The following is a 144,179-nucleotide window of genomic DNA, read 5'->3' on the forward strand; positions in this document are numbered from 1 at the left end:
GGAAATAAAAACAATATTGCAAATTATAAACCAATTGCCAAATTATGCACGGTTTCAAAATTATTTGAATTAATAGTGAAAGAAAAAATTTATTTTGCAGGTAATCGTTATATTTCAGCAGACCAACACGGCTTCATGAAAGGTAGATCTACTGTCTCAAATTTTGCAGTGTTCTTTGAATATTGTATCGTTTAAAAAAAAAGGAAGTTTTCTGTAAAGTCGGTTTACTGACGATAGTTTAACGTGACAACGTCATAAGAAAATACTGATGGAATGGTTGCATTTTTCAGAAGAAAGTTTTAATTTTATTTGTTTGATAGATATTTTGCATGGATATTGAGAAGGAGGGTAAATGGAATCGCAATGGAATTGATCAAGTTACATTTACACAAACGTGAAAAATTACGAAACATTTATCAAATTCCTGAAAGATATGTTCAATTTCGATCGTGCATCAGACGTTAATAAGTCAACATCGATTTGACTTTTTCAAGACACATTACACTCGAAACACTCCCTTTCATTTCCTACTTGTCCTATCCTATTCTATCCTATAATTTAATAATAAAAACATTAAAACAACAGGTATTATTAAAAACTAGTCGTCACTAATTATTAATTCGGTAAGGATGATGATGATACAATTGGTTTTATTTTTAAATCTTCAAGTAAATCAAATTAAGCATCCTCATAGAGAAATGGTTCATTACCATGCACACAGGAAGAAATACAAATATGTGAATTTATATACATATCCGCATATAAGGGGTGATTTTTTAAGAGCTATAAGAAGTTCTTTCAAAAAACACACGTAAACTTCTGAAAAATGCATTACATTTTTATTTAAATCGATAGTAGAGTCCATATAATTTAATGTTTGAAGATTATTTCATGCTGATATTTCAATGTTGACCGCGACTGCGCTTCAAATTGTCCATCCGTTTCGGCCGGTATCTCACATATAAATGCTTTAATATGTTAATTGAAGCAGGCTTGTCTGAATAGACATGAGCTTTAACATAGCCCCAGAAAAAATAATCTAAAGGCGTTATATCGAACGATCTGGGTGGCCAATTGACAAGTCCCGAACGTGAAATAAAATGTTCACCGATCTCGCCTCTCAACAAGTCCATTGTTACGCGTGCTGTGTGGCATGTGGCACCGTCTTGCTGAAACCACATGTCATGCAAGTCAAGCTCTTGCATTTTGGGCAAAAAAAGGTTGGATATCATTTCACGGTAGCGCTCACCATTCACAGTTACATTACGATTCGCAGCATCTTTGAAGAAGTATGGCCCAATGATACCTTCAGCCCATAAACCGCACCAAACTGTGACCTTTACTGGATACATTTGTAGCTCTTGCAGTTCTTCTGGTTGATCTTCACTGCAAAATCGACAATTCTGCTTATTTGCGTACCCATTGATCTAAAAATGAGCTTCGTCGCTGAACACAATTTTTCGATAAAAAAGGGGATCTTTCTTAAAAGAACACGCATTTTTATAATAAAATGCAATGATTTGCAAGCGTTGTTCGTTTGTAAGACGATTTATGGTTAAATTATAGACCAAACTGAAGATGTTTGACAGTGAAACAAAACACGAAACGTTCGTCAGCTGTTTAAACCAACTGTTTGAAAAGATAATAGCTAAAAAATCACCTGTTATATGCTCACGCAAGTAGAAGAGAGCCAGATGTCGAACGTTGCCGAACGCGGGGGCCGATTGTGCCTCTTTGTCGTTCGTTCCGCGCTCTCGCTTGCAAGGCAACGTTTCATGAGCAAGATAACGCCGTATGAGCAAGATAACGCCGCATAAGCAAGATAACGAGCAAGATAACGCCGCATTCTTTGGTGACGTCAAAAATTCAAGTTGACACTGTTTACACAGACTTTTCAAAAGCTATAGGATTCCATTCCACTTTATTAAAATGAATTAAATCCTATCTCTCCTCTCGGAAATGTGTTGTCAACGTTGATGGAGCGTTCTGAAGACAAGAATGAAGTTAATTTATTTTTCCAAAAAATAAATAATAATTATTGGAGAATGGAGGCTTTCAAATGGATTTATACTGAACTCGATGGCTGACAAGGTTTTGACTGCCTTTATCTAAGCTTTTGAGTAACTGGTAAAATCAGCTTCATAGGTAATTGAAAGAAGCACCTAGGCATGCAATTTTTTGTGTGTCTCTCTGAACAGGTGGAGCTGGTGGCTATTCTCAAGCCCGCTTTATAAAATCTGTATTTTCATTGACAGCTTAAATGCCAGCAAATCTTTGGAAAAAGCGGCTGTGAAGCGCCACCGAGTTTTAAGCGAGATATCTAAGACATTTCGTGTGAGATTGCACGTCTGCAAGCAGCTCCCTATCACTCTAAAATTTAGGCTACCGAACTACGTCGTGTTTTCCAAGTGGAGGTAGTCGCCATTAAAGAATCAGCAGATTGATTGCTTACCTCTGCAATTACTGAATGAGAGGTAAATGGCTACTCCATCAGCCAGACGGCAATGAGAACTCTTACTTCGTTATTTATGCGTTCGAAATTAGTCGATGGCGTGATTTCCTCTCGACTGCATCCGAATACTTAGATATTAGAGTCATTTGGGTCGTCACAGTAGCATAGCGTGAAACTAGCAAGCTCGGAGAGACAGACGACAATCGAGACGGTTTCACCTCCTAATGAGAGGGCTGGGTTCCTTTGAAAACCTACGGTCGCACGAGTTATGAGTTATGTTATTAATTATGTTATTATGTACCCTGTATTTATTAAGGTATTTACTAATGTATGTATGTATTATATTATTCACCGGCTTAACATAGCTGTACACATTCCTTCCAATATCTATGTACATAAAGGCATCGAGATCACGCCACTGTTGGCTGTCCGATTATAGTTATATGTTTCACAACTTCCCTTTTATGATTCATGTACTATGCTAGTTTATGACATTAAATATGAATCGATGTAGTTTTGTTTTTTAAGTTGAGTTGAATGAATAAAGTCATGAAAAAATAAAATTTCTTTGAAATATAAAATTTCTTTGAAAAAATAAAATTTTCTTTGAACAATAAAAGAAAATTTAAGTCACGCGAACTCAACAAGCGTTGGGTGAGCGCGCAAACGTGTAAAACTTTGAGATCTTTCTGGTCACGGGTAGATCGGGGGTACTGGAGGGTACTACTGAGGTTAGCAAAGCCGCAACTTTCGATTTTGGTGGATGTACTTACCGGGCTTTGTCCGTTAGGCATCCATACAGTGAGACTTGGGATTAGCTCAAATCCATTCTGCAGAAGATGTATGGAAGTTGAAGTGGAGTCATCTCAGCACCTTTTTCTCAATTGGGTTGCTCTTATGGAACTAAGATTCAAACTTCTGAGGTCTTATTGTTTTGCTACATCTGCGGGTATAGAAGGTTTACACATTACACACCCGGTGATTTTCATTAGTAGTTTGAAGCGGTTAACGCAATGTAATTAGCCACCGTTTGGTTGTCATTCTCCTACCCAAAACCCCTTCTACCTTTTTCTCCCCTGTTCGGGGGTTTCCACCTCTGTTTTTTCTCTGTACGGCATCACAATGAACAAATTTGATTCTTTGTCCAAGTAGCCTAAATCGTCGTGTTACGTTCTTATCTGAAGAGAAGAAGACTACACAACTCCATCTCGATTACTGTGCGAAGCGCTTAAGTGACTCGATGAAGACTCAAGCGATCAGTAGACACTTTTTAAGGAAATTTGGGATTCTTGGTCTAAAATTAGGTATCTAGCAACATTAATTTTTGAGAAAAAAAAATAATTTTAGAGGATAGAGTGATTGTAAACTTCTTTGCAGCATCAAAAAGCACCTGCAACTTTAATGAGCTCCATTAGGGTTGGCCATCTAAGTGAACCTCAGCTAAATGGAAGGTAATTGTTAGGCCTCCTGATTGCAATTTGCGACTTTCTAGGAATTTAAGCAATTCGGATTCCTAAGCAAAGCATAAAAAGGAGCCAGTTTTAGTTTATAGGCGTATCCTATGTGTTGAAGAATTTCCATAAGCTGGTTGTATCACATGAATGAAATAGTAAGTATATACTTGGCTTGCTGAAACTTCAAACCCATGTTAGAGGTACTCGAGTAACTGCAGACAACGTCTAAAGAACAGGTGTTGCTACTCCAAATCTGCAACTCGCGCACGAGGAAAGCCTGATTAGATCCAATTTGATTTTTGCGCGTTAAATATTGTTCGCAAGTTTCAGTCAATGGGTTATACAAGGTGGCCAATATGAATCACCCAATGGAACTCGTGAAGGTCAAATTAAAGATTTTCTTCATTTAAAATACATTTTTTTATTTAGTGAAACATTTCTTCAAAAACAAATTTCGATGATTATTGTATCTTCTTTGCTTTAAACTTTCATTAGCTATAACGGTTTATTTGTTCTTTATTAATATTTTTCAAATATTTATTTACATTAAATAAATTATCCTCTAAAGATAACCGCTGGCAACAATTTTTCATATTCATATTTATTCAAAAATTCTCATAAACCTGTTGAGAATTACAGCAGTGTGCTATGAAATCGGCACCGCTTTCCGGATGATAGAGAAATGATCGATTATTGTACTGAGTGACCGAAGATAAGTGAGAGAGTGTGGGTATGAAGATTAATTCAGCTAAATATTGCTGACCGATCGAAGGAAGTGTCTCTGTCTCGCAGTATAGATTTCCTGTTCAACTTAGTCCATATTTTTTTGTTACTACTGTAGCTCTGCAAAAGCCTAAGGTGGGACCTAAGTATGCTATTACCTTTCAGTCACCCTTACTGTACAAAAATACAAACTTGTGTACACAATAAATGAATTCATAAAATTGCCCATGTCATAAAAGTCAAGTTAAATTTCGTTATCATTTTTTTCTGTGAATGTAATAAGGCTTCTTTCTTTATTGTATTGTATTGCATTTTGCAAAATGTAATTAAATTTTTCCTTTGATTCACACTTTGAAGTAAAAAGGTCAAAGGTCAACAGTTCCCATGGAGAGTACCTTTTTTGCAACTGATTTGTGCATAAACAAAATGCTGTTCCGTAATTCTACCCTTAGCCGCAGGTAACCTCTTAGGGATTATGAGTCAGTGAGATTAACTGTAAAAAGGTGAAAGGACGCTAATATTTATTGAGCGCTGCTTCATTCCTGCCACTTAGCTAAATGAATTTCTTCATTACTTGGCGCTTGATTTTACGCAAAAATTTCCTTCATAATAAGCGGCAAATGTTTGAGATCCACCCCTCTTTTTCAAATGAAATTTTTGTTTTTGCTAATTTCTTCTTCTTGTGGTTATTCATGCAAATAGGGAAGCTGGACTTCCTTTCGATTACTGAAGTAAAAAATATCGGTGAAAGGTAGTTGGTTTTCACAAAGTGCAGAGAATGGAAAACGGAAATAAATTCAAATAAATAAATGAAGTTATTAATTTGAATTTGAAATTTGATTTTAAAGTTGGGGATTACGAAAAAGGAATTATGAAAGAAATTATATTAATAATTTAAATTTCTTTGAGCCTTTTATTCCTGTATGGAACAAAGGGCCTCAATTAAATGCCATAGAAATTGCAAAATTTGTCTAGTTAGGTTTATGAAACAAAAAATATAGACTAGAATTTCTATTAATCAAATTAATTAACAATTAAAACGAAAGAAACGCTTTAAGATAAGGTTTGTAAATACTTGGTTTTTTCCATAATATCTCAGAGTTTCACATAAAACCACAACCCATCAGAAAAATATTGGGAGACTCTGAGGATTAAAATTTTTTTCGTTTTGTTGCGCTGTGTAATATAAGTCGGGGGTTTAAGTATATTTATTCAGGAGCTAGAAGGTATTCGAATTAGACATTGTTATTGTCATGCATTATATTTTTGATCAAAAAACTTTGCCACGATATTTTTGCCAGATTAAATTAAATTAGATAAGATTAAATTTGATTCGAATGGATTGGATTGAATTTGAATTGAATTTGAAAAGGTCGTGCCAAGGAGTACCAGGAGATTTGGTGGCTCCTAAAACACTCAGGCTAAAGAGCCCATTGTATTTAAAGCTCTGGAAAGGGGGTAGATAGTCAAGGAGGGAAGGAGAAAAGTCTCAGAGAAAGAGATAGGAAAGAATAGAGACAGGGATAGAGATAGTTATTCCTGTGAGAATTTTCCAGATTCTTTGGCAAATCTGTAAATATCCTCCAGTTTTAGAGAACGAATATTACTCATTCTCATGACATCGGAACCCAATACTCGTTGTCGCGCTCTAGCAAAGGCAGGACACTCACAGAGAAAGTGCTCAGTGCTATCCGCCTCTTCCAAGCATAACAGGCATACCGGGTTCTCGATAATTCCAATGGTGGTCATATGCTGACCCCAAGGGTTGTGTCCTGTAATGATGCGGACCATCGACCGAATATCTTTCCTTCTAAGTTTTAGTAGAAAGTTTGGCAGTTTTCTGTTCGGACTTGTCACAAAACACTTTGCAGTGCTGCAGCGTTCCAGACCGGACCATCGCTCTTTATGTAGATTGCCTACATAATCGCTGATCCAATTCTTGATTCCTGCGGGACTGATTCCGATTATTGGCTCTGGCCCCAGTGGGGGCACCACGGTTGGCCGGTGTTGTATTCCTTTAGATATGATAGACTAAATTATACACGATAAGAGTCGATTGTATTAGACGAGATTAGGATCGATTCGACTATATTTGACCAGATTAGATACGAATTTATTAAATTGATTTGAATGGATTCGATCAGACTCGACTAGAATCGATTACATTTGACTAGATGAGATTAGGTAAGTTTAAATTAGATAAGACTGCACAATATTTGCTTAAGTTATACTAGATAAGATAAGACTAGGTTTGATAAGACTCAATTAAGTTCGATTAAAAAGGATTACCAGCGATGATATTGGATTAAATTGGAATTGAGTAGATTAGTTCATATAAGATTATGTGATAACTGGTTAGATAAAAAGGATTAGATTAAATTAGCTTGCAAACGACTAATTTGATTCGAATGGATTAGATCAGACTCGATAGGAATTAATTAGAAAAATCAGGTTTATATTATCTTCTGTACTTACATACACAAATATGGCCACTACTTCGCATATGCTTGTGACTGGGAAACTGAAAAAGTATCATGCCGATTGAATTAAAATTCACACAATAAGTTTGCCTTGAAGTCAATTAGAATAAAGTCGCACGATTAACCGAGAGTTGTTGCTGTAGTCGAGTTATCACTAAAAATCGTCCTTATGACCAGATTTGGTTAAAAGACAAAGCATATATTAACTAATTAATTATTTACGGTCCAATTTAGCTTAAAGTTAAAAATACCAATTTGATCAAAAAATTCCCGAAGTCAACGCCAGGTGATAGTTGACTTTTGATAACTATTTTGAGTTCTTATTTTGTTTTTTAAGTTGCGGCATCTGTGATTAACAGATCCCACCTAAATTTTATCTACATTGTTTGACATTTGTAAAAGTTACTTCGTCTTGAGTAAACCTCCCCCTGCCAGTAGTTTCTACAGTTTTAAAAATGGACTTGAATTTGCAACAACGAGTTTGTATTAAATTTTGTGTTAAAAAAGTTTTCGATGGAGCGAAAACCTTGAAAATGTTTGCAAACTGTGTCGGTAATGACACTCTAAAGAAAACAGTCGTTGACGAATCCCATTAACTCTTCCGAAGAGCTCATGAGTCCTTCGAGGAAGACGAACGTAGTAGCAGGCAGACCGTCGAAGTATCAAACTGATGAAAATATCAATAAAGTTAAAGAAAAGGTAACCAATAACCGCCAATTAACCATCAGAGAGCTGGCAGAGGACTTGAATATTTGAACATTGCTAATGGATCCGTTCAGGACATTGCAGTTAATGATTTAGATTTGCGCTATGTTGTTTCCAAAGAACGTAAATTTAGTGCAAAAAAGGAACCGCGTTGATATCTCAAAATACATGATTTCGAGGGCTGAATTCGAGCCAGCATTCATCAAGCGCATTATTATTGGAGACAACACGTGAATGCGTCTGTTTACGAGTACGACACGCAATCCAGACATCAGGCGAGTGAGTGGAGAGCACCGAATGAACCAGGATCAAAAAAGAATCGGCTCGTTTTCAGTCAAAAAAGAAATCGATGCTCTACTCACGGTTTTTATAGATTACTGATTACATTTTTATAGTCAGACAGTTAATACGGACTATTACTCGGAAAGAGCTGGAACCAATTAAAGAACATTGCCTAAAATCGCACAAGATGGAGGGCAGGCGTGGTTGATGCCCTATGGCCTACGAGGGATTCATAAGGACCTAAAGAAGAAGAAGTTTACTTGAGCCTAATGAGGCGAAGTAGTAAGTGAGGTGAAGAAATTTGTCACAAAAGAAAGGATTTGTGAGAAACCAATTCGTGGATTTTGCATCATAAAACACACGGTCTCACAGTACCATCATTATCCGTGAATTTTTGATCAAGAACGAAACGAGTATCATCCAACAGATATCGAATTCACCTCATATGGCTTGCCGCGATTTTTCGATATTTTCTTGTTTAATAGAGCAAAAAACCACTATGAGGAACTCGTTTTAACAGCCGAAAGGAAGTAATGGAAAAATTGGAAAAAATCGAAGGCGACTCTGATGGCTATACCGACAATAGAGCTCCAGAAATGCTTCGAGAGCTGGTTGAAACACCGGCATAAGTAAGCTGAAGGTTGGTGGGTAGTACTTTGGAGGCGATAATATTACTTTTGGGGACTAAATTTGAATTTTGAGTTTTTTGAATATATTCCGGGAACTTTTTGATCAATGTGGTACATATATAAACTAGACGAGGAGAAATATTTTATAGCAAAATTAACTGCATAGGTGGCGCTCTGGTTGGTATATTTCTATTTTAGTACTAAATATTCGCTTCCACGACGTTGAGTTACCAGAGCGACACGTACTTATATCCAGTCAAGAACTGCCATTCTCTAACATTATGGTACCAAGTGCATGCTGTTACAACGACAATAACAAAGTTGAATGGTATGATTTTGTACTAGAATGCTTTAAAAAAATAAAAATGTACTCAAAATATGTTAAACAAATATATTAAATTCAATACTTGTTAAAAAAACAAAAACAAAAAAAAAATATTGACACACACTCCTCTGTTAGCTGTTTGGCCGAGCTTTCCCTTCCGCTTGTGGTTTGTGTCTTGATGTCATTCCGCATACAGTTTTAATCCGACTCCGAACGGCAAATGGCTTTTATGGGGAGCCTTTTCGTGGCAGAAATACACTCAGAGATTCGCCATTGCCTGCCGAGGGGCGACCGCTATTAAAAATATTGTTTTTCTGTTTTGATGTTTCATGCACGGAGATTCCAACCTAAGAACTTCGAATGGTAGTCACGCATAAACCCTTTCGGCTACGGAGGCCGCTTTTGTTTACTTTTCCATAAATTTTGATTTAAGTGCCTCGTTTTATTTGTGGTATACATCTTGCTGTTGCAAGTGGAGGGATCTACTGCCAGCTTTGATTGACAGGGGAACTTTTGTGAAGAGATTTCATTTCTATACTGATTTTCAAAGTATAGTCGGTGGATTGTTGTTTCCTAATTTAATTATTACAACAAACTTTCCTAATTATTTAATAGGACCAGATAGATAGTAATTTGCTTCCAGTAACGCCAAGCTACAGTTAGAACCTCCCAAAATTTTTTAACCAGATATAACGCATGGCTTTTAACGAATACTTCCTTAAAGGTTGCGGTTATGCATGGCAAAATATTTATATTTCTGCATACATATTTCATTAGCTCAAATTTCTGCGCTCAAAGCCGGTCGAAGGTCCTCTTCGCCTTAAATCCATGATTTTCTTGATGGCAGAAAAGTTTCTCATCTATCAACTACCACTTTACCAATCAATCAATAGCTTATAGTCACACACACTGTCTATACAACCTCTCCTCATGGAATAGCTCACTTCCTTCTTTAAAAAAATCGGTTTTGCCTCCCTGTTTTCTTTGTCATTATTATTTCAAGCACGTTTTCCTATTTTCTTGCTGTTACCCTGACTAATTAATTATTTGTTTGGGTTTGGGCTATGGTTGTGTACTTTACTTTTGGTTGTTATTGTTTTTGCTATGTAAATAAAATACTCCTGTCACAGTGTTTGTTATTAATTTGGTTTGTTGTTCGAACGTTTGTGGCCACAAGTGAGTGCATCTACGCGCATAAGTGAGAGAAATTCTTGTAATTTGTGTTGGTATGAAAGTATTTTTCATGCCTTGTTATAGGAAAAAAATTAATTATCAAAATTTTAATTCAATTTAAGAGTTTGTTAAGCAATAAAGATGTTATTTTTTAGGATTCAAATTATTTCTGATTTAAATTTTGAAAATGTGCGCATCAAATAAATTAAAATTTTTTCATAAATTTTTTTCAGAAAAATTTGAATTTAATTTAATTTATTTAATATAATTTAATTTAATTTAGTTCAGCAAGTCTTAGAGTGGAAATTTTGTTTTCAAATGCGCCCAGTTTGATGGTATTTTCGGTATTTAGAAATAATTTAAAATCGTCTTAGATAGGGAAAGTGTTGCACAAAAACCTGACACAAAATATGAACTTTGATTTTGTTAATAATTGTACTAATATAATAGTTAAGGCTACTTTATAAATTCAAATATTTTTTTTAAGATTTTAAAATAAAAAGTTAATAATTTTTCGTAAAATTAAAAACTTCTTATTACAAAAATTGTAAAATTTAAAAGTTACATTTGTCTACAATAATTATTTCAGGTTGCAAAATGATATAGCGGACGCCTTGGCCGAATGGGTTGGTGCGTGAGTACGTAGGTTCGAGTCTCCCTCCATGAAACTTCAAAATTGTAAAAAATAATTTGTCTAATAGCGGCCGCCCCTCGGCAGGCAATGGCAAATCTCCCAGTGTATTTCTAGCATGAAAAAGCTCCTCATAAAAATATCAGCCGTTCGGAGTCGGCATAAAATTGTAGGCCCCTCTATTTGTAGAGCAACATCAAGACGCACACCACAAATAGGGGAGGAGCTCGGCCAAACACTCAAAAGCGTGTAAGCGCCAATTATAAATGGATCGCAGACTCAGAAATGTTGACATCATTCTTTTTCTGCGCAATTTTGGTTATTATGTTTTTTTCTAAAAGTTGCAGCATTTTATTTTGTTTTAATTAAATTATATTTGTAATAATTATAGTAATTATTATTATTTTTTTTTTTCAATCAATATATTTATTTATTTTTTCAATTTTTGTTGCATTCACAGATTTCGAGGGTTTAATATTTGCTTTAAACAGAAAATTTGAAAGTTTCAATCATTTTTTGAGACCAGAAAAAGTTTTATACAATTTATTTTCTGGAAATTTTTTATTTTTGTTTTTGAGATAAAAGCTACATAAATTTATTCTAATAGAAATAAAATAATTAATTTTTTTTTGGATATTTTATTTCAAACAGGAAAGCAAAATTTTAGCTCAAAAATAATTTGGTTATTCATTTTCTGCAAATTTTTAAACGTCTTTTTGGAATAATAGCTACACAAATTTTATTTTGTTTTCATTAAATAAAAAATAAATTAAAATAAAAATGACCAAATTTGATAGGTTTTGAATATTATTAAAAAAAGTTAAGTTTTCAATAAAATTTCAAGCTAGAACATTTTTTAATAGTACCTTTTTTTTTTAGTCTATTAGAAAATAGAAAATAGTCTAATCACAAAATTTCCTGGCGAAAAGCGAGGATATTATAAATTACGGTCTTGACAAGGTGAGAGTCAGATCCCGTAAGACAGATGCTGATGCTATCGACCAATTAGCCTCAGGATTGAAGCTAACGATGCTGAGGAAGATCCTATGGAGTTCTCAAGCGACGTCGAGAGCATCGACTTTGAAAGATACTGCTCATCAGGGTCTGAGCTCACAGCTAGACTTAAAAAAATGAGTACGAGTACGACAACTGAGCTTACAGCTGGTTCGAGTACAACATACTCAGAAAGAGAGTTCTTGAGTGAGTCGCAACAAGATGAGAATACAACTAATGCGTCTTCTTCAAATAAATCTGCTCCACAGTAAACTAGCATCACAAGCCCTAATCGATCGCATGGCAGCAGACAACCCTTATTTTGCCCTCATTCAGGAGCCATGGATCAATGGAGGGCGCATCTGCGGATTGAGAACACCGAACTATAAATTATACGCGGCGGATTGTGAAGCTAAAACAAGGTATTGTATAATAGCAAAAACAAAACTAACTACATTTATTATCCACAAATGCAGCAATACAGACACAACAACGATAAGCTGGGAGACAGATGGTAACAGGTACCGGCTATCGTCCTTTTATACGGCACATGAAGGGTCAGTACCGTCGAAGCTGCTAAAAGAGGTGATACTGGGCAGCGAAGCTTGCGGCAACAAATTACTAATGGGAGGCGACGCAAACGCCATCACACTACCGAAGTTCAGAAAAATTCACCTAAGGCTCAAAAAGATTAATATAATTCATTCTCGGAAAATTTTAGATTTTTTTTGATAAAAGCTACACAAATTTGTTTTTAATAGTTAAAAAAATAAATACCAATAAAAAATATGAAATTTCGAAAAAATTTGAATATTGTTTGCTTTTAAAGAAATGCAGTTTTTAATAAACTACCAGGCTAGAAATTATGTTTGGAAGCTTTTTTTGATAAAACTTTATTTATTTTTTATCTAAAAAAAAAAAAAGAAGCTAATTCTCTGTGAAGCAAATAAAATTTTGTTTTAGCAAATTTATTATAGCTTTTAAACAAATTTTTAGTAAAGTTTTTTTTGTATTTTTCAATTATTGGATTATTAAAAGTTAAAAATTAAAATTTTTTTTATAAAAGCTACATAACTGCATTTTAAATAATTTAAAAAATAAATAAAAATAAAATACTTTAAATATTAAAAAAATTTAAAAAAAAGAAATACATTTTTTGATAATAATTTATTTAACTAAAAAATTTAAAAAATAAATTTAAAAGGTTGATTCTTTTAAAAATAAAAAAAAACTGTGTATGCGAAAATAAATTTTTTCACAAAAAAAAAAATCATACGAAAATACATTTCTCACAAAACATACAAAAAATAAGTAAAAAAATTTAAACAGTGAAAGCTTCATTGAAATTTATTGCAATGAACAAAATTTTTTTGTTTTTTGAAACTTGAGTTTTAAAATTTTATGTAAAAACTTCCATTTAAATATGTACAATTTTTTTAATGAAATTTAAAAAAAATTATCTACTCACAGGGTCTCGTAAACTTATTATTAAAAATTGTTTAACAGCTATTTATTGTTTTCGATTTTTACTCTGTATATTCCATTTTTACTATATTTTCAGAGATGTTCGCTCCTTCACCAAAATCACGTCTTAGCTTCTCCGCTAAATATTTATACATTTTGTTTTATATTTTTGTAGCCTTTTCCATCACACGCTGCATAGTTTCGTGGCCACATCACTCATTTTAGTATTTTTCAATATTTTCCTTTGCACATAAATCAATGCAGTCGGCGATATCTTTTTTCGCAGTTTTTCACTGTTTACACACTATTCTTGCCAGACACTCGTGCACTTTCCGGCTTCGCCGCCGCATTTATCGATATTTTGCAGCAATCAAGCAAATCCTTCAGTGGCGCTTGAGGATACACCACTAGATTTCGCACCCAAATTCGCGGAACACTTTCTTTTGTAAACAATTAAATTATTTTACTTGAAATTCTTAGATCTCTGCATTTCCAACTCAATTCCTTTACCAACTGCCGCACCTTTGGCGGTGCAGGTGCAGCGCAAAAAGCCAAGAAAAAAAACGGATATGTGTCAACACTCGCGCTTTAGCTCAATGTTCGCCCGTCAACGTCAATTTTGTACCGCCCGTAAGTGAACCATCACTGACGTTCATCGCACGACTAACTCGCTCGTCGGCTCTGCTTGGCATGCGGCCACGCGCCCAGTTCATGCAGGGCGTGTATGTGTGATTGTGCGCACGGGTGTTAGCTTGCTAACCGTTAGTTTGGTGACTTCCGCTCGCGTGCAGTGCCCGTCAGGCTCTTTCTGTACTCTTCAACATTCTCAAATGAACACTTGAAATGAACACAGGTTGAAGTGAACGTGAGCGGCGCTGACCTTGTAGACGCTGGTGAGTGAAACTGTATGGCGAATGCACTTGCCAGGTCGCAATGAACTTCCGGTGTGTTGTGGGGAATTTGTGCGAGAGCGTTAAAAAGGTGTTGTTTCAATTTGCTCTTTTCAGTCAAATACGTGGTGAAGTTATGTTGAAGGGGAATTCTTTGCGGTGTGGCACTGTAAGCGTTTTCATTTGGGGTGAATATCCTCTGATTTCCCCTTCTGAGGTGAATGAATACGAGCTTAAGAGAGAATAGAGCATAGGTAAGCAGAATTCATTATTTGCAGTTCTTTTATTGTGGCGAATAACTTTTTGTGAGACTCACAGTGAACTGCATATTAACCTTTGCAGCACGAAGTGATTCTGTGATAATTTTTGTGAGGTGTATTGAGAATGATATTAGAAAACCGCTTTCGTTATCAATAATCACATTATTCTTCAGGATACCAGAACTACCTAAGAAATAATTAAATAATTGGCGGGTACATGTTTGTTAGGTGTTTGGCTGAGCTTCTCCTCCTATTTGTCTTAATGGTGTTCTACACATGGAGAGACCCACAGTTTTAAATTGAATCCGTATTTTATGGGGAACTTTTTCATGAAAGAAATAAACTCGGAGGTTGCCATTGCCTGTCGAGCGCATAGAATATTATGAAAATTCAGTGATCTAAGATTCGCCAGGTGTCCAAAAAAAGCGTATGAAAGGACAGCCAGTTATATCTCGCTCCAATGCTTTAAGTTTCCTAAAAGCTGACGGAAATTCAGGAAATACTGAAAATTATTTATTTTCTTTAATGATCATTTGATCTTTCCAGCACAAAGCAGGAATCATCAGTCAATCAAATTAGGCATAAAATCAGTAAGATCAGAAGATTACAAGATTGCGACATCCCCGAGAGTACTTCGGGCTGCAACTTAGAATTGAACAAACTAAAAAGAGGTTGGCCTTGGTTGATTGGTTACAGTGGTGATTCATTCAGAAACCAGCTAGCGCTTCCGCACCACTTTGTTGCCACTTTCTCGCTACAACCTTGTTAAACGGTTAATTACGGTAAATTCGCTCGTTAATAAAAGTGAAATTAAAAAAAGTACTGCAATAAAGTTAACGGAAACTTTCAGTTAGGTTATGCAGGATCCTTGTCTAAGAAAATACACTCGGTGGCTCTATGGCTCCTTGTGATACTTGCATTTGATTTCCATCACCTAACTAGGTAAGTTGCTTAAACCACTTAGATTTTTTTAAGAAGGTCACTCCGGATCCCTCCAGTGACACATTTTGGAAATTTCCCAGGTCTTCAAAGAAATAATTGCCGAGATATTTGGTATGGCTTCTTTGAAGTGCAGGACATTCTCAGGTGAGGTATTGTTCCGACTCAATTTCTGCTTCATCTGCCAAACTCCTGCAGAGGTTATTATGAGGTACACCCATTATACTGCCTAGGGTGCCAAATATTCAATTATTATGTCATCAAAACAGTTAATTCTGCCAAATTCATCGTAAGCTGGTTAGCGGTTCGCAGATGTCGCCACCTTATGTAATGTCTTTTCCGTCATATCGTAGAGTATTTGAAGACTCCAAAATTTTGATCAGTTTTGAGTGCAGTTACACAACTTCCATCTCATCATTGCGGCTTTCGTAGTGAGATTTAGGCAATTAACCTGCCATTAAATTTCGTGAGCGGGCTGCACCTGCTCCTTTATTGTAGTGGCAGCAATCTAATTGCGTTGTACCGAAGGTGAGCCCTAATCGCCTTACCTTACCATAAAAATCATAAGTTTTTAAGTCGGTCCATGAAAATAAATTTTGAGCTGATATTTTGGTGCATTACTTATAATTTTGTATGCAAAAAGTACCTCGTGTCTCACCTTCTACAATTTAAACATTAAATTTTAATTTAAATATTTAGGTCTCAATTCACCTCATCGGAATAGCATTTTCTCTTCCATAACAGTGCCGCAGACAGAGGTTTCTCTTTTCCGCAACCAGTAACAGTTCTGCAACATTCTGTTCTACTGTCCTCTACTAGAATGCTAAACATTGAATATATGTATGTGAAAAATAATAGTAAAAATTTCTTAGTAATAAAAAATAGTAAAAAATAGTAGTGTCTTTTCATCTGAATGCCTTTAGTTGTAAATTTTGAATGCCCTTTAGTTACAAGAAAACCGACTTCAGAAGGACTTTTATTGGTTCAGCTATCCTATCAATTAAAAAAAAAAACAGACAAAGCGAGGACATGAGAAACAGGATCTGATTAACAACCTCTTGCTTCTCCGTGTACATTTGGCAGTTTGGTGAACTGTCATGGTCAAGCCTATGGAGGTATTTTCTAAATACCCAGTACCTTGAAAGAAGTTGAGTTAGGTAGCAGTTTGTACTTCCATGGTTTCCATCTAATCAAGCCATAAGGAAGGGTATTAACTCATACGCCTATCTACCTTTGGAAGATCGTTCCATCTGTCTTGGAAGAGAGCAATCGAACGGCACCTTTCTTCTGCTGCAATAACTTTACGCCGTGCTCTAAGCCGATATATAGCTGCTAGTTTTCTATTTATGCTAAATGCATCAGCCCAGATCGGTAAGGCGTACAAGAGAATCGAGCGAACTACTCTACTGTGTAAGATTACTTTGCTATGCTGAGACCACTTTTGTTTCACATTATTCATGCCATATAGGACTACACGCTCGATGCATTTCTCTCAGCGTGTTCGAGGTGCGCTTTGAAGTGTAAACGACTATCTATCATCACCCCAAGTTATTTGATAGCGCATATTAAATTAGTCTCTCCCAACATTTATCTTCAGAGATTCTATTGCTTTCCTGCTGCTTATTAGGACTACCTCAGCTTGGAGCTCAGCTAATTTCAGCTTTATAGACGTCAACTAAGCCTTGATCCTACTGATAGATTCGCTGGTGATACCCCCGATTTCTTCGATGTACTTTGCCACCATTAACATCACGATATCATCCGCGAATCCAATGACCTTTGATTCTAGGAGGCGTATCCAGTCTTAGGACCTCATCGTACATTAGGCTCCACAGTAGTGGTAATAGCACTGAACCTTGGGCTACCCCTCTGGTACGTTGCACTTCTCAATGCCTTTGTCGTTTCTCCCAGTTTTATGCGACTTATTTTGCCAAGAAGAATGATGTTGCCGGAAATGTTGATACTGATGATCCATCTAGATTACCCGATTTAACGTCACCAGACTTTTATTAGAGGTTTTATAAAGGTTCATGGCATATCCCAAGGAGCCAATTATTGTTACTCAGCTGAAAGCCAACACACGATGTGAGTCTCTTAATTATTGAATATTTACTGCCATTGCGAAAGGACCCAAATGCTTTGTTCGATTGCATGTGTTTTATTTATGTAGGCGTATATGTTTCTATTTTATATTTCGAACTTTTAACCAGAGCTATTCGTAATACTCGAAGCGATACGCTATGCTGGAAGGAAGTATATTAGAAACTTGACTATAAATAAAAGCAACATCGACCACGTTAGCCAGATTATACAGGAGAGTTTCAGGAGTTTCAAAGAGTTCCATTAAAATATTAGCTCTTGGAACTATCATTGAAAGCTTTAAATCCCCTTCTCTCAGTACTGAGTTGGCAGAAGCTTGTAGAGCAGCTCAGTTAATGATGCCCCAAATTCTGAAGTTAGTTCTGCCTTCTCCAAACTGGATAAAGAGGCAAAGCAAATGGGTCTGGTGGTGAACGAGGACAAAACGAAGTACCTCCTGTCTTCAAACAAACAGTCGGCGAACCAGCGTTGCCAACCCGTAGCGCTCGGATCATGGTATGGAGAGGGGGAAATGATGGTATTTCAGGGAAAATAATGGTATCCACCGATAAAACAGGGTGCCTCAGGGAAATTCAAATTTTTTATATGATAAACTTCTCAACAACATACATTTTTCTCAATGACATTAATAGTTATTCAATAACTATAGAATCCGATTCAGACATCTTCGAAAATAGAATTATCTCCGCCATCCTCTTCCCCGCTGTCAACCGCTGTACTTCTAGTTTCCTTCGGCTTATCATAAAGAGAGTATTTGGTCATTCTTGATATCATCTCTTTGGAAGGTTTGAATACAGCACAGCCTCCGTTAGCCTGAACGTGTTGGCTGGCTAATAAAGTGCCTCGAACGGTGGGTACGATGAGTCGATTCCTCAATTTAGTCTTGATGAGGTTGACCTTGGAGAAAACTCTTTCACTGTCGGCGTTGGAATGAGGAAGCGATAGGATACTCAAGACGCATCGACTCAAATTCTGGAACAAGTACACACCTCCCTCGTTCTGTATAGATAATAATGTTGCCTAAAATACATCTGTGTCCAGTGCTTTGATCTCTTGGCCAAGGGGGTAAGAGCACAACCGACGTCACTGGTCATCCACGTCTTGATAATTCTCTTGTTCACAAACTCTGGGGAGCGTGACTAGGAGTGGAATGAGCGCAGGCGTTTTCTCTCGTTCAATGCTGGATAAGGCGTTTTTAGGCTTGAAAATTCTCAGATTTTCCAAAAAACTATTTGTAAAATCATACCTCTTCTTGATCTGAACACAGGCACAAATCAAAAAGGCTTGACATTTCTCACGAAAATGTGTCAGTAAATCCAATCGCTCCTGGACTTGTCTGCTCTGCTGTCCTAGCAACACCTGTACCCCCAAGTACATTTCTGCCATTGGCAGATAGTGAACTTTATCTTCTGGGTCTACTTCTGACAATGGACGTGAATTGACATAGTTTCTCTTCATGAAGCTATACAGGAGAGTTTTGTATAAGTCAATTATTACTTCATGCAGATCGGTGATCACAACTTTAGCAGATTGGAAATACTTGTTGACTCCAGTAAATTTAGGAAGGACCCACTGAAGGAAGAAGAAGAACAGTTTGTTGAAGGGATCATTCAAACACTCATAAATGGACTGTGCCATTTTCAGCTTGATTGTCAGCCATTGGTCAGTGAAATACAGCAACAGAGCAGGCCACTGTTCGAGAATTCTGTTAACCACCGTTGCCAATGATAACCACCGTGTCTGGGAAGGATGCAAAAGCTTGTGAACCTCAACATTCGAAAACATCTGGAACTCAACATATTCACTTTGACGTTTGGAACTGCTGTTAAAAAAATTGTGAATATTGCGAGCAAAGTCCTCACACGTACATGGTAATTGTTCACATGCTTCGCTTGCACAAAGATGCAATGAGTGGCAGATGCATTTCATGATAGTGATATGTGGTAAATCTCGCTTCAAACGACTAGCGACAGAGTTATGCACACCCATCATAACACTGCAACCATCAGACCCAAAACCAACGATATTCGCCATTGGGATCCCCCTCTCTTTGAAACTTGCAATGATATTATTGTATAAGTGTTCAGCTGTTGCACTCGTCACTTTTCCAGGCTGCAATACTTGTACTAAGTCCCAAAATTTCGACACAATTTTACCTTCTTCTTCATCGAAATATCTCGCCAGCAAACAACTTGTCTTAGTTGCTGAAATGTCCATTGATTCGTCCGTTAACACACTAAATTTAGTTATTTTCAACTTCTCCGCTAGCCTGCATTTCTCAGTCTCACCAATAACATTTTTGACAATGGCAGTTCCTTTAGTGCGTTTGAGAACAATTTTGTGGGCAATTTTGGAGCCAGATAAAGATGATTTCAGCAAGTCTGATAAGTGGTCTAATGCTGCGTAGGGAATATTGTGCTCGGCACAGAATGCAGCTATCCTAATTTCTGCGCTTTTTGCTGCAATGCTCAAAGGTTCTTCTATGCCAGCGGTTTTTCTTTTTCTCTGTGTTTCTCTGTTTGTCCATGTGCCCTTAATACTGATATGTCAGCTGTATACTCATGACAACAGAGTTTACACCTGGCTTTACACAGATTACCAGGTACACGTTGTAACCAAAACTTAAATTCCTCTTTCTCCAGCCAATCATCCCGGAACCTTTGCACGATTTTAGTCTTCTTTTTCTCGACTCTCGATTTTTTTTTGGGAGGAGTACGATGAGTATCCTCTTCGTCTTCCATGGCATCTACAGTGATTTTTTCAGTGAGTCTAGAAAGGTTATTGTCATTCATCGATATTTACCTGAGTTATGACCTGCAAAATACTCTACTCGTACTCTGAATCCTTCAATTTATATGCATAAAATTCCTGTGAGATTGTGTAGAAACTTCAAACGGAGCGCCGGCGTGTATCAGAAACGAGTAATTGAAGTTACACCATGAGTGTATATGAGTTTTGTGGTAGACGAACAAAGTAGAATCATCTTTATCGGAAGGAATTCTGTGATTGGTAGAATTCTCGTCGCGTTGCCCGTGATTCGTTGAAATTTTCAATTGGACGGATGTGATTTTATCGACCGGAGGTTCTAGTGAATTTTTGTGGCGCTCTCGGAATGTGATTAGTATCTAGCTTTCCATTCTTACACCTCTACTTTCATGGACAGAATATAGCTAACAACAATTCAAAATAGAATAGAATAAACCGATTGACCACTTCAATTGTAGCTGCGAACGAACGGTATACAAATGATTCAGTCACGGACTGAAGCCGTGTCATCGATAAAATCGTCCAAAAACTAAGATAAAAATTTTAAATAAACGCATCGAAAAAAAATTTTTTCCCAAATCATTCATTCCGTTTCTCCTGAGGAAGAAATGTTATACCATGATACCATGATAGACATCATGGTATATGGTATGGGACTCAGTTTTATGGTATAGATACCATTAAAATGGTATGGTTGGCAACGCTGCGGCGAACTCGCGTATCGTCACTGTTGACACTTATAATTTTGAGGCTGTAAAAGAGTTCGTTTATTTAGGAACCAGCATTAACATCGATAACAATGTCAGCCTTGAAATCCAACGTAGAATCTCTCTTGCCAACAAGGGCTACTTTGGACTAAGTAGGCAACTGAGCAGTGAAGTACTCTCTCGAAGAACAAAACTAGCACTCTACAAGGCTCTCATCATACCCGTCCTAATGTATGGCGCAGAAGCTTGGACGATGACAACATCCGATGAACTGACGCTTGGAGTGTTTGAGAGAAAGATTCTGCGTAAGATTTTTGGACCTTTGCACATTGGCAACGGCGAATATCGCAGACGATGGAACGATGAGCTGCATGAGCTTCATAGACATAGCGCAGCGAATAAACGCTACAAATGCTCCGGCTTTGAAAGTATTCGATGCGGTACCAGCTGGTGGTAGCAGAGGAAGAGAAACTGGAAGCTTGAAAACCCCTTCTCTCAGTACTGAGTTGGGAGAAGCTTGTAGAACAGCTCAGTTAATGATGCCCCAAATTATGAATATCAAACCATTATCTGTTTCATTGAACAGATGGACTTTTAGATTTCTAGAAAACTTTTTACTCGTGACTTGTTCTTGTGTAATTTTGGATTGCTTAACCCTTAAATCCGTGATTTTGTTTTTGTAAATACATATACAGCCGCGGTCGCCGTAGCCGAATAGGTTGGTGCGTGACTACCATTCGAATGCAAAGATTACAATCTCGGTGAAAGACCAAAATGAAAAAAAGTTTTCTCTAATATCGGTCGCTCCTCGGCAGGCAATGACAGACCTCCGAGTGTATTTGCGCCTTTAAAAAGCTCCTCATAAAAGATATCTGCCATTCGGAGTGGGCTTAAAACTGTAGGTTCCTTCATTTGTGAGACAAAAAATCAAGAAGCACACCACAAATGTATATTTAAAGCCTTGGTATTAGGTATTCCTTTAATGACGGAATTTTTCGTTTTAAAGAGTGAAGTACAGGATCCAGCACTCGATGTAACTAATTAAAAAGGTATATAATTAGTTTGGAAAATTACTTTTATTCAATTGAAAGCAAAAATAATAGCTTTTTTCAGCACCTCGAGGCTGGTAAATCTTTTAGTTCGGATCTTGCTTTCCAAAGAATAATCCATCAGATTCGCATCTGGTGAATTTGAGAGCCATTGCGTGAACGTTATGAAGTTCGGAACGTTGTGTTTTAACCATTCTCGATACACTCGAGCTTTGTGAGACGGTGCCGAGTTCTGTTGGAAAGTCCATGGTCTGCCACCAAAATGTTTGTCTGCCCACGGTTTCAAAGCAACCTCCAGAATACTTTCCCGATAATATTTCACATTTACCCTGACGCCAGACTCGTGGGAAACCTGCCATCTGGTGGCCAATCGATGACTCAAATTCTTCGGTCGGCCAAATAAACCCTATCGTTTTGGGAGTTTACGAATTGCTCAGTTTAAAAAATTGTCTCGTCAGAAAACACAAAGTTCGGAAATTTACCGCTTTCGGGCAAGCGAAGCAACTCCTTCGCTCTCTCAAGTCAGACTTGTTGCACCATAGCCGTGTGAGATCATGCGCCTTTTGGATTTTGTAAGGCTTGACCTTGAGATCATTTTTTGGTAAGCGGCGGATGCTACGGTCTACGGTATTTTCAGTTCCTTCGCCATTTGATTGGCCCTTCAATAGGGATTACACTCAAATTCTTCACGTTTTGAATCATTTCACGTGTCGTTCCAGTCTTTTGATGACCACCTCCATGACGTTTTGTGATGCTACTAGTATCATTGTAGAAAAAACTTCACTTACTTTAAGGTGCTCGAGCTCACGAACAATCGCTGGTTGTCGCCTGTGGGAGAGGAAACCAAATCGTTTTATAAGATTTATGTTATTTCCTCGAAATTAGACTAGGGTAAGAAACTATGGTTATTGGTATTTTTAAATGGTGTAAGCTTAAACCTCAATCGAAGTTCTATTTATTAGACCACAGAACATTCGACCAATCTTCCTCGGTAAAATGTTGGTATAGGAGAGCCCATTTTAAAAGCTTTTTTCTTTTTTTATCTGAAAGTCGCGGTTTTTTCGGGCTTTGCAGCCTTTTAAATCTGATTCCAGAATCCTGTTTCCAGCTGTTCGAGCACTAGCGGATTTTCCTATTTCTTCCAACAGGGCTGAAGAGGATTTTTTACGGTACTTGAATGAGTTCCGCATAAGTTTTCGTTCTTCGCGTATACTAGTGAGGGTTGTTCCTCCACTTATTGGTTTATTATAGTGGGATTTTGTCTCAAATCGCTTAATAGCACATTCGACATAAGCGTACCGAAATAAATAAAGTCATTCCACCATTTTTGGGGTTTTATTTTGGCGAATAGTTGTAAGGACCTTACAAAATAGTGATAAATACCTCAAAATATCAGCTTGGCTTTGAAATTATCATTTCGTTTTAAATTTTGTCTAGAGAAACAATAAAATTATTTTCTTCACGACCTTCCCTGCAAAACTATAGTTTCATCACCACTTTCGAGAATTGAGATGTAACACTTATCACTTTTTATTGTTGCTAGCATTCACTTTGCGAAAACAACAACAGAAAATAGGCTAAGTGTTATCCTGAAATATATTTTCCAAATACTTCAACTTTATAATACAGGCTGAACCATATGAACCTACTTATTCAAAACACCATAACTTTTTTGTGTGAAATTAGTTTTTATTGATTTCAAAGACAAAATTGTTCAAAAATGATTACAATTTTAACATATGTTCACTTTAGCTCGATATGACCACCTTTTGCTTTGACTATAGCCTTCAAACGGTCAAAAAGTGAGTTGCATGCTGGTCGCATAACAAGTCACATTCACTTTGACTCGACAGGCTCGATAAAAACGATTGGAGAGCATCCATCAGCGGCCACTGCGGCCCAATCCATTACTTGCGATGGGAAATTGCTTCGAGTGGCTTTACGTAGGCTCAAATTCTCGTATGAGCGTTCGGTCAAGTAAACACGATCGTTTTGAGTGTTTATGAACTGCTCAATTGGGAATTTTTTTTCATCAGAAAACACAATGTTAGGAAATTCACCACGTTCGTGTAAGCGCAACAACTCCTTTGCTCTTTCGCACCGAACTTTTTTTGCTGGGGTGAAAGATCGTGTGCTTTCGGCCGCCGTAGCCGAATGGGTTGGTGCGTGATTACCATTCGGAATTCACAGAGAGGTCGTTGGTTCGAATCTCGGTGAAAGCAAAATTAATAAAAACATTTTTCTAATAGCGGTCGCCCCTCGGCAGGCAATGGCAAACCTCCGAGTGTATTCCTGCCATAAAAAAGCTCCTCATAAAAATATCTGCCGTTCGGAATCGGCTTGAAACTGTAGGTCCCTCCATTTGTGGAACAACATCAAAACGCACACCACAAATAGGAGGAGGAGCTCGGCCAAACACCTAACAGAAGTGTACGCGCCAATTATTTATTTATTTTTATTTATTTTTTTTTTAGAACTTGTAAGCCTTGACCTTGAGCTCATTTTTCAATATGCGTCGAATGCTGTCTTGCGATATTTTCAGTTCTTTGGCCATTTTTCTTCCACTTCGACGTGGTTTTCGTTCAAGTCGAGCCTTCACTTTCCGAACCATTTATGGCGTTTTTGCGATTTTTTTGGTCCACCTCCATAGCGTTTTGCAATGCTACCAGTATCATTGTAACGTTTTATAGTGCGATACACAAACATTTTGTTCACTTTGAGGTGACTAAGCTCAAGAACAATGGCTGGTTGTGATTTTGCAGCTAAATATAACGCAATCACACTACTACGTTTGAATTCCATCACAGAAAAAAAAGTTCAACAGAACTGAGACGTAAATGCTTTTGATGGCTTATAAACAATATATTGAACTGTCATTAGAACAATTTTGACGTTGATGTCATGAGCTGTTTTACAGATACAAGCAGTTTGAAATTGATAACACTTCATTTCGTTCACCCTGTATATTCAGACTGAGTAGAACAACACCGAATTATGGTCCTATGCTTCGTCGTCTACTAAAAGGAATAAATATTTGATTGTGGCAGCGAGTTTTCATTTCGTTTCATATAAGCCACAAAGCTTATTTAAGGGTTAAGTATCAGAAAATGGTTGATAGACAAGTCAACTTGAGAACTGAAGTTATGCCTGCGCAGATAAGGAAAATGAAGCATGAGAAAGGTGTGCTGGTAAAGGGACTGCCAAGCTCCTTGCCATTGCCAAATTCAAGTAAACTCCAAAGAAAGCTTCACTGTTTTTCTCGTGGATGGCACAGAGCGTAAATGGTATTTTAAATATACTCTTGAGGGCTTAAAAGATTATCTAAGATTTTTCTAATTTTTGTATTGCTAATTTTAGATGACAACAAAAATCTTCTGCCATTCAATTGCAGAATAATTTCGTTTTCAAATGCTAAAATTAGAGCATTAACGTAGCTTACGAGAATTTAAATACTAAAGCTTATTCAAGGTTTCCAATATGCCAAGGATACAAATGATATGCAAGTACAATACATATACATATATACGTGAGTGTGTGTGTATGTGTTCGAAAGCAACGCATGCATTAAGACAGAAAATCACGTAGTAACGAACGCAAAAAAAAAAAAAAAAAATTTAATCCACTGAAATCCATAATTAAAAAAAAAGAGCAACCACAAATCATGAAAAAAGGAATAAGAACAAAAGCCGCAGGGTGGCTGCAAAAGAAGAATACGACGTCGAAGTGCGTGACAAACCGACCGAATGGAACGCAAACAAATGCACGAACGAAAACAGGAACTCTAGAATGAATGTGAAAAAAGCAGCTAGGCCATAAGTAAATGCGCGCGAATAAACATGCCAAAGGCAAAGGCAGAGCAAGAGTCAGATTTGGTGTACCATATGTGTGTGTGTGTATAATTGTTAAATGTCAAAGATGTGTTGCCGCCTTTAAGGCGCATTTATGCCGCAAAACCAAACACGCACTGATGACGCTGAGAGAAGAATATCGTGAGGACAAAGCGGTTAAAGCGAAATAAAAAAGGCAAAAGCGGACAAGAAGAAGTGCTAAAGACGACAAGCTGAATGCGCAAGGATAATGACAAAGGATAATAAAGGCGCTATCCTTTGTGTGTGCCGATGTTTGCAAAGGAGTGTTGAAGACAGCATATGGAAAATTTAAATATAGTTGATGATGTTGAAAGGCGGCTGACTCAAGGACAAAGGCTTGCGCAACTTCAAGTAGAGCAATAAAAACAATGGTGTTTGTCATAAGCGGGAAGCAGCTGCTAAATATAATATCGCTTTAATGTCCTACTTAAAATAAATTCAATAAAATGCACGGTAATTAGTAGCAATAAAATCGTAACGCTCTCTTTTTCCAAAAAAATAAAACTCCTACATGCCAAAAGGCACTACTTGGTAAGTCACGCATGACAAGTGACAAGTGACAAGTGACACGCCACATTTAGCGATCAGCAATTATAGCTGGCGCTTGGAAGTTAGCAAAACATAGATTGAGAGGAGGTTCGCATTACGTAATTTTTGTTTTGCAAAATCAGTGAATTGTTATCAAGCTTAAAACATATAATACATGATTGATGACAAGTGACTGGTGAAATGTGACAAATTACAACTTAAAATATGGTATGTAGATTGAGAGTGAAATGGTAGAGTTCTAAAGTCTAATGACTCAACTCAATTAATATAATTTACGCGAAGTGACAGATGACTAGGGACAGACGAAAAATTATAATATACCTGAAAATGAGGAGTGACGACTGATGCTGATGGAGTCGGCGGAACAGAGGTAGCGTAGTTTTTGGTATTACGAATATTTGTACCTGACAAAATAGTGAAGGGTCAGACCCACATGTAAAACAAATTACATATGTATGGTGACCGACGACAAATGACAGATGACAAATGACAACTTAAAAACTAAATCTAAAGGCCGTCTTAAGGATGACAAAAGCTGAACTGAGAAACAGCAAAGCAATGCATATATAGGTCTGAAACGCATGCTGAGGGATGACAGCTAGTGACAGCTTATAAATTACATTAAAAGCAGTAACTTATAATAAATATTGCTGAAATACCGTAATTCAGCTTAAAAAAACACTTGAATTAAAAAAGATTTACCTTGCAACACATAAGATAAGCGCGATGGCAGATGACTAGTGACAGATTAAAAGTTGCAACTGAAAATAGCTTGTCAGGAATGAAAAATGTTCAGGTAAAAACATAGTCAAAATTAGGCTTCAGAAAAATGGGGTACGTGAAGGCAAAGGACTGGTATTTGTTGAAGATGTGTAATAAATTTAGTGACTGACAACTGACAGCTGACAACTTATGTGTACTGAGAGAAAACCTCCAATACGCTAAGGCATATCGATAATCGCTTTTGTAAAAGTCTTATTGCTAGTACTAAAAATAGTGCAAATGGCACAAAACATATTAAATAAGATGACTCTGACAAATGATGCATGACTCCTGACAGATAACTTTAAATGTTGTGACAAGAGATTAGATCGAAAAATCTCATTCAAATGAGTTGAAATGAAAAATAATAGCCTACCTGCATGACAAGTGATAAATGACAGACGACATATTGTCAACATAACACGTATGTAAATTAAAGGAATATATTTAAACAGTGCTATTACTCAATAAATAGAGTATTTGGTGAGTGCATCCTGAAAAAGAAAACAATGGAAGTATAATAGCTATAACTGCATGACAAGTGACAGATGTCAAATAGCGTAGTACTTTTGAGAGAGTATTATTAACATGTAAAGTAAATAAGAATCATTAGTTCACAAAATATAATATTTTGTTTTGGCGTATATTAACTTGAGATGAAAAACGATAGAAAAAAAGTGCGTACAGCGTAGTACTCATAACAGATGTGAAACTTTCAAGGCAGACAAAGAAAGAGGGACAGACCCGAGAGAGAGAGAGAGAGAAAGAATATATATCTAAATGAATTCACAACATTTGCAGATAATACAAATAGACAAAATTTACAAATATAAAATAATGGATTAAGATAAATCAACACGTATTTTATGTTGTATTTCAATTTATAGCTTATGTATTCGACGGCAAATTACATATGTATGTATGTACATTTATATATGAAAAACAATAATGCACAAGCGCACAAAAACATCATCTTCCCTTCATATGTACATATGTACGTATGCCCAAATAACCTTGACTTATTCATTTACATGTCACAGCACATCACATTCCTACAAGAAATCAGATACACATACGCACTAGTGAACGAGTTTTTCCTAACAAGTGCTAAAACAATTCTGCTCTAAAGCCTATGTAGGTGTGTATGTATATATACCCATTTTAAGTTCTAGCATGCATACATACACACATACCTACTTGTCTTCTAAACTTCCTCCAAAATAATTGTATTCATATGTAACTACATCTATGCACGTTCAAATAAACATGCATATATGCGCGAGCACAACGCTTCTTTCTTGCTTCTGTGTACTTTTCTCTTCCACCAGTCGATACTCCGAATATTGCACTTACAAAAACAAAATACCTTGATTGACGCAAAAGCAGCAGCAAGCGCAACACGAAGGCTGCTTTGGCACCACGTACTCCAAAATGTTCTAGAACACATCAGAAACACAGCGCATTCACTTCATGCCTCAATATGCGTATGTCGTCCAAGCCGAAAATCTAAGCCTAGCGACTACAAAAAAAACAAAAAAAAAAAATACATTCGTAGACGCAGTCGCAGCGGCAGCAAAAAAAGGGAGACGTGAATAGCCTAAAGTGTATCTAAGATATATATAAGGTATAGCTCTCTCTTTCATTTTCCTCTACGTTATATCTTTTTTCTCTCTCGCGGAACGAAAATGCCCAAAACGTTGCATGGCCTTGAAATTTTACTCTCCATACTCGCTCGTCCATTGACGCCTAAGAAGTGTCACTTCAAAAAGCTCTAGTCGCATGCGAGGTGATAGATGACAATTGACGTATTCTGAAAATTAACAGAAAAAATTGTCTGTAGCTACATGACAAGTGACGGATGACATATTACTCTTGAGAGAATTTTTAATAAGCGCAGCAAATGAATTTAGTTAGAAAAGGCAATTCTCAATCACAAAGTATGTTATTGTGTTAAGTTTCAAAGGAGCAAAAAAAAAAAAATTACAGTCATTTTTTTTGTCATGAAAGGAGATAACAGAATATGCAACATATTACTTTATTTAATGGAGAGGCAAGCACTCGCGACCAAGAAATCAAAATAGTAGAAAAGAAGCCGCTCTAACTGTATGACAAGTGACGGATGACACATGACACACATGACATCCTTCGATAGATGATGATCAACACGATTAGTGAACTAATTGGCTTAATCAAAGCAGCTATTCGAAAAATATGGCGAAATATTATATTATGCTTACTAGTGAAAACCCGCCCGTTCCGCTGGTCGTCTTTAAAAAAATCTAGATTAATTAATTAAATTAAGCCGAAAAATACTGTGTGTATTTTATAAAAATTCTCGCGCATGAATAGTAATGAAAGAAGTTTTAAATAGTAGTAGCAATTAAAAAACGTTTGATGTGATTTACTTTATTACTTTTTCTATTGTAATACTCTTTGGTATACAATATTCTTCGTTTTTCCATACGTTGTTGAATAAATGAACAATACCGATGGCTTACCAACTCTTCAGCATGAAACATAAAGTTGGCCATGAGAAAAACATGGGTATTCTAAATCAATACCCAAATTGATAAAGTTTGGCCTTGTGACTTATTAATAGTAATCGCGAATGCAAGGCGAACAGGAAATTGAAGACGTTTGAATTCAAACGGCATATCCGATGGTATCATTGGTATTCGCGGTATTAAAACGTCTTCACCAGAGTATTTTACATTCAAAATTGTTGCTTCAATGACGTTATTCATCAATCTTTTAACTGTTAATCGAGTGCCATTACATAGTCGTGGTTGATTTATGTTTCTCAACATAATAATCGGTGCTCCTATTTTCAAGTTCAGATGTCGACTACACTTCGTACCGAATAGTTGTGTTAATTATCGCTGCGTTACTTCTCTCTCAGAGTGTTCTTACTCTCCACGTGCTTAGTGCAATTGACTTTCCTATAATTTTCTAGTTGGGAAGTGCAAAAATACAAAAAAAAAAAGCCTGAAGTGTTGATTTCTAATGGAATATACTATTCCGTTCCCCTCGGGGAACCGATTTGACATACTATCTGATAGTATGTCAATTCCCCCCAAATCGAAACGAAAAAAAACAACCAGTGCAAATAAAGACCTTTACCCATCCCTACCATCGCCAATCACCAAAACTGTTAACCAAAATGATCCCAAATTCATCATTATAAAGTCCTCTGAAGAAAACAACAAAATTTCCAAATATAGTGTGTTCGCTAAAAAGAAAGCCCTTGACGGAATAAGTACAGAGTACAGCTCCGTAAGCATTCTCAAGGACGGTAGTTTATTAGTACTTACAAAATCTAAAAAGGTGGCTGAAAAGTTCATGAAATTTAAAAATTTTGGTGGCTTATGCCCAATATCTGTGTCCCTCCATGAATCTCTTAACACGTGTAAAGGTACCATTTATGACAAAAACCTAGCCGAAACCGATGAAAAAGAAATTATTGAAGGCCTTAAATCGCAAGGAGTCGTAGATGTCTACAAGTTTACCAAAAAAGTGAATGGAAATCCAATGCCAACAGGACGAATGGTTCTTACATTTGACCTTTACAAAGTCCCCCAAGATATCGACGTTGCATGGTACTCCCTAAAAGTAGAAGAACATTTCCCAACACCAATGCGTTGTCGTAATTGTCAGCTTCTCGGTCATACCACTAAAAAATGCAACAACAACACCACCTGTGAGGTCTGCAATCTCCCCCCTCATACCCCTGAACTAAGCCAACGCAAAACGTGCGCCAACTGCTTTGGTCCACACCCCGCTTCAGCTAGAGACTGTCCTAAATACCTTGAGCAAAAACAAATATTGAAAATTAAAACACAAAATAAGTGTAACTTCAACGAAGCCAAGCGGCTATTCAAGCTACAAAACCCGTTTTCTCTCAATGGAAAACAAACGTATGCATCCGCAATAACCGAACCTTCCCCTGTCCTACTAACCAGTACAACCGCCGTAAATTCACCATCTCATCCTATCTCAAAAACAACAACTTCTGACACTTCTCAAAATACAGCAAATAACATAAACACGAATAAGCCACCCGCACTCCCTTTACCCAAGCACTCACTCAACTCAGAAGATAATACCACAACACACTTCGCATCTCTCTCCCCCAACTTTCTTAAAAATAACAAAAGCACTACAGTACAAGAATCATCATCTCTCGTAACACAGTCGAACACAACTAGCTCACTTACTCCAACATCTCACAGCATACCATCACATAACTTGAGCTCGTTTACAATAAACAACTCAGACATGAGTGCTCGGGCACTCACAGTGCATACGCCTCACCTCAGTGCAAACTCTTTTAATAACTCAATCGAAAATCCAATTCATCACACGATTACAAATACTATCAATTCCTCAGAAACGCTCTCTAATTACCAACTGCCAGATGACTACAAGAATTATGTACATTATCAACTCCACTCTACATCAGTCTCTCAGGTTCAAGTTGTTGATATAGAAATAGATCACGACGAGCCTACACTATGAGCTGTTTTCATTTAACAGCTTTTATAGTGAATTATAATTAATATTATACATTATGGTACTTAATATTCTACAATGGAATATTAAAGGATATCACAACAATTACCAAGATTTAGAACTCTTAATAAAAGATCGCAGACCCCACGTTATATGTATCCAGGAAACTCACCTTAAACACAATTACCTTCCACATCCACTAAAACAATACTGAGCGCATTTTCATAATTTCCCTCATATAACTAACGCTAAGCAAGGCTGTGGCATACTAGTGCACAATAGTATCCCACATAAAATCTTAAATATCACCTCTAACATCTCAGCAGTCGCCGTAGAAGTTAATCTTCAATATCCGGTAACCATTGTATCTATATACAATACATTCCACCACTCCAAAAGTTTTCGGTCTCCGACTTGGAGGCAATCACCTCATCAATTGACACACCTGTAGTTCTAGCCGGAGATTACAATAGCTGGAGCCCCCTATGGGGCTCACCTAAAGCCAATCCCAGAGGTATAGTAATAGAAGACTTTATACTGAGTTCAAACCTATGTGTACTTAACAACAATAGCCCAACACACTTCTCTACACACAATACTTTCACACACGTAGACATAACTTTGTCGTCACCCCAATTACTCCCACTTACAACTTGGTACACGCTAAAAGATTTACACAACAGCGACCATTACCCAATAATCTGCTCGATTTCATTCCCTTCAAACAATTCTTACAAAAACCCTAAGCCAGCTAGATTCAATACAGCTAAGGCTAACTGGGATAAATATCAAGTCGCTCTTAGCTCCAACCATCTACCGGTATTTACGCAAAGGAACACTAATAGGGAAGCAGCGATTATCTCAAAAGCAATTAGAAATGCAGCAAATGTAGCTATACCAACAACCTTCCACCCATATAGATCAAGGCAAGTCCCATGGTGGAGTCCCGCTTTAAGCGATCTCCATAAAGAAAAAGTTAAAGCCTGGAGGGAATATCAACAAATAAGAACTCTCGATTCTTTGATTAATTTAAAAAAAAAGAACGCCCTATTCAATAGGGAAAAGAAATCGGCCAAACGTAGAAGCTTTGAAAATTTTACGAAAGAAATTAGCCCAAACTCCGCAACAGCAACTATTTGGAAAAGAATAAAAACTCTCACAGGTAGATATAACCCCACTAGCATTTCATCTATAAATATAAATAGTTCAAACATAACAAATAGAAGCGACATATCTTTCGAATTCGCCCAACATTTTTCAAAATCTTCTGAAAATTCCAACTTCTCACCGCAATTCATCGCTTCTGCCAGAAACGTTACCACCATGCGCGCAAACGATAATACCGACAATCTAGCAAAACATCTCCAGACCGATATCAATTTCAGTGAACTGGAGTATGCTCTAAAATCGGTGAAAGGTACCACTCCGGGATTTGACAAAATCAATTACGAAATGCTAAAAAAAATACCGAAATCCACAAAACTAAGACTACTCCAGCTCTACAATTCCATTTTCGACTCCGGAGTGATTCCACAAAGTTTTAAGACTGCCACAGTCATCCCAATACTCAAACCAAATAAAGAACCAAACGACTATAGGCCCATTTCACTAATTCCGTGCATGAGCAAAATCATGGAAAAAATAATCGCTTCAAGGTTGGTGTGGTATTTAAATACCAAAAAGCTTCTATCTCCGTTCCAAGTAGGATTTCAGTCCGGGAAAAGCACCTTAGATGCACTTCTCTTTCTCGATCACCACATATGTAAAAATCTCTCAAAAAAGAATCACATTTCTATCCTTTTCGTAGATTTTGCCAAAGCATTTGACAACATCGGTTGTCACGTGGTCTTGCAAAAACTACAGGAATGGCAAATCGGCCCAAAAATTTTTGAATATGTGAAATCATTTCTGACAAAGAGAAAATTTCGTTGTAAAACAAATGACACCTTTTCCAAAACATTCCCCCTCCACAACGGAATTCCCCAAGGCTCGCCATTGTCGGTCACACTTTTCTTGGTGGCATTCGACGACATAAGCAGACTTATGAGTAAACACCGTAACATCAAGCACTGCTTATATGCCGACGACCTTTACCTCATTTCCACCCAAACAAAAACCTCAGACTTTGAAGAGTCTTTCAATAACGCCTTAAATGCCATACACAACTGGTCACTACCATCGGGCGCCCTAATCTCCTTAAACAAATGCAAACATTTGCATATTTGCAAAAAACGAAATTGTCGGGAAATAAATCTCAAAAATAACAACTATACTATACCTAACGATAATAATATGAAAATATTAGGTGTAACATTTGATTCCAAATATAACTTTAAGTATCATTGTTCTAATATATTATAAGGAACGCACTAGCTACCAGGCTGAATATTATAAAATATCTATCTTCAAAAAAAAGTTATGTGCATACTAACACCTTAATCGATATCACAAAACTAACAATTCTAAGCAAAATTGACTATGGATTACAAATCTATGGCTCCACCTCTAAAAATCACCTCAAGATGATCAAAGGCCCTTACCATTCTGCTGTGAGAAGAAGCCTAAGAGCATTTAGAACTACACCAATAAAGAACTTGCTAACCGAAGGGGGCTTTCAGACAATCGAATCCAGAATAAAATATCTCAGAAGCCGTATAATTTACAAACTCTACTCCTACTCACTAAACGTACTAAGTCGTGAAATCCAACTACTTAACAAACGAAAAACGGCAATAAAAAGAAAATCCACCTTGTGTGAGATAAAAGAACTTGCAGAATTTCTCAAATTAAGTTTTTCCCCACCAAAACTTACGCCAGCAAAAATCCCACCATGGGAACTTGACAGCAAGATATTTATCAATGAGTTGACACTCCACCACAAAGACAAGACATGTCAATCTAATTTTCAAAAGCTATACACTAGCATCGTTACTCCACTAAAGCAGGAAGGATGGAGCTTTCTGTTTACCGACGGGTCAAAACAAAAAGACGGTGTATCATTTGCTGTTACAGACGAGAATGGTCTAACACAGTCCCACGTATTACTACCACAATATGCAAACATATTTGACGCAGAACTACAGGGATTAATCTCGGCACTACAAATGGCCAAAGAAACCAACAAATGCTACGTGATATGTACAGACAGTAAATCGGTATTCCTAGCTTCCCAAAAATTTCACATAAGAGACAGCCCATTACAATCGGTGCAACAACTACTTATGAGCGCATCACCAAAAATAAAACTGATGTGGATCCCATCTCACTCAGGCATCTTGGGCAATGAACAAGCAGACCTAGCTGCAAAATCCTCATTAAAAGACTGTCTTCACGTCTTCATGCCATTTGATGTGAAGTCACTAAAAACCTATTACTCTAATGCTCTACGTAAACATCTTAATGAGAAATGGTCAACTTACACAGATCCATACAAAGATATAAACCCTCTCGGTGCACAGATCAAACTTCCAACTAACATTTCAACATGGGCCAACAGATGCTTCATACGCCTCAGATTGGGGCACACACTTATAACGCATGAATATATTTTGCAATCGAAATCTCAACCCAAGTGCCACTTCTGCAACGATAACAACCTAACAATTCAGCATATTTTATCAGATTGCCCAAATCTTCACGCTCAACGCTCTCAAGCATTTCAAACACAGAACACACTCCCGCTAATCCTACGACACCCCTCAGAATCTAATATAAGAAAAATTGTTAACTTTCTTAAAGATATTGAAATGTTTCACTTAATTTAAACCTTTAGAAATAAGTATTATAACCATATGACTAAGCCGATAGCCTTGGTAGCTTGTGCTAAAAAGTTATTTTGTAATTTTAATTATAGATAACAAATAAATAATAATAATAATATTTTCAAGTTTAGCATGTGTGGCGGTAATCCAGGTAAATCAAAGGAATTCAAAAATTCAGTGGGATAATTTACAATGTCATCTTGATTTGTAACAGTGTCAACGGATCGATATGCTTGTTCTGGACTTGGTATGTTAGCCAAAATAGCCGCATTCATTTCATTCACATCTTTATTTTAGCCAGCCATGATGGCTCGTTCACTAAGCCAATCATGATATTTGTAATTTTGAGGCAAATTTGGGAAAATACTTTGAATTAACTGTTCTTTCGTTTGACTTATTTGACAAAAGTTTGGTTGTAAAGTTATTAGGCCAGTTAAATTATCGACAGGAACTTTGCCATTTCCAATATCCAATAATTGCAGTGAAAATTCACAGCTGGTGGATAATTTTGCATAAGAACACGTACTTCACTTAAAAGCTTTCATCAACAGCTTCCATCTGATACCCATATTGTACAAACACATCCAAGGGTACTTTGGTCCACCTTTTCGGCTATATCTCGAGACCCTGGTCACTCACAGATCTAAAAAATACTCTGTATTAAAGCACTCATCAGTAGCTTTGATTTGATACCCACAATGTAAAAACACATCCTAGGGTTACCCGGGTCCTCGTTTTGGCCTTCGGCAGCGCCACCTGGTGGCGAGTGGAATCAATAAGCATATTATACTAACCTTCACCGTGGAAAAATATATATATACCAAATTTCATAATAATCGGCCCATACACACACGACCAAAATGTATTCAATTCTAATGAATGCTATGTGCGGTACAAAAAATACGTGCGGCATATAGCAAAAACACACTCACTTAACCGATGCACCGCACACACACGCGTTATCGGATTTCAACCAAACTTCACAGAAACCTTTGCCAAAGCAACACCAACAATGTGTGAAACTTTCATTGTTTTCCTGACACGCGTTGCTGAGATTACCCCGGACAAACGCACACTTTTTTTCGACTTAATTTATATATATATATATATATATATATATATATATTTGCTGAGGGGACATAAATAAAATGACGGGATGACTGTTGACAAATTCCGTTTTTCTGCTCAATATGTATATATATGTAGATTAAATAAATAAGAAAAATTAATGAATAGGAGAATAAATAAATAAAATACAATAAGTACATAAAAAAAGTGCGTGTAGCGTAGTGCTCATAACAGAAGTGATACTTTCAAGGCAGACAAAGATAGAGGGAGAGACCCGAGAGAGAATGAGAGAGAGAATATATATCTAAATGAATTCGCAACATTTGCAGAGAATACGAGCGTTTATCACCCGCAGAAACGCAGCAGCGGCACAAATTACCGCACGGCAATACCAATAAATCCGACGCCGGAATGGATAGCACTTTATAATACGCACAAGCACTAGCCAGAAAACGGAAATAAGCGCCAAAAAGTAGGCAAAAAAAAACGCCAGAAAAAGTGTGTCCAAAAAACGCCCCAAACAGTAAGCACCAAGGAAATAACAGGTCAGTCCATAAGTTCGTGCGTATTTTACCCATAATTTCCCTTTTGCACGATTTTTGCATACAAAAAATTATTATTTTATACGGAACTATTTATATTTTCTTTGATATATTGTGCATTCAACAAGTGATTTTGATCGCGGATAGAGGCACATGTTGTTAAAAAATAAAATGGAATCTTCGAACGCGTATAAGACGCATATTTTGTATTTTTTTTATAAAAGTTGTAAAAATGCAACAACTGCTGTTGCAGAAATAAACACTGTTCACGGAGAGGATACCGTGAGTGTGAGGATTGCGCAAAAAGAGTTTTCCAAATTCCGAAGTGGTAACTGCGACGTGGAGGATTCCCCGCGCGCTGGTCGTCTTGAAGTCTTTAACTCCGACGCCTTGCTCGAAGTCGTGGAAGCTGAGCCAAATTTGACAGTCGATATGATAGCTCAGAGGTTAAATTCATCGCTTGGAACAGTTCACAGGCACCTGGTTCAGCTGGGAAAGGTTTCAAAGCTGAGAAAATGGGCTCCGCATAGGCTTTCCGGCGCCAACCTTTAGCAGAGAGTAAATGTGTGTTCTCAGCTGCTGCAACGGCTTGAAGAAAAGTTTTTTGAACCGTATCGTTACTGGTGATGGAAAATGGGTGCTTTACAATAATCCTGTTCGCAAACGCCAATGGATTGATAAAGATGAAACACCAGAACCGACCCCCGGAGATGGCCTTCACCTCAAGAAGATTGTCCTGTCTATTTGGTGGGATATGGCCGATATTGTTTATTATGAACTTCTGGAACCAAACCAGACGATAACTGCTCATTATTATTCCCATGAGCTATCAAACCACTCAGCACTTAATACAAATCGACCGTATTTAGTGAATAGACGCAAAGTTTTTTTCATCACGACAACGCAAGATCTCATACCGCAAGGCAAACATAGGGCAAGCTGAACGAGCTCGGATGGGAGCTAATGCCGCATCCACCATACTATCCGGATATTGCACCTTATTATTATCACCTTTTCCGTGGACTTCAATCCCATATGAGTAACAAGAACTATTCCTCAAAAGAAGCTATAAAAAGGGATATCGAAGCGTATTTTTTGCCTAAACGTTGGGATGACATTGTAAATAATGAAGGAAAATATATTATTGATTAATAAATACTTTAAACATATTTTTTATTAATTTTAAAACCACCTTTGCACGAACTTATGGACTGACCTGATATAACACCAAAAAGTAGGCACCAAAGATATATCCTGCAAGTTTGCACCAACAAACAAGCGCCAAAAAGTAGGCAGTGTAATTTCTAACTAGAAATTAGCTACCACAAGGAAAAACTCAGGAAAATAGCCTAAGGTGTATCTAAGATATATATAAGATATAGCTCGCTCTCTCTTTTTTCTCTAGGTTATATCTTTTTTCTCTCTCGCGGAACGAAAATGCCCAAAACGTTGCATGGCCTAGAAATTTTACTCTCCATACTCGCTCGTCCATCGGCATCTAAGAAGTTTCACTTCAAAAATAATTACAAATAAATAAAAATAAATATTATTTATAAAATAAGTAAAGAAAAAGATTAATATATATAAAAAGTATTGATAAATATGTAAATAAATAAATAAAGGAATTAAATAAATAAACTGTATAACTGAACTGAATAAATAAAAATAAGTATATAAATAAAAAATAATAATTAGAAATAAATAAAAAATATACTTGAATAAACAAATTTTCGTGTTTTCCTGAACTCTGATTTCTTAATTTTTTCATTTTATACTTTTAGGTTTCAAACTCCAGGCTTAGATACATGTATAGACTCGTTAAGTAACTCAATTCTGCGTCATCGCTACTTTCAAATGACTAAAAACAGTGTTTGAGTTAAAGCTTATCGATATATGTAAAATTATTTGCAGTTTGTCACATGCGCTGCCTTTTTTTTGTAAAGCACAAAGTTTTCTTTATGTGCAAAAACTATGCTCATGCCACTATTTATTTACATCTACTGCTGCGCTTGCTTTTTATTTTTGGGTTTTAGCTCTCCTTTTTATTTTTGGGGTTTTTCTTCCCATTTTTGTCCATTTTTTCGCTCTTTTCCCCCTCTTCTTTTTTAAGCTTTTCATGTCATCTACATCTATTATTTTGTTTTTTCACCCTTTTCATACTCTGCTTCATCTTCTTCTTCATGTTTTCCACATGGTATTCCCTCGTTTTTATTGGCTGCCCCCCATGTGCCATGTTCCGCTGTCCCCTCGCTTGCGGCATTTACTCATGCATGCATTCGTCTTTTACTGGGAATTACTGGATTAAGTGCTTAATGCGTTGCTTCTCCGATTTTCGTTGTTTCTATTATATATTTACTAGCAAAATCTCTTAAATTGTCTCCGCTTGTGTGGTAAAGAAATTCAACATTTATATTATTTAGTTGTAATGCCTTTGAGAATAACTCTTTCTCTCCCCGTTGCTGAAGAAAGTTGCAAAAATCTGCTAAGACAAAGTAAAAACACTCAAAGTGAGACTAAGCAACTAACGAAGTGAGTAAAATGTAAAGGGAGAAGAAGAGTTAAGGAAATTAACCAAGTCTAAGAAACTATGCAAAGTTCAAAATTTCAGGCAAAAACAAAAAACAAATAGACGAGGGCAAGGAGAGTAGAGTCCGATGATTGGTTTTGGAAAACTTCACTAAATCTCGAGAATTATGAGCAACTTTCAGTGAGTGAGGTAGTGACATAGCGCCAGCAAACCTCTGCGTGTACTCAGAAGGCCCTCGCCTCATTTGAAATGGTGTTTTTTGAGTGTTTTTAAAAGCGTGTAAAACGGAATCGAAAAAAGATTTTTTTGTTTTGTTTTTAGTATTTTATTTTTTGATCCATTGTTAAAAAATAAGAATTCGTTCAAATAATTTTCTGCTTCAAAAAATGGCTTCTATTTATTTAGATGAACTCTAACTTTGAGTTGATCCCTCAGAAAATAGTACAAAAATGTGGTGATCTCGACTGCTGAGCTGCTTCCGAATATCGTGAAATTATTCTATTTGGGATTTTCGTTTGCAATAAATTGAATGCCTCGTTGTTCGTATTATAGGCAGCATCTCCTTATTGCAATCAGATATCGCTAATATCTATGTCATATAGGCAAAAAAAAAGGTTGTTAACATATCTCCATGTCGTAGTATTTTGTTGATGAGCGCTTTTCCAACTGGAATGAAGTGACCGTGTCATATATTGAAATGAACGTCCGGAAAGAATGAGCAATATCAAGTTCGTGTCTTGCTTCAGGTCAGTCGATTTGAACCTTTTTTTTAATTTTTTATTTGACCACTTCTGGTCGATCGTCTGCTTCAGTCTGTTCAGTTCTTAACAGCTGAGTTCCAAATTAAGCGTTTGGTTCAAAGGAAGCAGCTAATAGTGAATGATTGCCTCCTAGCCTCAGAAAACACACAGCAAAACCCGCTTGGCTGTTAAACTAAACTAGGCCTGCGCAGTTAATCGCGATCTTATCCTCCTGTTGCTCCCGTTTGTGAACTAAACTGATGGAATTAATACCACGACCGTCTTTGAGACCGTCTTTGGCAATAAATATATTTCTTTCATCTTCCTCTTCCTTTCAATAACCACTTTTAGAGCTCTTTGATTTCCTAGTCCGAAAAGGCAGTCACACAAAAATTGTATTTCGTATGCCACCTTAGAAAGTCTTGAATCTAATGCAGTAGAAATACCTATCTTGAAGAGTGACCTGTATTATTCTCGCTCCTCGCTCCGTACTCTCCTTAGTCTCTCGTTCCTTCACGGTACCTTCGTTTCTCTCTCTATATCACGGCTCTCCACTCTCCCTAAGTAATTCCTTCTTCTTTTTGGAAGGATCTTATGGTTAGTATGAGTTGCTTGAATGATAAAACTAGAGAGTAGATGGAATTCTCATAAGAACCCATTTTTTGCGGATCAGAAGGTCTAAGATGCTCAATGCATCATCAAAGCTACCGGCGCAGCTATGGTATGCACGCAGACTAGGCCTTTCGAATCAAGCCCTCTTCCTCTCCTGTCGGATTTTAGTCGCCTCTTACGACAGATATGCCTTACCGCGAATGTATTCTTTTCCCCGATGCACTGGTATAAACTCTTTGACACAGTCTCTCATGATACGAGTCAGTAAGGAGCATTTTTCAGAATCAGTTTTGTGCATTCTCCGTTTTGTAGTTATTCTTATTTAGAAAAAGAGCTATTTAAATATGTCTTAGCAGAGTTGAAGATGAAATGAATTATTGGGTACGCGAGCATTTTCCACATCGATGTGGCTTTATGAAACTGATAACCTGGTATGGTAAATAAACGAAAAAGGAATTAGTGAATTTGTGCCGAGACGAAGATACTTTGAAGTGACATGAAAACAGATGACCATCTTTCGAGAAGAAACAAAAGCAATAGAAAAATGAGCAGATTGTAACATCAAATATACTTAAGGAAATCGGAGTATTGCAATTTTGCCGCATAACGAAGCGGCTGTTAAGGTCCTCAGATCTTATCAGCTAATTTCAATACTAATGAAGGAGTATCCTAGTGAGCTGAATACCTTTAGCCACAACCTTTGGATCTCCTGTGTACCGCGTCGTAGTTGAAACTGTAAGAAATCAGATATGAGAATGCTGAAAAACTCGCAGAGAAAGGTTTCTCAGGCAGAGGCCCAGAGCCTTTTTGGGTTGTGGGCAATTCATCCTAGTAAAAGAAGAGTATGAAGTTCATAAGAAATTGTACGGGAACAATCTATCAGGCTTGTAGCACTCCAAAGTACTTTTTGAATATACAGGGTTGCCCATTTTCGACGGACCCATGTATTTTTTGGACCCATTCCATTCGACGAGGCTTGTCCGCAGGCAACAATCTTTGCGTCAATTGAATCTTATACTGGAATAAATGCAAATCAATGCGGATAGTTCGTTGTAAAGTGGTCCGAGCAATGCCCAACTGCTGAGAACGGCAATTTTGGGATGTCCTTGGCGACGTCTCAACACTGGCCCGTACAAGAGCAACATTCTCATCCGATTGCCTTGGTCGTACCTTTCGTACAAACGTTTAATAGTGTTCTTAGAAGCCGCACTTTTCACATTATTTAATTTTTTATACGCACGTTGAGTTTTCACAATTGACTTCTTTTGTTGAATGTAAATTTCAACAATTTGGGAGCGCTCGCGTGGCGTGCACTTTTCCACGGTAAAAATCTGCTTAGACTGACGCTTCCAACGCGGTAGGTCATTAAGCGATCTGACGTCTCTGTCAAAAGACACAGGGTTGCCAGATGGGTTCGTCGAATATTGGCTACCCTGTAGAAATGAAAAGAAAAAGAAAGGAGCGAGCTTATCTAAGAGCCATCTCAGGAACTCTGTTAAGAAATTGTGGGCTGAACTAACACTTGACTAAACTGGAATTAAATCTGCAAATTCTCTAGAGTGAAGAAGGAAACAGACAAAATGACATCTATATTAGCGGTGTGCATCACTAAAGCACAAACGTAAGAGAATTCCGGTTGATCATCAATTAATGGATGGCATGACGAGTTCCAGAGGCTACTTAAGCATCGAGTAATCTCTCTAGCCAACAAGTGCTACTGTGGAATGAGTAGGCAAGTGAAGTAATAAGTAGAAAATTCGTCTCTCGTCGAAGGAAACTAACACTCTGTAAAGCTCTCTTCATGCTCGTCCGAACGTTTGAGCAGAAGTTTAGACGATGACAATATCCGATGAGGCGTCCCTTCGAGTGTTTGAGAGAAAGATTCTGTTCAAGATTTTTGGACTTTTGCACTTTCGCGACAGCGAATATCGCAGATGATGGAATAATGAGCTGTATGAGCTTTACGACGGCAAAATCACAGCGCGGTGAATAAAGACTCAGCGGCTTCGTTGTCTGGCTAATGCCATCCGAATGGATGTGAACGCTCCGGCTCTGAAAATGTTCGATGCCTTACCTGCTAGTGGTAGCAAAGGAAGAGGAAGGCCGCCCCTGCGTTATGGAGGTCAGGTGGAGAAGGACTTGGTTTTGCTTGGTGCGTCGAACTGGCGTCGTTTAGCATGAGAAAGAAATGACTGACGCGCTTTGTTAAAGTCGGTGAAACTCGCTTGAGCGGTTATAGCGCCAATTAAGAAGAAGAAGCGTAGGCCTCACTCGGATGATGTATTGAAAAACACTCTTTAAATTCGTGAAAGGTCGTTCTAGCTCTCTTTACCTTACAGACTTACGGACTTACTCTAATTTCAACAGAAATGCATTTCAACTCTTCATGGGCCTATTTGCGAATGAGCTTACCTTCATTTATTGCAATGGTACTTTTGCAATAGAGAGTGCAAAGGTGTGTACGCTTGTTTGCCTGCTTCAAGAGAGAAAAGTGCGCAATGCGACGAATAAAAAATTATATTTGCATATTAAATAAAGAAGACGCAGGCATTTTAATGCACAAAAATGCATGAAGAGACGTACGGCGTAAAATAAAAAATAATGTATTAAGCTGCGTTCACGTATCTACAGCAAAGAGGCATACAAACACATATTCATATACAATGTTTTCTGTAAAGCATTAAAAGCCGAAAAGTACGGTTCTTGCCTTTCAGCTCAGCACACTAGAAGCACAGATCTTCTTCATTTCCTTGGCTCCGCGGAGGGAAATACACATACATGTGTATATGTATGAGTGCACACGAGCCATACACTATGTCAAGGCCAAGTTAGAAGGAACAGAAGGCGCTCAGGGGGCGGCAATTGCCGTGATCAGTGGACGTTGAGCAGTTGAAGTGGAACACTTTAAAGAGTCCAGGAAGTAAAGTGAAGTACTTCGTTGAGTTTGCAGGTAGTTTTTTGATGTTGCTAAAAGGGCTGTTGAATAATTGAAAAAAAGCAGGTAGAGTCGTTTACAGGCATATATGGAACTGAAATTGGAGAAAAAGGTTGAAAAGGCTGAAAGTAGAGTTACAGGACTCAAACGATTGCTACTCAGTTGATGAGTGGTGAATCACTTTTTATTCACAGTAGGTGAACTCTATGCTCAATAGAGGACTCACAAATGCAAAAGTATGCATTTTTGTCACTCTACGTTGATTTATGGATAGCTTCGGGATGAAAAATCAGATGTGCAAAAATAACTCTGCAGCTATAGTGGAGAGAACTCAGTAAGTTTGGACTTAAAGCCCAAATATTGATAAGAAATGGTGGATGACTTTATCGACTAATACATTTTAAAAGAAGTGTTCGACGAAAAATATCATCATAAACACTTTTGTGTAGAATTAAATAAGGAACATTTTTTTCATACATAATTGTGATCTAAGAGTATGCGTTCTTGGTTCTTAAAGGGTCACTGTAATCTTTTTAAAGGTTATTTTTTTAAGAGAGAAAACAAATAGATGGAAAATTAGCGAGTTATGTACGCTTTATCTTCTTAATTAGAATATGAAATTTAAATAGAATATGCTTTCCAAACTGCCCAGGTTTGAGCATCCGGGCATGAAATATCTAATAATAAAATAATACAATTTTTTTTTTAATTTTTTCGTACTTTAAAAATTAGTTCCATGGTTACTTAACATATATTTCAGCTTATAAAAGAGCTCAATTTATATAAAAAACCATTCAGGAGAGATTAGCTACAAAATGCAAAAAATCCTACCAAAATCGGAGCGTTCTGAGTGCAGTTATTAGCTTACATACATATGCAGGGGCTTTAAAGTATAGGATTTACAGATAAAGATTAGAGATAAAGTTTCCTGGTGAAAAATAATTGAAGATAATACCATTTATAGCAGATATTTATTTAATGGTTGACACCCGTGCGCTCTAAAAAAAATTTCTTCTACCATTTTCATTTTTTTAATATCTAAGAAATTGGTAATATATTAATCTCTTGACTTGCCACAAAAAAGGTCACAAAATAATATTTGGATTATATGACGCATAATATAACCTGATGACCGCCGTAGCCGAATGAGTTGTTGCGTGTCTACCATTCGGAAGTGCACAGGTTCGAATCTGCGTGCAGGAAACACCAAACGATAAGAAACGATTTTTCTAATACATGTGGCCCCTCGGCAGGCAAGGGCAAACCTCCGAGTTTATTTCTGTCATAAAAAAGATCCTCTGAAAAAAAAAAAAAAACCATCTTTGCCGTTCATAATCGGCTTAAAACTGTAGGTTCCTCGATTCTTGGAATAACATCAAAGCACACACCACAAATAAGTGGAGGAGCCCTGCAAAACACCCATAAAGGGCATACTAGCTGTACTTTGATTCGAAATATCGATTTCTAAAAAATATGCATTCTTACAAGCGACAGAACCTCACTTGGGGTTTCCCCACCAGAGCTGCAAATTCCAAACAACTCGTATCATAAGTAGACATTTAGTCTTGAAACAATATGACTATAATGTAACCCTAACCAAAATCCAGCTTCCTCTTTTTCATCCGAAGAATTCTTTTCTCGAAACCACTGATGCCTTTCCACGTTTTCTCGCTTCTAAGCATTTTCTCGATTTCATTTTCAGTGGTTATCTGATCGACTGCATTCTCCATCGTCGGATGTTCTTGTTCCCAAGGTACGCATTGGAAAAAGGTGCGTTCAGCGACATCTTCTAATGCATTACCATTTCTCTTTTTTTAACTAGTATTCCTGGAATTATCCGTTCCCCGAAAGCATTTGGATTGTATAATGTTGGCTTCACCAAAGGTCCTGCTGTACGAATTAGCGACATCTTTTATTAGCCCAACCGTCCATCTGTCGCGTTACTCCAGCGGTCTTGCCATAGCCTCGTTTCATCCCTTCTTTCGAGTGCTATAGGTTTGCTAACTCTTTCTTCCATTCCCTCTGTCTTTAATGCCCACAATTTTTTGCCCTCAAAGGCTAGTAAATCTTTCGGCTAACCGCTTATCACTTGAACTGCTGGTGCTGAAGCTGTGCGGTAGGCGGATACAACTCTCAGAGCTGCCGTTCGTTATACCGATGCTGGGAGCTTGCATCGGCCATTCGCCTTTAGCGCATTTGCCTATAGTACAGTTCCGTACAGGGAAACGGAGAGCGTGGTAGCCTTAGTATTTCCCGCTTCATTTGGGTTGGTCTCCCTTTATTTGCCATCAGTCAACTGAGCAGGGATGCCATCCTGGCGGCTTTCTCGGCTGCGAATTTTATTTGGGCTCAAAAGGTTAGTCTGAGGTCCAGTTTTGAACAACAATAAGTTTGCATGCCAACTTCTAACGGGATGGGCTTCTTGGTTAGGAATATTAGTTCCGTGTTCTCTGAGACTAATTTGAGGCCACGTAAATCTAGCCACGTTTATGTGCGTAATATAACTTGGTTAAGTTTTCTACGACCTTCTCCAAGGTTTTGTTCTGTAATGACTGCGGCAATATCACCGACGTGTCCGATTAGGAAGTTACAATCAGGCATTTCTATATTAAATATCTCATCGTAGCTGATGTTCCACAAGTTTTGACCGAGAATTGATCCTTCTGCCGCCGCGGATGCGACGTCTATACAACGAGAACTCTCTGGGGTTTGATCGACGAGTTTGACGTCTCGTAAGTAATTTCTCATTATGCGCTGTAGGTATGCCGGAATTTTGAACTTTTGATCCAAGGGGGCTAATATGTTCGCCCACCTCACGCTATTGAAAGTGTTCCTTACATCTAAGGTGGCAAGGAGAATTATGCAGCTGGATTGAGTACTGCCCTGTTGCGCTGTTTATGACAGATTCCTTTGGCACTATTGTAGACTTTCCGCGTCTAGGGCCGTGCTGTCTCGTGGATAGTCCCCAGTGTTATCTACAGCTGTGACCAGTCGAGGCGTGATCAGTCTAGGTCACTCTTGATCAGTCACTCGGGTTTAATATACAGCACCCATTGTTGTTGTTACACAAATGCTGCTAAACTGGCACTCCTCGGCCGAATATAAGTCCAGGGCATTTCGGTAACGTATTATAGAACCATCCCAGTCTTTGGCTACGGAAGCTAAGAAAAATCGAACAGGTGACAAGCACGGCTTTCAAAATACTCTTGTCACTGCAGCTGCTCACACGATTTTATTTACCTCAACTTTACTATTACTGCTACCGTTGCTGTTCATCTCTCTCACGCCACTACCATCATGCTGGGTCGCACACACCCTGATATCCCTCAACCTCTGGACAGTGCAAAATGTTTACTTGCACTTGTAAGGGTAAATATTTGCATATGCATTCGACTGAAGTATTATTCAAATAATACATACATACACACACGCAAGCACATATACAAACATACATGTGCCAGCTCGCGCGAGCATCCGCGCATATGGGCACGTAAGTATATAAAGAGCTGTGTGCTCATTTGTGGAAAAGCGTTTTTACATATGCAGGCAGGCACTTGCACACCCATCCAACCGCTTAGCGTCGGTGTCTGTTGCTTCGCGCCAGTTACAGCTTGAAGTGCAAAAAAAAAAAAGAAGAAGAGACACAAAAAACGTCACTGCACCGAGTTGAAGTGATTGTGGTGTAATTTCTTTAAATTGCACGTATTTTTCCTTCATAAGCGTGACTCGTTTTTTATGCAGATTTAGTTCGCCTGAAGATTTTGAGATTTTGGAGAAGAGATTATATGGCATAACAGTTTTTTTTTAAGATTTTTAAAATACGCGTCGAGAGGATTGTGAAAGGTGCCATGACATGAGTAAGCTCAGCTGTTGCTCATAAGCCACTCATAACTCGGAGAAGAATATATAGGGTGGGCCATGTAAAATTTGCTTTGGATTTGGATTTGGATTTGAATCGGCTACAAAAAAAACTGATCAATATTTTTTCAAACTTTTTTTTTATTTTGAAGATTGAACATTGTCATTTATGAATGAAAAATAATATTGTTCAAATGACTGCCACGACTGGCTTTACAATCAACCCAATTTTTAAGCACATTTTCGATTGTTCGGGCTCCAATTTCATGAATGACAACTTCGATTTCGTGTTTTAAAGCATCAATCGTCTCTGGATGGTTCGCATAGCATTTGTCCTTAACAGCTCCCCACAAAAAATAATCCAACGGGCTTAAATCACAGCTCCGAGGCGGCCAATTGATATCAGAATTTCGGCTGATTATTCGGTTTTCAAAAACGGTAGCCAAAAGTTCGAGTGTAACTTTGACAGTGTGACAAGTTGCACTGTCCTGTTGAAACCAAATGTCGCCCATGTCATCCTGTTCAATTTTTGGAAACAAAAACTCGTTGAGCATGTCACGGTAACGCTCGCCATTTACTGTAACCGCGGAAGAAGAAGAAGACTCCCACTTTGGCAATAGGTTTTCAATATTTCCCAATTTTGTTCAAGCGTATGGCGTCCCATTTCGTAAATATCAAACCATTAAGTAAATTATGAGCACACTTGACATGCCATTTGTGTTACCATTCTCAAAAAAATAGGTGGTTTAAAAAGTAAACGCTATATGGCCAACCCTGTATAGCTTCTACAAACTGCAGAACTGCAGTCTCACACATTAGTAATCATTTTAGTATTTGTAATGCACCCAATGCCGATACGTCGACCAAAAATATCTTTTATGTATGTCTCACTCAACGAGATCTATACACTTTGAGAAATGCTTTACTCTCCTCAAGACCCTGAGAGCAAGGAACACCGTCTTGCTGGGCTGTAGACCAGGATATGAATGTCATGACGGTAACTAACAAACAAACTACCTAGAGAAACTGAGCACTATATCTAAATTCCATGAAGCAGAACCCTTTTACGGGCTTGTCAAACCTAATAAAACGGAAATTATCAAGGACTGGGGAATACGAAACTCATCCGATACTGTATGGAGTTCATGATAGAAGCAAGCCAATTTTCTTTACTTCTAAAGGAGCGTCAAGGTAGCTGTGTTTACCGGTCACTGGACGATAGCCTCAAACGCGGAAAAGCTGGTCTTACCATCTAACCCCCACTGCAGTGGCTGCGGAGATATTTCGGAGGAGGAGACTGTTGAGCACATTCTGCTTAAATGTCCGCGTTTGGCAGTTAGACAATTAAGGTCACCGGGTGCTCCTTGCTTCGAGAACCTCAGGCAGTGCGCTAACCTAAATCCCATCAACCTTCTCCATTACATCAACAGCTCAGGCTGCCTGTAGATATCTGCAAGTTGAAGGTCTCAAAATGGTATTAAAATGACGCTTTAGCGCTACTTGGGGAGTGCCAGAGTGGTGCTGCAATCATTTCACCTACCTAGAGGAGTATCAAGTAGGCTTCTAAATCTGAATGGAGAGACCTCACGCACTCACACGGGCATTTTAGGCTTCGCTATCATATAGGTTGTCAAAAAAGTCTTGCGGTATTTCCGCAAGCTTGTCTTTGCAAGCGCGTAGTTCTAGTTGTATTCGTCGCATCGGTTCACGCTAGTGCTTTTTTGAAAAATCTTTTCACGTGCTAACACGCGTTTGATTAATTGTTGTTTGCTTTTAGTCGTTCGTGAGTTATAGCGTCGCAAACATGGAGCAAAATAAAGAGAAAATACGGCATATTTTACAGTACTACTACGATAAAGGCAAAAATGCATCTCATGCTGCCAATAAAATTTGTGCAGTTTATGGACCCGATACAGTTTCCATTTCCACCACACAACGATGGTTTCAACGTTTTCGTTCTGGTGCAGAGGTGATCGAAGATGCGCCACGGTACGGAAGGCCTGTCGTCAAAAATTGCGATAAAATCGCTGAATTGATCGAAAGAGACCGGCATAGTAGCAGCCGTAGCATCGGCAGCATCGGCCAAGAGCTGGGCATGAGTCATCAAACCGTTATAAACCATTTGAAGAAGCTTGGATTCAAAAAGAAGCTCGATGTATGGGTGCCACACGACTTGACGCAAAAAAACATTTTTGCCCGTATGGATGCATGCGAATCGCTTCTGAATCGCAACAAAATCGACCCGTTTTTGAAGCGGATGGTGACTGGTGATGAAAAGTGGGTCACTTACGACAACGTGAAGCGCAAACGGTCGTGGTCGAAAAGCGGTGAAGCTGCCCAGACGGTGGCCAAGCCTGGATTGACGACCAGGAAGGTTCTTCTGTGTGTTTGGTGGGATTGGCAGGGAATCATCCACTATGAGCTGCTCCCCTATGGCCAAACACTCAATTCGGACCTTTACTGCCAACAACTGGACCGCTTGAATGCAGCACTCATGCAGAAGAGGCCATCTTTGATCAACAGAGGCCGAATAGTCTTCCATCAGGACAACGCCAGGCCACACACATCTTTGGTGGCGCGCCAGAAGCTCCGGGAGCTCGGATGGGAGATTCTTTTGCATCCACCGTATAGTCCGGATCTCGCACCAAGTGGTTACCACCTATTTCTGTCCATGGCGAACGAGCTTGGTAGTCGGAAGTTGTCCACTAGAGAGTCCTGTAAAAATTGGCTCTCCGAGTTTTTTGACAATAGGGAAGCGAGCTTCTATAAGAGGGGCATTATGAAGTTGGCATCTAGTTGGGAACTCGTCATCGAACAAAACGGCGCATATTTGACTTAAATCGCATTATTATAACCAATTTTATGAACAATTGAAAATTCAATAAAAATACCGCAAGACTTTTTTGACAACCTTTATCAGGAAAATGGAGTTAAAATAATCAAGTGTCTGTCGTTTTTGCGAGCTGAGCATTCGAGGATACCAGGTAACAGAAGCTATTAACGAACTCCACTCCTTCGCCATCCACCATTACGTGGTTGTTGTTGGTGTGGTTGATTCTCAATGACTTGGTTTGTCGACGTTTACTTCCAGCCCTACTTTGCGTGCCAGCGTTGCGGGCTCGTCAGCCTTTGTGCTTGCTACCGATATGCGATGAGGGATAGCAGACAAATATCGTCAGAAAAGTCCAAGTTCTTCAGTCGCCTGGTGAGAAAACATGTAATTCCCCTGCGCCGCGTGGAGAGTTGGGACATGACTTCATCCAGAACTTTAGCGAAAAGTAACGAAGCGTTGTAACCGGAAAGTGGCCGGAACCTACGTCACACCAGATGATTCTCCTAATTATATGTGGAAACAAACAATGGGGCACATTGGTAATTTGGTTCGAGCCTATCCTGTTCGGGGTCATCATTTATATTTGACTAAAATGCCATTCGAAAGTATTCATCGTATAGACTGCCTCCTCAACCCATAAGCTATAGTTCTTGTCCTCTATACACTCATTTCGATGAGGGTAATATTCAGGTTGGCATGAGGGAGAATGATTATCTTTCTGGTTTACCTTCTTGAGGGAAATCGAGGCGAGATGGGCTAAGCGCGCGTGGACCACAATTTATATCGGCATTTATGTGCTCAAGTGCGTTTACTATACGCGAGCAGAGTTAATCTTTCGATCAACGAAATATCCCTTTCTCTAATCCTTTCGCTAGCTCCTTTCAATAACGAAACTCAGCTGGTACCTTCTAAGAATATTGAAACGATCTAGCAAGGAAAGACAATGGTAAGGTAGAAGAGTCTCAGGCCGAAACTATAGTGCTCTTAATCTTAAAGAACATCTGAAGCTATAGTTCAGCTATCGAAGATGTGCGGAAACTTTAAAGGGGATGTGCGATTTCTTTCTTCCTCTCTGCGATTTCTTCCATCTTATTTTTTTACATTATCTGCTGCATATTCGGAAAGACATAAAAACCTTTGCGCGAGTCATTATATTAAGGAAAAGCCCTTTTAGAGACAAGGAGTATACCTTCGGCGTTTTCTGATTGCTATGTTTTGATGCCATCAGAATTTCGAATTTAAGCAAATTAGGCTCACAGGATAGTAAGCATAAATTTCGAATTAACAGCAGAAGGCTTTTTTTTCAAATACAGAGGGAGGTGCAGACACAGAGAGAGATACAGTTGTTTGGTACACAAGCACAGATATGAATACGTATACAGATGAAGATACAGTTACAGACAAATGTACATATTCGGATACAAATACAGCTTCAGCTATAGACGGAGATGCATTTGTATGCAATGGAGGACTCGCAGTCAAGTGAATTGAATCAATATGGAATACAACCTTGATTTGTAAGTTAAATAGGTTACAAACCGAGAACTTTGCAGAATAAAGCAAATGCATAACAATCAATAAAGCAACCACATATCGACCACATTTAAATTAACAAAATCCTTCAGACACCAACTCTCAACTATTTTGAGAACCAGGCAAAAAATAGTTATCAACCTACTCGAGTTATTTCCGACACTTGTTAACATTTTCCTGAGTTGCAATTATTAGGCTATGAGTGGTAGTCCTTCAACCCCACTTCAACACTCAACAGAAGATTTCCTCAATATTTTTCAGCTGCTAATTCAACTAAGTTCGCCCGAGTAAATTCATGATTAAAAAATATCTCAAATGATAACGCGGCCAATTAGTGGGCCAAAAATATGCTTCACTGCATACTGGATAATGAATTAAAAATTGAGCTGACCAAGCAAGCGAAGCTTAACTAATGCCACTCGAACAAGCAGAGGGACCAATAAAAACGACAGCGAAAACATTAGAGCGGATTAAACTTTAAATAGCAACTGAGCGAAAATATAAAGGAGAAGAATGAATTCGCGGATCAAACAAAAAGAAAAAACGAAATGAAATGAAAAAATAAGAAAGGCAAATTAGAACAAATGCGATTGTGTGACGCACAAGTGAGGGAAGGGATAAACCCTTTTCGCATAAAAAATATAAACGACTACAAGAGAATGTAATATTTGAGTTACGCTCACTATGAACACCGATTATTTGAAAGCTGAGCTAAGACAGAAATGTTTAAAAAGAGAGAAGGGAAGCCAAGGAGTTCACGTATCAGTTTGAAGAGAAAGTTCTTAGCATTTTTTTCACTTCATCTCGATGAAATTAAGAGAAGCAAGAGCGGAGCGGTCAAATGAAAAAGTTTCTCATAAAAATCGTTTGCCCTTCGGAGTCGGCTTAAAACTGTAGGGCTCTCCATTTAGGAAACAACATCAAGGAGCAGGAGCTCGGAAAGAGGAGCTCCACAAATAGGAAAAAAAGCTCGTCCAAACATCTAAAATAAGTATAAGCGCCAATTATTTATTTATTTATTAAGAGTAGAGGGAAAACCACGATATTCCGGTTGATTAGATTTGCTGCCAGAGGATTGTTTTTTCAGTAAAGGAAATATCCTTGAACTTATTAATGAAGTTTAAAATATGCGTGACAGAATTTGATTCCGTTAGCTGCTAAGTGAGCCTTTAAGCGTCATTCCCCGTTAGAAAAGTAAATCGTCTGTGATACCTCTCTCAATGAGGCTGTTAACAGGCATCCGCTGTCACCTAAAGCAGGCGAGATGCTTCAGTCATTTTATGAGAGGACATTTTTGAGAGTTTACCAGCGAGGCGAGATACAAAAACATTATTACGTCCATTAAACCTGAAACAGTTTTGTCTTAAATCAGGATTCAGCGTAAGAAAAGCCACATTTTCGCGAATTAAAAGCGCGTTCCTGTGAGCTGAGGACCCTAAATAAGTGTAACAGGCTTCAGATAGAATTTAGTCAATCAACTAACTTTCACTTGTTGCTAGAAAATTAACACCTTCCTTGACCCACATTCTTCAACAATGCAGACCCATAATGGATGAACTCTGCGGAAATGGGTAGGTCACTATTTACTGGATACCAGGACACAAAGGAATCGAAGGAGATAAGGGAGGCGATGAGCTCGCTAGCGCAGGTAGTTGTTTGCCGTGATTAAGCACGTCAAAGATGTGTCCATACTCTGATTTCTGAAAACGGAACTAAATGAGGAACTTGCGCTGGAAACGCAGACGATATGGAAACACTTAACCTCATATAAAACTGCCAAAATTATGCTTAGGGCTTGCGAAACGAATTTAGAAAAAACTACAAAATTTGTTGGAATCAACTACTGGCTATGACAGAGGAAGGTCTCAGGATGCCTTGTTAGCCTCTGCGTTAAGTTTATTCCTTAGTTCTATGTGCTTCAGACCAGATCGTGATTGTCATAAACTCACTTCTTCTGTTGTTGTCGTTAACAGGCAGCTTTCGTCAGCTTATGTAAATGAAGAGCTCGGTTTGCCGCTCTCATGAGGGGGCACATCGATGAGCCTAATTACTAAGTTTACAGATACGCGCAGCATCCTTTCCACCTGCCGCATAATAGAGAGGTTTTGAGGGCTTGTGTGGAGTACTTCGAGTTTTCCTCGATTGATCCTATGCCTTAATGCTTTATAACTTTCCGACATTGTAGGTCTTGAACATTGTACTCGTAGTTCAAAACTTTTATGGGTTTTTTTTTCAACCAAACTGCCATTAGAGAGTCTCAGTAAGAACAAGTTCTTACCCATTTGATATTTCTGAAACAGAGAAACTTCCGTTTTCTTTTTGATTGCCGCTATATGCATTTAACCGTTTTTGACAAAGCTCATTCGTCATTTCTTTTTGGTGCAAATCGACGCCAGTTGGGTACACCTAGTGAAGCCCAGTCCGTCTTAACCTGATTTTTCCAATACGAAAAGGGCCTTCCACTTCCTCTGCTGCCACCAGCAGGTACCGCATCGAATATTTTCAGAGTTGGAGCGTTTGCGTATTTCAGACGACATGACCCAGGTCCTCAGAGCCTCTGGATCTTTTATTCACTGCAATAATTTTATGTCACCGTTAAGCTCACGCAGCTCATTGTTCTGTCGTCTGCGATATTCGCCGTCCCTAACTTGCGAAGATCGGAAAATATTACGCAGAATATTTCTCCCGAACACATCAAGAGATTCTTCATGGGATGCTTGGATCGTCCAAGCACTTACGCTTACGAACATAATGAGAGATTTATAAAGTTTGGGGCTTATTCGAAGCGAGAAGACTTTGCCTACTTGGTAAAGAGGAAACATCTGGACATATTTCTTGACTCTTAGACCTTTAGTGTCTGTAACGTTTGTCAAACATAGGCTATGGAAAACGAAGACATTAGGCTGCCGCCAGGGCTCTAAGAAGCACCGGCACATCTCCGTTTTAGATGCTGGTTTGTGCTTTTAGGTGCCCTGCATGTGGACGCAGGAGTCCTTCAAACAAAATTAGATGACACCAAACCTTCAGAAGTCGGATATTCTTGAAGTAGCTGGCTTATTTTAGCTGGGTGCCCTGCATAGAGACACTGCAGCCCCTTTCAGAAGTCTGATATTTTTGAAGTAGCTGAGGCCTGCCATTGGACGTCTTTAATGTATTAATGTGATTATTTTACAGAACTGAGCGCACGGTAGAAATGCTGATACAGAAACCCCCAAAAATCCCAGAACAGCAGCAATAACAAAAATTACTTCGTATTCAATTTTAGCGTGTTGCTAACCCCCTTTTTTAAAGTCTTTCAAAAAATGGTAGCACAGAGAAAAAGGTGGAAAAACGTAGCTAAGAATGCGAGAAATTGCAGCACAAAAGTCATTGCAAAAGCGATAAGCGAATGAAATAAAAATATATGGAAGAATTGCTGATGATATGCGCGAAGTAGTCTTTGGGGCAAAAAGCATGTTAAGTGTGGGCGTCCTTCAAGTAGCAGCGCTAAGAGGGCAATGAAAATGAAAATGCAATAAGTGTGGATGGACAACAAAATGAAGAGGAAGCTAACACAAGAAAATAAAATCCAAAAACTAGATAGAAACAAAAACACAAAAAATACGGAGACAAAAGGATGCAGATAGGCTGAACGGTAGGGGCGCGCAGAAGAATTCATTAAAAATGCATTAAAACCATTAAAAAATTGTTGCACATTAACGCCGCGGTGGACATAGTTGCATGCCTGGCAGAGGAGGTGTAAAAAGTTAGAAGAGAAAAAGAGGGTAAAAAGAGGGTTTGCTCACTGCAAACACATATTTATGCAGACAGTTGTAAGGATATGCAGCAAAGTGCTGGCAAGACACAAAATGCGAGGAATAAAGTGGCAATTAAGCAGCAGCTTGGCAATGGAAAAAAGGATATGCATACATATAAAAAAAAAAAACAAAGAAAACAAAGTATATGCTAATGACTGAGCGGAGAGTATGTGCGAGTGAGACGAGAAAATTTAATAACGCCGTAACGCCATCGGATATGCAACAAAGTTGCTGCAACGCCATCAACTAAGTAAATGAGTGATGGGTTGGACGGAAGACTTAAGCTAACGAAAAAATTATGTGATATTTTAACGTGGCATAAGAAAAAAATTTAATGCTATAAAAGAGAAAGCAAAAACTTTCGCTACTAATGAAAATCGACAGCAAATGAGGCTAAGAAAAGAAAACGGTTAAAGTAGACCAACAAACAGAAAAGTGTGGCAGCAAGAAGTGGCAAGGACATGATCGTATAACGGTGGAAAATAAGTCGGTATAGACCAAAAGGATATTTGTGGGTGAAACTCAAAATTGTGTGAAAAAATTGAGAAATGCAGCGGGCGAATGGGGAAAGTAAAAAACAAAAACAAATATTGGAGACCCGTACAGTAGTGTAAAAAAAAGGTGTGAAGAAAAAAAAAGCGGCATATGGTATTAAGTTTGCAAGTGTTTTGAGTGGAGGAATCCGAATAGGTTGATGAGTATCATGAAAAGAATTCAAAAGAAGTGTCCGAGATTGGACCGTTAACCAACGCTCAGCAAATTTGGAAGAATCAGCTGATTGGCTAACGTCACCGGGGTTATTACAGTGATTTCGTCTTCTTCTTAATTGGCGCGATAACTGCTTACGCGATCTTGGCTGAGTTTAACAAAGCGCCAATCGTTTCTTTCTTGTGCTAGTATTAGCCGGTTGGGCACACCAAGTGAAGCCAAGTCCTTCTTCACCTGATCTTTCCAACGTAGAGGAGACTTTCCTCTCCCTCTGATACCGCCAGCTGGTATTGCATCGAATACTTTCAGACCCGCTAATCGTTCCATTGCCTGCGATATTCGCCGCCGCCAATGTCCAAAGGTCCAAAAATCTTCCGTAGAAACTTTGTCTCAAAAACTCCGAAGGACGCTTCATCGGATATTGTCATCGTCCACGCCTCTCAGCTATACGTTACATCGTTGTGTTTACGAAAAACCGAGATTGTGTCCGTAATAGACAAAAAAAAAAAAATCAACAGGGTCCCCTCCCACCTTGCTTCGTTGTCGTCTGAACAACGTCTTATTGGGCGAGTGTGAGAATGGTGTGGAAATGAGCGGGTAGAACTCGGCTGTCGGGTACCCAGTGACGTGGTTTTGTTTTTCACCATAGTAGATTGGCCAGACCTGGTAATTAATCATCCGTGGATAAGCATAAAACCGTAAACTGGGCATTCGTTTCTTTGCAAGACTCTGTACCACTCCTTTTATTGAGTGTTAAGCCAAGCTCCTCCTCGAATTTGTGGTCTGCTTCGTGGATTTGATCCACAAACGGAGGTACATACCTCCATTGGGTAGGGTAGTAAACTGTAGGTAAGTACCTCCGTTTGTGGATCAACTTCCCGACGCAGACCACAAATGGAGATACTTATAGTTCGCGGAAAGAGATGCTCTGAGGAAGCAGATTGGCGACATCACGCCGACCAACATAATCAGCAAAATGCTCGAGCGCGGGGACAGCTGGAATGCAGTAAAGAGATACATCCAAAACGTACGGCGGAAAAACGATAGACTTCGACACAGTACAACAAAGCGATGCCGCACAGATAGAAATATAGGAAGAAAGCTGGCTATAAATACGATGGACCCAGACGTAGGTGAATAGAATTGGTTCTTTAAGGATGGCGTTCTGGGCTCTGCAGAAGTAATGCAGAGAGTAGTCCCGGGAAGGGTGTCTCATCAGATGTAGAGGAGTAATTGTTTTAGTGGCCACATCATTCGGTGCAGTAGACGATGTTCGCTGTAGGTTAGGTTAGGTTGAAGCGGTTGCCATGTGGGACACACTTAGGCTCATAGCCCATTGTGATGCCGCATGGGGAGTTTTCTCTATTTCCCCTAAAACCAGTGTGCCTTTCAAAAACTTTAAAATGTCTCCTATTTCTGCAGAACTGAGATCTTCCAATTCGTAAAAAAATCGGCTGTCTAGAATAGTAAATCTCCGTCTGGATAGAGCAGGACAATGGCACAGAAGGTGCAAGACTGTCTGTTCCTCTTCCTCATCCAGACAACTTCTACAGAAGCATGTGCTTGCATACCAACCCTTTGCGTGTGCCTACCTATTAGGCAGTGCCTCGTTGTGACTGAAATCAGTGTGCTAAGACTGGCTAGGAGAGATTCTGTGCAGGACACAGCATTGAGAGTCGGCCACAGTTGACGGGCGATTTTGCTGGCGGCTTCATTACATCATTCGTTTACATCTATCGTTTGCTTTCCTTACTATTGCTGCAAGGATGAGTAGCTTACATGTTTGTAAGGGTATGTCGATGTCATTGTCTATGAACTCATCGATCAATTTGGTGCCGAGTGTCGCTAGTTCATCGGCTCTGCAGTTACCCTCAATGTCGCGATGGCCAGGAACTCATATTATCCTTAAGCGACATGGCTCAGTCATCTCGTTAAGAGATGTAAGTGCGAAGGCACTTTTAGCCCTACCTCATTCGCCAAAAAAAAACACATCGGCTCATTTAACTTTTTAAAACTTAGTCTTTAAAAAAAAAAATTTTTTTTAATTTTTAAAAATTTTAAGAATTTTTTTTTCATTGAAAATATTTGCTTTAAAAAAATTTCAGGCAGCTCTATTCACGTTTGAAAATAAACACTTTATTATAAAAAAGTTTAAATTCACACCCCAAAATACTTTTAACTGCCATAAAAAAACTAATTAGTAGGAGAATACATACTTACAAATGTATGTATGCAGGTATGCGAAAAGGTCGGTATGTCTAAAGGTAATTGAAATTTGTTGCAGTTCTAAAACAATATGTACTAAGTGCAGATATCCACGTACACATACATATGCATGGGTGCCCGCCTGTAAATTATTCTGTGTATCGCACTGTGCATCTCCCATCTACCAGCGCTCGGCCAGAGATAATGAAATTGTGCGTATTCAGCTACAGCAGTGAAGCGATCTCACCTTAACAGCCGTCAACCGAACGTACAGTAAGCTCATTTACACACACATACGCGCATTTAACACGCTTGCTAAGGCATCTGTGTTTCATGCAAATTAGTAGCCGCACAGAACAAAGTGGAAAGCAAAAACAAAAAAGGGGCATCAAAACTAAAGTTGAGTAGCAGACGACGGGTAATGAGCAACAGCAGAAGAAGAGACAGCAGCCATGCAGTGGAGTGTTAGTTTAATGCAAAATGAAAGTAGTGCAACACATAAGAGCCTGATGTGGTCAGTACGCGCAGGCATTGAGCACAGCTGCACAGGTGCATAGCATAAGTAGCGAGGCGCTTGTAACCGCAAAAGGTTTAGGCCGTGCTTTTGGCGCGAAATTTGTATTTTTTATGTCTGCTGCCTCTAAACAGCATACTTCTTCTATGAATTGTTTTCTTCATCGCAGAAAATAAAGTACCTAATTTGTAGTTGTTTGCCAATGGACAGCTGGTATGCCATTCAGAATGTTAAGATCGAACTCTCAACTTACAATTTAACAGCTGATTGTTCACGCACATGCCCGTACCCGGCTATGGTGTCTGGCGGAACAAAAATTCTATACAACAAAAAAAAAAACCTCGCGGCAGTAGTTGGTTAGCTCAAAGGCCATCGCGGTTTGAATTTAAATAATTTGCATACGTAAAATTTTATAGATACTCGTACGCGTTAAAATAAGCTTGGCGTGGCATATAGCGTAAATATAAGCGCTTTTATAGGTAATTAAGTTTTTTTCTGTTTGTAATATTAAAAATAAAAATATGTCTAAGTTCGCACTCAAATGCGATATCCCTGGCTTGCTAAAGAAGGATCTACTGCGTTAAGTGGTGTGGCCACTAAAACAATCCCTCCTCTCCTTCTGGGGAGACATCCTTGCCGGACCTACTCTCTGCATTACTTCAAGAGGGCCCAGAATGGTATTCTTAAAGAAGCAATTCTATTCACCCACATCTGGGTCTATCGTATTTGTAGCCAGCTTTCATGCTATAGGCTCGTCTTCTTATGTCTCCATCTGTGCGGCTTCGCGTTCTTGCACTGCGTTGTCCGCATTACGTTCTCGATGTATGTCTTTACAGCTTTCCAGCTGTCCTCGCTTTCCAGCATTTTGCTAGTTATGTTGCTCGGCGCAATATCGCCGATCTGCTTCCTCAGAGCACCTCTTTCCGAGAGCTATCTGTCACAACTAAAAAACGTGTTTTCAGTGTCATCGCTCGGTGCTTCGCAGTATATGCACTTGGAATTGTTTACCTTGCCCATGCGGTATAGGTATTTCCGGGAGTATCCGAGACCCGAGAGGAACTAAGTTAAGAAGTAGTTGACTTCCCCGAAGTCCCTTTGGACTCGTTTGTATATTGAAGGAATAAGTTTCACCGTAGATCTGCCACTCGGTTCAGTTTCCCATCGGCTTTGCCACCGCAGCTCGGTTTGACGACTCCGTTCTGTGATGCTAGTGATGACGTGCTTCCTCTGGGAGTCCCATGCATCCATTCTTTCCCCAGCCATGACGGGATGCATATCTCCCCACAGATCACAAAGACTGCAGTGCGAGAGACAGTGCGGTAGGCTGGGGCAACTCTGTGTGCCTTGGTTCGTTGCACAGCCTCCAGTGCTTTGATCTTGGCTTTGAAGTTTAGCACAATTCCCCATACTTCGCTGCCGTACAGGGGAATTGAGTTTGTAGCCGCCATGATAAGCCTTATTTTGCTTTCTATGGGCCCACGGATGTTTGCCATTAATTGGCTTAGCGTTTCCGTGACGTTCGCTGCTTTGGTAGCTGCATGCTGTATCTGGGCCCAGACTGCGTAAGCTTGCAGTCAAGTTGAATACCTCGGTATTTCACTACTTTTTAGGTCACTAGAGATGTGTCGCGCAATTGCATGCTGACCTTCAGTGGCATATGAGTCGTGTCATCAGGATGACTTTGGCCTTATGTTTGGCGAGTTCTGGGCCGTGGTCCTCAATCCATACTTGCGGCATTATCATAACTTGGTTCAGCTTCTTTCTAGCGTCCTCAGTGTCACAAGCTGGTATGAGCGCCGCTATATCGTCCGCGTATCCTACTAGATATGTATATTCTGGCATTTTTAAACTCAAGATTTCATCGTAGCTCAGATTCTAGAGATCGGGGACGAGAATAGATCCTTCAGTTGCGCCAGACTTTACGACTTTATTTCCTGGTCATCTGGTGAATCGTGCAGCACTTCACGCTCACTCAGGTAGCTCTAGAGAGTCCTTAGCAGGTATACAGGTATTCAAAACCTTTCTCGTAGAGCCTTTATAATGTCTATCCATCGTAGGCTGTTAAAGGCGTTTCATACATCAAGCGTTGCCGGGACGGTGATGCGGTCCGGGTAGTGGCGTCTGCCTTGAGCGCTGCTTACCACCTCCTCTATTGCGGCAAGGGTGAATTTCACGCGTCGAAAACCGTATTGCCATGCTGATAATCCTCCTGTACTCTCAACAGACTCTGCAAGCCTGCGCTGTATGAGTTTCTCAAGCAATTTGCCGGTGCTGTCCAGCATGCAAAGCGGACGCCAAGCTGACGGTTGTGCTGGGTCACCCTTACCCGTACTGATCAGCAGCAGTTTTTGGATTTCCCACAGCTTAGGGAATATGATTTGAACAACGCACGCATTGTAAATCTGAAGCATCACGTTTGGTCGGCTTTCAGCCGCAAGTTTGAGAGGGTCAGTTTCATGTAGGGATGCCACCTGGGCCTGGAGCTTTGTTCCTTTTCAGACTTATTGCTGCTGTTTTAATCTCTTTCCCATTGAAGGATGTGCAGGGGTGAGACTGACTCTATTTTATGAGGCTGTACAGTCCGATAAACCTACTTGCTTTTCTCACATTTCTGCCACACATTTTCCGAGCTCCTCTGCTATTATTTTGCCTCGGCCTGTCACGTGAGTTTTCTACGCTTTAATTAAATTTCTGTGTTCTTTGTTGCTGACTTTCTTCTACCTCTTGTGAAGCTGGCTAATCACCCAATGTTGTCGTTATCGATAATTTGACATTTTGTGGAATAAACAGGATAATTTGCTTTTCACATTTGCCGAGATTGGACACATTTTTTCTAGCTGAAAATTTGTCTTTTGCCGCTGCTAATTTCTAAGATTTTTTGTGTACTTTTGTTAGAGAAGCTTTTGGTTTTATTTCTTCTTATTTTGTTTTATCTGCTTTACACTCAACTCAATTTTGCTCCAAGCACTACAGGTGGCTCAAGCGTCCAATCGCCAGTTAGAAGCTGAAAGGGGAGTCATCAAAGTGTTTAGTGCTGGCAGAAGTTATCATACTTTTAATGGTTTCACGGATGCTTTAAGAAGAAGACGAAAAAGAAAAAGAAGACGCAAAAGAGTAAAATAAAAAGAAGAACCAGTCACGATTTAGTACATATAAACATTCGATAAAGTGTTCAGAGAAAATGCGTCATTAAATATTAAACGCGTGCCCCATTAAAGTGCATTAGCTGAGTCGAGTGCAAGCGCAACAACAATACAATAACAAAATGAAATAAAAAAATAAAAAGAAGTCAAGCAGCATTTTGGTACAAATAACAAACATAAAATTCCGATTTCAAATCAGTTTGTCCCACTTCCAATTTTAGGTTGTCAACGTGGTCGTATTTTTATTGCTGTTGTTGCTTTTGAAATATTTTAAATCTTCGATTGCGTCCTTGACAGTTTGAATGGCAAAAGTTTGCTCATAAAAATCATATACATTAGAAAGCTAGGTGAAAATAGCAGCACTAAAAATAAAGTGAGGAAAAAATGGGACGGGTGACCATAGAAAATTAAATTTAGAATACTAAGCTAAAACTATATTTGCTGTAGGATTTGGAGCCTTGCTCTCATCTCTCTCATAGCAGATTTTTCGGAAAATTTTTGGGAATTTTTGTGAATCAAGCAGAGGTCAGCAAATTTGAAAGTGGAATTATTTTTGTGAGTGCAAAATAACTAAAATTGTGTGGGTCATATAAGAAAAAACCAACACAACTGCTGTCGCTGTCGAACAACGATTGCTTGGAAGCGCTTTCAAAGAAGTGTGATGAGCTTTAGAAAAGAAGTGGTGAAAGCACTGCCCGTAGGACTAAGCTTTGCTGAACCCTTCTCTAACGGCTGCTTAGAAATATTTTGAGTCATAAATTGGCATTCCCCATCTAGGTAGGAAAGTCAAATGGTAGAGGCACCAGTCTGGCTCTCCCCAAGTTGTACTAAAGCAGCGTTTTGATATCATTTTGAGACCTCCTATGCGCAGATATCTACAGCCATGCAGAGCTGCTGATGTAATGCAGAAAGTTGATGGGATCTACGTTGGAGCACTGTACCAGGCTGTTGAAGAAAGGAGCACCCAGTGACCTTATTCAGATAGCTGCGAAACACAAGCATTTACAGCTTTGTTCCGTGCATGCCCTTAGTCCAATGACCGGTACACATCTAAGAGTGTGGAAATTAATGCCATGGAGCTCCCAACACTTTCAGCGTCCTGAGTCTATTGTATTGGGGTCAAAGGGTTTTCGAAATAAAAGGCGAAGAAATGGAGCTCCATCTGATCTGCGCCTTTCTGAGAAATAAGTTGTGCTATTCCCCTTTAATAACAATCAAAGGGATGGTCGTTGACTGGGTAGAAGGTCTCTAAAACCAATTCAGTCCACTCCTTCCTGGCGAGCTCATCAGCAATTTCATATCCCTCTATGTTCCTCTGTCCCAGATTAAAGAAATGTAACCTGCGAATCTAAAAGATTTGATTTTCTCCTCACAGGAGTTGACTAGTTTGGATCTGCACCATGGCATCGTCAGTGCCTTGATCGCAGCTTGACTATTGGGAAAAATGTTAAAACTCCCTCGCTCCCACATTCCCTAAGCATTCGACATGCTTGCAGGTAGGCAAAGACTGAAAGAAACTAATAGCAATGCCTGAAAGAAACTAATAGCATTCGGCAATTTTAAAGAAATAGATAAATTGGCTGATTTAGAGAAAATCACTGCGCCAACTCTCGATTTTGGAATTGTCAGTGAAGGCAGAGGTACCAGCTTCGGTATAGATCCCCCCCTCGCTCCAATCCTACTTACTTTGAAATATTGTCCTATCACGACCTTCAAACTCCAGTTTGCGGATAGAGAGATCTGTATGAAGCTCAGCTTTAGCTGCCTAAAAATACAACCACATCTCTTGAGAGATTGCCTCCAGAGGCCAACCTCCTTTAACTTGACTACACTTTGAGCAACGATGGAAATAACGTAAAAGTCGGTGGGAAGTAATTACAAAATGACAAATGACGGGGCAGCTCCTTAACAAATGACGGGCGGTACCTTAAAAACGAAAACAATAAAGCCGCTAAAGCCGGATTATCCCTTTGCAGGACATGACCGGATGAGAGCATGCGTAGCGACTGCAACCTGAGTATGCTTTGCCCAATGCATAAGAAGGATGAGCTTGCAACCTTTTTCAAGCTATCGCGAGATAAGGCTGCTTAACATCGCATACAAAGCCCTGGCGGGTATATTGTGTCAGGCCTGATAAGCCCACCATAGACCAGATCTTCACAATACGCCAAATCCTGGAGTAAACTCTCAAAAAACAACTCAATATACATCATATCTTTGTCGATTACAAAGCCGCCTTGGCTGGCACGAACAGAATCTACGCCGCTATGTCTGAGTTTGGGCCCTACCATAAGCGCCGTGAGTATTGCAAATTCAACACCAGGCGAGGTTCCAAACAAGATGATTATCTATCTTGTGACTTTTTCAACCTTCGAACGGGTTCTATCTTCCGCAAGGGTACCTGCTGCTAGTTTATGCCGATGCCATCGATATTAGCGCCGAAACCTACCGAACTGTATGCTCGGTATACTCCAGCTTAAGAAGAGTGGCGAGCAATATGGATCTTACAGTAAATGAGCGCAAAAAAAGTACCTGATGTCAATGCATAAGGAGTTTTCGTGTCTTAGAAAATGTGTGAGTGCTGAGAAGCTGTGAGGGACTTTATCTAAGGTGGGACCCTCATTAACATCAGGAATGACGTCAGCCTGGAGATCAAACGGAGAACCAAACTGACACTTTGCAAAACGCTGATCACTTGCGTTCTGATAGATGGCGCAGAAACATATCAACAGCAGAAGAGAAAGTTTTGGAAGCCTTCAGCAGAAAAATTCTACGCAAGATCATTGGCCGCCTCCGCATTAACGAGGAGTACCGCGTACGGTGAAACAGCGAGCTCTATGAGCTATGGGTAGCAAAAAAGGAAGAAGAGGAAGACCACATATCTGTTAAAAGGACTAAATGCAGTAGGACTTGCCATCGCTCGAAATTTCCAACTGGCACCAACGAGCACAGGACAGAAACAGTTGGCGCGCTACTTGGGATTCGGCCAAAGCCAATACGCGGTTGTAGAGCCACAAGAAATATAGGGATACCGAGATCCCAGAAACCTTATTTACTACTATTTTGCTTACAGTTTAACGTAATAGCAGGGTCAATATCGATACACGGTGCGATCTGGATCCCGAGATCCCGGAATGTCATGATTTCAGCATTGACCTTCCTATTTACTACTCTTCCGCATATACTTTACTTTAATGGCATGGCCAAAATTGACACACGGTTCGATCTGGATCACGAGATCTCGGAGTCCCATGATTTCGGGATTGACATCCTTATTTACTAATATTTTGCTTACACTTTACCTTAATGGCAGGGCTGCGTAGTGTAGGTAGGTAGGTATAGTGGTTGTCGGTTGACACACCTAGGCCTGCTGTAGGCCCATTGTGATACCACCAGGGCTGTCCCCTCTCCTCACTCTACATTGTCCTCATTGAACCAACCTGTGGCTTTAATATATTTAACAAGACTTGTTATTTTTACATTGGCTACTTCTGCCAAGTTATTCAGGGAACTTTTTCCTAAAATATTGAACCTTCTTCCATCCAGAGCCATGCACCCGCATAGAAAGTGTTCTATAGTCTCTTCTTCTTCAATATCGTTACAGCTTCTACAATAGTCGTTATAGGGCGCTCCCAGCCTACTGGCATGTCTGCCAATCAGACAATGCCCTGTTAGGACCCCGAGTAGATTTCTCATATTTTTCCTGTTTAGTTTTAACAGTCGGTTTGTGCGGCCCATGTTCCATTCCGGCCACGTCATTTTACTAGTTCTACAGGTCAAGGTCTGAGACCACAGCCTGTTGGCAGCACTGATAGTGTGTTTATCTATAAGCATCTTACAAGTTGCTAAGGGTATAGGAATGTCCGCTTTGTCTGGTTGGATCGGTAACGTGGTCCCCAATCTCGCTAATTCATCTGCTTTGCAGTTGCCTTCTATGTCTCTATGACCCGGCACCCAGAGCAGGTTTATTGCAAAGTACTGTGATAGTTCTGTCAAAACGTCGATACATTCTTTTACTGTCTTCGAGTTAATATTGGGCGATTTTAAAGCTTTCAGGGCTGATTGGCTATCTGAAAATATGTTTATATCCCTTGTGGTGAGGACACTTTTATTTAGGGTTAGCAGGCTCTCCCTGATAGCCAAAATTTCAGCTTGAAATACACTGCAGTGATCCGGTAACCGGAATGAGGTGTTGGCATACATTCCTTCAGAATAAATGCCTCCGCCTACTTGATAATTTAGCTTGGAGCCGTCTGTATAGATGCTGATTCCGCTTTTATTGTCCATTACCCCATTGTCCCAATCTTCCCTCGTTGGGAAAGTTATGGTAAAGGATGTGTTTAAGTGCAACTCTACTGAGCTACAAAGGTCTGTCGCTTGATGTAGGAAGGGATATTCGTCTAGTATTCTAGCGTGACCCCTTCTGTTAGTGGCTAAGTTAGAAGATTCTCTTAGCCTAAGTGCCGATTTCGCCGCCAGCTGCTTGCTGTAGGCCTCAATCGGTAATAAATGCAGCATGACATTCATCGCTGCCGTGGGTGTAGTCTTTAGTGCCCCGCTTATGCAGAGACTAGCACCTCTTTGAATACTTTCTAGGCGTTTTACAGTTGTTCTTTTCTCGAGTATTGGCCACCAGACCAATGCACCGTATGTCATGATAGGCCGTACCACTGCTGTATATAGCCAGTGTACTATTTTTGGGGTTAGGCCCCATTTTGCCCCCACAATTCTTTTGCATGTATAGAGTGCTGTGGCTGCTTTTTTTTACTCTATCATTAATCGTTTGTTTCCACGAGAGCTTCCTATCTAATACCAGTCCTAGGTAGCTCGCCTCTTCCCCAATTGATAGTGTGATACCCTCAAGAGTAGGGGGGTTTAGGACAGGTAACCTGTATTTCCTGGTGAACATGATTAGTTCTGTTTTGCTGGGATTTACCCCAAGACCACTCGATGCAGCCCACCGGCTTACATCGTTCAAAGCATTTTGCATTATATTGCAGAGGGTATCTGGGAATTTCCCTCTTATTAATATTGCAACATCGTCTGCGTAGGCCACTACGTGTATTCTCCTTTCCTCTAGATTCTTCAACAATTTATTCATTGCCAGAATCCACAGCAGAGGAGAGAGTACACCGCCCTGAGGGGTGCCCCTCCTGACGGATCTGCGTATCGTCGAGGGGCCCAACGTCGAAATTACTAACCTGCCTAGTAGCAACTGTTTAGTAAATTTCACAAGGCCCTCGGCGACACCCAAGTCAGTCATTGCGCTTGTTATGGCCTCCGGTAGGATGTTGTTGAAAGCGACTTCTATGTCTAGGAAGGCTACCAGAGAATACTCTTTGTCCTCTATTGATTTCTCTATCTCTGAAACTAGTGAATTTAATGCTGTCTCTGTGGATCTACCTTTACAGTAAGCGTGTTGTGATCTCGCCAGTAGCGACGGGGTCAAGTTTTCCCTTATAAAGGCGTCTATTAATCGCTCTAGCGTCTTTAATAGGAATGAGGAAAGGCTAATAGGTCTGAAGTCTTTAGGCTTTGTATGCGAGCTCCTACCAGCCTTTGGTATGAAAACTACTGTGACTTCCCTCCATCTTAGGGGGACGTAGTTTAGTCGTAATGCTGCTCTGAATATGGTTATCAGCCATTGCATAATGTTGTCCAATGTTTGTTGTAGTTGCGCAGGGATTATCCCGTCTGGTCCCGGTGTTTTATATGGATGGAAATTTCCTACAGCCCAAGTTATCTTGGCTTCTGTGACAATGTTGGGGATGTCGGTACCTAGTACCGCATCCGAAGTTGGAATATTGGCGGTTATCGCTTCCTCTAAGTTACCTGGGAAGTGGGTATTTAGTAATAGTTCTAATGATTCTTCGCTGGATTCTGTCCAGCTGGAGTCTGGCTTCTGAAGATACCCTATGGGTTGAGCAGACTTGGTTAGGATTTTCCTCAGTCGAGATGCCTCCACCGTAGTCTCGATCTCCTCACAAAAAGTTCTCCATGAAGACCTTTTTGCCTTTCTTATTTCTTTCTTATATATTTTTAATTTGTCATAGTATAGGTCCCATTCACATTCGCTTTGGGAGAGTTTGGCTCTATTGAATTGTTTCCTGCAATTCTTTTGTAGCTTTTTCAGTTCGGGTGTCCACCAGGGTGGCTTATTCTTCCCTCTATACCTGGCTGCCGGACAAGCCTTATGCAGGGCTTGGTTGCAGCAATTAGTCAGTCTATTGACCATATTGTCTAATGCCTCTATGCTAGAGGGGTTAAGGGGGGGATCCATGGGCAAACGTTCTGCTAGTTCTTGGGAATATCTTAGCCAGTTTGTTTTCCTATGGTTCCTAAATTTTAGTGCTTTAGGATGAATGACCTCTTCTTGGAGCGTGCATTCTATATATCTGTGATCAGAGAATGAATGTGCATTAAGTACCCTCTAATTCACTATTCTATCTATAATTGAGTCTGAGACTAACGTAATGTCAAGAACTTCCCGACGATTTCGTACAATAAAGGTAGGCTCATTACCGCGATTGCAGAGCAATAATTTGGTACTCATAATAAAATTAAAGAGTGACTCACCTCGCTCGTTAATATCTGAACTACCCCAGGTAGTGTGATGGGCGTTTGCGTCGCCTCCCATGAGTAATATCTTGCCGCAGGCTTCACTGTCCAGTATTAGCTCTTTTAACAGCTGCGATGGGACTGGATCCCCGTGTGCCATATAGAAGGACGATAGCCGGTACTTGTTACCATCTGTCTCCCAGCTTATCATAGTTGTGTCTTTATTGCTATATTTATAAATCATAAATGTGGTTAGTTCTGTTTTTGCCATAATACAAGACCTTGATTTACCTTCACAGTCTGCTGTATACAGCTTATATTTCGGTGTCCTCAACCCGCAGATGCGCCCTCCATTGATCCATGGCTCCTGAATGAGGACAAAATCAGGGTTGTCTGCTGCCATGCGATCAATTAGGGCTTGTGATGCTAGCTTACTGTGATGTAAATTTATTTGTAGAAGACGCATGGTTAACACTCTCTGAATCTTCCTGTGAGTCGCTCAAGAGCTCTTTTTCTGAGTATGTTGTACTCAAACCAGCTGTAAGCTTAGTTGTCGTACTTGTACTCATTTTCTTGAGTCTAGCTGTGAGCTCAGACCCTGACGAGCAGTATCCTTCTATGTCGATGCTTTCGACATCGCTTGAGGACTCCATAGGATCTTCCTCAGCGTCATTGGCCTCAATTTCTGAGGCCAATTGGTCAATGGCATCAGCATCTGTTTAATAGGTTCTGACCTTAACCTTGCCAAAACCGTAGTTTATCATACCTTCGCTTTTCGCCAAAGGTTCTAGAGAATCGTTTGTTAGTAACAGCATTACTTGCGTTGTGGCACGTTTCGTCACCACACCGTCTACTGTTATGGTACTGTCAAAGACCTTGACAAATTTCCAGCTCCCCGTAGGAAGGCCTGGGTTGCATGCACTTATTATCTGCATGACTTGCTGTGGGTCAGAGGGCGTAGGGACCCAAACTCGTGCCCTCGGTCGAGACGGGATGTCTTTTTTGTCTACTACCACGAACTTCGCTCCAGGGTAGACTTCCCCGATCTTCGCTATTGCAGTCTTGTATAGCTCCACCGATCTTTCGTCGTCGCAGGCTATAATTTTAATCTGGCCTTGGTACCAGCCAGCGTCAGTGCATGATGGGGGCGGACCTGGATTGTTTAATAGCACTTCCAGCGTTACGTTGGTCAGAGCGGCCTGCACCCATTTCCATTGGGCTCTGGGAATTCTTCCTTCGGGATCACCCTCATCCAGGACACCAATGATGATGCGATTGCGGGCCACTTCCGCAAACGTTTTATTAGGCGCTATGCCTCGATTTTTCGGTCTTTTCGCTGACGGTTTAACCTCTTCAGTAGACCTCTGTCTTTTGGTGGCAGCTGACGATGTGGTTGGCCTTTCGAGGGTGAAGTTAGGAAGAACCTTCTTCGCCCACTCTATCGACTCCCTTACCTCCTTCGTCAGCTCCTCCGTTGTTGGTGGAGATTCGTGCAGCCTTTTGAGTATCCTGGCGGCATTACGCCTCTCCAGGTACCCTGCTTTAGTTGGATCAGTGATCCTTACTGTCGGCCATTTTCCGGCAGGAGCACTGGCCTCGGTGCTACCTGTGGCAGTCTCTTCACCAGCTCTCCGCATAGCCACAGGACGTCGACTAATTGGTCTAGTTCCGATAACCACCGCAGGAGGTGCCGATGTACTGGGGCTAGGCTTAACCTCAGTCCCAGTGTCAGCGCTTGCCGCCGGTCCACTCTGACTAAGTTTGACTACAGTCATCGTGGTGGCAGATTGAGAGCTCGTTTTGAACGCGTAGTGTAAGTAGATACATAAAATATTAGAAAGTATGCGGTACATATATTTCGGTCAATCCCACTTAGGAAGTAAGAGCGCAAGAATATTCCATCATATTATGGAAAAATACATTCGCCACTCTCACCCTTAACCATCTAAGCCAAAATTATTCCATAGCCTAATACAGCGCTTTAAAAGGCAATTAAATAAAATTACCAACTAATTAAGTTAATATATACTTTACGTCCTACACTTGAATTATTCATTACTGGCCCTTCGCCCAAGCATTCCCAGGCATAAAATAGCCTACTTAGGCACATCAAAATGCGAATAGTTGGCATTCATTCGTCGAAAGAAAGTTTACGCCTTTAGATAAAATATGCGCCTAAATTAAATATAATATGTATGTACATATTTCCAACTGTTTACGCAGCTCATTAATAATTCGAAAGGATACAAGACGGCACATTCAATGAATAAACTATTCTCTTACACACAAACTAGATTATAAATCCATAAAGCAAAGTCAACAGCAAAGCCAGTTTATCACCTCATTTCGGTGTCGAAGCCATAGTAATGGCTAAAGCCATATAATTTTATGTGAGCGACTAACACAAACACACATAGGCGCACACACACGAGTGACCAATGTGATGTGCCCATCGTCCAGCTGGCGCTATTGTGAGGTTTATCAGCAAGTTACGAGTTCCGTTTATGGGCCACAACTAGAAATAAAAGTGAAATTTATGAGCAACTCAAATCATATGAAATGTGTTGCAAGAAGATAGGCAGTTAGGCGAATCCCAGTTTGAAGAATAACAAATTTATTATGCTCTACTGTGCGGGTGTGTGTGTGAATGCAAAATGTGTAAATGATGAAAGTTTTCACATTTACTATTACAAGTACTTTTGTGGCTCGTTAGATGTCATTGGGCTAAGCTCGTAAGTAGGAGTTCTTGAAGGTATTGAAATCATTTATATTGGCTTGTTGCTCCTAAAAGTAGTTTATTTACGCAAAGCTCGTTATGCAAAACTTTTATCTGGCCACTTATAACTCAACACATTTGGAATTTTCGCTAAAAATATCAATACAAGAACTAAGTTTATTGATTTATTAACACTTTTCCCACTTTGGTGTATTTCTTAGGGCACCTCTTTTTGACTCACGTGCGTTCCTTGCGTAGCTTCGCTCGTTAGCAGCCGAAATTTGCTTCTGCTTTTCATTGAATATTTGCTTAATTATGCGTAAAGTATTGAAAACGTAAATCAATAACAATTTTATGCTCGCACAAACATGCTGAAAAGTGCTCAAATGGCAGCGCACACCACAGCACTCCTTTTCTTTACCTTTCGCTTTATGCTCAACTACGCGAAGCCATGGCTTTTATTTTCCTCCTTAGCTAATTTTAAGTTACTCTTTCCCACTCCTCACCAAATTTGTTTTTATACTGTTTGTTTTGGGGTTTTTGCAAATTTGTGTTGCTATCTTTCCTTCTATGGTCCCCCGTAACTGGCAGACTATAAATTTATGCTTCGATGAGCGTTAACTGTTTGCTAATTTTAAAATATCTGGTAACACGAAGCTATGGGAAGTTGGTTTGACTAACCGAATTCAGATCAGCGCACGAAGGTGAAATGAAATTTTCTTAAAATAGCCGAATGATAATTTAAAGTTGAAGAAGGTAAAAATAGAGTCAAACGAATAACTTAAATTTTAGCAAAGTTGCTGCTTTAAAAATGTAAGTTGCTTAGCGTTAAAAAGGCAATTTGAGCCCTGTGTACTCGAAACTGCACAGGGAATGCATAACTTCACTTTTGATAGCACCCGAATTCTTTGGCACAAGGCTCATCTGGGTACTGGGTCATAGCGAAATTGTGGGAGGAGGGTCCTAGCGACATCTGAGTTGGTTCTAGCGACTACGAGGAGGACGAGTTGGCCACAAAAGGGATCTGTGCGCTAGTTTTCCCTCGAAAGAAAAAGATTGAGGTCCCCTTAACCATCTGTGGTCAGCTCCTGGCAAATGAGCTTGGCGTCAACTCAGCGAGCGCTGGCCAAGTACACAAACTTATATGATCGCGAAATCCTTTTGGCCACGTGCGGATCGGAGGCGTTCGAATGCTCTTCTAAAACCGACAAAATCAGGTTTCGAATTTTGTGGGTGTCCTCACAAGAAAACGTACGCGAGGTATGCACGCCGTGAGATTTGGGATTACTTTAAGTCCAAAATCTTTTTGCGTCAGCTGTATGGAGGATGAAGTTGAATCATCATCCCTAGCTGCTCCGTTCTTGCGGGGCTTAGATGTAGGCACCTTGGTTCTCACATCTTTGCTAGGCCTGCTGATATAGCAGGCCTTCACATTGAAAATGTGATGAACTTCATCAGCAGCATAAAGCGGTTAATACAACCGGTACTCAACCAACGTTCGAAATCCAGAATCACTAGCATCAAATATGTGTTTGCGAGAGAGCGCTCAGAGTGTCGAGAAATAACGAGCACTGCTCTAGAACATCGGAACTACAAGTATTGTTAACAGACAGGCTGATGATGAACCTCGTTGAATACAAATATGTAAGCATGAAAGTTCGTGAGAAGAACTGATGAAGTAGGCATCAAAGATTTAGAATTCAAGCTCGCGTTAATGGCTAAGCCTATTACATTATATTGAGATTAAGACTAGAAGCTTTTCCAACCATTTCAACAAAAAATTCTCTGTGAAAATCCTCCCAACCCCCAAGCAATTCCAGTTGGCTTACTTTCTGACAACTACTAGCTAAGAAATGATCGCCGTTTCATTGAAAAGCTCTTGCTCGCTTTTTCTCGAGTAACTCGTTTCTGCCGGAAGTATGCTACAGCGCTCGAGAGCCTCAAATTTATAGCAGATAAGAAGAAGGTTCATGAGACCGCAGCACACGCTTCGATTCCAGGTTGTCTCCATATGAAATGAGTTTCAATGTTAAGAACACTAAAATTCATAGCTAAAGTGAATTCTATCTCATGAGCAAGCCATAATCAACCCTTCTGTGTTCTCATTTAGCTAGTTTCACTATGTCTGAATCTGGGCTTCGGTGATTAAGGGATACAAAATGCTAGTGGAAAGGAGATTTATGACTTGAATAAACGTAAACCACCCCTTCTGTGTCTGATCTAGCCGGGGTAACTCTTTCTGAAAACCGCACTAGAATAGGGCCGTGATTTGAGCACAGTGTTAAGAGCAGTAGTTATAATAAATTAGTAGCGATTAGAACCAGTTGAAGTTGATGGCTCAGAAGAGTATCTCCTGCCACCGCAGAGTGGATCATCATCATAAATTTCTAGAGTTCCAGAGTGAAATATAGGGCCATAGGGAGTGGATATGGAACCTGTAAAAACCACTAGAAATCACTCATATTACCAATACGGCCAGGTTTTAAGTCATACAAATTGTCAATCAGAGCTTAAAAGTGAACCTTCGTAAGTTAGGCGGGTAGGTGAAATAGTTGAAGTCCGGCATTTCCCACGTGGCACTAAAGCGCCACTTTGATATCATTTTGAGGCCTCCAATGGGCAGATAGCTACAGCCAACCAGATCTGTTCATATAATAGAGAAGGTTGATGGGATTTAGGTTGGAGCACTGCCCAATGGTGGCGAAGAAAGGAGCACCCCTTGGCCTTGATTGTTTAGCTGCCAAACCCGGATATTTATAGAAAAAGTGCTCAACATTCTCCTTCGTCTTATCTGTTTCTGCAATGGAGATTCAGTGGTAAACTTAGTTTATCTGCATATAAGCTGATTATACAATAACCGGCAAAAACAGCTACGAATTTGGAAATCGAAAGGCGTGGAGCTCCCAGCGCTTTCGGCGTCCCAACATATCGTCAGTGACTTCATCGTAGTTTGACTATTTGGAAAAATATTAATATCACCTTCGCTCCCACGTTTCCTAAGCATTTTGCATGTCTGTAGGAAAAGACTTCTGCCTGAACGAAACTAACAGCATTCGGCAATTTTAAGGGAACAGATAAATGGGCTGATTTAGAAAAAACCCTGCTTCGATTCGCGATTCCATTTTGGAGTCGTCTGTGAATACAGAGGTACCAGCTTGGGTACAGATTCCCCCCTCGCTCCAATCCTACCTACTTCGAAAGATTGCCCTGTCACGACCCTCAAACTCCAGTTTGCGTATACTGAGATCTGTATAAAGTTTTGAGAAACGCCGTGTTAACTGCCAAAAAAATTCAACTATGTCCCTTCATAAATTTTTTCCACAGGCCAACCTACCCTAATTTGATTGCCCTTTAGTTATATTATATCCTTCCGAAGAGCTTCCCACCAAACCAGGCATCCGTATGTTAAAAGTGGGCGAACCACTACGTTGCACATTCAGAGAACGGACCAGTGGCTTGAGTTTCCATTTCTTGCCGAACATAGATTTGCATGAGTAGAAAGCTAGGCTGGCTTCCTTTACCCGCTCACAAGCTAACTGTTGTAAGAACGCAGAAAGTTAAATATTATTGTAATCTGATAAGAAGAGCAGTGAAAAGGATAATCCTATAAAATTTGACATGGTGAAAGGTTCACGTGTAGCTCGAAGTTAAATGTACTTTTCTATTATGAGGAATCAGCCTGAAACCGACTTCTGTGCTCGGAAAACTCAAGTCAGTGGCTGAGAGGGAGTTTATTTAAAAAAAAGTTGCATTAGCCTTTTTAACCAACTTCAGCACATTTAAAAATGTGCAAATTTGCTAGTCGTTGCCTTCAAATTTCACACCTCTACCTTGTGTTGAGGGTAAAAGATTTTCAACTGAACAGAGCTGAGCTATCGTAGCTAAAGTACATACGGATTCGTACTCCGTAGAATGAATTCGTAGCTTCAAAGAATATTTGATTATCTTTATTCCAAGCAAAGTGTCCAGCTCAATATTTATGCCGAATTTTAACATGTACTACAACACTGGAGCTGCAACGTGACTTTCCTTCGGATGTTTTATTACTTAGAGTAAACCAATTATTTGCGTACCTCCTTCGCCGATGACCATTACACGCCCAAACTATTGCAGTTATTGAACAAATACTCCCTGCGGGGTTTATTAGTGCAAAGTATTAAATGCTGCCAAGAATACCGATTTGTATTATTGTAAAAAGATTAAACGACTATACGCCCTGGCAATTCGTAGCGGAAATACAAGCATATGCAGCTCCGAGCAGTGGCGCCACTTTGAAGGTATGAGGTTGGGGGCTTTTGTGTCCAAAGCATGACTACTTGACTAGCAGTGTAAGGGCTGAAATTGAATAGGATTCGAAATGTATAGAAAAGTAAATTATAAGATAGCTTATCTTTGTTATGAAGATTTCTAGCCATTTTAGGGGATTTGGAATCGTTGAAGGTTGAGCGTACTGTGAAAGTGTGGAAAAATAAATATTTTCGAAATGAATTGGAGAGAGCTGTATGCCATTCGAATTTTAAGCATATGAGTAAAAAATATTCACAAAAAAAAAATCAATGTAACAAAAAATTTGCCACAAAAGCTCCTTCTAGGAGGCAACGAAAACTACACTTTTGATTGCTTCATCACCACAACGCCGTCGGCGGCTTTGCTGTCGTTGCTTGTCGGCATACAAAAATCAAAATCGAATTGACAAACAAAATCTGAGGTAGCAATTGGGCAAGCGAAGAAGGGCGAGAAGGGGAGGGAGAGGCAAAGGAGTGAGCCGGAAAGAAAGATTGTGAAATCTAATTCCCCAAAGTGACATAAAATCCTTTTTTCCTGCCACAAAGACTGCATACACACACACTGATAACCCAAGCGATACACTCGCAAGCCGACATACTTGAACGTGTGGCAATTTGAAAGCACCAGTTGTTGGTAAAGAGAGGAAAGGGCACTGGCAGTGGAGCTGCTTCCATACAAAAGGATTGCACGAGTGATACGTGCGCGCCGAAATGAATTGAGTAGCAGCAGCAGTAGGCGGCAGGCGGCAGGCTGTTAGGCAGTTAGGCAGTTTGCCGAGTCAGCACACTTGACCAGTTGGTCAGTTAGCCACATGGTTGGCAGCGAAGCGCAAGCAACAATAGCAAAAATAATGCATTGAAGAGAAATTGTAAGGCCATTATAGGCAGCCTACACCATTTTCTGGCAGAGTAAAACAGAACACAAAACAAAAAGAAAAAACGAAAAACCATGCGATTTAGGAAATTAATACAAAAAAGTAGTAAAGAGAGCAAAAGAGCCAAGCCTACTTGTTGTTGTTGTTATGTGTGTGTAAGACTTTCCACAAACACATATGCAAATACGAACACATACGCACACATGCGCCATACAAAGGCCAAGGCAAAAAGCCGTAAAAATTCAAGTTTACAATGCGGTAACTTAAAATGACCAGCAGAAGTGGCTAGTCACATCCATATGCACTCATACAGGCACAATAACACGCATGTGTGTGTGTGTGCTTTTGCTTGGCTTGCATGTCCGCCTGCTGCATACACAAACAAGTGATCAAATGAATGAAGCGCATAGGTTAGCGGCGTTGGAGTGCGGAGGCTTTTAGGCTGTTGATTGCTTGGATCCTAGTTGATTGGGACCCAAGTGAATTGGCTGAGGTTGACTGGACAAGTGCACGTAAAATAATCATAACAAAAAAAAAGTAGAAGAAAAATAAAAATAAAAACTCAACACAGGCGACAAAGTGTGTTACGGGCAGAGAATGGACATAATGGACGCACTCGGTCCCTCACTCACTCACTTACCCACTCACTTACTTACTCACTCACTCACTCACTTACTCACTCACTTACTTACGTACTCACTCCCTCAGAGTCTCACCTTTTGCATGTTGATATGACACTAAATAGACTGACCGACTGACTTCCTTGGCGAGCGCACAACTTGACTTTCTCTTGTGTGACCAACTGGACAATTGACCTACTAGCTTGTAAGCAGTTTACTGCAGAGCCGGATGAGTTAATTGGGTTTGGTTTTTTAGTAGGAAAATTATACTTTTAGAAAGCAAAAATACAAAATAATTTTTGGGGCAGAAGAGACATTGTTTGGGGATATTTCTTTAGCAATGTGCCATATTTTATATGGGTTATTTTTGAAGATACTATAGGCATTAATATTGGACACAGAAATATTGAACGAGAGCAATATAATGAATTGTTTTTTAGGATGAAAATGAAACTTCTTCTTAAAAAAAATAATGAAATAAAGAAAAAAATTAAAATATTAAAAATAAAATGAAATGAAATAAATTAATATTGAAAAAGAGAATTAAACAAACAATATAAATGCAAAATAAAATTGCACAAAAAATGTGCAAATAAAAAAAAATATTTTAAATTATAATAAAATACACAATAATACAAAATTAACGAAATAAAATAAAAAAAATGAAAAAAAATATATAAAAAGATTAAAAAGAAAGAAAAAATGATTTAAATTTAAATTATAATAAAATAAAAATAATAAACAAAAAAATTATGAAATAAAATACAAGAACTAAAATATGAAAAAATTAAATCAAAAATATAAAACTAATTAAAATTTAAATTATACAATAATAAAATAAAATAATAATAAAATAAAATAAAAAAAAAAATTAAATATAAGAAAATAAAGTGAAATAAATAGAATTTTATAAAACATTAAAAATAAAACAACGAGTTAAATTTAAATTTAAACTATAATAAAAAAATAGGAATAAAAATTAATAAAAAATAATGAAAAAAATGAAAAAAACTAAAATATTAGAAAATTAAATGAAATAAATAAAATTACATAAAAAAACTACTTGTTTGGTTGGTTGGTTTAAGGGTGACCCCGCATCGGAGTGCCACATAGATCGCAAGTTGGGTCCGTTGTGTTGCCCTAGAGCTCATTGATTTAAATGATTTCCCCACCTAACCGTGATTTTTATTGTAGATTTTGGTCAAAGATATTAATTCGTTTCGAAAATTTGATTAGAGATTCGATTTTCAGGTCCGAGAGTCCTGAAAGATTGTCAATTGTTGGAGAGCCTAGAAGAGCTTCTGGCTAGACCGGGACAACTGCACAGCAAATGTCTGCTCGATACTTCCTCATCTTCGTCCTCGCAGTATCTGCACAGGTCGTTTTGAGGAACCCCGAGCCGACGTGCGTGAGTGCCCAGATTTGTCTGGTCGTAACGCAAGTAGTTTCCACTCGCCACCTCCGATCAGCAATGCTGTGAAATTCTCGATCAATGAGCAATTTACATGTTGAGAGCGGAATGTGGATTGTGGGTAAGTTACTAACATTTGATTGCGCAGCTCCAGCTCTTGCGAGCTCATTAGCTTTGCAGTTACCTTTGAATCCACTGTGACCCGGTATCCAGATAACTTGGACAGAATTCTGAACACTTATCTCGTTAAGAGATAAGAGACAGGATCGAACCACATCTGAGTGGGTATAAGAGGAGCTGAGTGCTCGAGCGGCCGCTTGACTGTCACTGAAAAAGCGGATATCCCCAATTGATATTCTCTTTTCTAAGATAGTTTTCGCAGCATACCAGATAGCGCATACTTCCACTTGGAAAACGCCACAGTAGTCGGGTAATCTAAATGATAGATTGATGTGAGGGGAATTGGAAAAGATCCTAAATCCCACTTTACCGTCTTGTTTTGAACCATCTGTATATATAATCAGAGGGCCATCGATTTCGGTAAGATTTGCCTTCCATTCTTCCCTAGTTGGGAGTGAACAGGAGAATAGCAAGGTTGGTTGTGGAAGACTGCTTTCGCTGCAATCGTTTTGCCAGCCAGATCGATAAGGAACAAGTGAAGCAACGTATTTAGAGCCTTAGTATGTGTTGTACTTAAGCATCCTGTTATCAGGAGGCAGGCTGTTCTTTGGACTCGATCAATTGTGGCCACTCTACACCGTTTTTCGAGTGCTACTTAAATTTAAATTAATAAATTTAAAATAAATTAAAAGTAAAGTAAATATAAATAGTAATCAAAAAATAATAATTATTAAAGGAAGTACAAAAATTAAAATATAAAAAACTAAAATTAAATTAAATTAAATTAAATAAAAAAAGTTAAAAAAAAATAAATATGAAATTACATAAAAAAATCAAAAAGTAAAAAACGTGTTTACAAAATAATTTATTAAAAAACATGTAAACAAATTAAATTAATTATAATAAAATAAGTTCAAATTGAAATAAAATAAAAATAATGAACTAAAATAAAAAAGTTATTATATAAAAAAAAGAAATAAAAAAAGTACACAAAACTAAATTAAATAAAAATTAAATTATTGAAAAAGATTAAAGAAAAAAAATAGAGAAACTAAATGTAAAAACAAATAAATAAATTTGAATTGTACTAAAATAAATTAAAAATTGAATTAAATAAAAATAAGGATCAGGAATAAAAACTGAAATAAAATAAAGAAATTAAAATATTATAAAATAAAATTATAAAATTTGGAAAATGAAATTAATAAAATATTAAATAAATATTAAATATTAATAAAATATTAAATAAACAAAGAAGAAAAATGGCAGTTAAAGTAACATTAGATAAAACCAAAAACTAAAAAAGATTAAATATATATTTTTATATTAATAATAAAATTAAAAAAAAATTATAATGAAAAAATATATTAATTAAATAAAATAAAAGATTATTAGGTGCGCAACTAAGTTCTCTTTTTGATGAAAATACAACTTTATTCTGAAAAAATGGTTACAAATGAATAATTGAAAGTATTGCCCATCGCTGGCTACTACTTTTTCCCATCTTTCTGGTAGATCTCGTATACCGTCGCAGTAAAACTGTTCATCTTTTGAGGCTATTCACGGATCAAGCCATTTGTTCATGTCTTCATATGACCTGCTTCAGGAACTGCTGGCCACCAAACCATGTGCCATCGATCGGAACAGGTGATAATCGGACGGCGCAATGTGTAGAGAATACGGCGGGTGGGGTAGGATTTCGCTTTTTAGTGTTTCCAGGTAGGTTTTAACGGGTTTGGCAACCTGAGGCCGAGCGTTGTCATGCTGTAGAATAACTTTTTCATGCCACTCCGCGTATTGCGGCCGTTTCTCGCGCAGTGCTCCGCTCAATCGCATCAATTGAAGTCGATAGCGATCCCCAGTGACGGGTTCGCTTGGTTTTAACAGTTCATAATAAATAACACCAACTTGGGCTCACCAAATATTGTACATGTATCCATTTTTCACCACCCGTCACGATGCGATGAAGAAAACCCTTCCGTTTTTGCCGCTGGAGCAGTTGCCCAGAGGCGAAAAGACGACGTTCAACATCCCTTGGTTTTAACTCATAAGGAACCCAAGTCCCCTGTTTCTGAATCATTCCCAAAGCATTCAATCGCTTGGAAATGGATTGGCGGGTAACTCCTAATACTGAATCAAGTTATTCTTGCGTTTGACACGGACACAATTCCTCATTGAGCAATGCCTCCAATTCAGGGTCTTCGAAGGTTTTTGGCCTTCCTTCACGCGGACGGTCGTCAACATTAAAATCACCGTCTTTGAAGCGACGGAACCAATCTCGGCACGTTGTTTCACTTAAAGCAGAATCTCCATAAACTTTTTGTAGCTCTCGATGCGCTTCAGCCGCCGTTTTTTTTCAATGAAAGAGGAAAATCAACACTTCCCGCAGATGACGATTATTCGGCACAAAATCAGACATTTTCATAAAACCAAAAGTATATGATAGCAAAACAAAATCTCTAATATGTCGAAGCAGTTTGTTTACCATATGTTTAAGCTTGGTTTATGACGTTTAGGTTATGTTAGAAGAAATAAAAATAAGGAAAAGTAAATTAAAGTAAGTAAAACAAGTAAAAAAATAAAGAAGTGTAGAAAAAATAAAAATATACAATAAAAAAATGCATAAAGAGCAAAAGTACAATAAATGAAAATTAAATTAAATTATAATAAAATGAATTAAAAATAGAGCAAAAAAAAGGTAATATAAACTATAATAAACTAAACTTAAGCTAAAAACATAATAATAGAATAAGTAAAAAAAGACCATAAATAATTAAAAAAAAAAACAAAAAATTAATAAAAATAAATTATAATGGGGTAAATTAATATTAAAACAAAATAAAAGAAGTATTAAATTTAAACTATAATAAAATGAATTAATAATAGTAAAATAAAAAAATGGAATAAATTAAAAATAAAACAAAATAAAGAAAAATAAGTTATATGAAACACCAAAATTAAGAAAAACATTTTTTTAATAGCGGTCACCCCTCAGCAGGCAGTGGCAAACCGCCGAGTGCATTTCTACCAGGAAAAACCTCCTCATAAAAATATTTGCCGTTCGGAGTCGGCTTGAAACTGTAGGTCCCTCCATTTCTGGAACAACATGAAGACACACACCACAAATAGGAGGAGGAGCTCGGCCAAAACACCAAAAAGGGTGTACGCGCCATATAAAATAGTATACAATGAAAATAAAATTAAATAAACTTTATTTCTAATATTTAAAAATATTAAACATCATCATTTGTTTGAAACTGGCCTCGCAAAATTCGAGAATTTAGTTTGTGCTGCCTCTTAATCGTGCCCTCCTCAGGCATCAAATAGGTACATCCACTTGAAAATAGCAAAACATGTGCGGGATTTCAATTCAGTCAAAAAACAGCCATGTCTTGCATCTTTCGCTTCTTTCACTCCTCTCTACTTTCATTATCGTTATTAACCTTTGCGTCGCCCTCATGTTGAGTCTTTTGCAATGGTCACTCCTAACGACTTGCTTACATATCCTTCCAATTACTTTGTGCTTTTTGTAATGGTAAACATTTCCGTTTTTGAGCACTGTGAGCATATAGAAATACGCATACATACGTGCGTGCGTATGTATGAGTGCAGTTTCGCCTACAAGCTATTGCCATTGTTGCTTAATATGTACATTTCCCTATCGTGCTTCCCCCTTTCTCTTCATATTTACCGCAAACTGCAAATGTCTTTCCTTTTACTATGTGAGTTTTTCAGATTTCTCTCTTTTTTTTCTAATCTGCTGCCCTGGCCTTGTAGCTTTATCATATCTTGCTATACTCAATTTCTCTTCTGTGACATCTTCTTCCACTATCTCTTTTGTGTTCTTTGGTCTATTGCAGCTCGTTTGTATGCCCTGTGTTTACCCTTCTCGATTATTGGCGGTGAGCACTTGCTCCGCTCTTAGGTATACAATTTCATTTGAATTCTTCAAGTGAATGAATGGCTGTGTGTGCGTACATATATGCAATGAAATTTTCTGTCATAGGTGAGACTTTCATTCAGGAACATCCATTGCAACTGGTACTACATTATCCAGTTGAGGGCTGGTGAGTTCTGATACAGTTTGTAACTAGTACCAAATTCGTCAGATGAGAACTAGTACGCTCTGTAATTAGTAATATACTCGTACGATTGGAATAAGTACGCTCTGCACCCTTTTCCCGATAGTTCAGGACCAGTACTAAATTAGACAGTCTAAGGTCTCGTTCGCCCACAGCTCTATTTCTATAGGTTTTCACTAGTATGACATTGAACAGTTGAAGTCTGGTACACTCGAGCTACTAGTGACTAGTATTCGAAGGTGGGAACTAGTACGGTATTGACCTTTATTTCTATACTTTGTAACTAGTAACAATGTATACACAGATGGCTCAAAGCTCGAGGGCAGGGTGGGCGGAGGTGTATATTCTGAACATCTGGGGATCTCCTTCAGTTTTCGACTCCTCGACTACTGTAGTGTCTTTCAGGCTGAACTGATGGCAATAATAAAAGCCCCGACACTGATACAGTGTGATGCGATATTCGGATATGATATCTACATTTTCACTGATAGCCAAGCAGGCGATAAAATCCCTCACAAAACAGTCGACAACCTCCAAGGTAGCCATGAAATGCCGCACATCCCTTAACGAGATGGCTGAGTCATTTCACCTAAAGGTAACATGGGTTCCTGGCCATCGCGACATTGAGGGTAACTGTAGAGCCGATGAACTAGCAAGACTCGGCACTAAATTGTCTGACGAGCACATAGATAATGACATAGGGATACCCTTACAAACATGTAAGCTACACATCGTTGGAGAAATTGTAAACAAACGAAAGATGGCGAAATGAAGCAACCTGCAAAATCGCCCGTCAACTTTGGCCGACTCTAAATGCTAAACGCACAGAATCTCTGCTAAGCCAAAATAAACACAGTCTTAGCACATTGATCTCAGTCATAACGGGGCACTTCCTAATAGGTAGACACGCCCAAAGGATGCGTGTGCAAACACATGACTTCTGTAGAAGTTGTCTAGATGAGGACGAGGAAGAGACAATCTCGCACCTACTGTGCCACTGCCCTGCTCTATTCAGACGCAGGTTTACTATTCTGGGTAGACAATTTATTAATGAGCTATAAGACCTCAGTACTATAGAAATCAGAGATATTTTAAAATTTTTGGTTTTAGGAGAGATAGGGACAAGCTCCCCACGCGGCATCACAATGGGCTATGAGCCTGAGTGTGTTCCACAGGACAACCGCTTCAACCTAACCGAACCTAACTAGTAACAAATTCGACAGTTGAGAACTAGTACGCTCTGCATCTCTATTTCAGTAAATTGTAACTAGTAACAAATTCGGCAGATGAGAACTAGTATGCTCTGTAACTAGTAATATACTAGTATGATTGGAATAAGTACGCTTTGCATCCTTTTTCCGATAGTTCGGGATTAGTACTAAATTAGACAGCTGAAGTCTAGTTCCTTTGCAGCTTTATTTCGATTGATTTTAACTACTACGACAATGAATAGTTGAAGTTTTATACGCTCTGATTACTATTTCAATACTTTGATACTAGTAGTATTGAAGGATTAAAAAGAGAGATTGGAATTAGTACGCTCTTGACCTCTATTTCAATACTTTGTAACTAGTACTAAATAAGACAGTTGAGGTTTGGTACAGACGGGAGCTAGTACGTTCCGTATCCCGTTTGCATATGCTCTGTCCCCACTCTAAAGACAAATCTTGCTACTTATAATACGTAGATTAGATTAGATTTGATTTGAGGTTTGCCCTTGCACCCCATGGTCTTTTGTGTACTCTACTCATCAAAGTGCCTCATCCAAATCCCTTTCCCTAATTCAACGTAATACGAAATGTGTAACAAAGTGGTTCGCAATTGGTGAAATCGTACTAGTTCTGAACCAGTACGCCAGCTCAATTTTTGCCTGCGGGGCTTATGTTGTCTTCGTGTTTTTGTTACGTATCTGGCAGTTCGCATAATTGAGAATGTGGAATAATTGAGATGAGCTTGAAAAAGGACTTTCGCTTTTAATTTTCTGACGTCCTCTTTCGTGTGTGATCAGTTTTTATGGTCCTTTAGCTTTGAGTTCACTGAATTGGTTTCTAATTTTCGTAAAGGTAATTGACTCAAAAAGCAAAATGCATTTATGATTCTGTTTTGTGCTAGGGCAGTATATGGAGATGTGAGAGGTGCAGTATATGAAAGTGGGTTTTACAGTACTTTGGAGAATTTGTTAATGTGAAGTAGTTTTAGTGAGAGTAGATATCTTAAAGAATAAAAAAGTAAAATCAATCTTAAATATAATTGGTTTTTAATTGCTCTTGATGGGGACAGAGGGAGTCCCTCCTTTGCATTGGAAGTAGAAGTGGGAAACGAAATGTCTTTACGTGGGAGTTTTTAAAGAGGGTTAACACCTAATGACACGAGGAAGAAACGGCTGGTGCGCCTCGTTGAACTAGGCCAAGTAGTTGCTTAGGTATTGTAGTTACTACGACAATAAAGAGGAAGAATACTGAGTTCCTTCAAGTAATTTCCTTAACTCTTAACTCAATACTTAATATTCAATAATTATGAAAGGAAAAATTATTCGAGTGCTTTAATTAAAGCAAAGATAGCTGCCAGTGTTCAGCGATAGCGCACATACTGCTAGGTTGGGCACTAAGAAGTTCGAAGCCAACAAGTTCTATCCTGGAATAAAGTTGCAATAAATTCATGGGCAATATACTCTCATGAAAATGAGGGCTGATTGATAAATATGTGAATTAGCGATCACATTGCTCATAGCACTAACTGCGTGACTCATTCTTCGCAGCCCTTTTTTTAAATTAATTCCTCCGAGTTATCTCTTGAACAAACAATAACACCTTGTCAACGGAATCTGGAAAGTCTCGTTAATTCGAGCACAACAGAAGAAAATACGATGAGACAAATTTTAAAACGATTATCTTATGAGGCCTTACGCCTACACTTATCATTGTAAAAAATAGGCGTGGCTATTTCAGCGAGAAAGCAATAACTCTAAAGACAACCCCCATCCGTGTCGGGTATAAATGGTGGGGACTTAGTCGGTGTAAGAATTAAATTGTTACATTCAACAGGAGAATTATATATTAGCAAAGTTTTACATGAATATTTGTACTTGAAAATAAAAAATAAAATTGCGGGTCAGGTACCGCGAATGAGCCGGTTTTAAGGGTAAAGGGTTTTTAGAGATATGCAACCTTCAGGTGGCCACTGTTTAAATCTGTATAATTTTTTTATTATTTAGTTATATTTATTTTCTTTCATTTATTATTTTAATTTTTATATTTGTTGTTATTTTATTGTTTTTATTTATTTTTTATTAGATTTTTGTAAGCTTTCGTTTGCTTTTTCATTATTTTTATTTATTTTTTATTTAATTTTTTTAATACTATTTTCTTTTATTTATTTTTAACAAATTTTGTTTTTGCAAAAATATGAAAGTTTTTGAATGGTATTTAACTATTTTTATTCATAGGTTAATACATTGTGTTTACTATTTTATTATATTTATTTGCTTTCATTTATTAAACAATTTTTTTTTTGTGCGAAAATATGCAAATTTTCGGCTGAGGTTTTATTATTTTTATTCATTTTTTACTGGAGTTTTCCTTATATTTATTTTATTTAAGTAAGAATCCGAGACCAAGCAAGTATCGATGCATCAACTAAATTATTTGTTAGTGTTTTAATTTTAAAATGAGCTCATGAACTAAAATTCCAACGACCATTTGACAAAGCCAGAAATGGGATACGAATAGCGCACGAGCAGCAATTTGATGGGCGCATCGAGGTTATTTAGTGGCGAGTAATCATGTACCTTTTCCCAAAACATATCCCATAAAGTAGAACCAGTCAATAAAGGACGATTTGTGGTTACCAAAGTCCCTCCACAGGCACTCAGGCCTACCGCACTGCCTCAGGCGCAGCGGTTTTTGTGGTCAGTAGAGAGATATCTATCGACCTTCTAGCCCGGAAACGAGTAGATGTGTGGTACTCTAAGAAAACACACGCCACCACTAACGCAGCGGAAAAGAGATGTTAAGCCATGCAGCGGTGGTAAAGCCGATGGGACACTGAATCGAGGGGCAGATGGACGGCAAAGCTGATTCCTACAATACGCAAATGGGCTTGAAAGAACTTCGGCGAGGTGGATTATTTCAGGACCCTCTCAGGCGACGAATACTTCCTGAATACTTATACTATACTATGTAAGGTAAGTGACCCAAGGTTCATATGCTATGCAGCAGCGAACGTTCACGTACACGTTCTTTAATCGCGACAGATGGCTCGTGGAAAGAGATGCTCTGAGGGAGCAGATTGGCGACATCGCACCGACCAATGCGATCGGCAAGATACGTTAAAAAATACGTTGAAGGCGCACTAGGAGAAAAAAGATAGACCTCGACGTAGTACAACAAAGCGTAGCCTCCCAGACAGAGACATAAGAAAACGAGCATATTGCATAAAGTTGTTACAAGCATGGCGGGCCCAGACGTGGGTGAATAGAACTGGTCCATTTCATGGACGTCGTCCCGAAGTAATGCAGAAAGTGGTCTTGGGAAGGAAGTCTCTCCAGAAAAGGAGGTGGGATGGTTTTGGTGGCCACACCACACGACGCTGTGAGTGCAAAGGCATGCGGAACCATCCCTCTCGGACCAATACAAAAAAAATCCTTCCATATGAACGTTATTTGCTTAAAGATTTGCCAGATCTGCAAAAGAGTTGTAAACGGTACTCAGGTGTGCTTACCAACGAAAATATGAAACCGTGTTCAGCCCTTGGTTCAGAAGAGTTCGAAGAGATAAATTTTCATTATAACGAATGCGATGACGGCAACGTGGGTAGAGATGTTGAAACTAAAGGAAATCACCCGGAAGAGACGATCTGTCAGGAACGGCCGGGCTGTAAAGTTACTTGGCAACTCTTCATGTCAGCATTAGTGTAGGGAAGAGTTCAAACGACCATTTTGGCAAAGCCCATTCTGGAAGTTATTGTTTTCACTTAATTTTCAAATTTATTGGAATTGTTCAACCACTTCACAGTTCGTAACTGGTGATTTTTTCCTTTTATCAAATTAAAGAAAACTCCTAACTGTAGGATGGTCTTCATCTGAAAACCCGTTGAAAACCATTCGGCTATGGTGGCCATGGTAATTACATTGAAAAATTAAAAAATGCAAAACTCATACATTTTAATCCTTACCGGTGCCCCATCAACCGCACCTCGTACTTTTCCACAATAGCCGAAGGCATCTAACTACGCTTTTATGCCGTTTATGAAGTTTTTTTTGCTTATGTGAAAAAAAGAATATCCATAAAAACCTATTTTAAAATCAAATAAGGCAATGTACTTAACATTTCATAGTAGCACATAAAAAGTGAGCACAACCTATCTTCATTTAATGCCAACTTCTAAACTACTTTGCACTTTTTATTTCTTTATCTCAAAATATTCCAGTGAATTCGCTTAAATAAAAAACTTTCACAAATTATCGCACTTTATTTGCACATTCGTTATTCAAGCATACACCAACAATGACAACAAGAGCAGCAGCAATAAGTGTGGCACTTTCACCTTGCCACCCGAGGCATCTGCATATCAAGCGCACTCAGGCAGGCAGCAAGAAAGCAATGCTTGCTTAATCCTTCAATTCAAAAGTGTTTTGTAAATAACGTGCAGCTGTTGAGCGGAGCAAAGAAAAAGAAGCAAAACAAAAAAAAAGAGAACTAAAAAAAAATAAACAACAACAAACAAGCTGCTGTTCAAGAGCTCACGGCAGCGCTCATGCATTTGCCGACAGAGGGCGCTAAGTCGTGTAATTTATAGCTGTTGCATTGTGGTGTTTTTTTGTTTTTGTTGCTTTATTTTTGCTGCAGCACTTATTGCGCTATCTATGCTGTGTTTTTCGCGCCTCTATGCTGTTGGTTGCAAAACAACTTTTTCTTTGTTCCACTGACGCCCAGTAAACAAATTTGTTAGAAACTTTTCGAATGCCTTGCAAACGTATGACCGGCGAAGCAAAATTTGTTACAACAAATTTTAGCTAAATTTTGAAAACTAATCAAAAATTTGAGTATCAGCGTCACAGTGTATGACGCGTGTCTCTCTGTGTTGCTGAATAGCGACGTTTCTACTCAAGGCACGAAATGTTCGGAGGTTGATATCTCAGTAGTATGATCAGTAGAGAGAAATTTAAATTTAAGTTAATTTTAAATTAATCAATATTTTGAGTAACCAAAACTACAATGCCGCCTACTTTTGTTTGCTATGTTGCACTCTCCATTGTGCTGATAGTTGTTAGTGGCAGACATATAACGCTTATTGCATTTAAGTTGGCGCTTATCGCGCACGGCGCTGCTGCCACTGTTGCATTGCTTTCTCCTTAAGTACAGCTTAGCTGGAGTATTCGGTAATTTAATTGCTGCAAATTTTTTCTTTGTCTTTCAGCTTACTTTGCACAATTTGATTTATCTTTCTGTTACTGTTTGCAATTTTATTATTTTTTTGTCTATTGTTTTTTTTTTTTTTTTGTTTTAAGCGCACTTTAATCTCATTTGTCTTACCTACTCTGCAGTATACCATTAATTACATAACTTATAAGAATTATCCATGAAATCAGCTTCAGTTTATAACAAAAAAAAACTATTCTGTTGATTTAATACTGCAATGCGCTTCTAGGTATATTTTTGTTCCTGGTTTTCTGAACGATCAAGGCCCTCGGTTCGTTTGAAATGTTGGTTTTTGGCTGTTTCTTTAAAAGCGTGTTACAAGGAAGCGAAAAAAGATTTTTGTTTTTATTTTGGGTATTTTATTTACTGATTATTATTATTAAAAACTAAACATTTTTTTTGTGGCCTACGCGGTTTTTCAAAAAGTTATCAACCTTCAAAAAATTGTCTTCTAAAAAAGGTATGTCGTTGGCGACACGAATTCCGAGACTTGAAGGTGTCTGAAACCAAAAAGACGAATAGGTTCTTGTTGAGTATGAATGTCGTTATCGTGTGAACTCACGATCTTAAAAAAAAATGTGACAAAATGGTGGACGTTCATATATGAAAATCCATTTTGTGACCCTTTTTTGATTTTAAAGGTCCGAAAAAAATACTAAAATTTATTTTCCGAATGATCGTAGTTCACACGATCGGCGACACCAATTCTACGTCATCTCAATTTTATTTAATCAAAATCGGTTCAGTAGAACCGGCTACATCTGTGTTCATTGTCCATGTTAAAATCAATGACAGCTTTCTAAACAGCCAAGGCCAACATTGCATTGCATGGATCTTCAAGACTAGCACCCCGTCAAGGAGAGAGTGGCAAAATTAATGACTACGGAGAAGAGGGGAAATAAATAAATAAACTAGAATAAAGCAGGCTATGCAAGCTTTTCGAAAGAATCCAGATCTGACTTCCGGACTGCTGTAGCGTCTACCAGGCAGAAGTCTTAGCCATAAAGGAGGTAACTGTTTACCTCAACACACACGCCGTAACAAAAACTACGATAAATATCTTTTCGGATAGCCAGATGGCCAGCAAATCAATGCAGGCAGTTATACTAAGAACAAAGGTTGCTCAGGTATGCCTGGCAGCTCTAAAGGATATTAGTACCGTCTTCAAGATCAACCATATATGGGTTCCGGTACATCGAGCTATTCAAGGAAATTGCGAGGCCGATAAGCTAGCCAGAAAGGGTACTAATCTTCCACTGCTTGAAAATAGAGGCGATATTGGAATTCCTATGGCAACTAGCAAATTAAGGATAAACAAAAATATTCTCCAGGGGACCTGTATGTCATAGGGAGAAGAAAATGTTTGTGTTACAACCAGGCTTGGTTGGCTGCAAATAGATAAGAAATGATCAGTAGAATTGCTTAAACTCTCAAGGGAGAACAACTCGAAGTTCGTGGCTCGTGTCAGCGGTCATTGGATAGGTACGCTTCTAAACAAGAAATATTTTCGCATGAATACTGCAGAAGTTGTTGAGACGAGGAAGAGGAAGAAAAGCAAGGTTTTCAGAAAGTACTCTTTTGACCCTCTCATGGAACTATCCGGTGCTGGATATACTTCACTTCAAAAGAGAGTCTAACTGGTTCCATGAAAAATAAACTCTGAGGTTTCCGTGTTACCCAGTGGTACCACAACGGACCTACATGGTCTAAGTGAGTTGGCTACTCTAAGCCGACTGCTAGAAAAACTAAACCCAATCTAACCATATATGGCGCGTACACACGCTGTTGGTATTTGGCCGAGCTTCTCCTCCTATTTGGGAGCCGAGTCCCTCGCCCTGACCTACAGTTTGAAGCCGACTCCGAACGGCAGATATTTTTTTTTTATGAGGATTTCATGGCAGAAATACACTCAGAGGTTTGCCATTGCCTGCCGACAGGCGACAGCTATTAGAAAACACTTTTTCTTAATTTTGGTGTTTCACCGAGATTCGAACCTACGTTCTCTCTTATTTCCGAATGATAGTCACGCACCAACCCATTCGGCTGCGGCGGCCGCCATATCTAACCATATCACAATCGAAAAAAAAGTTAAAGATTAAAGTAGTCTGCTTCCTGCTTTGCAACGGTACATGGATGTAAGCTAATAACTATGCACCGAAGTCTCCGATTTGCGCAGGCTTATTTGTATGTTGAAGCTATTCTCTCATGGCAGGTTCTTTTACACATAAATTGGATAAACTTTTAGTAGGAAGGTTTTTATTAGACTAAATGTGTTAAAAAATCATGAAATAAATTTTCTAACAGTAACAAATCAGAAATGTCTCAACCGATTGGAATATTTTTTTTTTTTTTATAAAATTTTCAAATAATTACTATTATTCTGCCTTTATGAAATTTATCAATTCTATTAAAATTTTTAAATCTTAGTTCAGTTTATTATTATTTAAATTTGAAAATGAAAGTTTTGTTGAAGAAAAATCGCTATTGATAAACAGGAAAATATGGAAAATATATGCTTTTTCATTTCTATATCTGCTGATTTCTCAGTTTTATTCTATATATAAACTGTGCTGGTCATATATACAAGGTGGCGCAAAATTAATCACCCTAATGAAAAATTTATAATTTTTGCAAATGGCGTCGTATGTCAGACATAGTTGACACTTCTGAACCCGACAGCTGCAGTATACAAACTGACAAGCAATTGAGCGTCTAAAGGTCAAAACAAAGATTTTCATGACTCAAAATCATTTTTTTATATAACCCCAGACGTGTATTCTGCGTCGTTTGGACGACACTCGTTAGCAGTTTACACGGTATTAATATCTTCTCTCATTGTTATTTTTTAATTTTTCGCTTTACAGCTTTAGTCGTTGGTGAGCTTAAGTTGTGTGCGCTAGTCGCTTGTAAATACTGTTTCAAAAGGTTTGGGTCGCCGAAGCGACGAATGCTGGGTGACGTTTGCTAACAAAACAATACGATTTTTAGGATTTATTTTTTTGTGTCTGAAAAAATATATTCATTAAATAAAGAGGAAATTCAAAAATTTCTGGATGAGCTCGATGACATTATTGAAACGGATGCGGACGATGGTGCGATTGACGAACTTTAGTTTGTTCGGGAGAGCTAAGAGAAGATGAAAATTCTACTGATGACTTTTCTTTAGGCGAAGACGACATTCCGTCGAATATTTTGCGTGAAGGGTCTTATATAATTACATATTCGAAAATTATATAACGTGGAAAAAGCGTCACAAGTGGTGGACGCAAAAAAAGCTAAATCTCATAGATACGGACAAAATATTGTGCATCTAGTGCTTGGTTTTACTATGTCCAAAAATATTGTAGATCTACTATACATTTTCAAACTTTTTATAACGGCATAATTGCAGCTTAAATAAAAGAAACAAACGCTGAGGAAATGGAAGCTTTGATTGGTATGTTAGTCCATGGCATGTTAATGTGGCAGAAGGATAATCACCTCACATATGCAATATTATTTGATCCGCGCTACTCTGGATCTACATATCTTCCTACAATGACCAAAAGCAGATAAAAATGTCTAATGTCCTGCTTGTGATTTGATGGTAAAGCAGTAAGCATACAGCTTACAGCAGACGAATTTGCTCCAATAAGGAAGGTATGGTATATTTTTTATTCAGAAATGTCGGGATAATTATACACCTGGTTCCTATATGACTATACATATATGGAGAGTTAGCAACCAAAAAAAGAAAAGAAAAATTTGCGCGATTTGTCCAGCTTCCACCCAAGTGGGTGTAAACGTTTCAACGAGGAATGTGTTTATGAATGTCGTTCTAGGGTTAAAAAAATGTTTTGAAAGAAAATAGAGTGATTAATTTTTTGTGAATAAAAAAACTAATTTTATTGAGGAGCTTTTTCATGACAGAAATAGACTCGGAGATGTGCCATAGCCTGCCGCGGGCCGACCGCTATTAGAAAAAAATGTTGCTTCATGCTTCTTGTGCAATTAGTGCTATAAAATGCCGACCACTGCACACTGGTCCCGCCGCGTAGGAAGAGCGGTCATAAGAATTTTTTGGCGTGATAAATGACTTTTTAGTACGTTTTTATGTTGAGAAATGTTTTTATTTGTTAAAAAAACATTAAGCCGTATAAAAACTAATATATACTTATATAATAAGAATATATACAAGATATAATAATAATAATATAATATATAATAAAGTAATATATAATTAATATAAAAAGTCAAAGGAAAATTGGTACACACTTTTTTTATATCAAATTTTTTTGTTTCGTTTAAAGTTTTGCATAAATCTTAAATTATAAGCAATAATAGAAAAAAAACATTAAATTCCGAAAGGATGAGCATAAAGTATACTTTGATGCCAGTTAACTTATTCTTATTTATGAAAACAATAAAATATTCACTTCCAAAAAAGTTAATGTACTTAGAAATACAAAACTTTTAACTCAATAAATCTAAGAGAAGTGTCTTGACATCATAGATATCTTTTTACATGGTAATTTTCGTGGACTAGATATAAATGTTCTTGAGTGCTTTCTGGTATTGTCACGTCTGAATTGTTTCACTAATTTATTACATGATTCAGCTGCCTCCTCTGATAATTCTCCAATTGATAATAAACAATGGTCGATCACCTCCGACCCATGAATGAGCACTTTATGAACTGATGCAGGTAAATTATACCATGAATATTTACTAACTAGAATTTTAGCAGTGTCTAGTGCGTATACTTTGAATTTATTCGAATTAATTTTAAAACCAGATGAAAGACATTGTAGGAGATAACTACATCTGTCTATAACGTGTTTGTCTATTCCTGTGATTTCGGATGATATGGTTGAATGAAGGAAAAACTTTCGTGCTGTATTTCCATCATTAGAGGTGCCACTTCCTCCAATTCGCGGTTTGTCAACTATCAAGCCTAATCGTTCTCTAAACTCCCTCTGAACAAATTCTTTTCTCTTAGCTTAAAGTGCTTTTTCCTCAGATGAACGTGCTTGCCACCTTTTAAATTCGATTCTATAAGAAACATGAATAAAGTATTCAAAAAATCTAATCCAAGAATGCAGGGGTGATAAACCAAATTCAAATCTACTGGAGTTTCCTTTTTTGTTTCTACACTTTTCTAAGTCATTCATTTCTTTAGGTGTCGCACCACAAATATAACATTTACTCGTAGATGAGTCACTAAGAGCACAGCACACTTTACCATCAACCATGGTTGGTTAGAGTGGTGATTCATCCAGAATCCAACTAGCGCTTCCGCACCATTTTGTTGACCATCAACCATAGTTTATTGTAAAAAATTACTTACTTTATAACTATGGTTATCGATTTTAACAACAGTCGGATTCAAGTCACTAATAGCTTTTTTAAAATGCTCGTCTTCTTGAACGCAAAGAGCTTTAGTTTCTTTAGCAAATTGAAAACGTATAGGCCGACAAAACCTTGTGGAGGACGGGCGAGGGTTTTTCCAAATTATCTTATTTGAGTCAGAGGTAATCGATTTACGAATTAATTTCAAGGGTACATAAGATGTAACAATTAAACTTCCATCTTTCGTTCTCGGATCAGAAAAACTTTGTATTCGCTGCCAGTGCTGTCCAGTGCTGCCATCGAAACCCCATTTACCTACTAATTCATACTCAGTGCAACTTGATTCAGATATATTTACCAATACTGGTTTTTGAGATTCGAGAATTCGAGAGCAAGTGTGGTCCAACAAGCATTGTAAATTAATTTCGGCAGATGATTCTGTAACGAAAATTCCTGTTGGGTAACATAGGTACACATAGGCACAGATTAGACCCTATATCAAGCGCAATCGCAGGTCATCGCAGTTGGAAATTATTTTCCTTAAAGAGGACATACGTAAGAATATTTTAATGTATGTTTCATTTGGGCAGATTCGTGCGAACTTAGTTAAAACTTTACAAACTTCTTATAAAAAAAATAAACGGTGTGCACCTATTAAATAATAATTAAAAAAGATAACAAAACGTTTAACATGTCGTACATACCTTCATCTTGAATTCCCATTGTACAACAAGACATAAAGACAGTAATGCTTAGAAAAATAACACTTCCCGGAACTGCGTAAGTACGGAGCGGAGACCACGCTAACTATCACTTTTCAAATTCTCTTAAGTGAATTGCTTGTGCAGTTGAAATTTCTTTTGTACTCTAAGTTACTATGACTAATGAATTAACATTTAGCTAAATATTGTTGCATAATTTCAACATGACTATTTTCATCCAATGTCCTATGGCGGAACCACTGTGCACTGGTTTGAAAATGCGAAATATTTTATTTTTGCTTTCTTCCTTTCTCTTTTACTTTTAAACCAGCCATTACAACCGTCACCTTTATTTTTAAACCAACCTGTAACACGATAACAGTGCAAAACACTTCGAAATGATTAATTCGCTCTTTCTCTAATTTCAATAAATTATTAAATGCAAATCAGCTCACCTTTTGCTGTAGTTTATTGAAAACTTGCCCTCGATTAATTGCAACACAATTAAAAATTTATTAGAAAGGTTTATTTGGTTTTAGAAATGAATCTATTTAAGCTCTTCCACTACCAGCGCTTGGTTTTATAATTTTCCAAAAAGAATTTTTTTTTTTCATAAAATGTTAAAATAATCCTTAAAGAATATGTCAAAAAAATTTTAGAACGTAAATTTAAGTATTTCTTACATTATAAAGCGTCAACCGTGACGACTCTATTCTTTGCGTTCGAGCGCTGGGAGAGGTATATAGTTATGTTGTATTCAAAAAATGTTTCGAAAAAAAATTTTTTTCGAAGCTAAAATAGTAGGAAAATTCGCCCAAAACTCATTTTTTTAAGCATTTTATTCCGCGAATTTGTTTTTTTTTATTGCTAAATCATATAAAAATTATGACATTAATAAATAAACAATTTTTTGGTTTTTTGTATTCAGGTCACTGACGCCGATGCTACAATGCCTGCCGATTGAGAAGCCCCGCTGTGCAAGAATTGAGTGTACATCCGCCATTTTAAATGATTAAAATACAAATTTTTTTTTTATATTATTTTAATGTATAAATAAACTGTATGCCAATTTTGAAAAAAATATATTGACTATTTCATTTTAAATAATTTTTATGAAAATCAGAGAAAATATGGCCGTTTACAGGTATTTGTGCCCTTAAAGCAAATCGCCTCACTATTACTTTGTTCTAGGAGAAGTTCCGTGCGCAATTTATTTAATGAATGAAAATCATGATTTCATTTTTCTCTCTAATCCACCACCACCTAAAGGTCAAGTAAGCTCACAAGCAGTTTTAGGTTGAAATTTTTTAACTTCTGCGTCAATAGCCTACCTGTTGGCAAATCCATCGTATTCTGTCAACACCTAAGCCAGTTACCACAACAAATTTCACTTTGCCTTGCTGTTTATCATATGTAGGCAAATACACACACACACACACACACACACACACATGCATACCTTTGTGTTCGGCTGCCGACAATTTTGCGCTATGAAGCTGGAGGCCATTAACTGTCGGCTGATGTGTTTATCCTTGATACGAAATATGTAAACAAGCCCAAATACACACACACACATACACATGTTGAGTGGAGAAAATTTCAAACTCTTGTAGAGACTAAATTTTTTATTATACTTATAGATATATTTACATGCCATCCTCAAAGCATTTGTCTCATTTGTCTAGACGAGATTTCATCAAAAAGCTTTTAGATAATTTGAGTTGCCATAAAAGTGGAAAATATTTTGATATGCCTGTTATTGCTTTACGTCCTGTATAATTTTGCTTATAAGCAACAAAGCAAATTTCTGCTTTTTAATCGACTGCGAATTTAGTACAGATCAGCAAACGTGCGTGTACATGCGTGCATTTGACAGTATTGAAATGTGTCTGGCATGCGAGTAGAGTAGTAGTTGCTGAATTGAATTAATAGATTTAATTGCTAGGAGAAGGAGAATATGGAACGTTGCTAAAGAATTTACGAGAAAATTGGTATAGAATAATTGCATAATTAGTTGATGAATATTTACTATAAAGCAACTTAAAAGAACATATGTAAATTCGGTGGCGCTTGAGAAATTCTCTCTCTCTCCCTTGTAGCTTCATAGTCTGTGGTGGGCCGTAGTTTCATCAATAATCCTTCTCCAATTCAGCCTCTCTCTTGCCTCATTTCTCCAATTACGAACGTTTATCGCTTCTAAGTCTGCTTCGACGTCACCCAAAGCCATCTCTTTCTTGGTCGGCCTCTCTTTCTTCCTCCAATTGGACGCAAAGTAAACATCGTTTTTTATATTCTGTGGGCATTCTTATGTGTGGCCAATCCATCTAATCCGCTGCGCTTTAATAAAACGTATTACATTTTCACCACCAATCAGGTTTTCAATTTCGTTGTTCTAACGGATGCGATACGTGCCGTTTTCAAGCCGAATAGGACCATAGATTTTTCTCATTAGCAATAGCTGATTTATATCAGTAACTTTCAGTGTCGAGATTTTAGCACCATAGGTAAGAACCGGACGTATCAAAGTTTAATACATCCTGAGACCTCCAACAGGAAGATATCTAAAGCCAGCCAGAGCTGTTGATGTAATGGAGAAGGTTGATGAGATTTAGGTTGGCGCACTACCCCAGGTTGTCGAGGAAAGGAGGACCCAGTGACCTTAATCGTCTTTCTGCCCAACCCGGACATTTCCGGAGAAAGTGCTCAACAGTCTCCTTCCCACAGTTTCGGCTACAGCTACGAGTTTGCAAATTGAATGGAACTTTCTGAGTCCTCCGTATATTGTACTAGGGCCAAAGGGTTTTCACCATATCATATCTTTGCTGCGTTTTCCTGAAAAATAATTTGGGCAATTCCCCTTTAACAACTGTCAGGGGGATGCCGATGACCGGCTGATACCTCTGAGACCAATTCAGTCGACCCCTTCCTGGCAAGCTAGTCAGCAATTTCATTTCCCTCTAAGTTCCTATGTTCTGGAACTCAGATCAGGAAATTTGAGGAGTTGACTAGTTTGGATCTGCACCATGGCGTCGTCAAAGCCTTAAACGCGGCTTGACTATCGACGAAAATGTTAGTATCTTCCTTGCTCCGACGTTCCCTAAGTATTTTGCATGCCTGCAGCATCGCAAAGACTTCTGAGTGATAGATGAATGGGTTGACTTAGAGAAAACCCCTGCTCCGACCCCAGATTCTATTTTAGAGCCGGCAGTGAAGACAGAGGTACCAGCATCGGCACAAATTCCGCCCTCGCTCTAATCTTGCCTACTTGGAAATATTGTCCTGGCACGAACCTCAAACTCCAGTTTGCGGATAGAGAGATCTGTACGAAGCTCAGAGAAATGCGGGGATGCCATTGCTTGCCGTCCTCCCTAGTAAAATGATTATAGGAAATATAAGTATTGTAGGAATGCATTTTTTTATTCTTCTTCTTCTTAATTGGCGCGATAACCGCTTACGCATTTTGACCGAGTTTAGCAAAGCGCGCCAGCCGTTTCTTTCTCATGCTAACCGGCGCCAATTGGAGACACCTACGAGTCGCGTTGTCCGTTCGGTTAGCTCCAGTTTTGACTGCCTTTTCCTATAAATCTGGCCGCATGGCGCCAATGATGGCTTGAATATTGCAATAAATCGCCATCCTTTTGCAACCAAATGTCGTTTTTAGAAACAAAAATTCAGTCAGCATAGCTCGCTAGCATTCGCCATTCACCGTAACAGCAGCTCCTTCCTCATTTTGAAAGAACAAACGACACTAGAGACGTTCTAAATATGAATTTCGCGAACAGATTTACTTATTGTCTTTTTTTTTATTTTGTTTTCAAAGTTAAGTTCCACAATTTGGAAGCGTTGGTTTGGCGTTAACCGACTTACTTTTCTGATGACCCGCCAAACTTTATTGAATTTGAAATATATTAAATGTCAACGGTTTGCCTTTCTCAACTATCAAACCATAGTTGTCGATATCGATATTTCTCCTGCAGTTAAAAAAACCTCCCGATAGTAGAAAAAGTTCTTTACTTGTGCATGAAATTGCATAATTTATTAACACTTAAGGCCTCAGTGCCACCCATAGATGATGAGAGCTTGGAAAAAACATTTTTTTTATCCAAACTGACCACTAGGATCACCATATAGCAATGGAAGTAGGCTTCCTCAACCAATCTGCGATGCCTTGGGTTCAGTCCACTTTACTATTTAAAATTCTTAGGTACTTAATCTCGGTAGAGAACCTCACCGTTCAATAATAGTAATAGGACTATGAATAAGTTCGTGCGGTTTTGGCGTAACTTGATTATTATTCCATCGATCCACATTTCCAAACATTCATTGGAGAGCTACTGTCGTAAGGCACAAACGTCAGTATAAGTTTTTTATTTGAAGCGTAAACAACAATATTTTTACCACACTTGAAAATGTCGAATTTCGTGCCAAATAATGTGTTTTTGCGGGGAATTCTTCTTCATTATTTTAATATGAAGAAAAAAGCAGCCGAAAGTCATCGTATCTTGGTGGAAGTTTATGGTGAGCATGCTCTATCTGAGCGAACGTGCCAGAAGTGGTTTGCACGCTTTAAAAGTGGTGATTTTGGCTTGGAAGACGAAGAACGCGAGGGTGCGCCGCCAAAGTTCATGGATACCGAATTGGAGGAATTGCTCGATCAAGATCCGGCTCAAACGCAAGAAGAGGTTGCAAAAACTTTGGGAGTTGATCAATCAACCATTTCCAAACGTTTAAAAGCCATGGGAATGATCCGAAAGGTAGGCCATTGGGTGCCGTATGAATTGAAGCCAAGAGACGTTGAACGCCGTTTTATGGCATGCGAACAACTGCTTCAACGGCACAAAAGAAAGGGTTTTTTGCATCGAATTGTGACTGGCGATGAAAAGTGGGTCCATTACGACAATCCAAAACGTCGGGCAACGTATGGATACCCTGGCCATGCTTCAACATCGACGTCGGCGCAGAATATTCATGGCCTGAAGGTTATGCTGTGTATCTGGTGGGACCAGCTGGGTGTTGTGTATTATGAGCTACTGAAATCGAATGAAACGATTACGGGGGATGTCTACCGACGACAATTGATGCGTTTGAGCCGAGCACTGCGAGAAAAACGGCCGCAATACGCCGATAGACACGACAAAGTTATTTTGCAACATGACAATGCTCGGCCACATGTTGCACAAGTGGTCAAAACATACTTAGAAACGCTCAAATGGGATGTCCTACCCCACCCGCCGTATAGTCCAGACCTTGCGCCATCCGATTACTATCTCTTCCGATCGATGCAACATGGCCTGGCTGACCAGCACTTCCGTAATTACGATGAAGTCAAAAAATGGATCGATTCGTGGATTGCGGCAAAACCGACCGAATTTTTCACAAAGGGAATCCGTGAATTGCCAGAAAGATGGGAAAAAGTAGTAGTAAGCGATGGACAATATTTTGAATATTAAATTTGTAACCATTTTACGTCAATAAAGTTTCAAATTTCGAAAAAAACCGCACGAACTTATTCATAGTCCTATTAACATAGCAAGAGGTCCAACGATTGCAGTTCCCGTCCAACCCAGAGGCTTCTTTTTGTTTTTTTCTTCTTAATTCCTCTCGGGAGCATTGGGTCTCGACAAGAGTCAGTTTTGCGTTGGTTTTGTTAATCTGTTTTTGATTTCTGACAGGGTAGGTGATTAGCCGGCCGCTACCAGTCCTTTATACTGCTTGGAGCGCCATCTGTGTTTCACATTTTTCTGCCAGAAGGATCGCTCAGGTTGAGGACTTCACTAAATGTGTGTCTGCGCTATTACCACGGTTGGCCGCTTCCTCTTGCTGGCGCCACTGATACAATGTGTAACTGTGATTTTTTTTGTTTTTCTCTTGTTTTAGCAACCACAATGCAAATAATGCGTAGACTATTGTGCGGGAGTAAGGATGGAAACGAAATTTGGAAAAGTGCGAGGACCATGCTTTACGTGGGCTTCGAACCCACAACCTCTGGGATAGCAGGCTAGTGCCTTACGCTATCCAGGCCGCAATTTTTTTTAATAGCGAAGAATATATTTTTTTGGTAAAAGTACCATAACAATCTGGGCGAGGTGGACACTAAGTCTACGCTTCATAAAGTAGATATTTAACAGATAGAAGTTATTTGGGACGGTCAGGAAGACGCTCTTTGGGCGGTGTTTTTGCCACTTACTCGTATTTAGTTACCAATAAAAATAGCATTTCTGTTCGTTTCCCAATAAGAGCTGCTATTTTGATATTCAAGAAAAATGCTAGTTTTGATATAAATGATCGGATGTTTATTTCATTATAAAGAGGAAGGTATTCCGTTAATAGTGGAAAATAACATCAGGTAGATCTTGGTGGCCAATTGTGATCACCTTTTTCGTTGCTTGTGTGGCACGTAGCGCCGTCTTGTTGAAAATAAACGTTCGCCAGATCAATACTATCCAATTCCGGTCATAAAACCCGTTAATAATCTCTCCTGTTTAACACCTAATACCTGTTATTGGAAAACCCTTTATAATAATGTCGAGAATTTTACTTGAAAAAAATTTGGAGAATAACATTCGAAAATCTTTGATAATTGAATAATTAGCCGAAAAGGTGATGCCAAATGGACGCCTTGAAGTTGCAATTTGACGCCTTAACACTATTTTTTATAGGTGTCGTTAAGCGCAAATTTTCCACCAAGCAACCAGAGTGAATTCAGGCGTTTAATTGTGAAACTGAAATTGTCATTCAAGAGATGAGTGCAAAAGCTTGTGAAAATATGCTGAGTATTAAAATTAGGGGTAAAACGGAGTGGTGCCATTATTTGAGCGTAATGGACTGGTATTATTTGTTCCTGTTTGGTGTACAAATAGAAGATGAGTTAGGACAGTGGCCAATAGATGCAAGAAGTGGTAGAGTGAAATTAAATTAAATTAAAAACGGTCGCCGTAGCCGAATGGGTTAGTGCGTGACTACCATTCGGAATTCACAGAGAGAACGTCGGTTCGAATCTCGGTGAAACACCAAAGTTAAGAAAAAGATTTTTCTAATTTTCTATTTCTGCCATGAAAAAAACTCCTCATAAAAATATCTGCCGTTCGGAGTCGGCTTAAAACTGTAGGCCCTCCATTTGTGGAACAACATCAAGACGCGCACCACAAATAGGAGGAGGAGCTCGGCCAAACACCCAAAAGGGTGTACGCGCCAATTATATATATATAATTAAATGTAAGAAAATTCAAAAATGCAACTGACAGCGCAGGCTTCACTTGGTGTGCCCAATTGGGGCCGGTTAGCACGAGAAGGAAAGGACTGGCGCGCTTTTTAAACTAGGCCAGCAAAGAAGAAGAAAATGAAGAAGCATAAGTAAATAAATAAGATTCTTTCACATAAGAATTTCCATTTTAAGGTTAAATTCAAAATTCTAAATTAGTTAAAAATTTTCTAAATTTTCCAAAAGCTTTCAAAAATTGAAGTTTCCATTCGTGAAAGAAAAGAAAAAATCACAAATTTATTTCCTCTTTACTTTTTCTTCCATGTAACTCAATTTTATTGAGCTGAAAAGCTGGGCAGCAACAAAAAAAAATCCAAAATTCATATTTCCAGAGCAGCAGTGCACAACCAGACGACTGCATTAAGTTGCAAGGGAATATCACCTATAATAACTGGCTTTCCAAAAGCGCTTGCAGAATAACAATAAGCCTCACTCATTTCAGACAAGTGATTAGCTACCCACATGCCCCATTTCCTAACAAATGAAAGGAGTTGTGTGTGTGTGGAAAGGAATGTCACGAGTGCCCTGATAAAGCAACAGAACTAACTGTATATGTATGTGTGCTTGAATTTGACTACTTAGAAGTGAGTGAAGCAGGCACTCTTCATGCCTAATGCTTAGTCCTTGCTGTGCTTGACATTCGTTCATGTTTACTGCTTGATTTTGTTTGCTATGTACGAGCAAGTATTTTATTTTTTTTTAATATAATATTTGTTGTTCTGCTGTCACTGTGACCCCAGCTAATGCTGCCGATATTATAGTTTCTGCTTTCAGTAATATTTACTCTGCATTGCTTCTGTGTTGGCATGTCAGTGGCTTCAAGCGTTGAGACAATAAGCTCACTTCTAGTTAAATGCTGGCTAAAGTAGTTCGAAATTTTTCTACCCTCAACTCGCCAACCTGATACCACTGACACACACACACGCATGCTAACTTGCACTACACTTACATTCCTACAATAAATACTTGATGCCGAAGTTGAACAGAAATTGAAACCAGAATGACAATTGCAAACTGCAAATACCCGGAACAATAGCCAGCATTCAAGTTGAACTTTTCCAGAGCAACAGAAAAAAAAATAAGCAAAATATAGAAAATGGAAAATATAAAAGTCAAAAGGAAATAGTGAATAGTGTATGCTGTATTAAAACAAACATTGCCGTTTAAGCCACCAAATTGACAATTGAAAGCCAAATTAGTTGCGCTGCACTAAAGTTTGAAGCATCCAGGCCAATTATGCGAAGCTTTAACGGGCAGCGGAGGACTTTTTTACTTAAAATTCACTATTTTACTCTAATCGTCTATCACGTCGTAAGCGATGCTCGTCGTTGCTAACGTGCAAAGGTCCAACAATCTTCCGCAAAATCTTTCCCTCAAACACTCCAAGTGACGCTTCATTGGATGTTGTGATTATCCAGGCTTCTGGACCATACGTTAGGACGGGCATAATGAGATCTTTCTGAAGTGTTAGTTTTGTTCGTCGAGGGAAGATTTTACTACTCAATTGTCTACTTAGTCCAAAGTAGCATTTACTGCCAAGAGAGATGCTACATAGGACTTCAAGACTGTAGGAGGCTGTTGGAATATGGTTCCGTGTGTAAGAGTCCACGCAAGTGATGAACGTCTCTGATTGCCATTCACTTGGGTGTGATCAGCACAGTTCTTCTGTATGCGATTTAAGCAGCTCATAAATTCCGGGCTTCTCCCAAGTATCCTCTGGGTAGCTATCGAACATCAATTTGAGAGCGAGCTAATATTAGAAGGTAAAGCATCTCAGGATATCTGGTTGTGCGCTAGGTTTGGGATCCGCTACGTAAAATTCGTTCACGCATGAAAACGATAACAAAGTCTGAGGAAAACCTCTTCTTCGTCTTCATTGCGCTTGAGAAGGCCTTTGATCAGGTTCAACGGCAATGTATCTGAAATGCACTCCGTCAGAATAGAGAATTGGTTAATACTATTCAAGCCCAATATATTGATTGCCAAAGAGCAGTGCGATGGTGCGTTATCTGACCCAATCAAACCAATCGCCAGAGTGAGGCAAGGATGTATTTTGTCCTGCTGCAAATCGTGATTCTGATGACGTGCTCGGCAAGGCTCTTTGCCCCTAATCTGGCAGATGTGTTCTTTAGAACCCAATCAGTATAGAATATTTGGATGCCTCGCGCTTTCACGCTGTATGGCAAACCTATCGAAAATCTGCTGAGGATGCTTAACTCAAATACTAAGTAAGTGTTATTATATGGCTGTGAAACCAGGCCTGTAGCGGTCTCAACCACAAAAAAAATTCAAACTTTGATAAATTACTGCCTGGATATGGAATGACGAGCTTTTTACTCGAAGTGACCAACTGAAATTGTGATTCGTGAATGCTAATGGAACTGGATTGTTTACACAATCCGTAAACCTGCTACTGACACCAGCAGGATGTTATTGGACTGAAATCTGCAAAGCTGTCGTCGTAGGGGAAAAGAAACATGGAGGCGAAACTCATTTATTGAGATCACGACTGTTGACAACTCGCTCATGGGGCCACAGATAAAGTTAAAAACAGCAACCCGACTCAAATGGAACTTATTTGTTTCGGCAATTTGCGCCTCCGGTAGACGCTCTAGCAAATAATAATAAAAATAACTAAATGGAGTGGAGAAAAGCTTCCATCAACAAACGCAGATTTCGGAGCTCGGTACGAGAGTAAAATCAAGACGACGCGCTCATCGAACAAACACTTAATTCTATCCATCATTCACATTGTTGGTTTAGCAGCATAAAAAATTCCCCATCAATTGACGAGAAATGCAGAAGTGGAATGGCAGTTCTAAATCGGATATAAACTTCGTATTGGAACCCTGACTCCCGTGAAAACAAAAACATGCTCAGCTTTTCATATGGCGCTAAGATACGAACGATGTTAAATAGAGTTACGAAGGCATTCAAAGAAGATGGAACGATGAACTCTAGAGACCACTTATTAAGTTAGATGGGCTCCTTGTTCATCATTCGGTGACCCAGAGTTTAGCTCGATGCCTGGAAGAAGATTCCACAAGATATGTTAATATATGCCTTTCAACCAATGCGATATACTTGGTACATCTAATCAGCCCTCGCAGGGGTTCATTAGAAATTTCTAGTCCATTCGCGGCGCAATTGCACAGGAAACACTATAGATTTGGGTATGTGAAACTCAGGTAGACGCATGACTGATAGGCAAACGCCACGTTAGTATTTCCGTGAGAAGTCATATGCAAGATTTATAGAGCGTCAGCAAGCTTAGCACTCACTGTTGAGCGATGCCCAAAGTGTTTGAGGTACTCCGCAGACGTTCATATTAATCCATCAACCTCTTTTCGGTTGCTAACTAACTCACTCTAACTCACACCTTTTCCTTGCACAAATGTATAATTCTGCATTTGCCGGAATAGCATCACTCGGGCAGGGCTCATATTGACGATGTACTGTTGCATAGATCTATAGGGATCTTCGCCTGTCTTGAGCTCGAGTTGGTGGACTTCCGACTTAGGTGTCTTGATCACGGATGGACTACTTTTTACTTTTTTGGCTTTTCTGGTCTCGAAATGGACTCACAAAAAGTTGTAGGAAGAAGGAAATATTTGGATGATTCTCTTTCGATAGTTTCGCCAGTCTAACAGCTATTTTTTATAATCCCAATAATGCCAAATAAACTAGAACAATCATACACATTCCTACAGGGCTAACCGGTGAATATTTCTACCAACAAAATATGCTTGCAGCGCTCGAACATCATGCCGCTCCCTTTGGGAGTCGCTGACATGACCAAATCCTCTTTTGGTACGGCCAGCTGCATGTTGCATTATGTGTACACAGTTACTAAGACCCGAACTTGACAGCCATATCGAAAACGCCGTACAAGCACGCACACAGATCCATGCTTATGAAACTTTCTAACTGCACAAATAACTACATACTAGTGTCTTGCCGACCTACGACAGGAGCAGCAGCAGTAGCAGCCGCAGTAGTAGTGGCAGTAGTCTGCGAAGGGACCAAAGTGAATGGTATTAGTAGAATGGAATGGAATTCATGTTGCATTTTTATTCAGTTATGTTCAAGTTATGAGCGAAAAAGGACAACTATAATAGGTCGATGTTGAGCTGACAGTTTAAATGGAATGAAGCAATAAAGTAGAGCGACGCGACGAGTAAGGGCACTAAAGGGCATAGAGGTTTGTTGGTAACAAGAGAATTCGCAGCCGGCAGTTCTCTAGCTTTATGTGTGACACATAAAAATCAATTGAATTTATGGCAGTTGATAAGCGAAAGTTATTTCAATTTTTGTTATGCCACCAATGGAAGATCAATAAATCAACTGAGAGCTAAAATGGTTTAAATAATTGAAAGGAAATGCTTCCAAAGTGATTTTGTTGTGGGCGACTAATAAAGGAAAAAAGTCTAACAAGCAGCAGTTTTAAGAGTATTTTAAGCAAACAATACAAGCGCGTAGGCCATCAAGCATATTCAAGCGTTTGAAAAAAGTAAAAATCATGTAAAAAGTAATTTCAAAAGTAGAATTTGAGTAAAAAAAGAAAGCTTGAAATGATCACCAAGTATTATCAATCATATTAAAAATTGTTTTATAACTTACAACTTTCTCAAACTAAGTCTTTTAGAGGCTTGTTGTCAATCAACCTCTTCAACCATTATAGTTCATATCACTCACTTGGAAAAAAATGCTTGTTGAACCTTAAATAATCGAAAATCAAACTTGAAAAATCTTATTAGCACAAAAAGTGGAATTTAGCAAATATAGGCGAGTACGTTTGATGGTATACGTGTTCAAGCATGCGAAAGAAAATTAATTAAAAAGTAATTATAATAGCAGAATTTACATAATTACATTTTTGTCCTTGCCAATTATTATCAGTCATGTCAATCATATTAAATAATTGTTTTATTCGAACGTCAAACTATTTAAAACTAAGTACTTTAAAGGCCTTTTGTCGCTAAACTTAATCAATCATTATAATCTATGCCAATCACTTTGAAAATAAATGCTTGAGGTATCCTTAAATAGTCGAAAATTAAATTACATTAGCACAAAAAGTAAAATTAAGCAAATATATGAAAGCCTATATACCATCAATCATATTCAAGCGTTTGAAAAAAGTGAGTTTTTAAAGTTATCTTAATAACGGAATTAGCAACGAATGATAATAAAGCCTCTAGTCGTCGTGAATTATTACCAATCCCGTCAATCATATTAAAAGAAGATTTCAATTGAAATCTAAATACTCTAAAATTAATCCCTGAAAGATCATTAAACTTAATCAGACATTATGAATCATATTATTGACATTGAAGAAACATTTGTTTAACATAAATACTGAAAAATTAAACTTAAAAAATTTTATTAATATAAAAAGGGTATTTTAGGCAAATATATGCAACCTTGCACACTATCATGCATGGTCAAGCACGGTCAAGCATGTTCCAGCATTTAAAAAAAAATATCTTTCTCTATTAACTGTAATAGTAGTCTCTGAAATTCATGTTATAAAGGCTTGAAACCAAAATCAATCTTCGTCACTGATGTCAATCATATGAAACAAATATTTTATTCGAGCTTTTAAAAAGTTTAAATTCAGATTTGCAGGGCTATTTTTTTAACGAATAATTCTGATTTTACGGTAAGTTAGTTGGTCTTGTAGTTCTAAATATGTTCGTAAAGAGCTGTCAATCATATTCAAGCATGGATCAAACAACTTTGTTTAACTACATTTTTAGCTACTGCATCGCTGAAATTTTGTTTACTGTAAATGCATTAATTTTAGATACTAAAATGCACCGTCTACTACACTCAATCATTGTCAAGCATACTCAACCCTCTAGACTTCTCATTAAGCGCGTGAGATTTTTAGTTATAGAGCTATTCGCATTTTTTATAGTGTTAAATTGACCTTAAATGCACTTTAATCGTGTTCAAGCATGCGCAATCGTCTAATTTTCGCTTGCATCAATTATTTATTTGACATGAAGTTCTTGATCCGGTATATGTTCAAACGGGTCAATATATTCCTGCTAACATCTTTCAATCACAGTCAAGCATGATCAAAGATGCTTCGTTTAATCAGTTTTTTTAAGTATTAGGCTAATGGCATTGAAGTTGCAGCGAAATTTGTTTTGTAAGGTACTATATAGAAAAGCATCTTAAAGCTATTCAATCCTTATCAAGCATACACAAACAATTGATTTTCTTTATTTGGTGCGGCTGAAAGTACTGCACTATAGCTATGTTATACTCTGCAACTGCTAGTAGTTCTAAAATCTACTTTCAAGTATTATCAATCATGTCAATCATAAGGTTGTTGTTGAAGAAATCAAAAAACCAATAAAACCTCTATCTCGAAATTATTACAGCACCGGAAAAAAATATTTGAATGAGCTTGAAGCACCGTCAATCCAAATCAATCATTACCCCAAATATTTAAAAGGCATGTCGTTAAACTGATTTTTGCTTTGGTACGTTTCTAGCGTAGAGAAACTGATTTTTATTTAATTTCATTTCTGGTGTATAAAAAATAAATCTTTTTAACACCACTTTCAAGTATTATCAATCATGTCAATCATATGCCAAGTTGTCGTTGAAGAAAAAAAGAACAATGCTAAAATAAGATGCATCAAGAACTACAGCATTGGTAAAATATGATTGAATGACCTTCAAGCACAGTCAAGCCGAATCAATCATAACCGCAACCATCTAGGAAACGTGTCGTTTAATTGATTTTTATTTGTTAACGTTTCTGGTGTATAGAAACTGATTTCTATTTTGTTATGTTTCTGATACCACTTTCAAGCATTATCAATCATGTCAACCATAAGGTTGCCGTTGAAGAAATAAAGCAAAGTGCAACAATAAAGTTTATTTAGAAAACATTGCAGTACAAGAAAAAAATATTTTAATGACCTTCAAGCACAGTCAAGCCGAATCAATCATTACCGCAAATATTTAAAAGGCATGTTATTAAACTGATTTTTATTTTTTTATGTTTCTGGCGCATAAAAACTGATTTCTGGTGTATAAAAAATGAATATTTTTAAAACCACTTTAAAGTATTATCAATCATGTCAATCGAATCAATCATAACCGCAACCGTCTGCGAGTCATGTCGTTAAACTGACTTCTATGTTGTCGTGTTTTCAGTGCCGAAAATACAAATTTTTGTAATTAAAAGACTATAGAGAAAAGGTATAACAAAAATGGCAAAAGTTGAATGAAAATTCCTGCGCTATCTGCGGTCAACTCAAGCGCACATTAATTCGCTACTTTGTCTAGCTATTAAACTCCATTCAACTGCTGTTGTAATCCTACTTTCCGCACAACTCCATTAATATGCTTATTCCGATTTATGTGTGCGTATGCGTGTACTTATACATATGCACATGTATAAATAAGCATTTAAGTAGCTACCTATTGCACTGGTGATCTACAAAGTGGCCGTATAAAAATGAAAGTATAAAAAAACTTAAGCAGCAATCCAGTTAGTATTAAAACATTTTGCAGTCATTGAAGTCATTAGAATTTTATCAACTGCTACGCACACAAACTTGCCTCATAGAGATATGCATACAGATGTACAAAGCCTTAGTTACTCTGCGAATTTGTGCTCGTTGGCGTAAGTGTGTGAGTGGGGCTTCTGCTGTGTGAGGCACTCGTGCGTAGATTTTGTGACTCAGCTGGCTTTTGAATTTCATACTTTTAACACTGCAGTAATACCGCGCTGATATGTGCATGGAAGCTACACATATACACACACACAAATCTGTACACATTAATACGTATTTCCTTTAGTTGTACAACTTTTCATAGAAACCTTCTACGAGTTCCTGCCTTCCCTATGCTGCACATCAATTCCTTATTTCAGGCCACCCACAATTCAGAATTTAATGCTTGGGGTTTGACAGCGAAAAACCCACTCGATGTGGTGATGGCAGCAGCAGCAGCACCAGCGATTCTTCGCTTGGCGACGCGATTACCAGCAGTGTAATATCAGGAACCACACACTAACAACCAATATCCATGGCAAACAACAGCGACAACAATAGCAACAACAATCTCAACTTTGCAACCACAAGCAGTGCTAAGTAAGTAGCTCATAGAGTAGTTAGTGACGAAGAAGGGGCAAAAGCGCTTATCGGCAACACTCAACTGAGCGTGCAAAGGAGTTGGTCTATGTAAGCGCACACAAGCATATTCATACATATACACAGATGCAATTATTTATATTGTTATATGATTGCAAGTGTATTAGTGTGCGTGCATATAAATGGGTGCGAGTGTAAGTGTGTGCGTGTGTGCGTAATATGATAGCGTGCTAACGACATGAATACGGAATGTCAAATGCTGCCATAGCAGAAATTTTTAGCAGCATCAAGAGACAGTGGCAGTACAGTGTGACAAAAAAGGCGAATCACACTAAATAGTAAAGCTTGACAGCTCGGTCGTTTTGTAAGCAGCACCGATCTAGGAAATAGCCACTCAGGGAAAACTGATATCCATCTTTTGCGGACTAACTGCTGCTTGTACAATTTCCGATGACGCTTCCTTCGCCATTGCAGGACTAGTCCTCGTTGACATTTTGGTAAAGAAAAGAGGAGAGTATTTATGAGGATATTCCAACTTGACGGTAGAGCAACTGCGTAAAGAAATTGCAGTAGCAGAAAGGCATCATTCGATCACCGACTGGTTAGACCGCTGGAACAGATCATCTAAGAGCAGATGGACGCATGCTTTAATACCCACCCTTGCGACAGAGTTACGGGGGAACAAACTACTATGAGGGAACAAACTATTCCTTTCAAGGCACAGTCTATTTAGAAAACACCGCCATAGATTTGGCCATGACAGTTCACTAAACTGCCTAACCTGCACGAAGTGGGAAGAAGATGTTGATCACATCTTGATCCAATGCCCACTCTATGATCCCAAAACTTTCAAAATCTTAAACGGAGAAAACATTGTGGATTTCATGCAGAAATCAGTTCATGATTGGAAGAAAATTTGCGCTAATGTAACGTCTATTTATAATGATCTAAGACGCGCGCAGTTTCGTAGGCGCCAGTTGTAATTAGGAGTCTTTGAGCTAAACAACCCAGTGAGGAAATACCTTTTTGGCAGTTCCGAGGGTAGGCTACTAGATTGTAGAAAGGTGTTTAGTGCGTAGGTGGAGAAAGTTTCAGGATTATCCAGCGATTGCGCCACAAACTGTGGCTTAAGTGCACACCCGAGTAAAACTGTTCTAATGCCATTCACTAAGAAAACCAAGATACCGAACTTTAAGCTCCCAAAATTAAACGGCGTTAGTTTTACGCTAACCCACCAAGCAAGATACTTAGGAGTTATTCTAAACGCCAAACTTAGCTGGAGGTCTAATGTAGAATAAAGGGTATAGAATACATAGCTAATATAGCACTTTATACGCGTAAGATAATATTGGGTACGAAATGGCATATTCAATCAAAGGTAACCTATTGATCCTATACATCCATTGTAAGATCGACATTAATATATGCGGCACTAGTCTGGTTGCCCGCTATAGAAAAGAAATACAGCAAAAGCCAGCTGAACAAAGCACAAAGATCAGCGTGCATCCTAACCACAGGAGCGCTTACCACCAGTCCTACTGAAGCGCTTAACGTACTAGGACATCTTTTACTATTAAACTTACAGATAAAAACCATCGCTACATGCAGCGCTGTGAGTCTCAGAGACAAAGGAAGCTGGACAACAAGATCGTGCGGTGACAGCAAGATTCTCTTACAGGAATCCTCAATACTCAAAAACAAATTAAACTTCACAATCTCCGACCTTAACTTGAAGAAAAATGTTACAGTTCGTTTTCCACCGAGAGCCGAGTGGAGGAAACGGCAGGTTATTGGTAGATGCTGCATCGAAATCTCCATTGACGGTTCTAAGATGACCTGTGATGTGGGAGCTGGGCTCTTTCTGAATATGCCAGCGCATTCCGGGCAGAACTATGAGCAATCTGAGAAGCATGCAAATCACTAAAGGACTAGAAAGAAATTCGTCGCAGGAGTAACTATCTTTTCAGACAGTCAAGCAGCTATCAGAGCTTTCGATTCCAATGCCATTGCAAACAAACTAATTTTACAGTGGAGAGAGGAACTAGAATTGCTTGGTTATTGGCTTCAAATTACTCTGATATTAGTTCCCGGTCAAAGGAATGTAGCGGGTAATGAGATAGCGGATGAACAATCCAGAAAAGGTTCAGCACTGGACGTAACAGTTGCATAGACAATTGCTATCTCATTCAATTATCCGAAAGAAGGTGGAAGCAATTAACAACTTAACGTACCACAATAAGAAAAACATGACCATCGTACTACATACAGAGGACGAATTACCTGTTAGGATGTTCTCGTCCAAGCATCTCACGTTTAGAATTATTAGAATTGAAACGCTCACACTTTGGCAGGCAAGATGAAACTCTGAACGGTACGGTAGATGGACAGCGAGACTAATACCCGATCTAAAAAAGTGGATAGAAAAGTGGATAGAAAGAAAGCACGGTGATGTTAACTATTACCTCACACAGTTTTTGTCCGGACATGGGTCCTTTCGCAAGTTATGTTTCTCAAAACCGACGACCGTGGACGCAGGGTGAATAAGTAAGAGTTCTTCTTAGGACACCGTCTTGGCCCTGTATCGCAATGCGGAAGCAGTCCCGGGGTGGAGGGAAAAATCCAAGAGAAGAAGAGGGATATTTTTAGTGGAATCACCACACACGTGTTAGCGATGGTTACTTTATGCTGCGAAGACATTTTCAACTCAACCTTACCGGCAAAAAAAAAAAAAATCTCACGTAGTACTGCGATCCTTGGAAGTAACTGGAAGGTAGGGGATCATGCATTCAGACTTAACTTTCCTTTCCATCTGCAGAAGCTGTCAGGCGGAAGGGGTGAAAGCAAGTCTTTCTCAATATATGTTTGACGAATTCCCAGGCCTAGCTAGAGCAAGATTTCACTCTTTCAGTAAGCCTTTCTAATTAATCTAAAATTAATGAAATTTCAGACATTGAGATAAAAAAGAGTCTGCTACTATATTTGGCTCCAACGAAATTATATATATATTATATAATTGGCGCGTACACACTTTTTCAGGTGTTTGGCCGAGCTCCTCCTCCTATTTGTGGTGCGCGTCTTGATGTTGTTCCACAAATGGAGGGACCTACAATTTCAAGCCGACTCCGAACGGCAGATATTTTTATGAGGAGCTTTTTCATGGCAGAAATACACTCGGAGGTTTGCCATTGCCTGCCGAGGGGCGACCGCTATTAGAAAAATGTTTTTCTTAATTTTGGTGTTTTCAACGAGATTAGAACCGACGTTCTCTCTGTGAATTCCGTTCCATTCGGCTACGGCGGAAATTGAACTGATTAAAAAAAAAACAAAGACATCACACAAGAACACTGGTAGTAAACTGCGCTAGCCGCTAATTAGGATGATTCCCACAGAAATACTCAACCACTTCAATACAACAACAACGTAGGTGAAGCTACAAGTCACTCAAGCAGTACTCCTGAGAGGTTCCTCTTCACGCGATTCACTTCAGAAAAAAAGCACTCAATAGAGACCTCCTTTGTACACCTGTTATCTCTATACACCAATTCTAGCGAAACGCCCCACTGTACAGCATCAGCTGGTTGTCGTAGAAATTTTACGGAAATTCGAATTTATGCACACACAGAGTTCGTGCACGGCCACTGTAATTGAAACTGTTGTTACCGCTAAACATAGTATATAAATATGTATGTTGATATGCCACGTACATGCGCTTATTAAGTAGATACAGGAGCATACAAACAGACAAGTAATATCTGAAACCTAAAGGGAAATATGAGCTAGCAAATATCGAGGAGCAAAAGTAAAATAAATTGGTTAATGGGGGACAAAGAAAAGTCAGTACACGGCTTGAAGTACTGTAAATTGAGGTGAAATTGAAAGTAACACAAGTAATGCTAGAAGTGGATCATAACTGTAAAATAATGGATTTATTTATTTACTTAATCATTTGCTAATTTATTCACTCACTTAAGCCAGTGAAATAATTAGTAATTTCTTCCAGGCTATTTAAGAATACATTTTAGGCTACATCGCGGCTTCTAAGGGGTTTGCCAATTGCGATCCCTTTCAGCTGAAAAAAGTTATTAGTGACCTTGTTTTGCAGATACTACAGCATTTAACGCTAGGACAATACTGTGGAAAACAATTCAAATATTATTCCCTGAGATTTGCACCAGAAAATGGGGTTGGATTTGCCACGTCCTTTGTAGACAATGCGATGACCTAACAAGAGCCGCTATTGAGTGGTATCGCCAAGGCAGTCGCGCAAGAAGAGGGCCACTGAACACTTGCAGTCAATTGTTTGATTTGAAAACGTGCGTCATGAATTTAACTAGGATTGTTGCTAAGAGACTGGCGCAGAATAGATTTGAATCGAATAAATTTGGTGTGACCCTTTGTTGTGGCCTTTTGTTCTTTTCAGGAAACATAGGAAATAATAATGACATATTTTTATTCCTCTAAATTAAATTTAGTAATTTTTCTTATGGAATATATTATTCTCCAATAAATGCTGCATAACCAGTTAAAAACCTGCGAGTGAATCTGATTTTATAGTTACTGAAGATAAAAGGGTAAATTTCTGGTATTTTGCCAAGAGTGGATTAGTCTGTGCTTAAGCCATTTACGACTGATGGATTTAAATATCGTTTTAATATTTCAATAAGTTTCTCTTGAGAGTAGTCAATTTCAGTTATAGTATGCCTGCGATATGTGGGGAAAATTATATTGAATCGATAAGAAGAAATAACATCGACATTTAAAAATATTTGATTTTTTTTAAAATATTTGATTTTTAAATGCATTTATAGGTGCTTCCGTTAGGGGTATTAGGTTATGATTGGAACTTTCATCGCTATGTATAGTTGCTGCCAGTGCATTTATTTGGGGCGGCCGTGAAAGTGCATCTTCAACCACATTTGCCTTTCCTGGTTTATATTGGAGTTCGTAATCATATTCGTCCAGGATGGCTTTCCACCTTTTCATTTTATTGTTGTTATTCTTAGTACTAAGTGCGTACGTCAGCGGTTGGTGGTCAGTAAATATCTTAATTTTGGTTGATCCGTAAAGGAAGTTTCGAAAGTTGTTTAAGGCCCAGATAATGGCCAACATTTCTCTCTCGTTCGTTGCGTAATGCTCTTCTGACTTACTTAGGGTTCGTGAAATGAATGCAATGGGTTTATCATTTTGCGAGAGTACTGCTCCGACTGCGTAGTCAGACGCATCTGTTGATAATTGGAATTCCTTTGAATAGTCGGGGTGTATGAGCATCATTTCCAGTGAGAGACAATTTTATGTTGTTAAAGGCATCTATTGCTTTTTCGTCCAGAGATATGAGTGTTTCTTTCGAAATGTTTTTGGGCACACGGCCATCCTCCCCCCTCAAAAGGACTGTAAGGGGTTTTGCCAGCTTCGCGTAGTCTTTGATAAAGCGGCGATAGTACTCTGAAAGTCCCAGAAAGGAACGAAGATCTTTCAACGTTCGGGGTTCTGGAAAGTTTATTATTGCTTCGGTTTTCTTCGGATTTGTTTTGAGCCCTTTCCTAATGAATCCTAAAAACTCAACCTCGGTGTTTAGAAATTCGCTCTTATCTAATTGTATTTTTAGGTTGGCTTTCTCTAGAGTCTCCAAAATAATTTTAATGTCTTTGAAATGGGTTTCTAGGTCTTTACTGAAGATAATAATAAATCTATGTAAACATCGCTTACCGATATGATCATTGAGAATGTCATCGAGGGCTCTTTGAAATATAGAGGGGGCATTTTTCAGTCCAAAAGGCAATCGAGTAAACTCATACTTGCAACTTGGGTAAATCTCCGTTCAAACCACGAATGAATGTATCGAGAGCTTTATTTCTATATATTTGGGTCATGATGCATAGTGTTTCGTGACTCATGTCCATACAGGATATTTTATTTAAAATTAGGGATAAATGTGAGTAAACGTTTTGGTAGAAATGTTGTCCTTGAAGAAGTGAATTCATTTGGTACTCAAGGGTACCTTTGATCCGCATAGTGGAGGGTGGCCAATTTAAAGGCGTATTATAAGATTCTAAAGCTGCGTCCGCTTGACCTGTGATTTTATTTCGAATTACGCTTAAAATACCGAAGTATTTTGGGCTACCGCAGATGGGCTCGTAAATCTGTATTATCCTTTCTACACTCTTTTTCCAAGAGCTGAGTTCCTTTGGTTCGCCATAAAATTTGCGAAGGCTTCGAACGACGTCGGGAATTTTGTCTAGTTCCCCTATATTGTTTTAGTTGCTCAAGGTAATTGTCTGATCAACCTCTATTGTTGGGGTTTGTCTTTGTCCTAATCTAGCCTCAACTAATCTATTTACTAATTCTGCAATTTGGATACTCATTTCCCTTGGCATTTCTGTGTTTGGTTGTAATTGACCAGTCAATACAGGTGGCCGAATTATATTATTATTTGTAGCCATTGTATGCAATTTTTTTATTTTTGAAGTAAAAAAGAGAGAAAAAAAGAAATATTTATCTTGTTTCTTTTTTTTCTTCCCGATATAAGGTATCGTTAAAATTGCAGCAAGAATTTTTCGATTTAAGGATTTTTTTATGTCCAACATTATTGTATTTTGTTTTTGTTACCCTATTAATTTAACAAATTTTAACGTTCTTTTTTAAACAAATTTGCACTAGATTATTACTTAATTATTTGCACAAGTTTTAATCTTCTTTTTTTTTTTTTTTTTTTTTTTTTTAACAATTTTGCATTATATTATTATTCAATTATTCTTACAAACTTTAATTTTTTTTTAATTCTTATTTCTAGTTTCTTACTCTTAATTCCTCGCTGCTCCTGGCGGAGTTGTCCTTTTTGAGCGTTTTATTTCGTTCTACTGGGGGTCCTGGACAGGAGACGACGTTGCGAGGTTTCCTGCGGACGGACACAACAGGCTTGGTTCGTTCCGGTTAATTTTTTGGCGGGATATCCTTGCAGCTCGGCGACTTTTCTTTCTTTATTTTTGTTTTTCGCGGGCTGGCTTAATTTGTATAAGTTTTGTGCGTACGGTACGGTGGCTTGTTTTTGCAAACTGACCGAAATAATTTTAAATTTTTATTTTTTTACGCACTGGTACTCAACCCCTTTAAGGCAATTGACCAAAACTATGAATTACTTTTTCCGCACTTTAACCGAAACACGTTGGGCGCCAGTTAACCTCTCATCAGATTAAAACTTAAAAAATATTGTTTTATGTGCTCATAGGCACATCTTTACTTTATTGAGTCTAAAACGAACTAACTTAAATTTGACATTTTGTTCTTAACCTAAGCTTGCGGCGGAATGTAGTCACATGCATCAAACATGTGCCATACCTGTTTCCCACGATTTCTGACTTTGGATGATATGACACAGACATAGCGTCAGCAGAAATTGCCTCGCGCGTGTGAACGTCATCTTTGATTTTTGACGATTTTTATTGCTGGTGGTCTTACGTATTTTCTCCATATTACGAGTGCAAGAAATTTTTTTATATAGAGAAGTCACTCAATCCCATCAAAAAAAAAATCTCAAAAATCAGCCACATTTCTGAGGTACTTAAAATTGACACTACATACAATAAAAAAACATCGAGTTCTAGGACTCCTTTCAACAGAGAAAAAATTTTTCAATCAAATGTGGGCTACTTCACATGGGCAAAAAAATATGAAAGAAGGTGTGGTATTATTGGGGCATACTCAAACTTCCATCAAAATTTAGTTAGTTTAGTTAGAAAATAAAAGTTTAGGAAAAATTCTCTAATGAAATTTTATAGCTCAATGAATTTTGATACAGTCAAGTGCAAGTTTCCAGTAGCGCAAAAATTTAATTGATATTTGACAATTTTTTTTGTGGTGAAAACCTAGGAAATAATAATAAGGTATATATAGTGTATTTTTGCTCATTTAATTTTTAGAATTTTTTTTAATGGAAATATATTTTATTCTCTCACATAAGCCATATAATCCATGTTTTGTGCAAATTAAAAAAAAATTATTAAACTTCTATCAAAATTTGACGCTGTATAGTCGGAAAAAAAGTTTAAAAATATTTCTGTATGCAGGTATATAGTCTAAATAAATTCTAAAGCGAAAGTTTCAAGCGGCTCAAAAGCTTAATTAATTTTTGCTAATTTTTTTGTGGGCGGTCTTATGTAATTTTTCTCATTATGAATGTCCGAAAGTTTATTTTATGTATATGGAATATCACCCAACAACGTCAGGAAAAAATACATTCTCAAAAATGAATAAGATTACTGAGATACTTAAAATTTACACTACACACTATTAAAAAAACATCGAGTCCTAGGACTGCCTCCAACAGATAAAAAGTGATTTTAAGCGTATTCTTCAATCAAATGTGGGCAACTTCACCTGGGCAAGAAAATATGAAGAAAGGTATGATATTATTGGGGCATACACAAACTTCCATCAAAATTTGACAAATTTAGTTAGAAGAAACCAGTTTAGAAAAATTTCTGGTTTGCAGTTTTATAGTACACTTAATTTTCATATAGTAAAGTCCAAGTTCCCAGTAGTTCACAAATCGAACTGATTTATGACAATTTTTTTTCTGGCGGTCTTTTGCATATTTTCCACATTATGAATGCTTTTGTTTTATATGGAAATGTTACCCAACACCGTCAACAAAACAAAAATCTTCAAAAATAAGGGATATTTCTGTGCTACATAAAATTAACACTTTAAAAACAACACACAATTGGGGAACACAAAAAAACGAAACCCAACACTCCTGCCACTCTGGACCCAACCTGTCGAAACATGTAGGTTTCTTGGGCCTACCGTTAGATGAGTTAGACGATGACGACCGGAGGCTTCATCGCTCTAGCAGGGTCTAGCGAACTGCTATGAAAACAAAAACAACACCAAATGCTTCCAAAATTGGAAATATTCTTAGAAGTGTATACTTTAATCAAACGTGGATTACTTCAAAATATGTCAGAAAGGTTACGTAATGAATGATCAGTTACTCTTGGGACATACCTCGTGTAAAATGATCTTGGATATGTTTGAAGGCAATGCACGGAAAAATTAATATAAGAGCGAATTTTTTAACACTCTAATGGATATATCAAAAAATAAAAAACCCGAGTTCTGGGAATTCTTACAAAACAGCAAAGGTATGGAAAGGCCAGGAAGCGTTCTCTTCCATGGAAGAAAGACCGTTTTTTCCTTCTTCAAAGCCTGATGCCCCAGAACAACCTCAGCAAGGAAATATGTATGAGAACAGTTGCTCTTGAGACAAACTTCATATGAGATTACGGCCATACACAAAATGTCGAGCAGCTATACAACAGCCACTGGAAAGGGTACACTCATGAATTTTTTTGAGGGTTGGGAGGGATTAAATGATAATTTTTTATCATTATATGGACTTGGTTAATAGTTCGTGCGTAAGAGCCTTACTAACTAGGGGACGATGTGCTGAGATAAAATAAATTGTATGCCGAAGTTTTGGAGTTTGGCGCCCGCAGCTGAATGGGTTGGTGCCTGACTACCATTCGGGAGTGCGTGGCTTCGAATCTCCGTGCATGAGCATCCAATAATAGAAAAAGTGTTTTCCAATAGCGGTCGCCTCTCAGTGGGCAAACCTCCGAGTGTATTTCTGCTATTGAAAGGCTCGTCCTAAAAAAACTGGTTGCCGTTCGGAGTCGGCTTAAAGCTTTAGGCCTCTCCATTTGTAGAATACGTCAATTTGCAGCGCATTAATAAGAGGAGGAGCTCGACCAAACAACTAACAGAAGGGTACGCGCTAATTCCTTATATTTATGTTTTTTACTTTGGAGTTTAAGAAGCCACTTTGGAGCATTAAAAATTTGTGTTTTACAGCAGAACTGGGTTGCAGAAATTTTTACAAAAATTAAAGTGCCTTTCCTGAAAAAGCTCTTGAAAAATAATTTTGTTTCAGTCTCCTCCCCTCTCCAAGCGCAGTTGACATCTCAAGGCGAAATTCTTGTACAAACAGTGAAGCCATGTGAAAACTGCATCAGAAAGGGACCTCACAGAGAATTTTCGTTTCTAAATTCTTTATAAAAATATTAAAAAAAAAGTAAAAAACACTCTAATTTGCTGGTAAATTTACAAAATAAAACGAAGCAAAAACCTACTTTTATGTATTTTTTACGTTTTCAAACAACGCATAATTTCCCAAAAGCGTCAATATTTTTGATGCTCTTGATTTTCAAAGCTTTTCGCTTCCTTTTCTATTGAATTGAATGCGGCCAAGCCCATTTGAAGAGTGCGGGAAGTGGTGAAGTAGCTTTTTGTTCACAAAACACATCAACATAATCGCAAATCAAAAAGTCTGATAAAAAACCTTTGCAGCTTTTATTTATGCAATGAAAATGGAAATCGTGAAATATGAAAATGCATAAGAGCAAAATACGCTTACGAATTGCAAGTGAGCAAGCAAAACAAAATTGAAATGCTGCTTGTGAAATTCTATGCAGGCAGGAGGTAGAGAGAAAGAGAGAGCGGGAGAGTGAGAGAGAGTTATGTAAAACCAAATAGAAAACTTACACCAACCTAACAAAACACAAAGGCAATGCAAACAAATGTTGGACTATGAACGAAACGAAAGGCTGCGTGCGAAATGCAGCAATGATGGAGATATTGACTAGAGAAAGGCTGCCGACTGGGAGTGTACAGAAAAAGTGTGTTATTGCAAGTTCTTATATATGCATAGACAAATGGAAAATGCCACGAAGCGCAAGCATTGCGGGTAACAAAGTAACAATCATAAAGTGGAAACGAGGTAAACTGCATGCCAAGGGTGGCGGTGCAGAAAATGCGGGCGTGGGTGTTAGAGCAGGAGAGAGTATAGGAAAAGAAGCGGTAATATATTTTATACTTTGCAAAATGGCAAGGTTAGGAATTGGGAACATGAAAAATTAAAAAACAAAATTTCATTAGTGAAACAAGGAACTTTAACTCAATTCTCACTTTCCTGCGACAAGCCAGAATTGATTTTGATGAGTACCTCTATGGCTGAAAGAAATTAAAAAAAAACATAATTTTTAATCAAAACTTTTATACTTCACATAGTTTAGTGTCATGGATATTTAAAGCTAGAAGAGGTCTTAGGTTAAGTTAGGTTAGCCAGATTTATGATACCTGCATTTGATTTCCATTCCTTAACTAAATTGCTTAGACCACTTAAAACTTCTTAAGAAAGTAATTAGTCCCTCGAACGAGACGTTTTGCAAATTTCCCAAGGCTTCAAAGAAATGCATAAGGTCATGAAAATGGAAAAACAATTCTGACTTTATAAGGGAGCTGCACTACATTTCCTTTTCGCCTGTAAGTATGCAGGAAATTGCGCTTAGAATTTATCAATTTATGGTAGTTTCCAATGCGGCCTTTACCAGCCTCAAATATCTTATGAATTATAAAACTGAAAGCGTGTATTTAAACCAAAGCGGTTTATCCAGCATTTTTCATAATAGCGACGTTTTCCGAGCGCTCTCGAGCCACTCACAATACTGGATAAATTTAATGAAAGGTGGGATGCGGCTGGATTGATTAACCCATGTCGGACAGATATTTGATGTTGCGATGAATTTTAATCACTCCTGAAGCATTGAGGTGCTTAGAAATAGCTAAAGGGACTTTCAAAAGACTCGCCTAGATGTTGCTTTAGACCCGGTGTTCTAGAAATTTCAAAAAATTGTTTATTATTTTTTCAATATTTCGAAAGTATAGGCTTCTAAGAATATACTGGCAAATCTTCATGCCGAAATTCCCTATATTACAGCTTCTGCAGCCAATTAACTAGTTAGCGAGCGGTCCGCGTGCTCTTGTAACTCAAATTTTATCTCGAAATGATTTTTTGCGGCCTGGTGTTGTCAAAAAACAAAAACAAACTATTCAACCGAATCGTCTGAAATTTTAATATGTTGTTCCCAACATCAATGGCTATCGCTCGAACTAAAATCATTTTATTAATTAAATTATTTCGTACGTTTTAGATTAAATTCAAAACCGCGCCATCTAGAAAATGTTTTTTTATATTCTATTACGGGACATAGCTACTTTCATACTGATTAATAATTTTTTTGGGTTTGTGTTTCAGATAAATAGAGGAACCAAAATGGACAGTACCGGCCAGGTCCAATATTTCGGGAGGGTCGACTTCAGCGCCATTTTTAATAATATTAAAATTAAAAAAAAAAAATTTGTTTTTCAATTTTTTATTTTTCATTCAAACTAAAATTTTTTTTTTTCATTTTTGGACCCCTTAAATGCCCACCATGAGCCCGTCAGCAGATAAACGCCAAAGAGTCGATTCAGGAATGCCGAAATGTTGAAAACGCCAAAATATGTATGATGAAGATTGTTCAGCAACACTTTGCGTTATAGCTCCAACAATCAGTTTTTGGTCTGTCAGTCGTTTTTTATACTTTCTTGAAATTTTTTCACCAACCTTTGAATTGTCGACTCATTCGGATGCTTATTTCATTATTTCCATAGTAAATTTTAATAATCTTAATACCTTTTCTATAGTATAAAACTGCACATCTGTCTACTTGACAAATGTCAAAGATGACATTTAAAAGGAGCCGTCTAGGAGTTATTCACTAATGACATCTAGGCATCGATTTTGAAAGACTCTTTATAAAGCCGAAGAGGTACTATATTCTCTTCTAAGCTCAGATAATATTCACATTATTCTTTGACCCTCACTCTTCCTAAGCTAATCTTTTACTAAAATTATTTTCTTAAGAAAAAAGCACTCAAATGAATGTATCAATATATGAAAAAATATTTCAAGAATCAAAATTAAAAAAGGATGTAAAGGATGTATTGAACCCACAATTAAATGAACCTATAAAAAATCATTTTCCAACAGGATATGTCAACAACTTCAAATGTTTCTTGCGTGTACTCAAATTTCCACTTTCTTTGTATACAAATTAATTAAGGCCTACGCCTAATTTGACATGGTGTTTTTTGGGTGTTTGTTTTAAAGCGTTTATTTTAATTTAATTTATTATTTAACAATTTATTGGTTTTTGTTTTATTTCCAGTATTTCATTTTTTGATGTTCAAAACTAAAAATTTTTTTTGTCCGCACAAGGGTCTTTCAAAAAGTTGTCAGCCTTTAAAAAATGTGAAATCAAAAAGACAAAAAGGTTCTTGTTCAGTATGAATGTCGTTATTGTGTGAATTACGATCTGTAAAAAACACATTTGACAAAATGGGTGATATTCATAGAAGAAAACCCGTTTTTTGACTCTTTTTGACTTTAAATGTCCGAAAAATACACTAAAATGATTGAAATATACGAAATGATCGAGTTTGCACAATAACGACATGAAGTCTACGTCATTCGGTTTTTATTTCATCAAAATCAATTCAGTAGAACCGGCTATATCTGTGTTTAGTCCAGTGGCATTCTTATGATGCTATCTAGTGGTTTTCTAAGCGTATGTGACCTGTCCATTGCGACTTTCTGCGTTTGATTTACCATAAGATGGGTTCCTCATTCGTTGATCTTCACAGCGCGTCGTTGCTGCTGCGGTTCGGCCAGAATATTGTACGGGTGATGCGAAGGCGTTTGTTGACGAAATTTGTAGCCTATGGGTGATGGTATTAGATACCAATCATGTTTCACTTCCGTGTAACAATACTGTTTTCACACATGGGCTGCAAGCTAACCACCTAAACTGGCAGTAATTTATCTGATTAACGTAACCAACGCAATACCTTTGCCTTGGATATACGATCTCCCCTATGAGTATGACATTTGACACCTACAGGACTCGAGCCTATATTCAAGCATACGTTTTCAAATTTAACTTTTTAATCCTTTTTTTCGACTTGGGCAAAATTTAAGCAACAAATGTGAAAGAATTTTGAGTAAAAATTTACAAATATTTAAACTAGAATTTTTGTCTCTTAATTCGCCTGTTGTTTTACGGTCACAGTGGGCATCGAAGTTGGTATTGATACTCAGTTTTTTTCCTTCATAAATATTATTCATGTTGATTTATCTGAACAAATTTTTATGTAGCAGAGTTCATTTATTAGGTTGGGGAAATATAAAAACGCTATGAGCTTATCTCCCAACCCAACATATAAAAATTTAATAAGCAAAGAGAAGGGGAAAAAATTACTTACTAAAGTTTACGAAAATATTCGGGCGGACAAAACTCTGTGCTTTTTCCTTCTTAAGAAATTTTACCCGCCACTAGTAGAGCCCGCAATCCACCTGCGGCTTACAACTTACATTCACGCAATATACCTTTTTGGGTACCTGAAAAGGCATAGCAGATTTTTTTCTATGCATTTTTTTTTGCATTCAATAGTTTTCAAAAAAAATTTATATTGAATGATGTGGTGTAAGAAAAAATATTTGGTGAAAAATCGTGAATTAAAAATTGTATCAAGCAGCTATTTTTAACTTTGAAGTCTTGGTTCAAATTTTATTGAAGAAGTTTATTAACTTAAATACGCTTTATCTAAAAACAGCAAAAAAAAATTGGGCCCTTGAACTCACATTTAAAAGCAAATGAACGTACAGCAAAATAAAGCAACAACAAAAAAATATTTTTGGAATAATCCCAGTCGTATAACCAAACTAATCATTTGGCCACCGTAACTGAATAGGTTGGTGCGTTCCACTCGGAAGTGCATTCGGTTCGAAGCTTCTGCATAAAGTACCAAAATGATAGAAAAAGTTTTTTCTAAAAGTGGTTTTCCCTTGGTAGGCAATGGCGGACTTCCCAGTAAATTTCTGCAATTAAGAAAAGCTCCTCATAAAAATCATCTACCGCTCAGAGTCGGTTTTAAACTGTAGGTTCCTCCATTTGTGTAGCAACATCAAGACGCAGGCCACAAATAGTTGGAGGGGCTAGGCGAAATACCCAGAAGCTTAACCGCCGATATTTTTATTTATTATTTTTTAACTGATAAATAAACTATCGATTCGACAGATGTCGTCAAAATAACGGTGCGCCTGTCTACACCGACCCATTCTTTTTAGAAGTCCTTTTTGGAGAGGGAAACAGATCTTCCTTTATCACAACTTGACCAAATTTACCGAACACTTCCCTATATAAACTCTACGTCCAATATTCGGTTATTAAATTTTGAGCAAAAAAAGTTGTCTTTTTTTTCACAAAATACTTCTTCAGTCCCCTGGGTGCATCACTGTTCAATACATATATACTTTTTTCATCTTTTTCGACATATGCGCTTTTTCTCAAGCTCACACAGCTCGCTTGTTGATTGCTTATAGTTGGTGGTAATAGTAGTGGCAGTAGTAGTATTCTCGTTTTTCTGCCCTCACCCAGTTTTTGATAGTAAAATTTCAAACTAGCAACACAAAATGTGAGCACATAAAGCAAACAGCGAAGAGGAAGCTGGAAGCTCTAACGGTGAAATAAAATCGAAGAAAAATAGCAAATGGCGCAAATATATGTTAGAAAAAAAAGCGCCTCAATCTTGCCCCAAAGCAACACTGGCTGTGTGTGTGTGTGTATAAGAGGGCTAAAGGCGTCCTAAAAATAAATGATATTCAAATGTTACGAATGCATTGGCGTAAGCGCATATTTTGTAGCGTAAAATAAACAAGTGCGCACACATACATACACATATACAATATACATGTACACGCATCGTATGCAGTATTGAGTGGAAGTGCGGCATTGGTATTGAAATATCACTTTTTTGTGGCATTGCAAATAAAAAATATTTTGAAGATTTATATGGATGTGAATAAATATTTATGTGCTTAACTTTGGCTAGCGGTAGATTGTGGGCATGCTTGTGTGCGTGTGTGTGTGTGAGGTTAGCAAATATTTTGTTTGCTCTTGGTAAGCGTATGAAGTGTTGATGGCAAATGTGCCACAAAATATGCAACAAAGTCAATGGCGAAATGTTTACTTTTCTTTCTGTGTTCTCGATATTTCTTTATCTATGCAAATGTTGGCTAAGAGATAACTTAAATTTTTAAAATAAATAAAAGATTGGCGTATCAGCTTTATTAGGTAAATTGGAATTTATGTGGTATACCGCAAATGTCGTTTTAAAATGGCAACGCATTCCAGTATATTTTTTATGGCAAAGGTAAGTAAAGGTTTTAATATATTTCAATAATATTTACACAGTCTAAATTTATGTGGGCCTCCTCTGCGTTGGAAAGATTAGGTGGAGAAGGACTTGGCTTCACTTGGTGTGTCCAATTGGCGCCGGTTAGCACGAGAAAGAAACGACTGGCGCGCTTTTTTAAAATCGGCCATAATCGCGTAAGCGGTTATAGCGCCAATTAAGAAGAAGAGGAAATTTATGTAAAGAGTGCCCACGGTATTGGAAGGCAACTTGAGGGCATAACTAATAAAATATCACTCATACGTCCCGTACCACTCTCCTATAAAGGAACGCAAAGCTCAACTTACATTCATCAATCCTTATGATTTCTTCTCATATACACCACTATTTTTATATAAAAATATTTGCAATACTTCAACAAAAACCATATAATGCAAATTTTAAAGCTGTACACGATTTTTGAAATTTTCATCAAAACTTTCTTAATTTTATTTTAGCATGTTTTTGGCCATTCAATTTTATGGCGTATTGAATTTTAGTACAAAAATTGTTTTCGCTTTCGAAGTGCATTACCGTTTACATCGAAAATACATAATTGGTTTTTTATAGAGAAGAAAAAGCCCGTCAACAAAAAAAAAAAAAAACCAAAAACATCAACGGTAAATTTTGTTATATTAATATTCAGTAGGCTATAAGATTGCATGGTCGGAGAAGTTCTGAAAAATCTCGTTGGAAAGTTTCAAGCTCTGCGGAAACTTTTGAACTTTTGTAAATTTATTAGGTGCGCAACTAAGTTTTTGATGAAAATACAACTTTATTCTAAAAAAATGGTTACGAGTGAATCATTGAAAGTATTGCCCATCGCTGGCTACTCCTTTTTCCGTTTTTCTGGTGCGCAACTTAGTTTTGGAGAATATGGCGGGTGGGGTAGGATTTCCCATTTCAGTGTTTCCAAGTAGGTTTTAACGGGCTTGGCAACGTGAGGCGGAGCGTTGTCATGCTGTAGAATAACTTTTTCATGCCTCTGCGCGTACTGCGGCCGCATCTCGCGCAGTGCTCCGCTCAATCGCATCAATTGAAGTCAATACCGATCCCGGTTTCGCTTGGTTTTAACGGTTCATAATAAATAACACCAACTTGGTCCCACCAAATACATAATATAACCCTCGCAGCGTGAATATTCGGCCGAGGCGATGACGTAGAAGCATGACCGGGCAATGTAATGAATCCATTTTTCATCAACCCTCACGATGCGAAGAAGAAAATCCTTCCTTTTTTGCCGGTGGAGCAGTTGTTCACAGGCGAAAACACGACGTTCAACATCCCTTGGTTTTAACTCATAAGGAACCCAAGTCACCTGTTTCTGAATCATTCCCAAAGCATGCAATCGCTTGGAAATGGATTGGCGGGTAACTCCAAATACTGAATCAAGTTATTCTTGCGTTTGACACGGACACAATTCCTCATTGAGCAATGCCTCCAATTCAGCGTCTTCGAAGGTTTTTGGCCTTCCTTCACGTGGACGGTCGTCAACATTAAAAGCACCGTCTTTGAAGCGACGGAACCAATCTCGGTACGTTGTTTTACTTAAAGTAGCATCCCCATAAACTTTTTGTAGCTCTCGATGCGCTCCAGCCGCCGGTTTTTTCGAATGAAAGAGGAAAATCAACACCTCCCGAAAATGACGATTACTCGGCACAAAACCAGATATTTTAACAAAACCATAAGTATTTGATACCAAAACAAAATCACTAATGCGTCGAAGCAGTTTGTTTACCACATGTCTAGGCTTGGTTTATGATGTCTAGGTTATGTTAGAATCGACTAGCACACACTGCTGGTGGCATCTATTGACAAACAGCGAGAACTTAGTTGCGCACGTAATAGTACGAAGTTTGAAACTTTTGCTTTATAGACAATTTGTAAAATTATCACCATGGAGGGTCCAATTTATCCGATGGTAGGAAGTGGGCTATCTACTACTTGTAAATATAGCTCAAAAATATTTTAAGTAATGTGCCTTTGACTTCTCTACTCCAAAAGTTGACCGAAATTTACATTCTACTGTAATTAAATATCACTCATACGCCCCCTCTAACTATCAGCATTTCATTTACCATATATGTATATTAAATAGCAGTAATTCTGCTGTAATCATAAAAAAATATTATCACTCTTGCAACGCAGCCTACTCTTTGCCACCAGCAATCCAATAGTTTATTTAAATGTTTAATGTTTTACAGTTGTTGTTAGCGCATCCCGAGCCAGCTGCTGTGCTCACGCATACAAATTATGAACCATGTAAAAAATGTGTACCTTTAAAATATGTATTCAAATGAAAAAAGATATTTTAATTTGCTGAAATATTTATATAACAAAATGGAATTACTTAATCCGCTTGCCTTTGCACATTTCATGCATACTTTTTCTGTTTTTTATTTGCATTCATTTCGCTGGTGCTTAATTGTTCATATTTTAAGCGCCATATTTGCATAATATTCATATTAAGTGCACATAGTGGGCCATGCCCATGTAGTGCGTTGGCAAGGAACCGCCAAATATTATTTAATGTTTTATGTTTTCAAAAAAAAATTTTTTTAATTTTTTTCCACACAGTCTGCGCTTACTCACAATTGCTAATTTTCATTCAAATACCTCGACATTTTTTTTTTTAATTTTTTTCTTCTGTCTTCGCCTGTTAAGTTGGCAATTTAAATGGCCTCTGGCGTTTCTGTGCCATTGTATTTTTTGCCTTTCGTTTTTATTACTCCATTTTCCACATATATTCACTTGCGCTCAGCCACTATAAATTTGGAGCTTATTTTCAATTTTTTTTACAATTTATTTTCCCATATTTATGCTTTTTTCCTTAACACAAATTATGTTTTGAATTTTAATGACAAATTTGTTGCCCGTTAGCATTGCTAGTTAAGGGGTTTTCAATAGGGGTGTGACAATTTTGTCTTAGTTTAGCTTTCACCTCAGCGAATTTTTTGTGAACTTGCAATGCCAGAAGTTCACAAGACTTTTACCTTTCTATTTCCGCAGAGCTTACGAGTGTGCAATGTTAGGAAATTATTAAAAACTGGTACTGAAAATGTGAACCAGTGATGAAACTTTTAATTCATCCAAGTCAAACGAAAAAATCGTCTCACCAGAAAGAGTGCATCCGTTGTAGTGAACAACGGTGAATGTGTCTGCGTACTGACTGATGCACCAAAAACATTGCCGCTTTAAATACGTCAGCTCAAAATGCCTCAAATTAGTTCATTCTATGAAATCAATGGAATTTGTGTATTTCTCATTCAGTATTCAAAAATTTTTTTGAAATTTACAAACATTTCGGCAAGATACAACTAATTACTTACAAAATCGAACTCAGCCTCTCGTTTATTTGAGGCGCCAAAACTTATGCGCTTGAACTCTGCAAAATTTTCAAGAACATTCTGAAAGTCTTCAAAAACTCCGCTCCAAGAATTAAGAAAATTGTTGCCTTGCTGTCTTTTCTGTCAAAGTTTGAGCGTGATCTGTCTATTAGCTTGTTTTTGACATTTAATTATATCAGTTAACCGCAGGTTATGGATAAAATATCAAACAAAGAATTTCGTGTGCCGAAACGGTGAAAATATTGCAGAAAGCCTATGGCTAGTGTGATTTATCAAAAACCCGGGTCTGCGAGTGGTATAAGGCTTTTGCAGCGGGCCGAGAAGTCGTAGAAGATTGGCCTTTGCCTGTCTTCAACGGATGAAGAAATAGTGCTAGAAAACCATAATTTAAGTTTGAGGGAGGTAGCTCGTGACCTTAGCGTGTCTCACGAATCAATTCGTAACATTTTACACCATCAACCGGGCATGAGACGCGTGGCTGCTGGACTCGTTCCAAGAGAGTTGAATTTGGTTCAAAAAAATTCATGGTGGCATGAAGAAGTTTCGCATGCAGACCAGTCAACAGGTGGCTGAATGGCGCTATCCACAGGAGCCTAACCCCATTGTGAAAGCAACAAAATAAATGTTGATGACTAAACAATTATTTTGCGTTTTATTGAACAATTCCGGCTACTTTTTTGACACAATATATTTAGTTTCTATTTTGTTTTTGTCATATTTCAACCATTTCATCTCAATCCCGTCTCTGTAATTATCTGCTCACTTTGTTTCTATCTGATCTCATTCGCTTCCCATCCATTTTGTTTCTATCTAGTCTCTTTAATTTTTCATCAATTTGATCTCGATCTGGGCTCTTTCATGTTTCATTAATTTCGTCTTTATCTGTCCACTTTAATTTTCCATCCTTTTGAGTTCTATCTGGTCTGTTTCAGTTACCACCCATTTAATCTCTATCAGATCTCTTTCATTCTCCATCCATTCCATATTTATCTGGTCTCTGTAGCTTTCCATTCATATCATCACATTCAAATCCATCCATTTTGCCTCTATCTGATCTGTGTAGCTGTCCATCCCTTTCACCTTGAACTGACCTCTTTCATTCCATCGACTCCATATTTATTTGGTCTTTGTAACTTTCCATTCATTTCGTCTCTTTCATTTTCCATCAATTTTGTCTATATCTGGCCTTTGTAATTTTACTTGTAATTCATCTCTTTCCATCCTCTTTCATTTTCCATCTATTTTGTCTTTAAGTGGCCTCTGCAATCGTCTATCCCTTTCATTGCTATCTGATCTCTGTCATTACCCATCCATTCCATATTTATCTCTGTAACTTTTCACACATCTCTCCTCGACCTGATCTATTTCATTTTCCATCAATTTTTTCTCTATCTGATCTCTGTGGTTTTCTATCCATTTCATTTCTACCTGAAGTCTTTTATTTTCTATGCATTTTGTCTCAATCTGATCACCATAATTTTCAGTTCATTTTATCTCTGTCTGATCTTTTCCTTTTTCATCCATTCTGCTCTTATCTAATCTAATTCAGTTTCCATCTATTCCATATTCATTTGACCTCTGGCATACTCCTTCCATTTAATCTCTACTAGAGTTATTTTCTGCCTATTCAGTCTGTTTATTCAGTCATTTTCCACTATTTCATCTCTTTCTGATTTCAGTCATTTCCCATTCGCCTCTATCGTCTCTCTGCAAAAGTTCTTTCATTTCGTCTCTATCGGATCGCTTTCATTTATCTCAATTTCGAGTCTATCAGATCTCTGTCATATTAAGTCCATTTCTTCTCCATTTGGTTTCTGCCGAAAGAGTGGATAAACCATATTTTCGATCGTCGTTGAAAGCAATGGTCTGCGACTGTCAAGTGTGGCCGCCATATTGAACTTGAATAGTTTTAGCAAATGTATTGAGTAGCTTTTGGATGGACTTGGAACCTGTGCTAAAAAATTAAAAAAAAGTTTGAAATTTCGATTTTTCAAGAAAAAATTATTTTTGTTTAACTTTTTTTATAATAAAAAAAAATTTTTATTTAAAAAAAATGGTGAAACTTCGATTTTTTTACAAAAAAAAAATGTTTTTTTTTTTATAAAAAAGAATGTTTTCATTCAAGATTTTTTATTGAATAAAAAATTTTTTTATTTAATATTTTGTTTTTCTTTTTACTTTTTTATAAGATTTTTTTTTGCCAAGTTTTTTGTACAAAAAATTGAAATTGAATTGGCTTTTTTCAATGAAATTTGTTTTTTCTCAACATTTTTTTTTTTAAGTTTAAAAAAGTAATACCTGGGCAAGAATGTTTTTGTAGTTTTTAATTTGAATTGCATAATAATAATTTTTTGTTCTCGTTTTCAGAAAAAAACTGTTGCAAACTTGGGTTTTTTATCCAATATTAATAATTAAAATGGATTAAAAAAAGTATTCCAGATGAACTGAAACTGTGGCTCAAGAAGATGAAAAATTGGCTTCAAAGAATTATTTGCTGCAAAGGTATGCATATGGTCACTATCGATCGTTTTAATATTAAAATCTAATATTAAAATCTGGTGGCCACCGTAGCCGAATGGGTTCGTGCGTGATTACCATTCGGAATTCACAGAGAGAGCGTTGGTTCGAATCTCGGTGAAAGGAAAATTAATAAAAACATTTTTCTAATAGCGGTTGCCCCTCGGCAGGCAATGGCAAACCTCCGAGTGTATTTTTGCCTTGAAAAAGCTCCTCATAAAAATATCTGCCGTTCGGAGTCGGCTTGAAACTGTAGGTCCCTCCATTTGTGGAACAACACCAAGACGCACACAACAAATAGGAGGAGGAGCTCGGTCAAACACCTAACAGAAGTGTACGCGCCAATTATTTATTTATTTTTTCCTTTTATTTTAATATTAAAATCTAATATGAAAAATATTATTGAAATAAATCTCATGTTACCATCTAAAATTATTTTACAATATATACTCCGATATTAATCATATATCCATGCCCATTTTATTTATATTATTCTTCAATTATTTAAATGCAAACTTATTACGCCCGCATTGAAAACCCCTTTATAATCCCGTTTGCGTTCCTTCAAAAAAATGTGTCCCATATACAAGTGGCTCAGCGGTGCCGCTAGCCCATTGGAGCGCCGGCTGTGGCTAGTCGCTGCGCATGAATTATGCGAATTATGCGAATTATGTGAACAGTATTTGTTGTGCTTTCTTTTTGAAATACTCATACTGATACTGAAAAACATGAAATGAAAACATCTTAGCCCATTATTTGTGAAATGGCACAATTGACATCGTCTGCTGGACGTGAAAAAAAATTTAAAAATAAGTAAATAAAAAAAGAAATATGGAAAAGTTCAGGCAAAATCGAAACTATATACCCGGCGTATATTTGAATTAACTTTAAAAAATTGTGTACTTCTTTATATTCATAAAAATGCCCTACTCCTGATTTATCTATAATATTATCTTTTATACTAGTAGAAATACACCATTTTTTAATTTTTCTATATTATATAAACTTGTGCCGCGGCCGCCGTAGCCGAATGGGTTGGTGCGTGACTACCATTCGGAATTCACAGAGAGGTCGTTGGTTCGAATCTCGGTGAAAGGAAAATTAATAAAAACATTTTTCTAATAGCGGTTGCCCCTCGGCAGGCAATGGCAAACCTCCGAGTGTATTTCTGCCATGAAAAAGCTCCTCATAAAAATATCTGCCGTTCGGAGTCGGCTTGAAACTGTAGGTCCATCCATTTGTGGAACAACATTAAGACGCACACCGCAAATAGGAGGAGGAGCTCGGCGAAACACCTAACAGAAGTGTACGCGCCAATTATTATTATTTTTTTTTATTTTTTATATAAACTTGTGCGTTTAGTAATCCATTTTACTTATGATTTTGAATCAAACAGTATGTTCTTTTTGCTCCAGGGATATATAGTAAATAAAAGAGTACTCATACAGAATTTGTGGGGTATACAAAATTTAAATCATATTTCTCTCGTGGTTTTGTGTTCCTTTTATTTTATTTTAATTTCTAGTTTTTTTTGTTTTGGAATTTTCTTTTTGCATTTTTTTTTTTGTGTCTTATTATCTTATTTTTAATTTTATTTTATTTAGCTTATCCCCTTGTTCCTTTCAGCTATCACATTTTGCATGCTTATCCTGCTTGTGGCGTTTGTATTTAAGTTAAGTTTATTTTTTCGGCCGCATAACAACACAGCAGCATCGTCGACACCCGTCGTTGCCGCAAAAGTTATGCTGATGACAATTTTAATGGGTTCGGTTAAGCTGTGGCGCAAAGCAAAATGGATAACATAAAAATGGGCTGGGGGCGATTAAAAGATTTTTATACACTCGAAATGTGTTTAACATAACTTAAAAGTTACACAATAGCAATGGGAGAAGAAATGCTAAAATATGGCATGACTGCCGTTGCTTTCGTATGCTAGATGTCTATATTTTTGCCTAAAATCGTTACTTCGTGTTATTGGATATAGTTAAACACTGACTGTGAAATTGACAAATATCTTCACTCGGTCACCTCTCACAACTAAATCGATTAGCGCTTGTAGATAACTCATATTAGACTAAAATTAAGTATCTCATCTTCGAAATACCTTTGATTATTTTTTTTTTGAGCACTGAATACTAGCCCCAATGATATTGAGAGGCTAGATTAACTAGCAAGTCCTAACTATCCTCAGTATCTTCAGCAAACGAGTAATAAATGGCTAATAAAGCATTCACATATAAGTAGATGATGTACTTTTTCGCGCTTAACTCAAAATCCGTAACTAAAAAGCGCGATTTCCCACACAAAATTTCTCTCCCAAAATCTGAGATTATAAAATAATCCTAGATAATAACGATACTTTTCGACATACAACCCTGTGTTTTCTGTGTTATCGATAACTAATATTACGAATGTAAGGAGAAACATCAAAATAAAAACTAAATGAAATGGATGCCGGCAAATAAAACAGGGATGTAAACATAATTCTAATAAAGTTTTTGTCAAATATTATTAATTAGGGATTCATTTTACAGAAAAAAGCGTGTGTCCATAAACGTGTTGTCCTCTTATACTTATTTTAAAATGTAATATAGAATATCCCATGCGCTTTGATGCCATAATTTTTTGCAATCTCAGTAAACGTCGCATACGGATTTCCTCCAACAGTTTATTATTAGCAGCAATAGGGTTTAGCGCTAAAAAAAAAAACTTTTTTTTTGAATTTTTTACAGAAATATGGCTTAAGATACTTTAATAAAATCAGTTGCATGTTATTGTACATCTTTTCAATAAGTTTTTAAAAAATATTAATAATAAAATATTGACAAATAAGCCCATGACAGAGTTTTTTTGGAGATATGTTTTTCGAGAGGTGCTCTGCGGTGCCAATCGGCATTCGTCGTAGAATCATATGAAACTAAAAAAGTCGAATTTTTCAGTTCAAGTATGACGTAATCACAGGCGCCACTTTAGCTTAATGTCTCAAGCAATTATTTCATAGGTTTATGAAAAAACAGAGCAAACTTTAGTATTGATAAGCAAAAAGAAAACTATGTATTAAGTTTATTGTATTACTAAACTATGTTGTACGAACTAAATATTTCTAAATGTGTTTTTTCTATTTTCAGTACGTCCTTCAACATAGTATAACAACCAACTGCATTATATGTTGTTAATTGGAACAGAATGCACTGCGGCCAGTTAAATAACCAGCAGGTACAAACATTATTTTGCTGCTTTAAAGCAAAAAATTACACACAAATTCTAACCTTAAATTCCATCTTGTAATGAACTCTCTATGGTAGTGCACTACATATACGTAACATTTTAACCGCCATACAGAGTTACACAACCTAACTGAAAAAAGAATGCATGTGACCTCAATAAAGTGCAAGCGCGCGAAACCACAACTAATGCAGGCTGCAAAAAAAAACCAAAAAACAAAAAAAGATTAGAAAACCTTACAAAAAAAAATTCCCTCTCACCAATGCCCATGGTAAAGATGGCAAGTAAAATAATTGCTAGACAGTTTTGGTGGTAGTTGAAACCAGAAAAAAGCGAAGATGGAAAAAGGAAAACATAGTCAGGACTAAAATGAGATGGGAAATATAATAAAATTGCGGTTAATTTCATTTGTAGTAACTTGTGAGCTCACATGTGTAATGCCTGCTAAAATCAATGTTTTTTGGGTTTTGAACAGATAAAAAAAAATTATTTATATTAATATAAAAATTCATTAAATATAAAATTTCTTCTACTACTTTTTTGAAACTATATATTTTGCGAATATAACGCACATTCAAGCATGCTCAAGCCTGCTCAATCAAGTAAAAACATGGTACTTTTTGTATTTCTAGCCCTTTAGGTATCTTCCGGACAAAATTTTTGGTCTAAATTTGGTCAATGAATATTAAGCATAGTCAATTATAAGAAATTGAAATTTTTAAGGTTACTTTCCAATGTTAATGCGTCTTAAAATTTTATATATATATAATTGGCGCGTACACCCTTTCTGTGTGTTTGGCAGAGCTCCTCCTCCTATGTGTGGTGTGCTACTTGATGTTGTTCCACAAATGGAGAGACCTACAGTTTCAAGACGATCCCGAACGGCAGATATTTTTATGAGGAGATTTTTCATGGTAGAAATACACTCGAAAGGCTTGCAATTGCCTGCCGAGGGGTAACCGCTATTAGAAAAAAACATTTCTTAATTTTTCTATCTTTTACCGAGATTCGAACCTACGTTCTCTCTCAGAAATCCGAATGGTAGTCACGCACCAACCCATTCGGACACGGTGGCCGCCTGCGTCTAAAAATTAGTTCAATGAATATTTTATTCAAAACTGAAGTCCTCAAATCCACTCGAAGTACAATTTCAATGGCCAATCAAGTCTGCTCATTTCTGTGAAACCAAGGACATTTTTGTACTTCAAGCATTTTAGGTATAATAAAACTTAAAATGCACTCAATCAACCTCAGGCATAGTAAATACAAGAAAATTACGAACAAAATTTCATGAGTTAATTATTTTTCTCATAAAAAAAATGCATTTAATTATATAACATACGATAACTGTGATTTCATTTGAAGTGTATTCAATCAAGCATGCATTTAAGCAAGTATTTGAGCTGCATTCAAGCATTCATTTTAAGTGCATTCAATCAAGCATACCCTTAAACAACGGGTTGCTAAAACTAGTCCGGAAAACACGTTTTTTTTTTTGCCTTTTCAGTTTATTCCATATGAAATCATTTAATAGTTAGCCGGCTAATTGGTACTAAACTAAAAGCTTGAAATGTTTTTCTTGAAATTATTTTATTATATATTTGCTCAAAATCTGGTTTTATAAATCATAGCAAATTGCAATTTAATTCATTTGAGCCTCACTTTGATTCGTTTGGTAAATTTCTACAACCTAAGTTTGCCTTAAATTGAGCTCAATCAAGAGCAAGCATCATCAAGCGTAAATAGTTAACATCAAAATGTGCTAAGAAGTTAAATATAGTAATGCTCAGGTGATCGGGTCACATATAAAGTGCTAATAACTTGGTCAAGATACGTTCAATCATCATTTTAGCTAGTCAATCATTGTAACTATTGCACATTTTTAAATTTCTTTCACCGAACTCGTTAGCATATAACATAGGACTATGAATAAGTTCGTGCGGTTTTACAACAGATGGCGTAACTTGATTATTATTCCATCGATCCACATTTCCAAACATTCATTGGAGAGCTACTGTCGTAAGGCACAAACGTCAGTATAAGTTTTTTATTTGAAGCGTAAACAACAATATTTTTACCACACTTGAAAATGTCGAATTTCGTGCCAAATAATGTGTTTTTGCGGGGAATTCTTCTTCATTATTTTAATATGAAGAAAAAAGCAGCCGAAAGTCATCGTATCTTGGTGGAAGTTTATGGTGAGCATGCTCTATCTGAGCGAACGTGCCAGAAGTGGTTTGCACGCTTTAAAAGTGGTGATTTTGGCTTGGAAGACGAAGAACGCGAGGGTGCGCCGCCAAAGTTCATGGATACCGAATTGGAGGAATTGCTCGATCAAGATCCGGCTCAAACGCAAGAAGAGGTTGCAAAAACTTTGGGAGTTGATCAATCAACCATTTCCAAACGTTTAAAAGCCATGGGAATGATCCGAAAGGTAGGCCATTGGGTGCCGTATGAATTGAAGCCAAGAGACGTTGAACGCCGTTTTATGGCATGCGAACAACTGCTTCAACGGCACAAAAGAAAGGGTTTTTTGCATCGAATTGTGACTGGCGATGAAAAGTGGGTCCATTACGACAATCCAAAACGTCGGGCAACGTATGGATACCCTGGCCATGCTTCAACATCGACGTCGGCGCAGAATATTCATGGCCTGAAGGTTATGCTGTGTATCTGGTGGGACCAGCTGGGTGTTGTGTATTATGAGCTACTGAAACCGAATGAAACGATTACGGGGGATGTCTACCGACGACAATTGATGCGTTTGAGCCGAGCACTGCGAGAAAAACGGCCGCAATACGCCGATAGACACGACAAAGTTATTTTGCAACATGACAATGCTCGGCCACATGTTGCACAAGTGGTCAAAACATACTTAGAAACGCTCAAATGGGATGTCCTACCCCACCCGCCGTATAGTCCAGACCTTGCGCCATCCGATTACTATCTCTTCCGATCGATGCAACATGGCCTGGCTGACCAGCACTTCCGTTATTACGATGAAGTCAAAAAATGGATCGATTCGTGGATTGCGGCAAAACCGACCGAATTTTTCACAAAGGGAATCCGTGAATTGCCAGAAAGATGGGAAAAAGTAGTAGTAAGCGATGGACAATATTTTGAATATTAAATTTGTAACCATTTTACGTCAATAAAGTTTCAAATTTCGAAAAAAACCGCACGAACTTATTCATAGTCCATTATTTTGCCATTAAAAAATACCTACACTATTAAAATTTCTTTCAAGCATGTTCTATCATACTAAATTAAGTGTTTTTTTAATTTATATTTTTTTAGTTTGTGCTTTAGTTTTATTGTGCAGTATCTCTATATGAAATTAAAAAAAAAAAGATGCTATGAAAGATGTCATGCATTATCGTCCAAATACAATTTCTTGAAATTTTTCCTTCTGGGCATTATTTTTCTATATTCATTCAGTTGCACCGAAACACTTACAGACTTCAATACTTTCGAAGCCACAAAAGCCGACAACTGCAGTATTTAATGCAGCATTAGTAAGTGCTTTGTGGATTGTCGCCATATTCTTTATTCCTCTTTTCTGTTGAACAAGCGATTCGAAGTTCTAGCCTTGCAAGCAAAATATTGTACCTTGCAGCAGCATTCACTTACTATCTTAGCCACAATCATCACTTATTTAAAACTTAAAGTAGATGCGGACCTGCTTAAGCGCCACAAATAACACAACTTTTGCGCCACAAGCAGGCGAACACACCAGCATGGAAGTAAATGCACTGAGTACATGTCGTACTTATTTCTATGTAAGTAGCTGTCTTAGTGAAAAAAACAACAAAACTAAAACGTATTTACAGACTTTGGTAATGCAATTTTTCGGGATTTTCGGCTTAGAAAATGTGCAACCGAGAAAGCAAGTGACAGAAGGATGGTTGAGGCTAAAAGTAGATAGGAAAGTAAAGAATTTTAACTTACAAATAAATAAGGGCAGAATAAGTCCAAACAAGTGTAAGCACAAAAGTTTTTGCACTCTAGAAGTTTTTTCGATTTTCGTTTGCTTTTCGGTGACAGCGATAAAGGGAAAACAATAGCTAACAACATCTGTTGAGGCACACGTTCCAGGCGTAGGCAAGCGGCGATAAGACCAAGCCACATGTGTGCAAAAACCTGCAAAATACGAAACCAATCCAAAGTAAGAATAGACAAAGAAGTTAGCAAATGCAGTCAAATTGAAATCCTGTGACATTCCTCCTGCATGGGTTGAATAAAGGAGGCTTTGCGCAAATTCATTTTGCATTTGAAATGTGTTCCACATATTTTTAATAATAGTCAAAGATATTCATTAAAATATGCTAGCCAATGATCGATTCAGTTTGGTTTTAAATTTAATATTTATTATATTTGATAACTTTTCTCACCAAATGATGGTTTTGAACCAATCACATTTAAATCTAAGCTGACTATAGCCACAAATACAAATCTATGCTTGAACATGATTGATTCCACTTAAATATCGTTTTTCTCTTTAAATATAAAGAACCGTTCGTAGTTTGACATTTGCTGCGGCTTATATGATACGCATACAAGTTTCATGATTGATGGCAATGATTGTTACAGTTTGATTTTGAATTTATTATTAAGTTGGAGAGTTTTTATCACGAAAGGATGGCTTTGCATTAAAACATGAAGTCAAATTTAAATGTACCTATGCTGCTTATACGTACAAATAATAATCAATAATAATATGGGATTAAGTTTTGCATTTTCGCTTGCTAATCGATGGCTTCAACCAAAAGTAAACCATGCAATAAGATTTAAATCTATGCTTCTAGAAGCAGAAATAATAAGTCACACTTGAACAGGATTGATTCCACTTAAAGTTAATTTTTTCTTTAGATTTTATGTAAAGAACCGTTGGTAACTTGAGAATTACTGCAGCTGTGGCTTACATAATGCGCATCACATTTTAATGATTGATGCCAATACTTGACGATGTTTGATGCAATTTGGTATACAATTGAGAATTAAGTCTTGCAATTTTTCTCCTTAACCGATGGCTTTGAACCAAATTTAAACTATAAGGAGAATTTAAATTTATGCTTTCTCTTCGTGCAGATACTAATATATCCTTGGTAGTGAATTATGGGGCTTAAAGCTTATTTCTCTCTACAGTTTTCAGTTCTTGGATAAATACAATTTCTATGATTGACGCCGTCAAATGATTGAGGACTTTCAAAATAAAATTTTTTATTAAAAAAAAGTAGGTTTTTTCTAAAGATATAAAATAAGATGCATAATAATTAGTATTAAAAAATAATATAATATATTAAATAATTAACCAGCAAAATGTGAAACAAAGTTGAACGCTAATATGATTGATACCACGTGGCAGCCTGAAGCTCGGCCTCAAGCCCGAAAGAAAAGGAATGTGTGTTTATTTTTATAAAAGTGAAGAATTAAAGATATACCAACCAGAAACAGCAAATAATCCGACCTAATTGCTCTCAGAGCTACTAATTGTTGAGAAAATCCTAAAAATCCTTAGCCGAGGTGACAACCTCTTATCTCCGGAAAAGGAAAATCCCTTTGCATAGGTATTTGTCTGCAGATTTCACTAGAAAATCAAATAGCTTTGCGCTTCTTAGTGAGTGTAGGCAACTGTACGGAAATCCACGTTAATTTCAACTACCAGAGCCATGACACTTACTGGCCAATATTCACAAATTGAAAACAGCTCACCCTTAGTAGAGTTGGTGCATCACTTAAAACAACTCGTGATTTTTCCAGACATTGGATTCTCTTTCACCGAAAATTTAATTTTCTGCTCGATCACTGCATAGATCTCTTAAACCAATCAAGACAAGTGGGGTAGGAGATCAGCAGAAGTCTTCCCTCTGTAAAAAGCCATCCTTTTGGCAAAATTTTAAGAATACGTAACGGTCTGAAGCTACTAAGTGAAAAAATCCGGGTTCAATCAACTCATAAATGAGGTGGTACAAAACATCTGCTCAAATAAGGTAAGCATAGGAAAAGTGAGCTGAAGTTTTAAGGTAGGGGCAGTCTAGGGCGGAGAAAGCTTTCTTTTTTGGAAATAATTTGCTTGTGTAAAATTTAATAAAAAAAAAAAAAAAAAATAATACTCCAATGATTGATGGTGATTGTTTGTTATATCTTTGAACAGTGATTATTAAATCAAGTCTACATATCTCTAAAATAATAAAATAATTATATGAAGGCAATAATCGCACATGATTGACAAGCCTTGATAATGCTTGGCAGCGAAAATTACGAAACAATTTTAAACGAATTTTATAATAAACAGGACTGAGAAGCTTTCAGCTTTGGAAATCGTTTAGCGGTGCAAATTTTAATAAAACAAAAAAAGTACCTATTATGATTGATGGTGCTTGTTTGTATTTACAGCTGAATTTTTGATCAGTGCTTATTAAAGCGCTTCGGAATATCTCTAAAATAATACAATAAGTATGCGAGGGCAAAAATAACACATGATTGACAAGCTTTGATAATGCTTGACAGCGAAAATTATGAAAGAATTTTAATCTAAAGTTTCTAAAGAACTAAATATAAATTATATTACACAAAACTGCGAAGATTGGCGGTGGTTGATATGCTTGACAACAATTTTCTTGCCATACTAACGAAAAGTTTGCTTGAGGTCTTAAAATTTAACTTTTTTTGATTTAACTTTGTTATTGTGATGAATCCTGTGAAGTTCCTTGCTCTTGACCTCTTTCATTTTAAATTTTTGCAGTCGCAGTCAACATTACTTTCAATCATGCTTATAGTTTTTTCAATTCTACAAATTCATTTCTCAAATGTACACAAACTAAAAAAAACCTCTACCTATTTCCTTATACAAAATCCATTTTCAACATTACTTCGCGACATTCAAAGTTAGCATTCTTATACATTTCTTTTCTTCACTGCACTACAGTATAAAAAAAAATCGAACAATAACTGCCAATTGTCCAAGCTAAAGTCATCAAATTTTCTTTAACAGCATCACTTTCAATTGTCCGGCTCCAATTTGTGACAGCAATTTTGTATCTGATTTGCCTGCCCGCAGTCTACGCTCAATGGCCATTTCAATGGCATTTGCCTAAAAGTATGCCACACACAGCTGGTGCACAACGCAAAAACCTAATCAACTGGACAGTCATTCAATTTGTAGCATCACAAATAAAATACGGCAGATGACATGCTGTGAAGAGGTGCATTGAGAGAGGAGGAGGCAGTTGGCCGATGTGAAAAAGTCGTTTGGGCAAAAATAAAAAGAGCGAAAACTAAATACTAAGGCTACAAAATGAAATAAGTTTTGGACGAAAACACGAAATGTAATGCCTGCTGCGTTGAGCTATTGTGTAAATCTGCTGGCGCGCCTAATGGTATGCTTCAGGAAAATGTGTATAAAACATAATTTATTTTGTTGATTTTAATTTTATTTTTCTGGGAGTTTTTTATTTTACGAATTTTGTGTTTGGAAATGTAAAAGTTATGTGTCGAATCATTGATTAAAGCCAAGAACTTGCTGCTGGCATTAAATTACAACGCATATAGACAAATTATCTCGAAGAGTGTAGCTAAATTTAAGCGCTTCTTGTAGCACTGCTTGTAAAGTTGTTAAAAATAAGTAATAAAAATAAGTGAAATGTGAAAAGTTGTATGAACGCAGCAAAATTGTATGTAGGCGTACAAAACAAATTCAACCACAATTTGGAGGCTGTCAACGAAATGTGCTGCATTTACATTAGCCACGAACGTAGTTATGTGACGGTAACCAGCAAATGTTTTGTAAGAAAAAGTAATTTATTAAAACAAAAAAGTGTTTCAAAAATACTTAGTTTGCGTACCGGGCCTTAAAGCTTTTGTGGTGCAATTTTCTTGTAATTTAAGGCTGCAGATAATGAGATTTTGCAACCACGTCTCAACGACATTTTCTGCAATCTTTACTTTCAAGTTTGTTTTCAACCTGTGGCCTATAACAGTCCTAGGTGTGTCGAAGGAT

The 144,179-nt window shown here is 37.8% G+C and overlaps 1 protein-coding gene and 1 pseudogene across 1 annotated transcript; both read right to left on the reverse strand.

Annotated features, from left to right (window-relative positions):
- Window positions 1–18,583: 18,583 nt before the first annotated feature.
- On the reverse strand, window positions 18,584–69,316 carry LOC128857699 (uncharacterized). The gene is made up of 2 exons (XM_054093444.1): window positions 69,064–69,316; window positions 18,584–19,980 (listed from the first exon to the last, which is right to left on the reverse strand). The coding sequence occupies exons 1-2, from the start codon at window positions 69,314–69,316 to the stop codon at window positions 18,584–18,586; spliced, it is 1,650 nt and encodes a 549-aa protein (XP_053949419.1).
- A 69-nt stretch (window positions 69,317–69,385) lies between these two features.
- Window positions 69,386–70,820, reverse strand: LOC128857700 (uncharacterized; annotated as a pseudogene).
- Between the last annotated feature and the right edge of the window lie 73,359 nt (window positions 70,821–144,179).

Source organism: Anastrepha ludens, chromosome 3, assembly GCF_028408465.1.
Source record: "Anastrepha ludens isolate Willacy chromosome 3, idAnaLude1.1, whole genome shotgun sequence".
NCBI lineage: Eukaryota > Metazoa > Arthropoda > Insecta > Diptera > Tephritidae > Anastrepha > Anastrepha ludens.

What these genes read in the sequence shown, in the direction of transcription:
- LOC128857699 (XM_054093444.1), bottom strand. Translation starts at nt 69,316, where the DNA reads ATGGCAAAAACAGAACTAACCACATTTATGATTTATAAATATAGCAAT. An exon ending in TTCAGATATTAACGAGCGAG is followed by an intron (nt 19,981 to 69,063) that starts GTGAGTCACTCT and finishes CCGCTGGCATAG; the next exon opens with AAGAACCTTTGAGCATTGCA.